Genomic DNA, 144179 nt, shown 5'->3' with positions numbered 1-144179 from the left:
GTTAGAATTCATGCAGTAAAATACTAAACTAGAGGCATTCTTCCACCCCCCCACCCCAGGTTCTTGGACAATGAAAACTTTACATTAGAGTTGAGTAGTCAGCCCTATATACTTAATGTTGTAATATTGCCATAAGCTTCATGCTGGTGGGCCCTCAGAGAACTCGTTGAATGCAAAGTTGTCATTGCAGGACAAGTGAGAGAAAGCTCAGAAAGTCTCTATCAGAATGGAAGGAATACAGAGGACATCAGAATATCACAGTGAATGCGATAAAGTACATGTTGCTGCACTAGAAAGAAATAATGAGAAGAATAATGAATGGCAAAGGAAAGGCCAGTTCACAAAGAAATAGACTAAGAAAGGTATTCTAAACAGAGCTCTGCAAATAACTAACCAATTTTCCAGTTTGCTAATACTTCTGTAAAAAAGTTTCAGGTCAATCCAAACCCAAAATTTCAGAATTTTTGGCAAATAAAAAATCAGTTTGGATCAAACAAAATAACTTCTTCGTCCTGAAATAAAACATTTTGTTTAGATTTGAGGCATTTTTTAAATAAAAGCAAGGGAAATTTTTTAAACAGAGCGCTAGATTTGCAAGGGTACTTAGACATCATTCACAAAACTGAAGAAGTAGTGGTGCCTTTTATACCCAATAGCCCAGTAGTTAGGGCACTCATCTGGAATGTGGGACACCTATGTTTGATACCCCATTCTTGAGCAGGGACTGGAACCCAGGTGTCCCTTCCTGCAGGCCAGAGAGTCATTCTCACTCAATTTGGCCCAAGGAATATTTAAATTATTTAAAAAACTGGCACAGCTTCAAGGGGGGAGAAATTCACCTCACATACCTCATAGCCTGGCACTCACCTGCAACATGGGAATCCTCCCTGTTCCACAGCAAGGATTCAAACCTGGGCCTACCACTCAGGTGAGTGCCCTAATCACTGGGCTCCGGGGGATAAGGGGACATACCTTCTTCTCCCGTGAATGGTGCCTAAGTATCCTTCTGAATCTATCCTGAAAAAAAATCAAACTGTTTAATTTTGAAAATGTTGAAATGAACCGTTTTGACATCTCAAATTTCTTTTTAGAGTTGTGTGGGATTTTTTTTGTTTTGGGTGTGTGTTTTTACTGAAACAATTCTATGAAATTGACACAGTTTGTGAAATATTTTAGTTAAACTGAATCTGCATTTTTTTGGTGAAAAGTTACAGCTGAAAACTTATGCCCTGCTCTAACTGTAAGTTCAATTGTTTTTATACAAATTGAGCAGGTTATTTGGAGACAGAAAACAGTAGAACTGCAACCATATGTGTTCAGGCAAAAATAACTTAATTACTGTAGATTAGCCAAGACTTGGCTCGGGAATCTGAATAGGATACAAAAACACCAGAGTGAAAGGTGGGCGAAGCAATGTTAGAATAGAAACATATATCTTTAAAACAAAAGGAATTATATTCTGTATGCAGAGTGGCTTACCACAACAGAAGTACTGGTAGTTTGGATGGAAGTGAACGACAGAAACTACATTACAAATTATATTATAAAGAAATGTATACAAATGACCAAAGCAGTGCAAAAAAGACAGGTCAGGAAGTGTTTAGATGCATAAGAGGCTTGTATAAAGGCAGATCATTAATCATAGAGACTTCAATTACCCTGACATTGACTAGAATAAGAATCATGAAATGACTATGGAAGGTTATTTCTGGAGGCAAAATAGAGCCATTTCCTTCTAAATTTGCTGAGCAGTCAAGAAGGGCAGAAATGACTTCGGATCTATCCCCAAGAAAATAAAATATACATGATAAAGGAGTTAAAAGTTGGTGAATATTTAATTCTTGTGATTATAGAGTAATAGCATCAAATTTTAGGCACTCAAGAGACTATTCATAAAATAGTAGGACAAAAAATATTGAACTTTAAAATGATAGACTACGAAGGAATACAAAATAGACTGAAAAATATGAGCAGAATATTATAGAGGGAATTTGCTAAAATTACATTGCAAAAGTGAAAACTTCTTATAGAAAAAGGATTAAGAGTACTTTATATTGCAGTGAAAATATTGGAACAGATAATACTGGATCAGAACCTCAGCCGGTATAAATAGGTGTAGCTCCATCCACTTCAATGGAAGTACACTGATTTACAGCATCTGAAGATCTGTCGATGCGTTTAGCTGAGATTAACAGAAGATTTAGACAAAGAGAGCACGTTGAAAAGTCAGATATGTTGCTGTTGGAGGAGCATATTAAAAAAGAAAGCAATGCAAGTAAGAAATTAGTATTGTTAAAGTGAAAAAGGGTACATGTGTATAGCAGTTTGATTAACAGAAAAAGCTTTTATTTTTAGGCATATACAAAACAGTTTTTTCTTGATTCCTGCTGCTTCTATATGTACTTCATCATTAGTTAAAAGCCACTGATGATACTCAATCTACATGTAAATAATGTAAAGTAGCATTGCCATGTACAGTACATACTTCTGGAAAGGCTGCTATTAGTTTTTAATATCCTATGTGCCTTTGCCAGCTAAAAACAATGAGCTGGTTGAAAATAGTCTGTCTTGTAGTTCACAAAACATCAACATTAGGAGGTCTTTAAGCTATTTAAAGAATTTTGTGGACTTTGAAAGCCATTTCTTGCAGATCATGCTGTTTTTTTCCTCCAAACACATTGAAATTATTTTCTAAAGGTTGACAAGTTCAAAAATTCGATCTCCAAAATCAGTTTTAATGCTTCTGTAACACCTTGTAGAGATGCTAGAGAAAGACTTCTGTATGAGAACAGACCAAAAATGGCTTAACACACTGCCATATATAAAACAGAGAATGTGCCCTGCCACCACATTGTAGAGCTTTGAGGTCCCCTGAGAACTTGAGTAGAAATATAGATGATCATGAATTTGTGCTTTCTTTGGAAGATGATAATTGCTTTTGAGACAGTGTCATTGAGAACAAACAAAAGAATGCCAGGTTTGAAGGGGTAAAGATTAACAAAAACCTGAAGAACTTGGAATCATTTCCACCGGAAAAAAATAATAGACTTTATCATAAGCTAAATTAAAAAGTTGTAAGACTGATCGAAACTCAAATTTGTCTTCACATTTGTGAACAGCAAAGGACGCAAAAGGCTATGACCCAAAATATGATGGCAACCAAATACAGAAAGAAGTTAGAAAAAATATTTAATGTTATAGGCACCATACAAGTGCCTATCATGATGATATCTGCATTTTTATAGAAAAAATCTTCAGGCATAGAGCAAAATTGTATAAAGGGGAAGTGTGGACAAAGTTTAGAATTATTAGTTGGACTGCGTTTTACATATAAACACTTAGCATCCCTAGATACAGGTTTACATTTTGAATAGCATTTTCCTCTCTTTGACAAAATAAAATTACACCAGTAGGTGAAAAGACTAAAAGGAAATCAGACAGATTGCAGTGCTTCAGAATACTGTCTGCTGTAGAAAGAAAAAGTATACATCATATTTATTATCATCATAGACTTAACAGAAATCACAACTGCTGGCCTTAGAAAAAATAAAGTAACAATAATTGTCTTTGTGGCATTGCTCCTCATAAATTGCTATGGGACTGAATTACTAGAGAGAAGGAGAAATGGTATACAACACATAAACCTCTGCAATGTGATACCAAGCAAGTATCCCATTCCTTAGTTCTTCAACCAAGCAGGATATTAACCTGAATTTTTTCAATGTAAATGAGGAACATACATCCCAGGTTGAAAAAGAGACTGGGAATCCCAAGAATTCAAAATTTAGAGTTACAGGGCATATTGACATATTGGCTTGTACTCTCTTTTTAAGTTATTTTTGGAAAATGGTAAAAAATGCACAAGCAGTTTTCAAAGTGTCATATGCATTAAATTTATTATCTATATTACATATTTGTTACTATAATCAATCTGAACAAAAAATATGTATCATTGTCCTTATCTAGAATGTCATTTGACTATGGAGAGCAAAAGGAAGAGAATGATGGGAACAGAGATTGTCTTTGCTGTGAAGTTGCTTCCAGGCATTCTATGGACAGAGAAAAATTGGGTGAGAATGAGTTTAAATGTTAGGTGGAATTTGGGATGTTGTGGGTCCCCCCGCAAAACACAAAAGTAACTTGGAGATTTAGAACAACCAATCAACATTTTCAAAAATAAAGTTAGGCTCCTAAAATCTCTCTGGAAGCCTTCATAAATTGAGATGAATGCTTATTCTGCACTCTGAATCAATGGGAAATGCTGTGTGCCCAGCCCTCTGCAGATCTGATCCCATCTAAAGACTTTTATTTTTGAAAATACAGAATCTAGAGCTTGAAACAGTCTATTATGTCAACAAGTCCATCTCCCCGCCAACACAGAATTGTTCAATGCAATCCTAAGAACCTGTTTTGTTTTGTATGCAAAGATGAAGTGTCATACTTCGTATGTCAAGGGCATACATGAGCAATAATAAATTACTATGTCTATGTTTTAAAGCCCTGACATTCCTTGTTGATACTGTAGTAGATATGCTCAGCTGATGCTTTTAGAATGAAAGGATTTGCCATACTTTTAGTGCTCCTAGCCACCTCATAGCGGGTGGACAATGGCACTGAACCATTCGCTCCTCACATACTCCCACGAACTGCCTTTGATCATTATCATATTGGACAAAAGCCCACTTCATCAGATGCATGCAGTCGAAAATACAGCTACTTATCTTCCTACTGTATTTTCCATGCATGCATCCGATGAAGTGGGTTTTAGCCCATGAAAGCTTATGCCCAAATAAATTTGTTAGTCTCTAAAATGCCACTAGTACTCCTGTTCTTTTTGCTGATACAGACTAACATGGATACCACTCTGAAACCTAGCCAACTGGAGTGAGCTTTTGTTAAAAAGTGTCATTTCAAATTACCTGAAACATCTTTACTTTTAATTCACACTTTTCTAATGTGCACTTTTCTAATGATTATGTACTTTAGAAAACTAAAATGTGACAGAAAAACGTGGAGAACAGTAAAGAATGAAACTGTAAAAATGAAGTCTTAAATTAATGAGAAAAGAGAGGAAAACATTCTTGAGAGACTCAGCCTAACAGATACATTATAATATTTAATTTTCAGAGAAAGCTAAAGAATAATGATATTGTTGGTTTTATAGACAAAATAATATTATAATAGTTAGAACACAGATTGTGACTGGAAGAGCCATCATTTTTTACAGCATGCATCCGACGAAATGGGTATTCACCCATGAAAGCTCATGCTCCAAAACGTCTGTTAGTCTATAAGGTGCCACAAGACTCTTTGCTACTTTTCTAATGTATGTTGGACTTAAGACATGAAACACCACAGCATTTTCTCATACCCTGACTCCCTTTTTATCTTCTGTGCTCAGTCTGGGAGCATCAGTTTTCACTCTCCTCAATGAGAACAGTACAACCAGCTAGAGGGAAAGTATATTTAGATTTTTTGGCTTTAATTTCAATCTTACTTTTTCATGCCTCAAACCAAATTTACAGCTAGAGTTTGTTAAATGTTTTTGCTTTTTCAGAATTAGATATTTTGAGGCCATCTGCACTACTATATGTACTGTACATGATTACACTTAAAAATCTCAGACATTTGGAATTAGAAAAAAGTTAATTTCTTAAAATGTCAAGCAGTATTCATTCAAACTCTATATTTTTCACAATCATTGTTTTAATATTAGTACTCAAAGTTTTAATATTAGAGTTGATGCATTCTAAGAATTTATATTCATCAGGGTTTCTAAGTCAGTACATTTTCTATTTACACTAGTTGATTTTTTTGTGTGGGGGAAGTGTATATAAAAATCTTCTGATAGTTCTTAATGCTAAATAAAAATACAGCCAGGTCTTCCCTAGAAACTGTTGCCATATAACAACAATGTCTCTTACAGAAGTATTTTTTGGTGACATTTCTATTCTGGCAAAAGCCTTAGTGTAGATGGTTATACCAGCAAAAGGTGCTTTTATTGGTATAACTTATTTCACTTGGGGAATCAGTATAAGCTATACCAATGAAAGCACTTGTTGCCTGCATCAGGTGTGTCCACTCTAGGAGGGTTTGCCAGTATGGCTATACCAGCATAGCTATACATCAATCCTATTTTGGTATAGGCTAGCTGTATATCACATATTGATTGAATGTGAAAAGGTCAAATCACGAAGATGATTATGTACTTTAGAAAACTAGTGACAGAAAAACGTGGAGAACAGTAAAGAATGAAACTGAAAAAATGAAGTCTTAAATTAATGAGAAAAGAGAGGAAAATATTCTTGAGAGACTCAGCCTAACAGGTACATTATAATATTTAATTTTCAGAGAAAGCTAAAGAATGATATTGTTGGTTTTATAGACAAAATAATGTTATTATAGTTAGATCACAGATTGTGACTGGAAGAGCCATCATTTTTTACACCACATCAATGAAGAGCATTCAGAAGTTATAGTCCAAAGAGTTTCAGGAATGTTTTTTTAAACTTAATTATAATACGTTTTAATCCAGTCTACACCAAATGGTTAAACTTGGTTAGGAAACAGTTCAGAAAGAATTGAGTTTGATCTGGTTTCTCTACACTTTTTTGTCTGACCTCTTACATCTAGCCTTATCCCTAACCCTAATCACAAGCAGCCCTGAGTTATCATATTTAACCTATGTTGATCTGTTAAAGAAGCAATCATGAGTCAAGCCTAGTGGAATAGCTACATCTGGGTTGATTTATTAATATCTATTCTAATTAACAAGAAACCAGACCCATATACTGTTAAAAAGCCTAGAGGCAGAGTTTTAGGCATGATTATGTCTGAAAGTCATTTTCTCTTAAGTATATACAAGGTAGAATGTGGTATTAAGATTTTTTTCAAAAACTGCATTCTAAGCTTTGGTCAGGATTGTGACCCCACCTGGCTATGAATAAAATAGATACACAGTGGACGACCTCACTATGCTGCACAACTCATACATAAAGACCAAACATCACAATTGTACAATTCTTTTGTAAATTTGTTTTATAAATGTATGTCTTATATTTGTCTTCCCTTTGTTATTGTCTCTTTTAGACTAGGGAACAGTCCAAGGTTTCATGTTTATATTACTTTGAGATAGCAAGTCATGAAAATGAAGTTGTTCTCTCATTGACATATTAAGCAGCCACATAACTGTAATAAGAAAATGTTCAAATAATTTGCAACAAATTGGCAACAAAAATGACATATCGTTACTAACAATGTATATAAAAGAAAGCACTTTTCAATTTGCCTGCTGATTATTTACATGAATTAAAGGGAAAGGCCTATGTATTAAATTATTAACTTTCTTAAAATATATATTAGCTGTAGTTAACTCTTACCACATCTCCCAGTAACTAGGTAATTATCCATTTAACAATCATTGTTTCAAAAAGAGAAACCTCCCTGAATATTTGGAACCCATGATTGTCTTTCTTAGGAAGTGCTCTATCCAGGCTGCATACCACCAGTGTCTCAGGCCAATAGTAAGCTGGAATTATCTTACACAAAAATTGTGTAATACATACTGTACCTCTACTGTCTAGGAGTTTGTTAGATCTCACAATTCAGTTGCGATAAGTCTGATCAGTGCATGAATGGGAAGCTTTCCAAGAAAACCCAGGGGCACCAGGAAGTAACCTTAGCCCTACATCTTACACCCATACAATGACCTCATACACTTCCATGCAATTCCTAAGCCAGTGAGAAATGTGTGTGCATATCTTAAAGTGGAATAGGGGCATCTTGTATATTAGCATATCCATCTTCCAACATAACTAATGATTCAAAATACTCCATGGTTCAAAATACTGAAGTAATGGAATCTTTGCCATTGACTTCATCAGGACCAGGGTTTTACCCCATCTCTCCGTAGTGTGAGCTATTACGTTATTCTGCCAATATCTGAAATGTTGATACTTTACACTGAAGTTAGTGCTTGTGAAAGGTGTTAGCCTGTTGGTAGCAGAGACTGAGGTCCTCCCCCTAATCACACAGTAGCTCACACTGACATGCCAATATGCATCAGTCTTGACCAGGAAGTAATGCTTCTAGGAAGGAAAAATTAGTTAAATTTTCATACCTGTTCAGTGTTTATCCTTTACAGAGAGACTGCCAGATGGGCCTAAATTAAGAACTCAGCCCCAAACACTGAAACAACTTTCTAAGGAAAGGCAGTTTAGAATCAGAACCCAGACATAGATCTAAATTTCCCAGATAGGATAAACCAAAATCCTTAATATCAATACTAAATTGAAATCTGGATCCAGATCAGAATTTTGCATTTTAGGCTACAATTAAATTGTGATACTTATCTACGAAACTCAAGACTGAATTCACCAGATCATTTCAAATCATTGAACATTTGTCAAACAATAAAGACTTAGGCACCTGAGTACCTTTGTGGACCTGGACCAAAGTCCCAGTTTCAGGCTCCGCTGTCATATGCAAAACCCACTTGGCTGATACCTAACCCTGTAGGCACCTAAACTCACTTGGTGACAAAGTGTCTGCAGTAAAAGCTCCCTAGGCAACTAAGTATCAGAGGGGTAGCTGTGTTAGTCTGGATCTGTAAAAGCAGCAAAGAATCCTGTGGCACCTTATAGACTAACAGATGTTTTGCAGCATGAGCTTTCGTGAGTGAATACCCACTTCTTCGGATGCAAGAAGTGGGTATTCACCTACGAAAGCTCATGCTGCAAAACGTCTGCTAGGCAACTAAGTTTCTACCTATGGATACGCACATTGCTGCCCCACCTCTAAGCTCAGAGGCCACTATTGGATCATATCCCAGGCAAAATCTTTCAGGAGGAGAAGCAGTGGCACCTTTATAACCTTTAGCTCAGTGGTCAGAAGAGTTGATTCAGTTTCAGTTCCTCTCTGCCTGAGGGAGAGAAAGGATTTGAACAAGAGTGTGCTAAGCTATGAAATACTCTGATATAGGGCTCCCTCAGTCTCTCCTGATGAAGCTGTTCCACTGGAGATAACTAATTAAAGAGTCATTGGAGCAGGGGAAACGGACCCTGGGTCTTCATCCACTCAGTCCCTAACCACCAGGCTACAGAGTCATTCTCACACTCTCTCTTTCCCAGTGACTCCAATTATTTATCCATAGTGGAACAATTTCAGAATCACATCAGTATATCCTACAGCTCTGTGGTTAAAGCACTCTTCTGACAGGTGAGAGACCTTTGTGCAAATCCTTTCTCCCCTTCAAGCAGAGAGGGGAATCAAACCTGTGTCTCACACATTCCAGGTGAGGGTTCTAACTATTGGGCTAAAAGTTATGAGGTGGGCACCTTCCCCTCCTGCTTTGTGTTGAGTGAGACAGGCACCAACTCATTCTAAACAAACAAACAAAAACAAACAAAACCATCACATAAGTGCTTAATCCACCTGACTCCAGGAGAGGGGTACTCAGCTGTAGTGATAGGTGCCTATCTTCATGTGAGGGGAAGGGCTTAGGACACCAGGGCCGCCCAGAGGGGGGGGCAAAGGGGGCAATTTGCCCCGGGCCCCGGGCTCCGCAGGGGCCCAAGAGAGAAGCCTCCTCCCCTCCCTCCCCTCCTCCTGGAGCCTCAGCGCGAGCGCGCGCCCTCCCGGCCGAGCCCCCCGCCCCCCGATCCGAGCCGGCGCGGGGGGGGGGGGCGGGGCTGTCGGGCCCTGAGCCCCGCCGCGCCCAGGAGTGCGGGGGGGGGGGGGGGGCAGCTGCCTGCTCTCTCTCGCCTCGGGCCTCTCCTCGCCCTCTCTCGCGGGCGGCTGCAGGCGCCGCCGCACGCCCGCGCTGCGCTCGCTGCGCGCTGGCGCTGAGGCTCCGGGAGGGGGGGGAGAGGCGGGGGGGGCGGGGGCTGGGGCGGGGGGCGGGCCCCGACGCCCCGGGCCCGGCGGCGGTTGCAGGCGGCTGGGGCCCCGGGGCTCGGGACGGCGGCCCATTCCCCGACCCGCGGCCCCGGACAGCGGCGCGGGGCCCCGGGGGCCGCTGGCCGCGGGCGGTGGTGCGGGTCGGGCGGCCGGGCGGGTCCGGCTTGCTCGCCGGGGGGGGCGGGCGGGTCGGCGGGCCCGGGCCGCCTGGCGCCCGGGCCCCCTCCGCCCCCCTGTGACCTGTAGGACACACCTCTCTTATCATAGAATTATAGGACTGGAAGGGACCTCAAGAGATCATCTAGTCCAGACCTCTTATTAGCATCTCCCTTTGACTAGTTTAGCAGCTACCCAACTAACTGCTGGCTTTTGAAGATTGCATTCTAAGGTGCCTATCTCTTCTCATTCATTGTATAGGGAACCTCGGAGAATAACTCCGGCTTTGTTAATCACAGTTTTGCTCCAGTGATTTCCTAAGTGGCCAGTTGTTAGGCATCACAATGTCCAAGTTGCTTTATGAATCAGGGCCCCTGTCACTAGTAACACGGACTGGATTTTAACCTGTTACCTGGAGCTGAAAAGCTATATATTCTAGTATCAAACCCCAGAGTCCACCAGGGCCTCTCCCATTCTCAGATATGGTGGATAGCAGGCAGACATCCCACTGGTGTTACTACACATAGGATTCTGGTAAAACCAAAGACCTCTCTAAACATAGTGATGGCATATGTATTTCCCATTCAGGCTGTAAATTTCATCAAACATTGATCCCATTTAGGAAAAACAAAATAAATTGAGGTTGACACAATTTAAAGAAATTTTCTTGTACCCAGAAAGAAGCATTATACGTAAAGGGTGGCATTTTTGCTGTTAATGCTAACATTTTAAAAGTAGTGACTTGAAGCAGGTAAATGTTTCATATAAACAAGTCATTTTGTTTGTGCATGCATGTGTGTGTGTGTGTGTGTGTACATACACACACTTACTCACTCCATATGTGGAGATGATAGCCAAGTGACAAATTGCAGAACCACATGATGCATGAATGTATTATTCTCTGTTGATCTTTGCTTTGAGCTCCTTAACCAATCTCTCACTCAGTGTTTAGTCTAAGATTCAGAACCCTTGAGCAGCTTCTAATGCCCACCAATATTAAAAATATGAAATCAACCTTCCCCAGAATTGTCCCCATACTTCTCTCCCCTTCAATTATACCTGCTTGTGCTCCAGGCTAGGCAATATTTAGTACTGGCTCAGGGCTCCCATCACCAAGGTGGAGACAACCTCTAGCATGTTTACTTCAAAGGATAGTTCCTCTCTACAAAGAGAATTATCCATGGGCCATTTATGGTCAGAATCCAACACTTTTATGCTTTGAAGTCCTGTCTTCACTTTAAGTTAACTCAGGTGTTGCCCTTAACTGGCATCCTATCCACACACAAAATCCATCACTTGAGTAGTCTGGTGCGAACAGGGTAGAGTCTAAAATCTGAGTGAGCATAACTGGTCAGCTGCTAACATGACCACTTTGTAGGGCAGATGCAGTCTGGTGGCTCTACTCCTAGTGGCACAAGAGAGGAAAGATTGGATGGGAGACTGGGGTGCAGTAGTTGTGTTTTACTTTTAAACATTTTCAGACAAACAATATTTATCAACTTTACTTTGTGAAGTGACAATCCCTACTTTAGTAGGGATGTATCCCCTGAAGAAATGTTGCTTTTCCTCTGTTGAACATTTTTCATGTTTAAGGGATCCTTGAAAATTTTTTAGTCCACTTATGTGCGTATTTTCCATTATTCTGCTTATCACTGTGCTGACCTCCATTGCAACTGCTGAAAGAAATATTACCAACAAAAGCAAAGACTATTAAAACTGCATGGTGCACGCAAACCACATACATTACATGACCAATGCAGGAAACATGGCAGGGCTGGCAGCCTGAACATTATGAAGCATGGGACTGACATCTCCAAGGTCCTCTATGCTTCTAGTTTATTTGAACACGATCGTGTTAATGTAATGGCAAATTGGTTAGGCATGGGACTGGGACTCAGGAGATATAGGTTCAATTTTTGGCTTCGCCATAGATTTTTTGTGTAACATTGGGCAAGTCACAATCTCTGTGCACACTTTAGGGAAAACTGAGTTTGGCAAAACAATTTTTTTTTTCATGAAAAGTGTCTTTAGGTAGAGAATTTTCATTTCTTATCAAAACCTGAATGCTCAAAAACTGAAAAAGTTCAGCCAAAAACTCAATAAAAAACAAAACAAAACTCATCTGGAAATGCTCTCATGGTGCCGTAGGGGAGTTGTAATTTAGTTGTCTCATGTCCCCATGCAGCTCTGTGGGCCAATTTCCCACGATGGACTACATCTTTCATGATGCACCAGAAACAGGGACTCCCATGATACACCTCCACACATCGCCAACAAGAGAGACTATCTGCCATGATATGTAGTCTCACCAGGCAGCCTGGAATATACAGGAGACTGGACACACGAGGTATCATGGAACCATTTACAAATCAAAAAATTCTGGTTGCCAACTGAAATGCTTTGGGTTTTGGCTGAAATATTTCAGTTCTCAAATTTCCATGGGAAGAGGGGGAGAATAAAAATTTCTGTGGGACACCCACCCCAGTACATACCCATGCTCTCTCTCTCTCTCTCTCTCTCTCACACACACACACACACACTTACTTTTTGACCACCTGTAATACTACTCCCTCTTTTTCCCTACCCTGTGTCTTCTTTGTTGCAATCTGCATGGAACTTGGTGGGAGAAGGACAACTTGCAGGAGGAAATAGATTTTGGAAGAGATACCAGGAAGCTAGTCTGTATGCGACTAGAATGCTAACTGCAGTTGCAGCATATTTGTATATAAATCTCTTAATAAACAGCCAGGTAGGTTTTAGAACACGAAGTCCTCTCAATGGTATTATCCAGCACATGGTATATACATATTCTTGTTTTATATATGGTTCAGTTTTGCAAGGTGCTGACCACTCTGGCCCTGACCCAGCAAAGCACTTAAATACGTGCTTAACTTTAAACATGAAAGTCCCAGTTCAGTGAAACTACTCATGTGCTTAAGTGCTTTGCTGTATCACGGCCAGAGAGCTCAGCAGCACCCTGCCTGAGAGAGGCCTTAGAGTGTAAGTTCCTCGGGCAAAGGATTGTGTCTTACTATGTGTTTGTACAGCATCTAACACAATATGGCTGCAATCTTATTTGGGGTCACTAAGGTGCTATCATAATACTACCATCAGAGATGGGTGGAAAAAATCAGAAGAAAGAGTGTTTTAATGGAATTTGCCGATTTGACAAAAAAGAAACATTCTTTGAAGATGGTTCAGTTTCATCGAAGTATTAACAGAACTCAGGCAGGTTTCCATGAGTAGATTTCCTGCCAGCTCTCCCACTGAGCTCCTCGGCAGCTTGTCTGTCAGTCAGTTTGGGAGCTTGGACTTCTAGGCACTATAGTCCTAGAGCAACATGATAGGCAGAATGTCCCAGGAGACCCCATGGCTTCTGGGGTCCACTGTCCTGGGAAGTTCTGGAGCAGTTTTGGTTTGCACTCATCTCGGAACATAAGCACTATTTGTCTACCAGTCTTGAAAATGCCAAGAATAAACAGTCAAAAATCTCTTCCAATGCCATTATTAATCATTTCTGTTCATTAAAAAAAAATACCCAGATTTTTTTTAAAAAGTGATTGATGGTTACTTTTTAAATGCACTGCATCATGAGTGAATTTGGGCATTATGGCCAAGTTAAAAAAATGTATTTTGAAATTGTCATTCAGCATGTCTCCTCTCTCAGCACTCTGTATATACTGCACATCACACGTTAAGGGATAAGAGTTGTTACAACTACTCCTTGATTCTGACACATGATGTTTTATTATGTAGAATGTATGCTGAATATAAGAACAGAGGAAGGGTCAAGAAACACAGCAAGCTGCAAGTAATCACACATTTCTCAAACATTTTCTAAGTAGCCTAAAAGATGCTTACTTGAAAAGAAAATTACAAACCACAAAATTATCTGGTACTTTTCTTTCTAACTGGGAAACACATTAAGGACAATTTTAAAAAAATAGTTTGTGTAGAAATACGTTAAAAGAACATTAAGGTTGCAAATTAAGGTTGCCTGTGAGACTTTGGCATAATCCGTATGCACAAGGGGGCTGAATTAAAGTATTTAATCATAGGATTCTATACTAATTTCTCCACAGGATCTCTACCTAATTGAGTACACAAGATGAACCTGCTCTGGGGGTGAATCAGGGTTGTGTAGTAAAGGAGGCTGTTGTCTGGGGGACCCCTGACCCATTTGCTGCACCTGTTGGAAGGTGTGCAATGAATGAGCAAAGGAACAGTAGACAAAGAAAGGGTGGTCACAGTCCTATAGGAGTAACCCTAAACACTCTTTTATCTATTACCATATCGCTAAACACATTTGTTTTCATCTAGAAGTCATCCATTGCTGAACGAATTCTATCTACAGGTGCACCAGTGCTCAGTAATGAGAACACAAATTCAGTGGCAAATCTTTTTTGTTTAGCTCTGTTTGAAGCATTTTTATTTTCTATGTAAGTTATTCACAACCTCCACCCATCATTCATTAAATGATCTCTGTGCTTCTTACCAGACTTGCAGCTTCAGATCAATCACAGGCAGGCACAGTGCCTGGCATCAAGTTTATTTATCAGACATTTTTCATCAATTATTTTCACTTCAGATTGTCCAATCTTGTTACTAATTCCACAGTTTTCAGTTTTAGCCTGGAATACATGGAATATATATCAACAAGGTATAAACTAGAGCATGACTGACTGACGTCAAAGCAATAGTCCCATAGTTCAAGCTATTTAAAGGTGTTCCTTAAAATGAAATCAGATCTCTAGTGTAGTTTTTATTTTATACAAAAATGGGCCAATACAACTATGTTTTGGGATTTAGTTTTAGTTTTCCTTAAATATCAGTCATCCAGTTTTGGTTTTAGATTCAAAGCATGGAGGAAGTCGTAAAAGGCCCTGAATCTTCGTAGGTAGCTACTATAAGGGCATCAAACCTCAAAATATAGCTTTAGACATGAGAATGTGCTTTTAGAAAGGGTACACAATGAAAAGATTGTGGTCTATTCAGAATAGGCAATGTGATTTAATCCATGTTTCTATAAATCCACCTTTGTGTAAATGCATCATGTGTCCATAGCCCTTCCCACACCATCAAAAAATAAATAAATAAATAAAGCTAACCTCTTAGGCAGAAGACCTAAGGGAGGGCAACAGTGGAAAAACTGCCTGCATTTCTATGGGGATGGCTTGAATTTAAAGCTGAGCAGAAAGTTATTTTTTCTCTGGGAAAATTTCAACTTCTCAGCTTAAAGCGGAAAACCAAAAAAATTGAAAAGCTGCCACAATGCCTCATGGGAGTTGTTGTTTGGTGCCTTGTTTCCCATTCTCTTCTATTAATCAGTGTTTCTGGATGCACAACATCTCCCATGATCCACCAGTATTTCCCCTCATGCTCAACTGCCATGATGCATCATGGGAGATGCAAGATGTCTGGAAAATCCAGCTCATAGAAGGAATGGAAGCATGAACCACCCAAACTACAATTCCCAGGAGGAATGAATGATTTTTTTCAGGTTTTTCAGTTTGATGAAAACATCATTCGGTCAAACAATTTTCTGTTGAAAAATAGTTTAAATGGAAAACATTTGACCCGCCCTTGCCAAATTCCTCCTGGAGTTTAAGGAGCCTTGCTGGCACTAGGTAGCATGATCTATGCAAGCTTTAATGAATATAATCCATTAGATTTCCACACAGAAAATAATAGTATTGTAAAGACTTCTTAAAGGTAATGAAACATTGGACTTCAGGAATCATATCCTCAGCCTCTAATAGGGAAACTGTAGGGGAATTACCATAAGGGGTAGACCCAGTAACCCATGGAGCCCTTGGTGTAGAGTACTTGTTGAGGGTGGCAGGGGACAAGGCCAAAGTGCTGCATTACTCCTGCAACTCTGGCATGAAATGGTCTCTAGGGGGCCATTACTACGTGGCATCAGCTAGAATACCCTCAAGGCTGTTGATATACTATGTCTACACAATAGGTGCTATAGTTATGTTGCTGCAGTAGATATACTTAAAAAAAAATGGAAGGGTTTTTTTTTTCAGTAAATTAATCTCTACTACTTCTCAGGTCTACACTAACTAGGGGGGGGGAACTAGGGTACACATTCAGCTCTATGTGAAGAATAGCGCTGATTGAAACTAGTTAGTAGTACTACTACACTCGTCCCGCCAGCGCCGCGAAGTGGCTCCTCGCTCGACTCACTCCGCGCCTTTTGTGGTGGTGGAGTGTGGTGGGTCGGGCGTTCGACGAGTCGAACGGCGTCGTCGAGAGCGATGATTACGATTAGAGAGAATCGAACTCACGCGCGTCGACCCGGCTGGTGTGGCTGGTAAGTAGCTGTAGGCTGTAGGTAGTAAGTGCTGGTGGGGGGGTGGTAGTCTCACTCCTGGTGCTCACTCTGACAACACATTTTCACAGGTCAATCAAATTTTTAAGTGCAGACCAGGCCTAATTTATGCAAGGGCCAAACTCTTTAAAAAATAAACTCTTATTTTTCATTCATAGAACAGGTTTACATGATCTTAATATATTAAACTCCGCAGTTGAGAATGAGAGACAGTCCACATTTTTCGACCTACATTGTCCTAAGAAACTCAAGAACAAGGTGTGGTCTTCTTTTTCTTTTAAAACTTTCATATATCATTGGGTAAATGAGCTGCATCAGTGGCAAAAGCCATTTATCCCATTATTACAGTTCTTATTGTATAGTTCACCATCCTCATGTATAAAGAGACGTGGGAAATCCACATAGAGCTGGGTGGCTTGAATATTTTGATCCCAGTTGAAGTTTAGGAAACATTTTGTTTAGAAGGCCTGGCCAAACTACAAAGAAATACCCTTGCCGGTAGAGCTGGAAGACAGAGTACCCAAATAAATTGAAGTTATTTGTCTCAGCCCCCCCACCCCACCACCACTTTATCTGGAAGAAAATGGCAATCAGTGGTTCTAATAATGAAATTCTATGCATCTTGACACTCTAGAAGCCTTTATGGGAATTGGAGCAAATGCTAGAGTTATAAGAATTTACCAATACAAATGTGATCGTGATTCCAATGGACCACATTGAGAACCAACCATCAGTGCTAAATTGTTTCCTACATCTATTTTTTCTCCATGTTTACACCTACTTTAAATGACTCAAACAGTCGAGTTTCCACCACTTCCCTTGGAAACTACTCCATAATTTAATTTCTGAGAGTGGCAGGGGATGCCTATTTTTAAAATGTGTTATGTAATCAAAAGCAAGTTGAAACATGAATCCATAGATAAGTGTCGCAGCACTATAGATTGCAGACTTTGTATCTGATACAAAGCCCATTGAAGTCAACAGTAATTTTTTCCAAGAGCTTTGGTTGAGTCTCTGTTACCACTTGTTCTGCATTATAGAAGTTGTGAAATCAGATATTACTTACGCTGAATTTTTTTATGATAACCAGATGATCGATTTCACTAGCTGTATTATATGACCAATTCTAAAATGCAAAATGCTTGTCAAGTCTAAATTAATGTGGCTGCTGCATTAATTCAAGACTGTCTTGTTTAAGCAAAAATGCTTGCCCTTTACAAAACCAATGTTGCAAACCAATTCCTTTAGAATAGGTCTGCTGTTTATACTTAATGTTTTCTATACAGCTGAGGAACTCAGAAAGGCTACACGAGGCATAGAGATGCATTAAAAAAATCATTAAGGATCAGAGTTTCCAATTACTAAGTCACACTCACTTGACAATAGGCTGATACAAATGAGGCATGGCTGGGCAGTTTTATTTTTAGAATGAGAGTTTCAGATAAACAAGAACAAGATGAAGCTCTGAAGTTATTACATATAGTTATGTCCATTCTGTCAGGCATGTGGTTTCACAGATATAGAAAAGTCACTTAAATTCTAAACCATATTATGGCCCCAATTCAGAAAGCATCCCTATTCAGGAGGGGCTAAGAATATGCCTTAATCCTACTGGGACTTATGAACATGCTTTAGTGCTTTCCTGATGTGGGCACTACATGCATATTAAATCATATCTTCCAGTCTTTAATCAGGCAAAACTCCAGTTGAAGTTGGTGAGAATTTTTACTAACACAAGACAGCAGAATTTTGTCCATTGTGCGTACGGTATAATTAAGATTAATATTTACAATAATAATAATATCATAAGTAGTTAATTTTCATTTAAGGAATCTGAAGGGCCACAGGCAAGTTTACACAAATAAGGGTATGTCTACACTATGGGATTATTCCGATTTTACAGAAACCGGTTTTTTTAAAACAGATTGTATAAAGTCGAGTGCACGCGGCCACACTAAGCACAGTAATTCGGCAGTGTGCGTCCATGTACCGAGGCTAGCATCGATTTCTGGAGCGTTGCACTGTGGGTAGCTATCCCATAGCTATCTCATAGTTCCCGCAGTCTCCCCCACCCATTGGAATTCTGGGTTGAGATCCCAGTGCCTGATGGGGCAAAAAACATTGTCGCTGGTGCTTCTGGGTACAGCCTCACCCCTCCCTCTGTGAAAGCAGCGGCAGACAACCATTTTGCGCCTTTTTTCCTGGGTGAACTGTGCAGACGCCATACCATGGCAAGCATGGACCCTGCTGAGCTCAAGACAGCAATCATGGATGTTTTAAAGACCTGGCGCATTCTCGTGCAGTCTATGGTGAACCGGGACCTGCAAAGCCAGGCGAGGAGTAGGCAGCTATGGCAGAGCGGCGATGAGAGTGATGAGGACATGGACACAGAATTCTCTCAAACTGCAGGCCCCAGCACGTTGGAGATCCTGCTGGTAATGGGGCAGGTTCTAGCCATTGAACGCCGATTTTGGGCTCGGGAAACAAGCATAGACTGGTGGGACCGCATAGTGTTGCAGGTGTGGGACGATTCCCAGTGGCTGCAAAACTTTTGCATGTGTAATGGCACTTTCATGGAACTTTGTGACTTGCTTTCCCCTGCCCTGAAATGCCAGAATACCAAGATGAGAGCAGCCCTCACAGTTGAGATGCGAGTGGCAATAGCTTGCAACGCCAGACAGCTACCGGTCAGTCGGGAATCAATTTGGAGTGGGCAAATCTACTGTGGGGGCTGCTGTGATGCAAGTAGCCAAAGCAATCACTAAGCTCCTGCTACGAAAGGTAGTGACTCTGGGAAATGTGCAGGTCATAGTGGATGGCTTTGCTGCAATGGGATTCCCTAACTGTGGTGGGGTGATAGATGGAACCCATATCCCTATCTTGGCACCGGAGTACCAGGGCACCCAGTACATAAACCACAAGGGGTACTTTTCCATGGTGTTGCAAGCACTGGTGGATCACAAGGGACGTTTCACTAACATCCACGTGGGATGGCCAGGAAGGGTTCATGACGCTCGCGTCTTCAGGAACACTACTCTGTTTAAATGGCTGCAGCAAGGAAATTGCTTCCCAGACCAGAAAATAACAGTTGGCGATGTTGAAATGCCTGTCGTTATCCTGGGGGACCCAGCCTACCCCTTGATGCCATGGCTCATGAAGCCATACACAGGCAGCCTGGACAATAGTCAGGAGCTGTTCAACTACAGGCTGAGCAAGTGCAGAATGGTAGTAGAATGTGCATTTGGCTGTTTAAAGGCGCGCTGGCGCACATTACTGACTTGCTCAGACCTCAGCCAAACCAATGTCCCCATTGTTATTGCTGCTTGCTGTGTGCTCCACAATTTCTGTGAGAGTAAGGGGAAGATCTTTATGGCGGGGTGGGAGGTTGAGGCATATTGCCTGGACGCTGATTACACACAGCCAGACACCAGGGCGATTAGAAGAGCACACCAGGAAGCGGTGCGCATTAGAGAAGCTTTGAAAACCAGTTTAATCACTTGCCAGGGTACAGTGTGACTGTTGTGTTTGTTTCTCCTTGATGAAACCCACCACCCCTTGATTGACTCATTCCCTGTAAGCCACACACACCGCCTTCGAACACAGCTTGCTTTCTAAGGAAATAAAGTCACTCTCATTTAAAAAGCATGTATTCTTTATTAATTAATTATAAAAAGAGGGAGAGAACTGACACAGTAGCCTGGGTGGGGTTTGGGAGGAGGATAGGAGGGAAGGAAAAGGCCACTAAAAAAATTTCATAATAATGACAGCCTTTTGGTGGAGCTGTCCACTGGGGTGGAGTGGGAGGGTGCACGGAGCCTCCCCCCCACGCGTTCTTACTCGTCTGGTGGGTGAGGAGGCTAAGATGAGGGGGAAGGGTGGTTATACAGGGGCTGCAGCGGCACTCTAAGATCCTGCTGCCGTTCCTGAAGCTCCACCATACGCCAGAGCATGTCAGTTTGATCACGCAGCAGCCCCAACGTTGCATTCCGCCACCGCTGATCTTCCTGCCACCCCCTCTCATCTCGAGCATCTCTCCTCTCATCTCGAGTGTCCCTCCTGTCCTCACGTTCGTCCCTCCTGTCCTCACGGTCACTGGCATCTTTCCTGTACTTTGATACCACGTCCTTCCACTCATTCAGATGAGCTCTTTCATTGCGGGTCACTTCCATGATTTCCAAGAATATTTCGTCTCACGTCTTTTTTTTCCGCCGCCTTATCTGAGATAGCCTTTGGGACGGAGTAGGGAGGCTTGAAAAATTTGCAGCTGCATGAAGGAGGGAAAAAAGGGAGAGAAGTATTTAAAAAGATACATTTTACAGAACAATGGTTATACTCTTTCATGGTGAACAACACTATTCAACTTACATAGCACATGTGATTTCACTACAAGGTCGCATTTTGCATCTTAATATTGAGTGCCTGCGGCTTTGGTGTTACAGATCAGACGCAGGTCCGGGCACCAGAATTCAGCTTGCATGAGGCCATGGTAAGCCATTGTCTTTCGTCTTCTGCAGCCTTCATATATCCAGCACCCTCCTTTCCCAAATAGCAAGAAAAGTCCATTGAGTGCTGCTTCTTTCCTGTTAATGTGCAGCAGCAGAAACCACCCCCCCATCCAATTCTCTGGGATGATCGCTTTACCCCTCCCCCCACCGCGTGGCTGGTATCATGGAAGATCCCTGCTAAACACCCCCCTTTCCCCCCCACCGCATGGCTGGTAGCAGGGAAGATCCCTGCTAGCCAAACGCGAAAAAGCTCAGCGCCAATCACCCGCCCCCACTCTTCCCCCTGCTTGGCTACCTGCAGGGAAGGATTTCTTTTAAGCCACAGGCAAACAGCCCAGTAGGAATGGCCATCTCTGTCCCCTTAATTAAATTCTTGAATTTCAACCAGATTAACATGAACGATATCACTCTCCTGAGGATAACAGAGCGAGATAAAGAACGGATGTTGCTTGAATGCCAGCAAACACTGGGACCATACGCAGCTAGGCTTTGTCATGCAATGATACCAGATTACTTGCTACATGTATGGCGTGGTCAAGTGTCCTACCATGGAGGACGGAATAAGGCTGCCCTGCCCAGAAACCTTCTGTAAAGGCTTTTGGAGTACCTCCAGGATAGCTTCATGGAGATGTCCCTGGAGGATTTCCTCTCCATCCCCAGACATGTTAACAGACTTTTCCAGTAACTGTACTGGCTGCGAATGCGTCCCAAGTCCTCAGGGCAAATTAATCATTAAAAAACACTTGCTTTTAACCCATGTTTTATATTTACAAAGGTACACTCACCAGAGGTCCCTTCCATGGCTTCATTGTCTGGGATAGTGGCTTGGGAGGGCTGGGAGGGTAATTCCGTCAGGGTGAGAAAAAGCTCCTGGTTGTTGGGGAGAACAAAGTGCTGTGTGCTCTCTGCAAGCTCGTCCTCCTCTTCCTCCTCCTCATCTTCCCCGTCCACAGAATCCTCAGGCATGGCTAAGATTACCCCCACCTCGGAATCCACGGACAGGGCTGGGGTAGTGGTGGTGGATCCCCCTAGAATTGCATGCAGCTCAGCGTAGAAGCGGCATGTTTTTGGCCCCGCCCCGGACCTTCCATTTGCTTCTTTGGTTTTTGGTAGGCTTGTCTGAGCTCCTTAACTTTCACACGGCACTGTACTGAGTCCCTGGTGTGGCCTCTGCATCATGGCCTTGGAAATTTTTTCAAATGTTTTTTCATTTCATCTTTTGGAACGGAGTTCTGTTAGCATGGAATCCTCTCCCCATACAGCAATCAGATCCAGTACCTCCCGTGCAGTCCATGCTGGTGCTCTTTTTCGATTCTCCGGAGACTGCATTGTTACCTGTGCTGATGAGCTCTGCGTGGTCACCTGTGTTGGTGAGCTCTCCACGCTGGCCAAACAGGATATGAAATTCAAAAGTTCGTGGGGCTTTTCCTGTCTACCTGGCCAGTGCATCCAAGTTCAGATGGCTTTCCAGAGTGGTCACAATGGTGCACTGTGGGATACCGCCCGGAGGCCAATACCATCAAATTGCGGCCACACTAACCCTAATCCGACATGGTAATACCGATTTGAGCGTTACTCCCCTCGTCGGGGAGGAGTACAGAAATCAGTTTTAAGATCCCTTTATATCGATATAAAGGGCTTCGTTGTGTGGACAGGTGCAGGGTTAAATCGGTTTAACGCTGCTAAATTCGGTATAAATGCGTAGTGTAGACCAGGCCTAAGTAACAACAAAATTGAAACAAAAACAATTTATATAAAGTAAAAAAACCAAGGGATAATAAAGGCCCTAATTCAGCTCTTGGCAAAGGCAGTGACAAACCTGCTACTGAATTCAATGGGAATAGGTTTATCAGGCTCCAAACACAACTCCTTCCTCAGACAACAAAGCTGAAAAGGAAACCAAAAAGTATTTCACACTTTTCCAGTGTTTATCTAACAGCTCAGGGGAAACATTTTCACCTACTCATTCAGGATAGCTCCCCTGGTAAGTCAACAGGACTACAGGCTTATGTGACTTGGAGCATAGAAGTAAAAGTACTAAAAGACAGTAAGAAAAGGATATTCATGCAGGGGTGTGGAATGGGGGGGGGCAGGGGTCAAGGGGCCACGGCCATTCCACTTTTTGCCACAGGCCCGCTCCCTCCTCTTTCCCACAAGACCCTGGCCAGGCTGGAAGCTGGAACCTGGCCTGGATAAGAGTGGCCTGGGGATCCCAGAGAGCTGTGGGTAGTCACGAAACCTCCACCTGCTTGGGGTGGGGGACCCCCCGAGAGCGGCCCCCAGTCCATATCCCCGTCTCCCAGGGCCCCCGCACAGGGCAGGTAGAGGGTCTGCAGCTTCTCACAGCTCCCCAGTGGCTCTTACCATGGTCCAGCTGCAGCTCTTCGTCCCCCATGGCCCTGCTCCCAGGCCAGGCCGGAAGCAGAGCCGGGTCATGGTAAAAGCTGCTTGGGGAGCTGTGGGGAGCCACAGATCCTCCATCCACCCTGGGCGGCAGGTCCAGGGGGCAGAGACATGGGCAGAGGCAGCTCTCAGACCTCCTCACCCCAGGCAGGTGGAGGGGCCTGGGCTCCCCTGTCCAGCTCTGGCTTGGCCAGGAGGCATGGCCTCAAGGGAAAGAGGAGGGGTAGAGGCTGGGCTCTGGAGGGGGCAGGGCCTCGTGCCCCCTCCACTTTTAGAATCTGTTACCCTGGTATTCATGCCATATTTACAGCCAGCCTGGTGACACAACTACCACACTCTAGCAAGAAAATAAGATTTTTGTAAGTTTTTCATCTTATTTTGTACATGTAAATAGTTTAGATAGTTCAAATGAGCACTGAATAATTATCCAAACTTTTGTATGCCAAGCAAACCAGATCGACAAAGGTTCCTTTTCATCCTAATGATCTATCTGAATCATACTTATTAGCTTGTAGTATGTGTGTTCGATGCCAACAGAAGATCTTTCTGTTACCTCTTTGTATTAACAACTCTAACTCCAATTTGCCATGTATTAGCTCAGCTTAGTCTCTATTGGTTCTTTGTTTCCAGATCTTGTTTGGTACCTTCAAAAATGGGAAGAGAGAGTAAGAAAATAAATATGTTAGAGATGAATAACCACATCGTTCATAAATCTGTTTTTTAATTACAAATGAGCTCAATATACTAATGCATTTTACTTTAATTACATTTTTTGATGACCTTCTCAGAGCCCAGAGCTATTTCTCTTTATTTAATGACATATGTGTGTTTTGGGAGTATCTGTTGCTAAGTGATTTCTAGTAAGCTAATGAAGCAAACTAATGAAGTGTTAAGTAATACTTTACAGTGTTTTTGTGGAATGATATTGCTGGACCAACAAGATACCTGTTTTGAGTCTGCAACATCTTCAAAGCATGAGTATTTTATAAAGAGTATGTTTGGCCAGCCTTTTAAAAGAGCCAACAAAACCCATTTTATTTATTCGGATCCAACTTTTTAATTACATAATATATTACAGCATGACAGTATAGTGATACATGGATGAAGTATAGATGACATTTCTTCTGTTAAATAGTGCTGAACATGATTAACATATAAGGTAATGCAGGTTCACATAATTCTGCCCCACATTACTAATACTTTTCTTGACTGGCTAAGATACTGTCAGTTTTTCATCAAACCATTTTTTAAAAAAAGGTTGAAAACAACCCAATCCATAAAAAATATATTACCTGCCAGTGATAATCTCCAAACACTATCTGACATTATTATTGCCCCTTACCACCATTTAGCAGAGAAGCTGTGAGTGCACCTCCAATTGATATGTGTACTAGGTGTATTCAGGTTGCAGAGATGGAACTTCTCTGTTTTGGGGACAGAGCCTCAGCTGATGCAAATTGTCATAGCATAGGGCTATGACACCAGCTCAGGTTCTGCCCTTTGATTTTGATACAGCTACATTGTATTTCTATATGTATGCATACATGTGTAAAGGAGTTTCATAAATGTAAATAATAAGATTGCTAAGCTTCACTTGCTATCACATTTCAACACATTAAGTAGGTTTCTTCAGTGCCGTCAAAGTAGTACACAGCAAAAGCATGTAGTAATCTAAACCAAAGCAATTTTAAAGGTTGTTTTTTTAATATAGCCCTTCCCCATCCCATTAACAGAATCTGACTCTTGTCAAATTAATTCTTTCCTCTCTCTAAAAATGCATTTGAAAAAAACTGTGGCACCTACAGGAGGGGAAGAAATCCGACTTCTTCCAAACTTTAAAAGTATATTAATATTGGATTTTCACTAAATTGTCCAAAATAAAAAAATCCATAATTTCTGTTAGAAGTCAAAATGGTGTAGGAAATACATAAAGGGAAAAAAAGGTTTTGTGCTTCTAACTCCAGTGGGACTATTCACATGATTAAAGTTATTCTGGGAATACATTTTTACAGGAATAGGCTCTTAACATGTAGCAGCTTAGACAACCTTAGAATAGAGTTTGTTTGTTGAAGAATTCAGGAAAACATATTGGAACTACTTTAGGATATAGGATATTATCTTTCAGCTGAGAGGGTAGATGGATTAATAAGGGAATTATAAAGCTTCTGGCTACTTTCAAGCCATATTATAGTGAAAGAATGAATAAGTAGGGGCTGGTGTAACCACGGAGGACTGAATCTTGAGAGGGCTAGCAAGAATAAAGGAATTGATATTTCACCCAAGAGGGCCAAAGCTGAGAAAAATACTCTTTGCGCTTTGTGATCTGAGTAGAAGTGGTGATTTATGTTGTCTTCTTTTAAGTCACAGCCAGTTTTAGCAGAAGAGTGATGGGCTTTTGATATCTATGGTCAGTCTGGCTGCAGCTAGAGATGGGCAGAGTAGGTCAAATAAAGTAACAATCAAAGCAAAATTTTAGAAGAACCCCAACCAAATGTTAGATGTTCGAGAAAGTTTTTGTACTTCTTATGGTACTCTGTCCCCTCTAATGGTTGCTAGACCAGCAGCAAATTGATGAGCTTGTTACAGGGTTGGTTACTAGCACCATGCCTTTCAGATCAGGCAGTAGCAGCTCATGCATTAAAATCAAGAGGTCTCAGGTTTGATCCCTGCTACTAACAACCTATCCAGCAGTGTAGATATTGCATTGTGTTAGCTTTTCCTCAAAGAATGTTTTTCATTTTCACATATTTATGCACTTCCAGCATCTAGTTGATGTCTGAAGTGGAGGTAACAAAATACCATGGGAGAAGCTGGTTCTGGAGTATTTCCAACACAACAGGCAGCACAAAATTCCAGAAGGCTCATGAAGAAAATCTTTTCTCATGAGATTTCCATCACTGGTTACAGCCTCAAGTGGTTCATATAACTTGGGTAAGCCCACGGGCACAATATTAGACATGGTGTTGCAGTCTGAATCTGACACCAAATCAAGCTGCATTTCAAAGGTTTGAAGCTTGCCCTTTACTATGATGACTAAGTGACTTGTCCTACAATCACAATTTATATCATGCTCACCACAGATTTCTGAGTGCCCAGATCCGTGGTTCTTACAGAAGCATTACTTGTATATCCATAGTGGAACATAAACAAAAATACTACCTGGTAGTGCTTCTACTTATGCCAGAAATTTTCTGATTTTGGCCAAAGGTATCCAACTGAATGTATAGAGTGATTTTTGATTATCTAATGTGTAAGTAGTCTAACAAAATTAATTGATTATAGATGTTGACAAACCTAAGAAAAAATATTGTTTGGGATAACTCTTAAGTTAGAAAACATATGATTCACTGTAACTCTTCTTTTCCTAGTGATTCAGCTATAAATCTTCTTTTCTCACTTAATAAAATGCCCCCATTGATCCTCATAGTCCAAAACTATGTTTGTGTAATACATTATTTAAGCGATGTCAGACTTGTGATATAGCGTGCTTGGGGCTTCACAGCGGTATTATTTTATCTTGCACTCCTACAACAAAATGCTCAAAGGATTCCAAGGACACATTAGTTTCTTTCTACGTTGTACTACATAACCTACTTAGCTGTAAGCCAATAAACTACTAAAAAATTAAAAGGTGGCTGTCTGTTTTTGCATTGTACCTCATAATTACCCATTGTAGGAAGGTGTTGTTTTTTTTTAAAGAAAAGGAATTCTTAATCTTGAAAAACACTGTTAATTCATTTTATAAAATGTCAGTGGGGAGGTGCCCTTGAATAGAACCTACCATTTCAGCATAAGTAGGTGATACCTCTACTGAAACATTCGTAATTGTCCACATACATGTTACCTGCAATGTGCTTTGATAGCTCAAAGAATAATTCACAGCACCACCATAATTAGCAAAATGAGTTAATTCCAATCCCTAGTCCATGTTTTATTTTAAACACTTCCTGGGTTCCTGTAATAACACAGAGTTTGCCGTCAGTTAGGAGAGATAGCTCGCGACTTTACAGTCCATTTCCATCATAAAATGAAATCCCATAGATCTCCGACAGCAACTCATGATGCATCATTCTGTATCCAGTTTTTGTTTCAAAGATAAATATTCAGAACAAATGTTGAGCCATTGGATTCATATTTCTCAAAAATGAAGCCTTCTTTGCACAAAGCAAGTACTGCCCAGGGAAAGGCAGTGCAAGATTGCCAACACCATCCTATCAACATGGGTGGTCTGTAGGGTTGGCAACTATCTAATCACATAAAACAAACACCCTTGTCCCGCTCTCCACCTTTCCCCTTCACCACTCCTTCTCCGAGGCCCCACCTCCACTCACTCCATCCCCCCTCCCTCCATCGCTCGCTCTCCTCCTCACTCACCTGCCTTAGCCCAACTGCACTGCTGGACTTTTAGCGGCCGATCTTCAGGAGCCTCTGGGAGATGGGGGGAGGGATAAGGGGTAACTTGGCAACCCCAGACACACAGCCTCCATCATTTGGGGAATCTGGCATGAGTGCCGGAATCTCCCCTGGTGCCCAGACCACGGCCATGCCTCCTGCTCCACCCCAGGTCCCACTCCCCCTTGTCCCTCTCCCCGCCCTCCACTTGCTTCTGTCCTCCACCACAGAGGTGGGCAGCAGGCGGTGGGGGTCTTGGGGGAAGGGAGGTTGGAGGAGAGGAGCCACGCAGCGGGTCGGGGAGGAAGAGGTGGTGCAGAGGCAGGAAGATGAGCTGCATGGGTGGGGGTCACCGGGAAAGAGCGTGAGTGGGGCTGTGATGTTGCACTCCATATGATTTTATAAAAATATGCTAATAAGTGTGAATATAATGTAACTGGAATATGCTTCATGCAAAAGGTCTCTTGTAAGGTATCATTACAAAACTTATAATCTACTGAGTGTGGTCATCCTATTTGTATAAATATATCACTCTTGTATCTGAAACTAGAAATATGAAATATAACTCTGAGATCCTATTGTAATTATGCAAAGTGTGGGCCATTAATGGTGGTTTGGACTTGATGGCTCCCATCAACTAGGAGAATTGATTGTAAATGGCTTTGTTTACTTGCAAGCCTTCCTGTGAGTCAGGCCAGGAAGAATGAAGGCTTGGGGTCTCACAGGACATGTGACCATGTCACCTGGTACTGGAATCCATCTTAAACCTGATGCGTTTCCATTTAGATGGAGGAATGGGGAGCAAGAGAGACAAAAAATTCCTGCCTTGTGCCAAAGCTATATAAAGGGGTGGAACAGAACAAGGAGGTTCCAGTCATGGGAAGTCCCCTAGTTACCACCTGAGCTGGAGCTAACAAGAACTATACCAGGGAAAAGGATTGGGCCCAGACCAAGAAGGAGTCCAGTCTGTTAAAGAAGCTTATTGAAACATCTCTGAGGGTGATATTTTTATCTGTAATCAGTTTCTTAATGTATTAGGCTTAGACTTGTGTGTTTTGTTTTGTTTTGCTTGGTAACTCACTTTGTTCTGTCTGTTATTACTTGGAACCACTTAAATCCTACTTTTTATACTTAATAAAATCACTTTTGCTTATTAATTAACCCTGTATAAAACAGATTAATTTGGGGTTTGGATCCCATTGGGAGCTGGGTGCTGGAGACAGGAGCACTTCTTAAGCTATTTTCAATTAAGTCTGAAGCTTTGGGGCGCATGGTTCAGACCCTGGATCTGTGTTGGAGCAGACTGGCATGTCTGGCTCAAAAAGACAGGGTTCTGGAGGCCCAAACTGGCAGAGAAAATGGGCTCAGAGGTAGTCTCAGCACATCAGGTGACAGTCCCAATGGGGTTTCTGTGATTAAACCCGTCACAGGGGCCACAGCCCAGGCATCTGCGCTCTCAAAGGCAGTGGTCAGCAACCGTTTGTGGAGACTTAGCCTCCTCTGGTCTATTATACCAGCCTCCCAGGTGTATCAATAAGCTTCTCCTCTGAATTCTAGGGGAGACGGTAGTTCAGTTTTCATGTCCTATCTAGTTCATCCTTTTGCTGAGACCGACACCCAGAATGACTATTAATACCAACTGTGAGGGTGGTCTTGTCATTTGGACACTTGTTCCCAGGGAGCAGTGGAGCACCTAATTATTTCACATTCTAAACAATGATTGTGTCAGATCTACACTGACTTACATCAGTTCCATACCTGGTGCAGTATTTACTCTGGGTATAAATAAATTTTGCCAAAAATGACAAGTACACCAGCATCTGTGGTAACTGTATAAGTGCCCCTAGCCCCAACCCTGTAACTTTGGCAACTCTGTTTCAGGGGGCTTTTATGGAGAATGGAACAGACTATAATAAAGCCGATTATGTCCAAACATATTTGTTATTTTTCTTAAAGAAAAAAGGTAGCAAAAAATTGGCTTATTTAGCCTAATAGAATGTTGGATTATTACCCTACAGTCTTGCTGGCTATTCCATGACACCCTGGCTGCTGTCCCCAATCATGTAAAGTCAGTTGTAAAGTTACGCCTCTTTTATATTTACTCTTCATGAATTGAAGTCATTCTTCTATGCAACTACAGTAATCAATTCCACATTATCATGGTCTTTACCCCAGGGCTTGGTTTTGTATACACAACCCTTATTGAAGACTCTTACAGAACATAGTAGAGGAAGGTTACTGTGTAGACCCGCTGCTACTTTCAGTTACACCAGAGCAAGCCCCCGGAAGTTAATAAAGTTATGATGGATTGATGGTGGTGAATAAGAACAGAATGAGTCCTACAGAATTTTCAGACTTCTATAAAAAGGATAACATTCTCTTATTAAATTTTGTATACAGGGTCATTGCTCTAGTATCCATTTCGAGTGTGCCCTAGTGGTTTCATCCCTATTAATTTTTCTATGACTTTTCCATAAAGTATATTCTACTTTAAATTTTGTTCAAGTTTTTTTTTAGTTGCAATATGTCCCTAATCGCTCACTGTGTGAGATAGGAAGCATTCCACAGACCATTTCTGCAGTTTCACCTAATAAAAACTATTTCTGCATTAAAAGACAACAATATACTTATTTCAGCACTAAACAGAGATTTTACCCTCAGAGCGTTACTTGCTCGGATGTAAAGCCACTTTATCCAACAAAGAAAGTAATATGTGCAGTTTAATAGGCATTGCTGAAAATAATTATTGCTGCATCATTAACTGCTTTGTTTATATACCTGAAGTGCTGTTTTCAAAAAAAGTGAGCTTTTGTTTCAGAAGAATAAAATGTGCCATGTGAATGTTTATTATTTTTATTTTAAAAATGAAACCTGAAATAAGCTTCATTTTAGAAGTATGTTTGGAAGAACTGATATTAAGTATTGTTAATAGAAGAGTTATCTAAATCTCATACAAGTAATGAAAATGTCTTTAGGTGTTAAACTACTGAATCTTCTGTCACTTTGATATAAGGGCTAGACAACAAAATGGATTTCCTTGTCCATCAAAATATGCTTAAAGAAAAATTTCACCGACTTTTGAGGTAAGAATGAGACTTACATGTACAGCAAAGGTCACGTGGAATTTGCCAAATTCTGTGAAACTGTAGTTTCTTACAAAAGGAGAAAGGAGGGAATGCAAGATGCTGCTGAATAGACTATAAAAATTAATAATAATAATGGATGACAAAGATAATTGAAGAACACGAGGTCACTGTGTTACCTCATTGGCTTTTTGTTTAGTGTGCCATCAGAGACAACTTCGACAGGTCAGGAGAACCCTATTAGCATTGCCTTCATGGAGGATATCTAATGATGGTAAGAGGTTATTTTAAGCTTTGTTCCATGAAACTTCTCATTGGCTTGTGTTTTAAACTGAGCTACAGTGAAAAGAGAAGTTTTGGTGTATGCTTATGCTTGGTAGAAAGATTTCTTCAGCAAAAACAAGTTATTTGGCTTGAATTACTGGGTGTCACAGTGGCCAGATGGAAAGCTCAATTTACATTTTATTTTATTTTCACTGATTTATCAACTAGTCCATTGACGAAGAGGTGTTACTTTACAGAGTGAGAAAATGTTATTTTCTGCTTATAGTTGCATTTAACCCACTCCCCCACCCCCTCAAAAAACAACCAAACCTACAGTATGTTCAGAGTTTTCACTCAAAGTCTTTTAATCACTGCTGCCTGTCTCCCATGCCTCTTCATAGCTATTCCTAGAAGTTAGAGTTTCCTCTTTAAATTGCTATGTAACATTCACCACACAGCCAGAGGCTGATTAACAGCAATTTCAGAGAGCTCTGCACACAAGGGTTAATTTCAATCTGTGGGACTATTGCTGTGCCTTACCTCGTTGTCATGGCAATGTGGCCATTTTCTCATTTTCCTTGATAAATTTGCTTAGCTCTCCAGTTTAACTGCCAAATCTCCTCCCTTCACAGGAAACGAAAGGTCAAAACAATAGAAGTCAAACTATTCATCACCCAGTTTGTCTTCCCCTAGGTCACAAGTTCCTTTGAAGAAGTGTGTGAGTCCTCTAACAGCATCACCCTGGCTAAAGTTCCTCAAAGCCCTCCCTCTTCTGAGAGCAACTGCATTAAGCCCTAGATATTGAAGAAGGTACCAGACTAGCCTAAACTCTCCTTGCCTGTCTGTTCCCAACCTTGTTTTGTTTACTTGACCACAATCTCTTAGCTTCCCTCTCAGGACTTGGCTACATCTCTCTTTATAACCAAAGTGACACCACCTCCTCTACCCAGCTATCTGGCTTTTCTTTTGGCTATGCCTGGCTCTTTCCTAGGCCTTTGGACTGGAGACCAAGGACAACTGCTCCTTTACCAATCAGAGACGCACACGCAGCAGGTTTTGCTGCCTTCCCAGTCTCTCCTTCACTGAAAGAAAGAAACTTCTGATATATTACAGTGTTCTTGCTTCATAACACATCTCTATTCTGGGACGAAAACAGAATTAGGACAGTGGTGGAATTAAAGCTTATTTTAAGTGCTGTTGCAGAGTCCAATCTTCAAGCCTTACAAAAAGCTAATTAAAACTAATGGAATATTTACCTTAATAAGGACTTGAAAAATAGGCCAATTATATTATTTGCTTTTTATAAAGAACAATGGGTGGGGGTTTCAAGGATGCTTAATGGTTTAAGTACCTAACCACATGCTTTTGAAAGTATCACCCTCTAACACAGTGTCACTGAATAATTAGCCTTTAACCTTTCATCTTCCCTTCTTAAAGTGCTTATAAACTCAGGTAAACAAGCATCAGTATCCTTTTTACTACAGTGATGTTGCCTTTTATTGAAACAACAACAACAACAAAAACTTGTGAAAAGCTTTTGAACTTCTGTTTTATCACTGAAACCTAAAATTTTAGGTTATAAATTTTTTAAATTTCAGAGTTTTTTTCTCCCATTGAATAAAAATAGATTAATGAAGTCTAGGGGTTTTATTCGCAGATTACAGTTTTCTTATTTTTCCTGTTGCCACCAACTGAGCAAAATATGTCTACATTTTGAAGAATAGCAAAATAATTTAAAAAATTGCACATAATTCAGCTTATTGCACTCAGTGGCAACAAGCAAAAAAATCACAAGAAGCGTTTGACTAAATGAGAATATTCTGTTTTGAACCCTGTGAAATAGCGGGAAGGGACCTTGTTTTTAGCATGTTTTGACCAACTCTATCTAGATACAGAGGTAGCAAGCGCAGAGGGGGAAAAAAACAGGAGGATGCAATAGACAAATTTTAATCACAGATCTCACAGCTTACACTGCAAACATGACCAAAATTTAATCTACCAGTTTCACTTCCTGGTTTGGGCCACTTTTAGGTCTCCTAGAAGCACAGTCAACTTAATCTACTATTACATTATTTTTAAAGTATTATTCCCCCATTTTAGGTGTTGTGATAACACATCTCTCATAAGAAAATCTCAAGATGCTCCACAAATAGTATTTGCATAACAGTCCTGTTAGGTAGATTTTATAGCAGATGGCACAAAAGGTTAAGGCACAGAGCCTCAGAAGTGCTTAACTCCCATTGATCCCAAGGGGAGATAGGTGCCTAAATACCTAAAGCCATACCCTTTAGGAATTATGCATGAATATTCTATCACTCAACCACATCAGAATGGTGTACCAGTCCATCATTGCTGAAGCAATATAAGGATCTCATTTCCCCCTCCTACAAATAAGCCACCTGTAAAGGGAGTCCCAAATTCTCCCATCTAACACTTGGTTCCAATTGTATTAACCATCCTAGTGTTAATATCTGTAAAGCTTCACTGCTTGTGATAACACAGCTTGGATAAATACAGTAGGACATTAACTTCGTATGTTTTGAATAAGTTAAATGCTATGAAGGCAAAGCAACTATTATATTTAAATTAGACAGAGGCTTATCAGCAGCAGCAGTTCCTTGTAATGGAAAATAACCAAGTATGCTTTGTCATGAAATATTATAAGAACAGTATTTGAACTGATGACATGTTTACATTTCATGACATGGCTGTTTGATTTCTTTCATTATTTTATTCATGATATTCTTGAATTACCTTGATTTATTGATTTCAAGTTAAATGGATATTTTAACTTGAGCAAATGAAACCTGCTTTTTCTAAACTCTATTCTACAGTCTGATTGATGTTGATAGTCTTGCCATGCTGAAGTGGAAAAGGAAATTTTGCAAATCAGAAGCAAGGATTTTGCTGGACTACTACTACAGCTGATGGTCTTGAATGACGCAGATCAAAAGTAAAGATTTTTTTTTCCAGTGGAGAACCCTTCTAAAAGTGACTAGGTTAAAACAGCTTCCATTCTGAATTTCAGCCCCACAGGACTGGGAACTATAGCACATAATGTTTTTATTGTAATAGTGATATATGGCAAGGAAAATAATAATAATAAAAAACCCAGAAAAAAAGTTTCTTTTTATTACTTAGAATTCATTCCACCCTACCCTCAGGCCAACAAACCATTATCTTCTTTAACATTATATTAAATCTGTTTATTTTATCCATAGTCCTAGAATGAAGTTATATTTTAAACGGGGGTGGGATAAGAGGAGGAAATAAGGACTTGATAAAATAAGAGCATTCAACTTTTTAATTAGGTTTATCATCTGAAAACAGATAAATAACTTACTGTAATTATGTGGTTTTCCTTCAATATCAAAAATCCTATCAATACAGTCATTTCAGTAAAATGCAGTTTACCATGAGGAAAAATTTCTACCCTTTCTCGCATTTCAATAGCTAATCTTCTTTATTATCCTGAAGCCAGTGTTTATAGCCCAGAGCATTAGATTTTATCAACTAAGGACATTTCAAATGTGCATCAGTATTGGGAGTTTCCCTTACCCCTTAGATTCTACAAACATAATAAGCTTAAAAACAACACAGAAATGGCCCCCATATGAATTCATCTACATTTCTCCAAGCTGTATGTATTGTGGCTGTAATTCAGAGAGTTATACTAATATGATAAATCTGCAAATAAACACTGATTGAGTTCTCTGTGATTTTGAACCGATTTCACTATTTATGTTCAGCACTGAAATGGTTTAGGTTGATTAGTATTTTAAATTAAAGAGGTATTTCTGTGCATTTTTTATTTCTGTTCTATGTTCTTTTTCTAATGAATTTACTTGTCTAATAGTTTTTGGCTGTTTCAAATGACATACCACGTACCAGTGCAAATGGAGATAGTGTACAGATAGCAGTGAGCACTACACAGTAAAGAGGACACTTTTCCCACTCCGATGTGGATCCATACAGGAATATTCTCAGCATCTCACAACATTCAGCTCATGTTCCTTGTTAAGACTTCTGTTATATGAATTAGAGCTAACCCCCTGAAACTGCAGGTACGTTTGGAAACAGATTTGTGCCTTGGACCTATATTTATAAGGGACCAAACTAGAACCACTAATTTGAACACCTCTGAACCTTGGATAAATTTAGATTCAGATCAGAACTTGGCAAATTGCCCCCATATCTAATCACCAAATACAGATACTTCATATATTTAGCTATTCAATAGATGATTCAGATGGTTCGATACAAACCACTAGCCTTTATTTAGGCACAGTGCTTTGCATCTGTGAAGATAATGTACAGATAGGCATCAGAGCCTGTGATGCATCACCTCTCCAAATGGTCTCATGAAGGCATTGAAGTGAAAGAGAAAGGTCCCTCCCTCTTTGAGGAGAGGGCTTCTAAGGAATAAATAGGACCTATTACTTATCTCCTGGTTCCTGCTGAAGAAGAAATATTGAAGCCACTGTAGTACTGTACTTCATCTAGCAGTGTGCCATGTAATTCTCAAACTACATTTTGTGTAGGTAGGGTTAGGAAGACACTTGTTGATTGGGTCAAGAGCTGCAGAGTGGTTGGGAACTGTCTGTATTGAGGTGTGGCTTCTATCTATTGTCATAAGGATATTGTCTTTTAGTGCTATGAAGACTTGGTCTGAAGCCTGATTGTGAAACATCCAGAATATTAGCAGATAACACATGCGGTTCATTGTCACAACTTTCTCAACTGTTTTACTAAGAATGAGGATGGAAACAAGGCAATAGAAATGTTGTGCCATGCAAGTTGTTTTTTTAAAAGATTAAGCAGTCTATCATATTTCTGAAAGTATGACAGGTTTGCTTTTCTGAAGGAAGCATTAGAATTTCTGTTAGCATTGGGCAAAGCTTCCTCACTGACTTTCACTGTCTAGAGGAGACAAGGATCTGATTAGCAAGGGGTGGATGTAATATTTTGCAGGGCTTCTTGAACCTCATTTAGTATGATGGAGCCAAATTGTGTCAGTGTTGGCAGTGTAGGGTTAATATGATGTGGTCTGGAATGTTCTGCCTCAGCAATTCTTGTAAAGTACAATCATAGAATCCTACAGATGTAATTAAATGGTTCAAGTGAAAGAACTATGTAGTTTAAATTACTTAGACTTCCCAATTCCAGTAGGTAGGTTGTTTGTTTTTTTTTTTTTAAAAAAAGACAAAATGTTAAAAGAAAAGCTTTTCTCACAAATCTCATAGTTTTTTAAATCAAGATGCTTGTATCTAGGAATCGTCCACTGTCATCCCTGTTTTAAGTTCATATGAAAATGTAACTGTTTATAGAATTTTGTGAAATTGCCAGAACAGTGGACAATTTAGAACTCCAAGGTAACATTAGCATTCTAACAGGCTATAACATCAGCACTTCAGAAATGGAAAGACAATCATAGATGTTACAAGAGGTTTGGAAGAGGTGTGGCATTATGACCTTTTGAAGAGGACATTCAGTATATACCTTCAAGATTTCTGAGAAAGTGAAGATGTTTCATTCATCTTAGAATTTCTCAGAGAAGATGGCAGATTTAATTATAAACCAAATTATACGTGGCAAGACGCACCCAAAATCCCACTACTCCAGATTTCCTCTTCTTCTAGTCCACTTGCTACTGCCAGTTTGTGCTGTAGTGTTTAAAGCTGGCAGAACTCCTGGTCTCACTGTCGACTCACTGGCTGACTACCCACCTTTTAAGTGCACCAAAACTGCCCTGCTACTTAGTGCCCTTAGGGCCTGATCTCAAGTCTATTTGCATCAACAGGCTTTGAATCAAGCAGTTAGGGAGCTGAAGCTACAGTGGAAGTGTACTTTTCTGTAGATCTGCCCAAAACCTGGGATTCTGGGTTTGTGAGCAATTTTGGCATTCCAAAATTTGGAATGAAACCAATTTTTTCAAAATTCCTCATGAACCAGAAATGTCCCCCACAAAGTTGTTTTGCAAACACTAACAGCTTGTATTTCTGAAATGAAATATGCCTGCCACCCAGCAGCTGATGATGGAAAGTGACATTCTTGATTTTGCAGCAAAAAAATTTATAAGAATGTCAGTTTGAGTCAGACACTGCTGGGGCTTCAGGGGCTACAGCTGCAGGGCAGCTCTACCACATAGACTGCCTCAGGGCTGGGCACTTCAGGGCTTCCATACTTCTGGGCCAGTTGGGCTTCTTGTGTCCAAGAGGGCAATGAGATGGTCCAGGAATCTCAAAGCCTTGGGGTCCCTGAATGGGGTATTTTATATGGTGGGGCTGTCACATATATACACCCATAAGCTTTTCCCAGGACCTCCAGGTTCCTGGCTCTACCCAAGCTTGAGCCAGGGCTTTCAGGGTTTCCTCTGCATGGTCAGGAGCCAAGCCCCTGCTAGACTTTGGGTTTCAGTCTCTGCCATGGAGCTAAGAAGTCCTGAGACCCTTGGCTTCAGCTAGTCTCCCAGGACCTCCAGAAGGATGCCAGAGAGCCAGGAAACTCAGCCAGAATAGGGCTACCCCAGAACCATGGATCCTGAAAAACCTGGAACCTGCCTGGCAGACAGAATTCCACTGGAACCCTGCCTGTGATTTGCCAGAAGTTCAAACCTTACTCATTTTCACTAGAAATTTTAGGGCCCATGAACCAGCATTTTCTGACAAAACTACTTTATTGTAAAATTTCCAACAAGCTCTAGTATTGTGGTGCTGGCAGAAGCAGGGAACACAGAGGCACATGCATCTTCAAACAAACAGGCTTAAATATTTTAATGAAGTTAATCCAAAAGAGCCCCCCTGGCAACTCATCCTGGGCCTCTTGAGGGACTGAAGGACCAAGAGCTCCATGAATTTAGCTTAACTTCATAGGCAGCTCCCACTATGCTGGGCCACAAGAATCTTTTCAGTTTGAGTAGAAGGGTCATGGATTTCCCCAAAGGAGGCAAGAAGCAGAGCTAGTCCTCTGTGCTTCAGAGGTATTCTGCCTGACTAGTCTCACTCCCATGATACTCCAATGTTCGTGTGATGGTTACCTGGTTCTCTGCTAGAATCCTCTGGGTATTATTACTCAGAAAAACCCTCTGAAGACATCTTGTGAGATAACATAGAGTTGCTGTCTCTCTGGCGTTACATGATTTTATTGATAGGGTGACCAGACATCCCGTTTTTAAATGGACAGTCCCATATTTAAGCCCTCCTGCAATTGTCCCGCCTTTTTCTTTAAAATGGGCAACTTATCCTGTATTTTCTGTCTCCCCCACCTCCATCCCCGACGTCAGTACAGGCGGGTCCTGCTGCTGGCCGGATCCCAGTTCACCAGCCGCCCGCTCACCAGCAGTGAGTGAGGGTTGTCCAGTGGCTGATGTTGGGGGTCGGGGTGCAAAGCTGGTGGCGGGGCGAAGATGCAGCATGCAGGGCTGCCTGCTTCCCTTGCTGGTCCATCAGTGAAGCCCCTACTGTGCGCCGGCTGGCACTGGCTGCACACTGCAAGCTGCGGTGGCTGGTGAGTGAGAGCAGGTGCCAGGCAGTGGCCAATTACATGTTGTCTCTGCTGCCCACCCATTGGCCTTTTACATGCTCCCCCTTTTGCTGTCCTCTCCCTGCTTTGCCCCTTCACTCCTCCAGCCCCGCTACTCTGCCATATCCCCCCTTGCAGGGCACGTCCCACTCCCAGTGCTGTGCAGAGAACCAGCCCCTGGTCGGAGCACTCAGCTCACCAACAGCCTGGCTGGCAGGCTCCTTCCTTCCCCCACTGCCCCTGGCTGCGCTGGCACCCTGGGAAAGCCCAAGACCCTCTGGCCTGGGGCGCTGGCCAGGAGGATCCAAGCCCTACACGTGCCAAAGCCCTGTACAGCACTGGCACGGGGAAGCCTTTCTGCTCCTTGACTAAGCTCTGAAGTTGGGGGGAAGCGATTTCAAGCCTGTTCACTCCCCAAACCTGCAGGCCCACAGCAGTCCTCAGATCAGAGCTTCACTCACCCCTGCCCCCAGGGAGTGCGGGGCTGCTCCATTCCCTTGGCACCCTCCCCTGCTGAGGCACTTCTCTGACTGGGTTCACTGAAGTCCCTGCAGTTAGATTCCCTGGAGCTGGTGCACAGTGTGTCCTTAGGGCTTAATCCCTTCCTGCCTATACTGTAGCCAGAGGTGGCTGGGTTAAGTTGGTGGCCAACAGCAGCCTGGAGGTGCTGTGTGGGCAGGAAGGGACAAGCTGCTTCCAGCCACACGGGGTGGGGGCAGGGGGAAATGAGAAGAGATGAACTTTGCAAAGACATGGACCAGGTCATCTCTCCCCCACCGCAGCTGGAAGCAGCTCCTATCCCTTCCCTCCTGCAAAGTGCCAAAAGGCTGCTGCTGGCCACATTCTGGTGTGAACCTGGCAGAAATCTGGGGAGGGGAGGCATGCGATCCTGTGTGCCCCCCTGTGTTGATTTGGGAAGACACGGCACCAGGTACCAGGAGAGGCAGGTCCATCCTGGGAGCCCAGCCTGGCATGGAGGGTAGATAGCACTGGGATGGGAAGGTCAGGGAGGTCAGTCACAGTCCTCCCCATCTAAGACCAGAATACAGGAGTGCATGTGTCACCTCTCCCCGTGTGGGGGGGGGGGCGAGGGGCTAGAGGTGTGTGTGTCATCCCTCCCTGTGGGACTCCTAAAGCCTTAAAGCTAAGAAGGTAAATAAAAAAAATCCCACTACACATTTTTTCTTTTTAACAGGGGCTCAGTCAACTTGATATTCATTTGAATGTTTGTTCTGCATAGTGCTGATTGATTGCCATTGAACTCACTTGAATACAAGTAATTTTACCAGGTGTCCTGAATTCAGCATAGGGAAATATGGTCACCCCACTGATAATGAATGTGTTAAATAGATTATTACAGCAAATCCCCTTCAACAGAACATGTGTGCATTATTCTCTGTGAATCAATATGACAACTTAAGAATGGGGTCAATTTTTGCCTTTTCCTACAGCTACGCTCCCACAGAATTCAATAGAAGACCTATCTTCACATCTGAGCAAGGAATGTGGTTCACAGACATTGGCTCTGTCTTCACTCTTTAAGAAGGTGTTTTTAATGCTTCCTAGCTATCATGTTAAAATCCTAGCATAGCAATACAGGATGCAGTTTTGACATTTTGGCTCATTGAGGTAAACTCTGGCTTCCACCCCAGCAGCAAGAACAATGACATAATGGTCGTGGCTATTTTGAGCTGGGAATTGCCTGAGGGTATGTCTACACTACCAGATTAGTTCGATTTAACTTAATTCGAATTTGTGGAATCAACCTTACAAAGTCGAATTTGTGTGTCCACACTAAGGACACTAATTCGACTTTGTGAGTCCACACTAACGGGGCAAGCGTCGACATTGGAAGCGGTGCACTGTGGGAAGCTATCCCACAGTCCCCGCAGTCCCCGCTGCCCATTGGAATTCTGGGATTTCCCCACAATGCATGCTGGGGGGAAAAATGTATCGAGGGTGGTCTTGGGTAACTGTCATCATTCAACGTGCTTTCGGATGTCTCAAGGGGAGATGGAGGAGCTTACTGACTCGCTCGGATCTCAGTGACACCAATATCCCCGTTGTTATTGCAGCTTGCTGTGTGCTTCACAATCTCTGTGAGAACAAGGGGGAGACCTTTATGGCGGGATGGGAGGTTGAGGCAAATCGCCTGGCTGCTGATTATGCTCAGCCAGACAGCTGTGCAATTAGAAGAGCCCAGCGGGAAGCGCTGTGCATCCGGGAGGCTTTGAAAGCTAGGTTCCTCAGGGAGCAGGGTAACCTGTGACTGTTCAGTTTCTTTACAGAGAAGCTGAACCTGCCCCTGCTTCAGTTACTGTTGACTTTCTTCTGCGGTTACATACCCCATTCACCACGTTTCCCCCCTTCCAACACACATTTAAAAATAAAGTTAATGGAACATTGTTAATTAACAACATTTTCTTTATTAATGAATTTGCATTAAAGGGTTGAAACAGGGACGCAGACTGTGGTGGGTAGGGTGTGCAGTGATGTTAACACCGCTTCTACACTCGAGGAATGATAGGCTCCTGCTCCTAGAGCAGTCTGCAGTGCTGGACTGGTTGTTTCAACGGAGCCTGCCATCCCTCCTTTTCGGGACTCTGTGTGCGGGGGCTATGTGACCTTGTGGCGGGGGAGGACGGTTACAGATTCCCCTGCTGCGTGGCTCTGTGGTCCGGGACAAGGACCGCTGCATAAGTTCTGTAACCACCCTCCCATGCCACAAAGTCACGTACCCCCTACCCACACAGAACATGGAAAACACCTCCCAGACCGACCAGGGTGCCTACTGACTGCACTGTGTGTGAGACCTGCTGTCGATCCTGCCCCCGTGTCTGTACCCTGGTAAAGGTGACTGTCCTATGCAATTAACAACCCCCTTCCCCCACCTTCACAGACAGTCTTCTGTAGAAAAACTTGACGGAAATAGTAATTAACAGCAAACTACTTTTAATAATCAACTACACAGTTAGGGGATGAAACTGGGATTGGGGCTTCGGTGAGCCAGGAAGGGAAGGACTTCTCAACATTTAGGGAATGAGAGCCTTCTTGTATTTGTGCACTCTGCAGGGGTGCAGTGACAGTTTTCACGGCCCCTGTCGCCCCTCCTTCTTGTTACTTTGGGTGAGGGGGGTTTGGGACTTTGTGGCGGGGGAGGGCGGTTGCAGATACAGTGCAGGGGGGGCTCTGTCCTCCTGCCTGCGGTCCTGCAGAACATCCACAAGGCGCCGGAGCATGTCAAATTTTCCCTGGGCATGTCCTGTGTGGCTGGTCAGAACATCCAAGCTCGGACTGCTGTCCAGAGCATCAACAGAGTGGTGCACTGTGGGATAGCTCCCGGAGCTACTAAGGTTGATTTCCATCCACACATAGCCTAATTCGACATAGCCATGTCGAATTTAGCGCTACTCCCCTCGTCGGGGAGGAGTACAGAATTCGAACTAAAGAGCCCTCTAGGTCGAACTAATTAGCTTCCTGGTGTGGACGGGTGCACGGTTAAGTCGAATTAACGCTGCTAAATTCGACATAAACTCCTAGTGTAGACCAGGCCGTAGTTTGCAAAGGGATAGTTCAGTTTCCATGCTCCTTCAATCACTGTCTTTTTCAGTTGATTAGTAGCCAGGTTGACAAGCCTGTGCTAATTGGTGATGTTTTCTGGTGATACTAAAACTTGTCTTTAAGAAGCTGGATAGAAACTACTAACTCATTACACAAAATCACCTGAGCAGCCAGTTACTGCTGACCTACAGTACAGGAGGTTGTGTTTAAAAAGGTGCGAAGTGATAAAAAAGCTCAATAGTCTATGACCATATCCTCTCCATTTTTCCTTCTCATCTGTTACAAATAAAGCTTTTGCAAAACTATATTGCATGTTAATTTCTCCTACAATTATTTTCAATGGCATTTTCTTCAGTGGGACAAGATGTTTTAAGACAGACCTTTCAATGGTACAATTTTCAGCTAGGCTCCAGCTGAGCTCCATTTTGATGCCTCGCCCCTCCCAAAATTCCACATTTTGCCCTCTTGATAAATAGTGGTTCCAGCTATTAGTGGTTAGGTAGCTACCATCTTAAATTTGGAATGGAAAACATTAGTGAAGTGTATAACTATTATTTGCAAAAACAGAGGCCATTTCTGAAAATACGGCCCTAAGAAAGAATGAAGGAGGAGGAGTTTTTGCTAACTGTAAAGGTGGCACCTATAAACTCTTAAAGGTCTCTTAATATTGAATAACTGAATAGGCTTTCTTAAGAGCTATTATTGTTTTAAAGGGCTGTCTACTGGGCCCCCCCAAAAAGCATAGCCATAGTTTCCAAGTGAGCAGTAGGCATGGGTTATTTCTCTAGTGGGACAGAAATTAGTATTTCCATTAATACAATTTTGTGTTGCTAGTCTATTTTATTCAGAATCATAGAATATGAGGGTTGGAAGGGACCTGAGGAGATCATCTAGTCCAACCCCCTGCTCAAAGCAGGACCAATCCCCCCAGTTTTGCCCCAGATTCCTAAATGGCCCCCTCAAGGATTGAACTCACAACCCTGGGTTTAGAAGGCCAATGCTCAGACCACTGATCTTGCCCCTTGAACAAGGATTGATAGAAAAAGCAGAAAAAGATTCACAGCTGTAGCGCCCTGTTCACAGCTCAAGCAAAAGCAGCTGCATTTGAACATGCAGAGATTTCTCCCTGCTTCTTGTCCCAAGAGACTGGTTCCAGTACTGGTGTGTGAGATTTTGTTTTTCTTTTTAAGGCACATTAAAAATCTCTTGTGTTAAAGGTGACACACTGAGCTAATCTCTTCAGTCAGATGTCCACTCCGAGCTTAAATCTAGTTGGAGTAGATTTATTTGAGATCCATCAGATTACAAAAACCACACTCACATATGTATAGTTCTAAAGGCATGGTCCTTTTCATATGGCAAGGAAACAGAATATCCCAACAAAATAACTTAGTACTGGGGTGGGTGTAGTTGCAGTGTTATTTACACCTTTTTGAGCCCATGTCACATCCTGCAATAAATGTATTAATTACATTCTACTTTTGGCACAAGAACATCTTGCATTTAAGTTAAGGCAAAAAGGGGAAGTATTAACTGACATTAGCCAGGTGCAAATATGGGGCCAAACAGGTGGCCTCCGTAGTCCTCAGGGGATGAATTGGTAAAATGCAGAGGGATTCAACTTTCTCTCTTTGCATTCTTTTTGTGATGAAAGAGGAAAAATGTGTATTTGATAACCTAGGGAGACATTTGCAGCAACATCCCCACCCAAGAATGTCTTAAGGACAGTACTAAAAGTTTTGAATGCTGGCACTGCCTAGCCCATGTTGTGCTAATCATTGAGGGATCTTTACAGAAAGCCTAGTCATGCCATCTGTTGTAGGCAAGTCACTTGTCTCTGGCTAGTCTGACCAGATTTCTCCTCTGACTATATGCCTTTCAGAGTGTGGAAAATCTATGTGGGCATTGGAGTAGTAAACCTCTGCTTTTTCTGATTGCAGCTCTAACTGGAAAGTTTTCATTAGAAGTGCAGCATTAGTGAAAATTGTAAATAAATATTACCAGAACTAAATCTGGTGATGATGGAGCTTGGCTCTTAGCGATCATGGTTCAGGCTTTGAGATATTAGCTTCTGTAGCTCCTCCATTAGGGAAGAAGGAAAAAAGTTTCTAAGACTCAGAGAACCTTGAGGAGATCAAACTTTTTTTTTTTTAAGAAAGATTAGTCCACCTTAATCTGCTCAATCATAACAAATGAAAAGAGCTTTTCTTATTATTGGTTATTGCCTTTCTCATGAAAATGGTTAACACAGCCTATCCTAGATATAAGCTGAGCATGATCTTCATTATTTTTAAAATGGAAATTTTCATAGTGGTTTGTCTTCAAGATAAATCAAGAAGGGGGCTGTATGTACCATTGAAGACTATCACATAATGCACCTTCATAACCCTTATTTCAGTGGAAAGGGGATAAAGAGAATCATTTGTTTTCATAATAGCTCTGTTAGAGGACCATGCCTCTACCTAGAAATGCCCTATTAGCAAAGCTGTCACCCAACAATGATCTCTAGATAGGTGAATAAATATAACAGGCTGCTACTGCATTCATTGTAGAATAGTCAGTAGCTTACCGCAACACCTCTCCTTATTTTGTGAAGTATCATAATTTCTAAAGTTTTTTTGTTTAGTAATAATGCACTCTCCTGGACCTATGTGAAAGCTTGTGCAAGTAGGAGTTACACAGACACACTGACTGGAGGAATATTTACAAGATGCATTGTAATTTCTCTTGAAAATTTACCTTAGAAACACTTCTCATGCCCTCTTGAAGTTGGTATACCAAATTTCTTCCCCTATGTTTGGGGAATTGCCCCACATTTAAGAGTCTAAGAATGGGGGTAATACTTGGGATATCTTTTTTATTATTATTAATTATTATTATTATGGAGGTGGATTTTGGTCAGAACCACAAGCAGAAGCTTGCAATATATTGCAACAGAGGCCATTCTTATAGCTCTTTCTGTTTCCAAGCAGCCCGAGAACAGTATACAAAAACCTGTTCTGATTATATTTCCAACCCAATTTTGCACATTCCAAAGGATTAGATAGCTCCAACAAGAACAGCTTTTAGATACTCATCCAAAAGGAAACTCAGTACACTAAGGTTCCTCCCACTGCACACTCTGATTTCAAGTGCCATGCCTACCATTTTACAATAGTGATTTGACTTCATTGGGTACTTTTAAAAACACCAAAATGTTTGTCACACAGTTTCTTGGAAAACAAACTATACCTTGGAATGGTTTTGGGATGAGGAAGCTTGTAGTATCTCACTTGCCTACTAAATACAGTTTGGAAATTACCACTGGGTAATGTATTGAATATTTTCCAATACATCACCCTGTTCATTTCTGCAAGAAAGGAGTCTGAACCAAAGAGTTCATACATGAACTCTCAAAGTTCAGGTGTGTTTTGATTCAGGAACTCGGGGTGGCAGTGGTAGTGTCATTCTAGTACAGAGATTCTGCCCCTTCACCACCAATCCATGAAGTGCAGATTGGTTTTCAAGATTGCATGAAGACATGCTTGCAATTTGGATTTAGGCTTGTGCTCTTGGACAATTTCCATAATGAAAGATTCTTTCAAGAGTGCAAAACCTAGAAAGGCTTTAAATTGGAAGCCCACTTAAGAAAGTGACATGCGTCAGATGAATGAAGTATGCCAGATAGGTTTGAAGGGTAGCCATCTTGTCATTTTTAAATAAAAAGCTGAAGTGGAATTAATTACAATGATTAACCTGACATCAGCCACTGCATATGCAGAGAAGTCTGAAGATTATGATGTGACAGGCCATTTACTTTATGGTGTCAATAGAAGCCTGTAGGAGATATGTTGAGATGCCAGTAAAAGTGTCTGGGATTTATGCTAAGGTGTGAAAGAGCCAGTTCATACTACTATTTCAATAGGAGCCTACACATTTTATATTGTGATGTGAAATATGCCTTTCATTATTTGTCAGTAAGAATCCATGGAAGTTACTGTAAGCTATAGTGTGAATGAACCTTTTGCAGTTCATTGAGTGGTCAAAGAGCCATACTATGATACTGTTTGGAAGGATCATGTTCTATGGATCTCCCACTGTACAGATCAAGACATATCAGTCACAAACGCCATGAGCTGTGAAAACAATTAGCACAATTCTCTTGAATTCAAGCAGTTAGATACACATGAAGGTCTTGATCTAGTTTGAGTGTTGCACATATAACTATGAAGTAAAAAGAATGAGAGTAGGACAAAGGCATTCGAGGGAATCCTATTTCTTCCTCCTGTGCAACTACAAAAGTTTACCTCTAATCTGATCATCAAAGCATCTAAAATTTAATAGTATATTTACAAAAATTGCAATAGTATTTCTTAAACACTTGTAAATGTCAATCCATCCAGTCCGAAGACCCTAGTTGTATAGTTCTGTGCTACTAAGTGGGAGATGTAGGTTTAAGTCTTATAAAGATCCTTGATCCCAAGGATAAGGTGGTATTCAAGAAGGTGATTCTGAACTTTGTAGGTGTGAGTCAAGGAAATGTGACAGTGTTATATTGCCCAATATTGACCTTATGAAGGACATTGAGATCTGACTTGTCATCTGTTCAGGCTTGTTAGTCAGGGGACAGTCTGGACAAAGTAAGGAGAAACAAGGTTGTTTTGAAGGTGTCAGTTAAACTTAGATTCCTAGATGCTTAAGCCCTCATGCCAGCTAGGTTACCCTATATAACAGGACTAGTGGTCACTGGTGTATGTGTTAGGTTTTGATAAGCCCCTTTATAATAAAGCAGGGTAGCCAAAAATAGGTTTTTTGAAGTCAGAAACCACCAAATGAACTCACATTTACTCACTGTATCTAAAGGAAACATATAGGAGATAGTATCAAGAGGTAGCCGTGTTAGTCTGTATCCACAAAAACAACGAGGAGTCCGGTGGCACCTTAAAGACTAACAGATTTATTTGGGCCTAAGCTTTCGTGAATAAAAAACCCACTTCTTCAGATGCATGGACATAGGTATAGGAGATAATTATTTTCATATAGCCTTAGAATGTAAAGTTCAATTGAGACCAAATATTGGTTACTTATAAGTATATGTACTACACACTTCATACTGCAAAGTGTGATTGTGTTACTTATCGCTAAGGAATACCAACATAAGAGATCAGTTGATCTAACATAGTGGCCCAGATTATCTGTTGGAAGTCAGTACAACTTCCCAGACTTCAGTGGAGCTATCCCAACATGCACTAGCTGAGTGAAGCCCATTGTTAGCAAGTGGAGATAAGACATTTTGTCACTAGATGTCTGACATTAATATTGCACCTTACCATGAGTTATTGTGGCCATAAGCCATTACTTCCAATTAAAATAATGATTTGCAGTTTCAGGACTTGCTGTGAGATCTTGCATCAGGTCAGTAATTAACTGGTGTTCCTTTTGTATTTATAATGGTGGAATGTAATAAAAAGAGTAGTTTAATTACCCATCTTCTTTTAAAGTGTCATTTGTAGTTAGGACAAGTGAGAATTGGAAATAGATACTCACCTGGAAAGAACGGACAGTGACTATTTACTAAATGTGAGGGCCTTTAGCAGATTATTTATCCTGCAGTAAGGCTCTCATAAAACTAGCATGAGTCTGCCTATTCAAGATAGGAATCACACTCCCATCTGAAAACATAGATGTAGCCCTGAAGGCAGAAGTTGAGAGGTATTTCTAGTGGGAGTTGTCTGAAGAGTGACTAGATACCACTTTGTTCTGTCTGTCTTCACATTTCTCCCAGTAATCTATCTCTTTTCTCTTTTTTAAATGACATATCTTTCATGGGATTTGCACTAGGATGTCTGACTAGTTTGTGAGTTTACATACACACTTGTCGTTATCAGCACAAACCAGTGGCACGAAAGTGATCTAAATCAGTTAATTCCAAAATTACAGAGATGGACTAAATTGTGATTACCAATAGTCTTAATGTCATACAACGCTACTTTTGAAGCCACTGTATCTTTCACAATGGTCAGTTTCATATATGCACTTTTCTATCACACACATTTATACATACACTACGTAACATTTGGATAGCTAAAAAATGTAAGTTTGTAACGCCACAGCCTGTTGATATTATACCATATGCAGGATAGTATTTACTTGTATTTATAGAAGTAGAATAGTGCCTTATCCAGGGCACTAGGACCTTTGCCAGCTATTATAATTGAACTAGCAGACATGATGAGTTGGTTAGGGGTGGGAGAAAAGAAAATATGGACATTTGAGTTCCTTCCCATTTTTCCATTAATATTTTTTAAAAGCAGATGGGTTCTACAGACAGGCAGTATCTTCAAGAACAGGAAAAGAAAACACACTCCAGCTACAAATGAAGCCTGCCGTGAACAAATCTTGTCCTCACTGTTCCATTCCTTCCCCAAACACCAGAGGAAAGAGAGAGGTTTTGCAATGAGCTCTGAAGGTAAACCGATTAGAACTATTTGGACTGGGGGGAAAAGGATGGGCAGTGAATGCCAACATTTGAGGTCTCTGATATAGAATGCACTGCTGGTAGCAGCCTCTCCTAAACAGAGCGGGTTCTGCTGATCAGAACAACAATATTATATTAAGGGAGGGATGGGTGCATCTCTTTCAGATAGCCTTAAATTGGTTTGGAAGTTCTCTTTCTGTTTAAAGATCAGACCTTAAAACTCCATCCAGTAACTAATAGTCAAGCAGTACAGATCAGATTGGTGAGAAACTCCACTTAATGTTGTTGCTGTGGTCTGCACTAGCTCCTGTTTTGGGATGATTTAGGGTGTAGTTCCATGCAGAGTGCATTGCTGTCATTCTGAGGTTAATTACTGAGGCATGGTAGCTACCTCATCATCCAAAGTAGACAGCTGGACATCCTGGCCAAATGGGGGGTGGGGGGGGAAGCTCTCTTAGTCTATAATACTTTATGACTAACAGCAAATTGGGATGTGAGAATACCCCCAGATAATGAGACAAGGAGTGGTCATACACCCTCACGTAGGATAGCAGATATTCTCACCATGTTCTCTAGTTGCTACCAGCATCAGCTCTATCTTATGAGGACTGGGCCTCCTTATACTTCAGACAGTGCTGTTAAATACTAGTGTGGTATCGGGGCCGACTGAATCTGTTGAAAAAGAGATCTGGACAACATACTGACTATGCCACAGTCCATACTTCTTTACCAACTCTGATGGTCTGCAACACATTGATCAAGAGGAGGAACAAGACAGAGTACGGCAGAAATCCACATGATAGACCCATGGAAAAAGAAGAGCAATTTCTGAAAGCTGCCAGCTGGGGACCCTCAAAAAAATAGGAATGAAACCCACTGAACAGGAGCCATAGCTACTCCCATTAGTATTCTCTGGTGAGTCACTACCATCTCATGATTAAAGGCAGCAGCTATAATGCTATCCACGTTGACATCTGATCTTTATCCATTACTAGGCAAGCTCATCTGTCAAAGCTATTACTGCAGTCTGTGCAGTACCCCATTCTGACAAGGGTCAAAATGTTCAGAGGCATCTATTTTAATTTAGATATTAGGACTGAATATTCCACAGTAAGAGCACACCTCAAAACTCTGGGCACCCCAGACAAGCTTTTAGAAACTAATTAATAAGCAGCTTTCGTTACCCCAGATCAATGGAAATAACACTGAAACACCAGAGACAAAACAGTAACTAACCTGACTGCATCATTACCCAGCAACTATTTTCTCATGCATGTAAAATTCTGTGAGAGTTGCCTTGCCATAGCCTTCTCAATAAGAACGCCGACAGTAAGACAATAGCTGGTTAGACTGTCAGCAAACAACATTTCTGAGAAATGGCTGTACCACAGCTTCCTTTGTAAACCCTTCCTCCTGCCCTCCCCAAGGAAGGCTCTAGCTAGTCCACTTACCCAAGTCCAGCTAAGTCCACTTACCCAAGTCTCTCATCAGGTACAGCCACCGCCTCAGTCTCTCCACATTCCAGGTAATCAGTTGCTTAGCAAGTTTGTAGTATGTTGCATTTGGGCCTCCAGTCACAATAAGAGTCTTCCCCTGCCAATAAGAAACAGCTTAAAGAAGCAAAAACAAGTCATATCACCCCTCGTTGCGAGGCTCCAATCAGTCATTTTGCAGGGATCTCTGCTCATCACCTGTAGGTGGCTCCAACTGCAGGCCTATACAGTGGAAAAGTTAGCCACTCTGCTTTCATTAGTCTGCTTCACTTTTCTCCCATAGCTGCTTCCTGCCCTACTTGGACTGCTTTCCCATCTATTTCCACCATCTGAGGCACTGCCTCTAACTTTTTTATCTTGTCACTCAAGCCCACCACCAAGTTGGTGCTATCTTTAGTTATGCCTTTATATTGAAAGGCTCCCTTGATGCCTTCGAGGAGCAGTGGGCGCTGTCCGGGGTTCTCTGCTCGGTGTCCCCGTCAGGCTCCCTTCTTATGACCCTTTGACCGCACTCCTGTCCCTGTTCTTTTATTAGTTGTCCCCTGCAATTAGTGGGTTTCTGAGGCCCTGTGGAACCTCCCCTTAGGCTGGGGGGGGATCCATTAGCATGGGGCGGGTTTCCCGGAAACCCAATAGATACAGATAGCATCTATTCTCCAAGCACCTGGCCACAAATGAGTAAATCTAGCAGCACTAAATGCCTGAGGTACTGTAAGCTGCCGGCGGAGAGATTCTGCTGGGAACAATCAAATTGGAACCGTGATCCCTGGGATAGTGTCACTTAGGGCCTGAGCCAAAGCCCACTGGAGTCAATGGAATAAATCCCACTGCCTTTAGTGGGCTTTTTGGATCGGGTCTCTCTAGCACAACCCTTAGCACAGCGTTATCTCCATGGGCTTCCTGTTATTTCGCCCGCTGACTAGTGGAGGCGAACTATAGCAATGCTCAGCACACTCAAGGCATTTTTCATCCCCGGCTCCCAACAAGCTTTATATTGAAAAAAAGTAGCTTGGCTTTTATTGCTGCTTCCTTTCCCAGCAGACCTTGTGGTAATCCCACTGTAATAGGGTTTCCTCAAACCTCTGCTTCAGTTTCTCCACTCATAACCCAGAAGGCCAATTCACCAGCCATCTGTATGAAGCTTCCATCTGTATCAGTCTGTCCTTCCTTTCCTCAGGGATACATATATAGTTCAAACACCAACCCAGTTAAATATCAACCAAAACAGGCAAACAAGGTCCTTCCATCTTCCCCTTTCCAGTGCCCTCTGCCTCAGATGGCCTCTGCTGCTGCCTACATAGCAGGTATCCCCAGCCAGGTATTTTAACTAGCTCTTACAATAAGCCGTTTTCCCTAACAGAGGATCACCTACAGAAACCTCCCTAGTCTGCAGCAACTGTCAGCCTTGTTGGCCTTTTATCTCACCAGCTGGGAGGCAGCTGATTAATCTCAGGTGGGGGCATCTCCCTTGCAGAGCCATACCACCCTGACACACCTTTGATCTAGAGGGTAGCCAGGCACAGGGGACTTGAACACCATTAAAGGCCCTGCTTTCCCTGCACAAAAGGCATTGGTTGACAATCTCTTCCAACAAAAACAAAACAAAACAAACAAACAAACAAACGACTCCTAATTGTTCACCAGTCAGGTTGTGGCATGAACAATTCCCTGTCTCTCTAATAGTGCAACAAATGTTATTGGCCTGATTGATCTCAACCAGAAAAGACTCAGCCCTTGCACCTTTAAGAAGCTGCTCTGTACCCACAGAAGCTGACACTCCAGACAGAATCCACTTGATCTCCTCTGCAAAGTAACATGAAATTTCCTTTATTAGCCACTAAGCAAAGACAGAACTAACCAACTTGCCCATTACTCAGAGCAAAGCCATTTACTGAAACTTAGTGGATGCTATCCTGGAGGCAAAAAAGCTTCCATGTAAGCAGACAGGGCATAAGATTATAAAAACTATTTATGATGCAGTCATTCTGATTTGACATGAGACTACTGCCACTGATGATTTAACGGTCTTGTTGTCACAAATCATCCAAACATCATGGTGACCTGTGAGGAAAAGCTGGAGGAGAGGGTGCCTAATGGCCACTTACCAAGTGTTGAAGACAAGCCATCATTATCCAGTCCTTCCAAACCATCAACATCAGATTGTGCTGGGGAACAATATTCTTTCCCAGAGTACTCTAGAAATTATTAGATTTTATTAGCCTTCAAGGGCAGTTCTGCTGAAAGGTGAACGGGGCTGGCGACCCAGTGCAGGGGCTGTAGGATCCTTTTGAAAAGTCCAGCCCAGCACTCAAGTATATTGATGTGGGAGCAGACAAACAGTCTGTGAATATACACATCAACCAGCCAGTCTACCCAGCAGCAATAGAGCATGCTATGTGCTGAGGCTCTTGCAGCCTTAAGTCTAGATTAGCAGCTGCAAAGCAACTTTTTTTCCCCTCCATTCTGTGGCCTATGGTGGGAAGGATTTCTTCCCCCTCTTTTTTACCCCTCACAGAGATCCCCAGCACACAGTCTGAGGAAATGCACTTTTTCACAGTACCAAGATTTGGCCTGAATTGAAGAACTATTTTGCACAAGCAGTTCTTTCTTCTTGAAAATCCAGAGAATGGGACTTGAAGGGACAAATTCACTTCTGATGTAAATCAGCACAACTCATTTGACTACAATAATAGTATACCTGCTTTTGCCCGGGCCCCAATCTGTCCCTAGGACTCTCCTGGATGAAGAATTTCTTTGTGAGCACTGGTGGGTGATGCATTAATACATCTACACTGACATTTATATATAAAAAAGAAGATATTTGAAAAGCAGGAAGGGGAAGTGGGTTAAGATGTGAAAAACTATATTGCTGAAGCACACTAATGAGTTTATTAATATTTACAAAGTGATCATTAAAGCATTGTCTTTATCAGGAAGATTTGCCACAGTAAACATGTCCATAACAGGTCACACGCCTCATAAACATGCCTAACATATCATATATAATGAATGAAGATACTTCATAATCTCTGCTGGAATATGATGTTGGATTAATTGCAATGTATGAAAGAATGCTTGTGTTTAAGAATAACTGTTTTTTTAATGGTCAGACATTAAGAGAGAGAATTAGAGAAATAAATACTACACAATGATTGTAACAAATGTGCTTTGGAAATACTTATTTTAGAGTATCTCTCTGTAAATTTGAAATATACAAAAATTATACCTTTTCATGATGCGGCGCTGGTATTTTTAGAACTGCATGACCAAAATTTCTCATCATAAATGCAAAAATAAGTGAGAATGGTATTAAATTTTGTTGTAGGTGGAAGTTATATATGTTAATAATAACCTAGTTATGCTGAATTATATTTGTATATTAGTTTCATCACTACCCTCTATATATAGTGTTGCAAAGAAAACTAGGAAAATCTTTATATAACACAGAATAATGATATCAGTTAGCATTTATATATCACCTGTCATCCAAGGCTCTCAAAAAACACTCTACTTAGTATAATTATCTCAATTTTACAAAATGGAGACATTGAAGCATAGAGCAGTTAAGGCCCTGGTTCAGCAATGAACTCAATGGGCGCAGAACCCTGCATCCATGTGGATTTCCAAACTCACTCAGGTTATGGGAGACCCTAGTTCAAATATCCCCTAGTCTGGGATGGAGTTCTCTCAATCTTTGCTGTTGAAAGAGTTCCATTTTGTATACATAATTAAATAGTCATTGGGCAAAAGAAAGAATGACAGTCACTCTATACTTAGTCCAGTGGTTTGGGCACTCCCCTTGGATGTGGGAGACTCCAGTTTCGGCCACACCCCCATTCTCAGCATTTCCCTTTGGCTAGCTTAGGTAGCTAGCTTGGGTGGCTTCCCGCTCAGCTTGCTGGCTTTTGTGAATTTCACTGCTGGTGCCTAACTCTCCTCATGCATTGTATCAGGAGCCTGGGCATCTAACTTGTGGCTAAGGATTCCATTAGACAGCAATGTAGTGGAAAAACTTCGTGCTTAACATCATAGATGCGCCATCTTGAAATGCCCAAACAACAACTAGGAATCCATCTTGGCTGCCCTTCTTCCCCTTCCTCAGGTGTAGTTTCCCACCCTTTTTACCGAAAGGCGGGAAACCAAGACCTGTAATCTGCCCAGTAAGAGCAAGGTATATAAGGGCTAGCACATCAGAAGGAAGGGGCTGCCCTTCTGAGTGGCAGAGTCTGGAGGTGCTGTTGCTTCAACTGTTGGAAAGCACAGCAGACACCTCAGCTCTCTAGATTGCCTCAGAGGAGTATGCTGAACACCACGCTCATTCATCTGGTTGCGGGAGGGTAATTCTCACTTGCATACAGAGCGTGTGTCACCAGCTGCCACTCTTTCACTGAAGACAAACACACACCCATGATGTTGTGGGGCGTGTGTTTGGGGGTACAAGCCAAGTCGTCGCTGGGGAAGAGCTGTCATCGCCTGATCCTGAGGTCCACTCTTTACCTGTGGGTTCCACCTACCTGGACAGAGTCCGGAGCTGTCCTGTCATTGCGAGGGTCCTCAGAGTTGGAAGGCATGGCAGTGGTCCATTGATCCTCCATCCTCTTACCTGGACCTGTCCTAGGGGAGGGAACTTAACCTCAGTTACAGTCAGCATACTAGCGGTCCTTAACTTACCTTTATATCACCTGTTGTGGGGGTCCTTGCTTTACCTGTGTTCCTATTCATTTGGTTTACCCCTGGTTTATCTTTTTTAGAACTGTTGATGGTTTAATAAATATCTTGGTTGTTTACATCCACACATCCTTTTTGGTTTACCCTTTTTTTAAGAGGTTAACAACAAACCCCGATAATAGATGTGGATAGGGAGATGTTCCTCTAGATTGGTCCAACAGCAGGATGCCTAAAGTTAGGCATTGCAACACTGAGTCTAAGTCCCTTTTGTGAATCTAGCCCAAATTATCTTTAGAACCCCTCTCCTACAAATATCTTGACTCTCTTCAGAAATAATTGAAACAAACCTTTTTAGAAATTCTGAAATCCCCAGCATGGTACATCTTGTTTCTGGCTAGGAATAGATGCATAAGTGACAAAATACTCACCTGAGAGAAAGTTTGCACCATATGTCACCGGATCTAGAGTTAGACGCCTCACAATATTTTGTCCTTGTTCATATTCATGACATCCATCACCACAATATCTGGGCACATCACATAATTGAAAATATTTCATATGCGTAATTAATAGTCCTACCCAGCTGCTACATTGCTAACAAACAAGGAGTCTAAGGGGCTGATCATGCGACCATCTCAACATCTGAGAATAGCTTTACTCATCTGAGTAGTGCCTTATAACTTGGTGGCCTTAAATTGAGCAAAATGATATTACTCATAGTTCAGTTATGAGACAATGAAAACTATAATTTAAAGCTCCATTGTTCTGTGGATCACACTGTTTTATAGGGCAGCAATTCTATATCATATAACATTTAAATATCATGAGAGGAAGCCCTCATGGTTTATCTAGCCAGAAGTGGAAGCTCTCATGAAAAAGCCTATTCTGATGAGATTTTTAAAAGTCTTATAAAAACATCTATCAGATCCTCCATCCTTGTAATCAATGAAGCTATTCCAATTTATACCAGTCCTTGGAAATTTTTATTTAACTGCACTCCAATTCTGAGGTTTGTTCATCACTATTTATTAGTTACTAGTTACCAGTACAGTTTTGAGAGTGAGAGAGTGTCTCTGTGTGCAGTGGCAATATGTCCCAGTCTCCAGAAGCGTGCCTTTTACTGAAATTAACCATATTGAAAGCAGAAGCTTCCCTTCTGCATTGTGCACAGGACCTTGACAAAGTGTGATGTTAGCTGAGGAGCAAAGAAAATTAATTGTTCAGATGAGCAAAGTCTGCTAGCGCTCCCAGCATTTATAGAAAAGAAGAAGAAAATTATCTCAGCGATCAGAATCGCTAGAGAATATCCAGTAAAAAGTTAGCCAGTGTGGCTAGTGTTAATAATCCACGTGTGAGTTGCCCAAAGGGTACCACATATAAACTGAACTCTTTTCCTGAAAAGTGACAAGCAGGAAATGCCCTATTATTGCCTCTGCTAGATCAGTAATGACTCCTCTGCCTTTTTTCCCTGTTGTAGGTAATGGCTTACCCAGGCAATTACCTTCTTTTGTCTTCATAGAATGTGGATGAATTATTTCAACCTCTTTGCAGGGGGCATTTGAAACTAAAGTTATTTTTAGGGAGAAATACATTCTTTCATGTAAGATGCGGGAGTTTGTTGCTCCTGAGGCAGCTGAAGGAAAATGAAAGGCACTTCAAGTCTTTTTAAAAGCTGGGTTCTGATGTTTAGCTTGAGATCAAAGAGACACTGAGGAAAGGAGGGGAAATAGAGCTTCTAGTAAGCTACCAGTATATACAGCCTGGCATATGCATCCTTTGAAAGGCCTGCCATTACATTTCTGATCTTTGAACTCTATTTCTCATTTTATGGAGGTGAGCTGAATTTCTTCGATGTTGTCTTATTGCAAAGTTAATAACTATGCTTTAGATGGTACAGTTTAGACCTTTTAAACAGGAAGAATGTAATGCCTGATTGAGACTCGATTAATGCAAACACAATTTTGCTTGTCCGTGGGAAAAAGGTAATGATAAAATAGATTTAAAAGATTAACATCTTATAATTATATTTACCAGATTCTTTAAACCGCAATTCAGGTTTTTCATGTCATAGTGTAATTCTTTAAGCCTAGTCTTGTTGCTTCAATATATTTATCACACTTTGCAGTAAGCCTCATTTATTTTCTTTTCAAACTGTTTTATTTTTTAAGGGTGGCACAGTTCACACTCAGACTTTGTTTCATTGTTGTTTTTACAGAAACTTGCAAAGCCACTGTCAGTTTGTATGCAGAATAATAAACAAGCTTAGTGAGCTACAAGAAGCATTTTGTGTCACATACAGATGCTATATAAGTGCTCTTAGCCAAACAGAATGCCAACCTTTTTGATATAAAGGTCCATGTATCACTTATTTTCGGCCACTTTGAGAGAACGTATACCTAATAGCATACAGTGGAGAGAAAGTGTTTGTTACTCATCAATGTACACCATCAGCCAGTGGGATTGGTTATAAAGTTCTGCAGCAAACTGTATTGATTGCTGTTACAATACATTCTTATTGTTTCCAACACTCATCCAACCTGAAGTGATAGGGACCAGGAATCTATCAGGGTTTATAGCTTCAGTTGTGGAAGCACAGAAGGTATTTTTCAAAGTAACATGCAGGATGTCAAGTATTTGATGTTTTTGCAGGATGAAAAATGACAAAAATAAATGGGGATGCATTTTAGTATTTTCACATGATAATCAGACTTTGCACATATACAAAACTTTTTCTGTATAGATCTTAAAGAGGAAAGGAAGGTAAGCGATATCATCCTCATATTTATGCATTGAGTAATTGAGGCATGGGGAGGTGAAGGTCGGACAATAAGTCAGGGACAGAATCTACATCGGATTATGATATGTGAATTCTTTTATAATTTTGTGATTTTTCCATCTTATCATATTGATAGGAAATTCTTGTTACTTGGTTTTGCCAATATAAAATGACAGCCAGTAATACAACAAACAATGTTTTTGCAAGCACACGGCAGAACCTCTGATTTGGATCAAATGAGTGTCTGAGAGTCAGAAGACTGTAACATGATGATTTTGTTGTTATTCTGTTTGGGACAAAGATTCCAAACACTAGCAGCCTTCTTTGTCTTTTCATTGTGTGTGCATAGCAAACATAACAGGAATAGCATTACAGAGAACTGTGTAATCCACTGGTATGTTAAGCTCCCAGGTAAAACTTTGTTATCATTTACACCCCTGCTGCCCCATTGAAATTAGGTGCATGGTGTAAATGAAAGCATAAAATTTGGATCCCTGTATTGATCACTTACGAACTGTTCAGAAGAGGTATATATGAACTGTTAAATATAAGAATAAGAGCATGATGTATGAATATAAGGAAGCCAGGGGTATAAGAACACGCATATCAGACATGATACTTGGGTTCAACATCTGTAAGATATCAGAAGCCCCATTGATTTCACTAGGGGCTCATTACTTCTTAGGTCTGTGTCTATATTATGTTTTGTAAGGAGAATATGGGGTCCTAACCATCATGAAAAAAATCTCCATCTAAGTAATATTTTAAACAATTTTACAATAAATATTAGTTTCCATAAATGTTCTTTTAGTAAAATATATTTACAATGCTCATTTTCACCACTAACAATAAAGTTCTAGTAGCACAACATGGACTTTATTCTCATTTACACTAAGGCACCTTATGCTGTAAGTAATTTACAACTACTTTAAGGCCACTTCACCCTGCCAGAACAGTGCAAAGTGGTTTCAGTGTAAATGGAAATTAGGCCTTACAAGGTATAATAGATTTGGAGGGAGCAAAGAATTATGTTTTATGAGTGTGCATGTGTGCTTGTAAAAAGAATTCTTGCTTGTATCCTAGACTGGACATTGATTAGGCCAATATACTAATGTCATTTTTTATTGTTGGCAATGTGATTTGCTGATTAGGATAGAGAAGTTACATATTTTACTTGTGAAAATGACTGCATTAGGAAAACAAAATACACTGTATCCATGAGTTCCACCAAAGTATCAGTCAAATATCTGCCTGGCACATGACAAAATATTGGTTGGCTTTGCCAAATCCAACCCTTACTTCACCTCATTGAATTCTCTTCCAGAGCATCAGGACCATAGGAGGAATGGAGAAAGAGACATGAGCTTAAAAAGTGTATATCGTTAAAGTTTAAAACAGATGAGCATGCAGATTGTAAAGAGCACAGGTAAAAGCTGTGAGCATTTTGGAATTATATATTGGGGAAACATTTACATGTGCCAAAGACTTGCAGATGGTCTAGGACCCTCCTCCATAGAGCTGTGTCCACCTGTGTTGCAGGGGAGGGGCAAGAGAAAAGTCCTCTACCTCCTAATCTTGCAACTATGCAGGGGGCTTACTTTGAAGGAGGGAGGATGGCTGCCAGCTGTTGAATAAGGAAAACCAGGTTCATTTCCCAGCTCCACTGTGGACTTCCTGTGTGACCTTGGGCAAGTCATGAAGTCTCTATTCCACAGTTTCCTATCTGTACAGTAAGGGTAATAGTGCTTCCCTACCTCACAGATATGTTGTCAGGATAAAAATATCAAAATCCAGAAGGTGTTCAGATTCAATGATAATATCTGAGAGAAGAAAATACTGGAAATTGTGTTTGAAAATCGTACCAAAATTACAGCCCAATTTCCAGATCTCAGAATAAATCTAAAACTTTAGGATATTTCTCGAAATCAGATCTCAGGCCATTTTGAATATCAGTTGTCTCTACTTAGAAGCCTTTTAGAAAGTTAATGGTTTTCCCACTCTCAAAAATTCAAAATGAAAAACACGTGACAATGAAGTTGAAGGAGACTGTTGCAAGCACAGGATTCAAAAACAAGTCCCATTAGATATCAAATGGGCTGTGGACACACAGAATATGCCATTTATTTTATTTATTTCTCTAACTTAGTATGTATTTTTCATCCAGGTCTCACTTGACAAAGATTGTGTACAGTAGCCATGAGAAACATTTCTATGCAAAGAGCCCTCAAAATTGCTATTGGTAAATTATAGTTTCTATTTCCAAACACCTGTAAATACGATTGTGTCTAATTGAAGACTGGCAGTAACACCATGTAATTTTCCTTCAGTAATATCACCTTATTATAAATCCAACCAGGAAACAATAAATAAGATTAACCTATATGTATAAAAATGTATTATAACCACTGTGTACTCTCAAAGAGCATTTTCTGGGTAGCTTGGCAAAGCTTCTCTGAGAATTATGTGTCATTACCACTTATTAAATGCAGTGATTTTTTTAGTCTTTAGTTGCAACCAAGCGATATTCAGTTGGGAGCTGAATATTAATATTCCAGAAATAAGGGTATTATGAATAGGTCAAGTCTTCCTCTTATTAACATCCACCTAAAATAATAATTAGGGATGGACACGTTGGCTCTGACTTTGCTCTGATAATCACAGTTCCATGGTATCTATTCCTGAATGATCTGACTTACTTTGACTAAATCAAAGTAAAGCTGGGTTACACGCTACAGCTAAAATGAAAAGTCATCTTATTAGAGTTTTGATAAAACACCTAAAATGTTCTGTTGATTGCCCAGTATGTTTTTTGTCATGTCCCATCTGTAGCTGTTTACCCTAAGGGAAAGTTACTTCCTTGTGAAATTAACTCACAAACTTTCCTTTTCCAGATTCAGATGCTACTGAAGACGCTGTAAATTAATTTGGGTATTTTTTTCCCCTTGCTCCATCCCTCACTTTCCTTTCAGCCTTTTCCCTGCCGATGCTTATTAAACTCACAACTAGATTTATTCATATAATTATCACTGCACATAAGAAAAGTAAAGGAGGTTTTTAGTGGAGTACTTAGCTATCTGGACAAAGCTGAGGATAACATACCAGCTCTTTAATAAAAAAGACACTTCACATCAAAAAACAAGGCAAGCAAACCAGCAGCCTCTCCGTATTCATTGTACAAGACAACAGTAAAATTCAGATGATGTTTTGATTTCCCCCCTCCCACTATTCAAAGTATCCGCCTTCATTTTAATTGCTTATTTCTGTATGGTAACTGTTTATATATCAGAGGAAGGCTTTGAAGGAAGGACTCTAATGTTATCTTTGCAACTCAAACACTGAATGTTTGATCAAAAGCGTCTCAATCTTGTCACTTCGGCTGATTAAGGCTCATTTAAAATATGTGTGCAAAAATGTGAAGTTTTTAAACAGGTAACAGCAGTGGATGACAATGCAAAGAATGGTCAAAAGAATCATACTGGCAATAGGTAGCATTGAGTTTCATGATTACTCTTTGTATACAAAGTCTAAAACGCCCTTTAAATAAAAAGGATCAGAACTTGTGTGTGCTAGGGGAGATATCAGGTGAGGTTAGATTTAATGTCTTCAGGCAGAATGATCCAGTGGTTAGGGTGTGGGACTAGTACTGAAGAGAGTGGCATTCTTGTTCAGCTCTGCCTGATCTTTGGGCAAACCACTTTACCTCTCTCTGTCTCAGCCTTCCCAAACTTGATATTCTTCAAAGCCATGACTTTGGTTTTATCTATCTTAGGTACGTCATAGGCCACATTACTGTAGTATCTGACCATTTCATGATCTTTAATGTATTTATCTTACCTACCCCTGAAAAACAGGGAAATAATATTACCCTTCTTTTAAAAATAGGAAACTGAGGCACAGAGAGACTGAATAACTTGTCCAAAGTCACCCAGGAAGTCTGTAGCAAAGCAGGGACTTGCAAGCACTAGGCTAATGGTGCAAGCACTGGACCATTCTTCCTCTTAAGATGGATGGGTTCTACCCACCTGTAGTGTATAAACAAACATTATTGTTTGGAGGGTTAATTTCCATTTGTAATGGTGGTGATTGTTAGGGAGGCTGAATCCCAATACAAATTAAGCTTTTCATAGCTCATAGTTGTGCTTTGAACCTCACATTCTTAAAATTATAGGGCCAGATTCACATTAGGTGTAAGCTCATATATTTCTGTGGAAGTCAATAAAGCTACACTGATTTACACAATGCATTGACACATCTGTTGCTCTCATGTTGGATTTGGATATTTTCTCAATAGCAATTTGGATATATATACCTCAGTTTACAGAAACCTGGAGGACTAAGGGATATTGTCAGATAGCAAAACTTAAAAAACAAATGAACAAAAAATCCTTCAATGTTCTTGTTTTCACCTTAAGCATTCATAATTTAAGCTTCTTAAAAATAAATGGTGGTAACTTAGACCCTGCTTCTTATTTCTTTTCTTTTAAATAAAATCTTTAAATATTTATTGCCAGCAAGGGTATGCATATATCACATTCTGCTGCAGGTCTATCGCTATCTGATAGTTTCCTGCGATGTAATTCTCTCTGCTATAGAATTAGCATTTCCTTTGCTCTCTAACTGAGGGGCATCATAAACATTGGACTCTACATCATTACCTTCCCTTCTGTTTGGATAGGATTTGTAGTCTGTTCCCAAATTCTGTTACTGAATGTGCATCCCTTTCTGGAAGGCCAAAAAAAAGAAAAAAAAAAGCAGTAACATTTTGATTAAACCTTCTTGTAGCTTTACCCAACTATTTTTTTTAAGATTCCCATTGTGACAAGTTCCCCCCAGGGTGCCACCTGGAACCGGGGTACCACTGAGCCCCCCAACCTGCCAGCCTGGGCTCTCTCTTACACTGTACTGCTGTAACAAGCTGCCAAGCCCTCCAGGCTTCAGCCTGCACTTTCACCAGCATACATACAGAAAGGGACACACCCAGCTGCAGTTACATGCAGGTGGGCTCTTTGACCAGGAAGGCTTCAGCTAGGGCATCTCCCAGCTCCTCAGGCACGCATCCCCTCTGGAGTATAAACCCAAAATTATACCGTCTTGCGTTGCACAAGGAACAGTGCAGCATAAGCTCATAAAATCCACCCCCTCCCTCAATGTGGAGAGGAATATGCAACAGCCTTTTGCCCTGAATTATGGTTCCCACACACTGTTTTAGATAGAGCAAAAATAAGTTTATTAACTACAAAAGATAGATTTGAAATGATTATAAGTGATAGCAAGCAGATCAAAGCAAATTACCTAGCAAATAAACAAAAAACACAAACTAAGCTTAATATACTAAGTAGCTTGGATATGTATAGCAGATTTTCACCCTAAGTGATGATACAAGCAGGCTGCAGATTCTTAAGGGGCAAGCTGCACTTGTTTACAGCTTGGAATCCCCAGGTGTTCCATTCACAGGCTAAAAATCCCTTTAACCTGAGTCCAGCATTTCCCCCAGGTCAGTCTTTGTTCCTCAGATGTTTCCAGGAGTCTTCTTGGGTGGGGAGTCAGTGAAGAACCAACATAATGTCACTCCCCTGCCTTATATAGCTTTTGCATATGGCAGGAACCCTTTGTTTCAAAGCTTGGTTCCTACGCTAGTCAGTGGAAAAATACTGACATCCCTAGATAGAGTCCAACACCAGGTGACCTGGTCACATGTCCCTGTAGAATCACAGCAGCCATCCCCTATGGGCTGTTTGGAGCGTTCACAGAAAGGCTCACCAGGTGGAAGATAAGCTTTTCCTAATGTCTATTGTTTCTTCCTAATGGCTCATTAATTTGAACCGGCCCTTCCCAGTCAGCCATCGGGAACTGAGAGCATTTTGCTTAGAGGGCATTACCCAGGAATAGCTACATGTGAAATAGATACATAGTTAATATTCATAACTTTGGATACAAAAAGGATAAATGCATACAATAGGATAATCATTCAGCAAGTCATAACCTTTCCAATGACACCTCACATGCGTTATATTTAATAAAATATGTCATAATTATGATATAATTATATCATACTGCTATCACTATGAAGAATACAGGGTGCAGTGTCACATTAACATGTATTTTTAATGATTTTTCTGGTGCTTGTAGAAAGTTGAGAGGAGGAAGAAAGAGAAGGAAAAAGAGAGAGCACTCAGGTAGAATAATTCAATTTGTCTCTGGGCTAGGACTTAAAAAAACAGAACGTTTTCCCTACCAGCTCCTAATACTTTTTATTAAAAAAAAGAAAAAAAGCCTGTTTTTCTATTTCTGTTTCCCTTTTGGAAAATGTGATTTACAATATCACTGTGAGGCTGATGCACCTACACACTTCACTTTGTAAAGAAACAGGAGACTTGCACACTGGAACTGAAGATAACTTACAAGAAAAATAACCCTTCGACAAAGCAAAGTCATATGAGCATTAGTTTTAAGTCTTCTTTAGCCTGATAAAGAGAGTCGAAGTTTGCCAATGTGTATTTTTCATAGCCTGATGCAATTAGGTAGCAAAATAATACTAATTTATAAATGTGCAACCTCAAACAGCTATTTAGCTAATAATTAATGTGAAAGGTTTATCAATTTTTGCTGTCATTTTGTGTGGCAGGTGCATACATCATTGCATGGAGAAGGGCTAAGTAAAGAGCGCAAGCCACTGCTGGAAGTGATACTGTGGCTGTGCAAGCTACTGCTTTATTTATGGGCGGTGTGGTTGTGGAGAGGGTAGACACTGACAGACGTGCCTGGAGACATTCTGCTGGCTAAGAACAAGGTCAGGTAGCAGTCCATCATGGACAATGAGGGAGGGCATGCAAGAGCAACAACTGCTACACCCATTGAACAGATGCAGCATGTGCTCCTTCTTGCACTGGCCCTGGAATGCAAGATGGCGCAGATTCATCACTGCCCTCCGTGTACCTTTATGGTGTATATATCACTGGCAACACTAATACATTTCTTCCGTTCTGCCACCCTGTGTTTAGGGAGCACGAAGTGTGGGTTCCTTACTGTCCTCTGCACAGATGGACATAGCTGAGGGAAAAGCCTTCTGATATCCTGTACCCCAAAGCACACCCATGTCAGAGAAGCCAAAGTGTGATCTAGTAAACAAAGAGCATTTACTCAGTCTCATTCTTTATATATTTTCCTGCCTATTGTTTTAACCCATGAGGTAAACTCAATGATTAAAGATAAACTAAGCAAATGGGAGCTAATATGTTATGCCTACATACTATTTAGTTCAGGTTCAGTTTTAGAGACAAAGGGTCTGATTCTCACTTACATTTGTCGAAATCAGGAGTAACTTCACTGAAATCACTAAAGACAATTGAATTACACCCCAATGCAATTACACCAGTATACAACTGATGTGAAAGAAGAACCAGACCCAAATTGTTCATTTTTTTACAAAGATTCTTAATTCAATATTTTAAAATTCTGCTTATGTGATAGCTAACGTTTCTTAGATTGTTATATCACTATTTGAGCCTCAGAACCAGCCCAAGTCTTTGATTCGAAACTTTCAGTAAGCCTCATTCTTTAATATTTTGGATTATTTTAAAATATAGTCACATCTAGGTTTTGGCTGTGGACAGAAAAAGAAATACTAACATTCTTCAAAAAAAGTTGTTATGGTATTGCATACACAGCTGAATCCAAGAAGTATTTATTTTTAATATTAGTTTTATTATTATTATTTTATTACTACTAGTGGTAATAGTAGTAGTAGTTAACTAGCAGTGCATAGAAAACTCAACATAATCAAGGCCCCATTGTGCTAGACACAATACCAAACATAACAAATTACAGTCCATGACCCCAAAAGCTGATGATCTAAATGACAGGACAGGTGGATAGACAAACAAGTAGACGTGGTGGGTATGTAAGTAACAAAGAAAAATAAAAGACTATTTTAGCAGTACTGGATATTTCATGACAAAACCTTTTTCACAAAATTTCTAGCCTTGGTACTTGATCAAATTGCGTATAAATTTGGATGGCCTTCAGATAAGCATCTGAATTATTAGATGCTTATTTCAGCTGAATCTCCTTGTGGGCTGAAAAGAGTCCAAACCAAAACTTGGGATTCGAACACTCACAAACTTTGGGTAGATTTGGATCCAGATGCAAACTTTGCACCCTTGTGGCTCATTCCTGTTTTTAGAAGACTCACCCATTATTAATAGTCATGAGGAGACATTATATTTTCCTACAATACCATATTGTCTGAAGGTGCATGCCTAACCAGCTTAAGCAGGCTTTTGAGTATGCTGATGGGGATACTAATGGATCTAGTTATCAGAGTGATAGTACCTCATGTTTTGAAGAGCTCTGGCATCTTCAGGCCTAGCTCTGTTTTATAACTCTTGCTGTGTAATTAAAACTCTATATCTGCCAAGAATTATATTTAAGAGAAAGTGACCAATGATTATTGACACATAAAATTACTAATCACATATATGGTACAAATGAGGAGGTGTATTTTAATAGTAAAGTTCTGGGATTGGTGAGTTTAGTTGCCATTAGTGTTAATAGGAGTTATTCACATGAACCCATGCACTTTGAGAAGCAATGTATACCCTGCAAATGGGAAATCCAAGCTGCCCTGTGTAGTGCAATAAAGAACAGTTTGCTGAGAAGTGGCTGATTTTTTTTTTTAACATAAAGGCAATTTTGGTCTGGTAGGTACTTTTCCAGCTGAAAACTCCCCATTCTGCAAAATACTTACCACTTTCTGTTCCCTACGAAAGGGATCTAAAGGGTTCTTTCAGACTTTCTATTTTATCTCAGTCCAGCTTCTCAGTCAGGAAACAGTATTTGTGCTGAACTGTTATTGACAAATCTACCTGGTGACTTAACACAGGAGGAATTCCATCACCAGAGTAGACTTGTATAGTGTCAGATTGCTGTTTGCAGGAAATTAAGGTACAGTCTACAAGTTACAAATAAAGTGAAAACTCCCTTTTGTAGAGCTATGTCTTGAGGCCAAGACAGATCCCCTTATTGTTAAAGAAGAATATTCATTTATGTCATGTATTAATTATGATTTATCTTAAGGGCTCGTCTTAAATTCTAGGTCCATCAGTCATTATAAAAATACGTAACTTCTACTAGATCAATATTAAACAGAGCTCTGAAATGAAACACACAAATCCACGGCCAGCTGTCCAGCTGGTATCAATCAGCATAGCTCTACTGATTTCAATGGATCTACACTGTTATACTAGCTGGGGATCTGGCTCAAAGTCCTCACCCTCAATCCACTTGTTTGTTGCACTCATTTGTTTTATATATATATAAAAACATTCATATATATAATGTTTGAACAGTGTCTAGCATAATGGGGCCAATTTGTGGTCAGCATCTAGGTGCTACTGCACTACATGTATTAGATAATCATAATGACACACTCCATATCCTATTGTGACTAATCAGCTTTCCCATCCAACTATCATGGAAGTTTCCAGCATACTCTGAGGGTCAGGAAGCCCAGATAGGTTAGACAAAGTCAATTCGGTAAATTCGGAGTGCAGGATTCTTCACTGAAAATGCCCTGCCACTAGGGTGAGGGTTAGAGTCATAAAGTGGAGGACTCTTTGGGCGAGGGTTAGGGCTCTAAAGTGTAGAAATCCTTGGGTGAGAGTTGGGATTATAACATGTATGTCTCTTTGTGTGAGGGTAAGGGTGATAAGGGGTAGGGGTCCTAGGTCAAGGGTTAGGATTATAAAGGGTAGGTGCCCCAGGTTATGGTTAGGGGTTCAAAAGACAGGGCTCATTGTGGGAGGGTTAGGGTATTAAAGGGAAGGTCTCCTTGGGCTAGGTCTAGGGTTACAAAGGAAAGGATGCTCGGGAGAGGGTTAGGGTTATACAGGGTAGGTCTCCTTGGGCAAGGCCTTGGGCCACTAAGGCCCAGGCTACTTGGGTAAGGGCTAGAGAAATAAAGGGTAGGTCTCCTCAGGCAAAGCTAGGGCTATAAAGGGTAAGACTCTGCAGGTGAGGTTAGGGTTCTAAAGGATAGGGCTCCTTGGGCAAGTGCAAGGGTTTCAAAGGACAGGACTCCTCTGGTGAGGGTAAGTGTAATAATGTGTAGGGTTCCTCAGGTGAAGGTTAGGATTCTAAAGGGTAAGACGCCTTGGGTGAGGATTGCATTCATAAAGAGTACAGCTCCTTGGGCAAGGGTTAGGGTTATATAGGTAGGACTATTTGGTCCCTATGTACATGATAGATCCCCCAAGGGGATCCACCTAGTAAACTAAAAAGGGCCTTGGGGAAGGACTAGGAAAAGCACAGGGATCAACTTATTCTGGGAGCAAAGGAAGAAAAAAAAACAGGAATGAGAGTGAATGGCAATGGTTTATAAGCAGGATTCCAGAGGAGGAGACCCCTGGACAGCATTCACTGCTCCTCAAAGGAGTCCAGGATCCAGAGAATGCCACCCAGAGGAACTGAAATAGGCCCCACAGTTGCAGACCACCCCCCCCCCTCCAGCTTCCTCCTCCTGGTATGGTGGATGGCCATCATGGCTAGTGCCAGAAGGGGGTTTATGAGGAGGTCCCATAACTTTGTGGGACTGTGGATAGGGACAATCATGGACAATGAAGGAGGGCATGCAAGAGCAACAACTGCTACACCCATTAAACAGTTGCAGCATGTGCTCCTTTTTGTATTGGCCCTGGAACGCAAAATGGCGCCGATGCATCACTGCCCTCCATGTACCTAGGGCTAGGGTTGCTATGGGTAGGGGTCCCCGCCCTAGAGTAAAGGTTCCTATGAGTAGGGGTCCCCACACTAGGGTTCAGGTTCCTATTGGTAGGGGACTTGTGGGGAGGGTTAGGGTTCCTATGTGTAGGGGACTTGAGGCTAAGGTTAGGGTTCCTATGGCTGGGGTCCCCACCCTAGGGTTAGAGTCCCTATGGGTAGAGGTCTCTGCCTTAATGTTAGGGTTCCTATGAGTAGTGATCCCAGTGCTAGGGTTAGAGATCGTATGGGAAGGAGACTTGAGTATAGGGTTAGAATTCCTATGTGTAGGGGCCCCACCCTAAATGTAGGGTTCCTTTGGGTATGGAACAGAAGGCTGTTAGAGTTCCTATAGGTAGGGGTCCCCGCTGTAGGATTAGGGTTCCTATAGTTACATGTCCCTACCCTGGACTTAGGATTCTTATGTCCCTGCCCTAGGTTAGGGTTCCTCTGTGTGGGGGAGTTGAGGCTAGCATTAGGGGTCCTAGGGTTAGGAGTCCCCTGATTAGGGGTAGGGTTCCTACAGGTTGGGATCACTGTCCTTGGGTTAGGGTTGCTAAGAGTAGGGGACTTGAGGGTAGGGTTAGGGTTCGTATTAGAAGGGGTCTCTTCCCTAGGGTTAAGTTTCCCATGGGTAGGAGTCCCTGCCCTAGGGTTAGGGTTCCTCTGAGTAGGGTACTTGAGGATAGGGTTAGGGTTCCCATGGGTAGGGGAGCGGAGACTAGGGTTAGGGTTGCTATGAGTAGGAGTACCCTCCTATGATTAAGATTCCTCTGGGTAAGGGTACTTGAGGGTAGGGTAAGGTTTTCTATGGCTAGGGGCCCCGCCCTAGGCTTAGCATCCCCATTTTAGGCTCAGGATTCCTATGGGTAGGAGACTTGAGGCTAGGGTTAGGGTTTTTATAGGTGCCCACCCTAGGGTTAGGGTTCATATGGGTAGGGGACATGAGGCTGGAGTTAGGGCTCCTATGGATAGGGGACTTTCCGTGGGTAGGGGAGTTGAGGCTAGGGTTAGAGTTCCTATGGGGTACCCCACTCTAGGGTGAGGCTTCCTAAGTATAGGGTTCTTAGGGCTGGGTTCAGGGTTAACTATGGGAATGGGACCCTGCCATAGCGTTAGAGTTCCTATTGGAAACAGTCCGTCATACGGGGAGTGTTTGTAATGGTGGGGTTCATTGTGGTATGGTTAGTTTTCCTAATATTATGGCTCTTTGGGGTAGGGTGAAGGTTCCTAAATGTTCCCTGACTTAGGTTATGTTTCCTATGGCTCAGTATTACCACCCTATTCTTAGGTTTTCTATGTGCAAGGGTCTCTGTTCTAGGGATAGGGTTGCTAAGGACAGGGATCTTGAGGCTAGGGTTAAGATTCCTGTGGGTAGGCATCCCCAGCATAGGTATAGGGTCTTCGCCCTCGCTGAGTTAGGGGTCCTAACAATACTGTTCTTAGGGCTATGTTTAAGGTTCCTATGCATAAATGTCCCTGCCCTTGGATTATTGTTCCTCCACTACCTCTGCCCTCAGAATACAAACAAACTTTCAAGGGGGCTGGGCAGGGCAGGCAACAAAGGGAAGGTGGCAAACTGGAAGGGGTGGGAGCTGGTGGGCAAGCAGGGGGAGGGGAAATCTTTGCTGTAGTCTAAAAGGTGGATGTAGTCAAGCTTGCGAGCAAATGGAGGCAGTCCACAAGTGGTCTTCAGGAGTGGGTGGATTGAGGGGAGGGCTCTGCACCACTCTCTCCCTCCCCAGCAGCAGTAACAGCAGCAAAAGCTCAGTCACACTAGCAAGAGCTCCAGTGGCCTTCTCCTGCAGCAGCAGCAGCAGCAGCAGAAGAGCAGCCACACACTCCTCAAGCTGTGGCAATGACGACTAGCTGGAATCCTCGGCCCAGGAAGGAAGAGCCACGGGCATGGCTCCCGCAGCTCGTATTAGACTTTCTATGGGTAGGGCTCTTCCAGAAAGGGTTAGGGTCATAAAGGGTAGGGCTCCTCAGGCAAGAGTCAGGCTTTAAATGGATAGGGCTCTTCAGGTGAGGGTTAGGGTCATAAAGGTTTAAGTTCTCTGGGCAAGGGTTAGGGCTTTAAAGGGCAGGGTTGCTAGGGTTAGGGTTTCTTGGGTGAGGGTCAGGCTTTAAAAGGGTAGGGCTTCACAGGCAGGGATTAGGATTCTAAAGGGTTTCTCCCATTTAAACCAGATACTTATGAGTATGCTGCTGCTGTTTGAACACAAGGAGATATGAGGTTTCTAAAGATACCATTATCTAAAATACTTTGGAGTGCAAAAAAAAATAAACAAAAAAACCCCATGTTAAAGCCTACCCAAAAACTAACTGAAAGTCAGTCACTTGATGGAGCCACAGACATGCTCCTAGTGAGAATCACTACTTAACACGAGGGTAGCCGGAGTTTCAAAATGGTAATCAGCTATTATATGCTTTAGAATAGTCTATTCTTGGGGTGAACATAGACCTTGGTGGCAAGTTCTCTATATGAAAGAGAAGCCTGCAGCTGTCTAGTGAGAAGCAGATTAAAAATCGGTCTTTTGGATAGTAAACTAATAAGACAGTGAACAACAAGTGGTGGACAATCTCCCTCAGTCCAGTGGGCAGATATACGGCCCAACTCCCTACTGCCTGACGCCTTGGGTAGTCTTACTGCGTGAGATGGAGCCCAAATCAGAACCGTGTTTTATACCCTCTTTGAGAAAATGTGAAAGAACCATTGAAGAATAAACTAGCAGAGAATCAGGTCCACAACCTTCACCACTTCTTCCTCCAGTCTCTATCTGCATTATCTCAGTCCTATTTGGGTAGAATCTCAATCAGCTCACTCTAATCCAATTAAATTTTAGCACCTTTTGATGCTGCTGCTAGGACATACATGTGTTCTGACAGCTGTAAGAATAAGGAATGGTATTCAAATTAACTGGTGCTGCTAATACATTCTTAGTACATCTAGCCTCAGTGAAAGTTTCTCATATGGTATTTAGCAGTGAAGTGAATTACTTTACATAATATAAAAAGATTTAATAAAATTAAATGATTTGTGAGTTAAACAGAAAAGAGTACATGCTGAACTAGGCATGAATGTCAATCCAAGTGATGATGGAGTTAAAGACTAGCATATTCTTTAAATGTATGATTACATGCACTTACCCTACTAAAACAATGGCCTGTTTGTACTTTGGAGAAATATAGAGGTACAGTAAAAGAATCATAATCAAGACTTCTGTCTTAGGTTCCTTAAAGATATGTAGCGGAGATAGGTACTGGGTATATAAAATAATAGCTTACAGCTGTCTGACTTACTTATTCACCGGTATTTGATATGATATTTATTCTCATTATCATTTATCACCTGCCTTTATATGGCCATTTAAGTCTGAGGATCACAGAGTACTTTACAATTTTTAATTAAGCCTTTCAACACTGTGAATAAATAAAAAATATTAGACTCGTGTTACAAATGGGAAATGGAGCCACAAAGAAGTTAGCTGACCTTACCTAAGTTCACAGAGTCAGTCAGCACCATAACCAACAAAAACAGTCAGGAACAAAACCCCTTCCTCTGTACACTCGATCATACCTTGTCTTGAATGGTATCAGGCCAGGAATGGAGAATCCCTTTACCTTAAACACTGGTGAATCAACATTTAAATTATAATTTCTAATCATTCTCCTAGAAGTGGTCTAGTGGCTCACAGAAAATTGAAGATGTGAATACACGCCAATATGGACTATCTTTTAGGAAACAGACACCCTCAAATTTGAAGGGCCTACATTTTTGAGTGCTACCTGTGAGATAATTAAATACTATAAAGCGTAACATTTATTTCTGAGCTAATTAAAGAAATGCAGAGCTAAGGGGATATTTATTAATCTATTACTGTTATATTACATGAATACCATTTTCACTTTTCTCCATGAGAAATTCCATTCTGAATACACACATTGTCCTAGCACTAAAACAGCTTCTGTCACACAGCAGGCTGAAATCTTCTCCTTTTGATGGACTCTGATCCAGTAAAATTAATAAAGATACATCGGCAGTCTGCCCTGTTTGATACTATCGACCATGACCATAAAACTTCTAAATTATGATTCAGGCAATTTTTTCTTCTCTGACACTGTGTGTTCTTCCAGGTTCCATTTATTTTTAATTGTGATGCTGGCATTTTCCACTCTGACAGCCAAATTAATTCTTAGCAGAATGAATAAATATTAGTCTATATATCACAAAACTTTTCCATCTTCTGAGCAACAGGGTGAAGCGAGTTGGGGAACCCCTTATCCCACCACAAACAGAGGGGCATGGATCTCTTCATAGCACTGAAAAGAGCACTGGGAGAGAGAACTATTTAATGTGCCAACCTATATGCCACATCCTCAAGGGAGTGTTGTCTGCTTTTTAGGGGGCATGTATAACCCATATACAGCTACTTCATATATTAGGCGCTAATATTCTGCTTCCACTGAAGTTGGTGGTAAAATTCCCTCTGCTTTCACAGGGAAAAGAGTTAGGTCAACACTCAGTGCTTTGAAAATCCTACCCTTAACTTATAACACAAGTCTGAAAAATGGTTAATGTCTTGTGTTAAGTCTGTTTCATTCAGTTATTCACATCCAGCCTTGCTTCAGAAACATGTGGTATGCCATAGATAGACTAAATAACAGACACCTTCCTGGTTAAGGAATGTAGGTGTTATTTATGACTCAGCTGATATTTCAGAATCATATTTTCAGTTTCCCCAAATTATTCTTTATTTGGTGTGGAATACTGCTACTCTGCAGACTTATGTCTGTCGGTCCTAAACATTTCAACATATTGTAAAGTCCTGGCTGAGCTACGGATGTCCTATATTGCATGCAATGTCTGCACTGCTTAAATACTGGAAGTTCCACTAGCAAACTGCAAGAGGTCTGGAGGCTGTGTTAAGCACACCGAAGTCTGGATGCTTATTTAAACTCAGAACTCGCAGAACTAGACTGTAAACATAATAAGCATTGGATTTCTTATTTCAGCTTGGCAACAACAGTCTTTCTTATGGTATTTAATTACTTCCATTGTCATGGCAGGAGCAAAGTAGTGTAAAGAGGGAATTTTAGGAATAATAGGAAAAGAGTTTTCCAATTTTTTTTTATAAAGATTAGGAAAAATGTCTTTAGTTTGAGTTGTGTGTGAAGATTGGGTGTGTTATTATTTTATCCCAGCTTATTCAACCATCTCTGAACAGAAGATTGAAGGCCACATTCAAAAGGGGGGATTTGATTCACATTTAAGTGTAAAAGGAGTAATCCCTGAATTGGAGCCTGATTAAGCCACATGCATTAATGAGTCATTCTTGCGTTAGGCTTCAGCCAATCCACAAGCCAGAGGCTCATCCAGTCACTCTCAGAGCAGGTATATAAGCCTCCCAGGAGAAACAGGAGCTTCATGTGCTCAATGTCACTTCCTGGCCTGGTAACAGTAACAGACTCCACAAGCCTGAGGCCATGTCTACACTACAAAGTTAAGTCAAGTCGACATCGAGCCTCCAATTTAAGCAAGTCGATCTTGTGTGTCCCCACTATTGTCATTGTGTCAGCAGAGTGCATCCTCACTATCAGGGCTTGCATTGATGCATGGAGCACTGTAGGTATCCCACAGTGCATGTAGCAGAGTGGAATTTTGAGTTGGGCTTGCAATGCCTTCTGGGACCAAAACATTTGCACAGGTGGTTATGGGAATATGGCGTTTGCCTCCCATGATTCACTTACCTCACTCCCTCACTGAAATCAATGGTAAACAAACCAAGCCTTTTTTGTGCCTTTTTTCTTAAGCCTGGGTTACCCATGCAGATGCCATAGTACGATACGCATGGACCCCGCTCAGCTGTACACTGCTGTTGTGAGCATTACAAACACCTCGTGCCTTATCCTGCAGTATTTACACAGCCAATACAGGAGCTGCTGTGTGGAACAATGTGATGCCATGCAAGGAGCCCTCCTGGAAGACAGAGCAGAGCAATTTGCCGTTGTTAGTGACAGTCACACATCACCTTGACATGGTTGAGCACTGCTTCTGGGCCTAGGAAACAAGTACTGACTAGTGGGACGACATCATTATGCAGCTATGGGATGATGAACAGTGGCTGCAGAACTTTTGAATGCATAAGGCCACTTTCCAGGAACTATGTGAAGAACTTTCCCCAGCCCTGAAGTGCAGCAATACTAAAATGAGAGCTGCTCTGACAGTGCAGAAGTGAGTGGCGATAGCTCTGTGGAAGCCTGCAACATCAGACTGCTACTGGCCAGTGGGGAACCAATTTCAGAGTGGGTAAATCTACTGTGGGGTCTGTTGTGATCCAAGTTAGCAGAGCAGTCAGATTTAGTAGCGACTCTGGGCAATGTGCAGGACATAATGGATGGTTTTGCCACAATGGGGTTCCATAACTGTGGAGGGGTTATAGATGGAATGCATATCCCTATCTTGGTACCAGAACACCTTGCCAAAAAGTACATAAACCAAAAGGGGTACTTCTTAGTGTTGTGGCAAGTGCTGGGGGATCACAGGTGCCGTTTCACCGACATCAACCTGGGATAGTCGGGAAAGGTGCATGACGCACACATCTTTAGGAACTCTGGTCTGTTCAGAAAGCTGCCAGCAGGGACTTTCTTTTCAGACTGCAAAATAACCATTGGCGATGTTGAAATGCCAATTGTGATCCTGGGAGACCCAGCCTACCTCTTGCACCCATGGCTCATGAAGCTGTACACAGGCAGCCTGGACAGCAATAAGAACCAGTTCAACCATAGTAATATGATACTTATCCATGTTGTTCCTTACCAAATGGTCCTCTTCATTGCATTTTCTCCCTTGTAAACTCCACTCCCACTAACCATCGTGTGTTGAATGAATAAAGAGTTTTTTCGCCTCAACCTGTTAAGTATTATGCACAGAAATACAGAGACAGCAAAGTATGATCAGGTTAACACTGTGGGGGGAGAAATAAGGACAACTTGCTTACAGAGGCCTGTGTTGTACAGACAAAACTACACAGGATCTTTTCAGGGGGCAAGACAAAGATGCCACATTTATTATGATAACAATTTGATTTATGACCAATAACTAATATTTTAATCCTTATACACACATTATACCTAATACCTATACACACACATTCACACACACACACACACATCCACATCCATCAGATGTTCTGCAGCTGCTGCATAGTTACCAGTCCTGAAGATAGCTTGAGTTCGTGGCTTGTGGTGGCTAACTGGCCAGGAAAGCTGGGCGCAAGGACGAGCTGGGTCTCTGTTGGGCATGCACCGATGCCCTTCCATGTTGGCAGCAGAATGTTACCCTCCAAAGTCTTCCATCTCACTCATCCTTTTTGTAGGCTTTAGCTTGAATCCATAATCTATAGGTCTTGCTGTGTCACACTGCCTCTGGGTTTGGTGATTGATCACCCGTCAACTGCAGGCGTGACAGTCAGTCTCGGACCTGGCTTTGATCTTTCTTCTATTGTATCTTTTCTTTTTAGGGTGGACTCTTCTTACTTTGTTAGGGCTCTTGTCTGCATCTTCAGCCGTTGGTGTTTGAACTCTGTTTCATCAGGACAGGCTGGGGCTGGAGGTTGATTCCATCATCCATACATACCTCAGTCACACATCAAAACTAAACTAATAAGATTACAGCAGGGTTTGCAAAAATGAAGGTTGGAGGAAGCTTTTACAAAATGGAGTGAGCGTTTTAAAATGGTGTTTTAATTACAATATGGCAAACAGTGAACAGAAGTTACAATGTAAACAACTGTAGTGAATGGTGAACAGAAGTTACATTAATAAAGTGAACAATTAAAAACAATTTCATTTATCAGTTCTACAACTGCAACAACAATCAAAGGTGTGGGAATGGGTGCCTTCTGGTGCTTGTACCCTCCTCAGGTGTTGAGTGCAAGTGATGCTGAACTGCCCCCCTGCTGCCACCTCATAGGATGTTTGTGGGGAGAGGGACTGTAGCATCCAGCTGCCTTTCTTGAACCTCAGCCAGATGCCTCAACATGTCATGATCCGCAGCATCTCTTCCTGTGTGGCATGGTCGTGTTTCCTGCATGCTTTCCTGTCCACGTGCAGGTTCTCAGACAGTGTAATCCTCCATGCTCTGAGCTCCATCTTGTTCAGTGAGTTAATATGTGCCTCCAAGAGTGACATGTCCTCCTGAATCTTCTTTTTCCACCTTCTAATCTGGGGGAGTCTCTGTCCCAGTGTGGAGGATGCACCGATGGACAAGGTTTCAGGTGCAAGGAATACAAAGCACAAGGGTAGCATTGACAGTGCACACGGTTTCTGGTGCAAGGTTAATTCTTTTTATAACTCCCATCCCCATCTCTCAATGCATGTCACTCCAAGTCACAATGTAATCATAACCGCTGGCTACTGCAAGAGTCAGTTTGCTGCACCAGCCATGGTGAGGATCTGGGATCACTGGTTGCAACTTCAGAAATGCCCCCTTTTTCCTAGGAACCTGGATGGTGCTTGAGGACAGGCACCAGTGTAAAGCCCCCCCAAATAGTTTGATTTTTACAAAAGCAGCACCGTCTTTGGGGTAAAAGGGAGACAAACAGGAAGCCATCCCCCCTTTAAAAAAAAAGCACTGGTTGCAATGTTTGGTGATCCCTTCCAACCACAACCATGGCATGTTTGGGAAAGTGTGACCCAGATTTCACCAAACAGGGGGTGGATTACTTGTTGAACTATTTGTGGTTTAAAGGCTAGCATTGAAAACTTCCCCCATTTCCCCTAGGTGACCATATGTGAAATCGCTCTCCTGAGGGTAACAGAGGTGGCAAGGGAGCAAGATGCTGCAAGACTAGGTTCAGACATGGTCCTTCTGCTACAATGCTGTGTGCTGCAATGCTGCCAGCAGAGTTAATACTGGAGTGGGACAAGAAAGTGTCCTACCACAGTGAATGAAATAAGGCAGCCCTTCCCAGAAACCTTCTGCAAAGGTTTGCAGAATACTTCCATTAAAGTTTCTTAGGCCTGGTCTACACTAGGACTTTAATTCGAATTTATCAGCGTTAATTCGAACTAACCGCTCAACCGTCCACACCAGGAAGCCATTTAATTCGAACTAGAGGGTTCTTTAGTTCGAATTTGGTACTCCACCCCGGCAGGTGGAGTAACGCTAAATTCGACATGGATAGCTCGAATTAGGCTTGGTGTGGATGCTAATCGAACTTAGTAGCTCCGGGAGCTATCCCACACTGCACCACTCTGTTGACGCTCTGGACAGCAGTCCGAGCTTGGATTCTCTGGCCAGCCACACAGGAAATGACCCGCGAAAATTTGAATTCATTTTCCTGTCTGGGCGGTTTGAATCTGACGTTCTGGTTGCACATCGGGGCGAGCTCCGCAGCACCTGCAACGATGCAGAGCTCTCCAGCAGAGGAGTCCGGGCAATCCCAGAATAGAAAGAGGTCCCCAGCATGGACTGACAGGGAAGTCATGGATCTGATCGCTGTGTGGGGCGAGGAGTCTGTGCTCTCGGAGCTGCGCTCCAGCAAGCGGAACGCGAAGACCTTCGAGAAGGTCTCGAAAGCCATGAAAGAGAAAGGATACAGCCGGGATGCGATGCAGTGCCGCGTGAAAGTGAAGGACCTAAGACAAGGGTATCAAAAAGTCAGAGCGGCAAACGGACGCTCCGGAGCCCAGCCCCAGACATGCCGCTTCTACGAGGCACTGCATGCCATTCTAGGTGGGTCTGCCACAACTGCCCCACCAGTGACGGTGGACTCCGAGGACGGAATAGTGTACCGGGACAGTTCCTCCTCGATGTTCGCCAATGGGGAAGATGAGGAAGGGTCTTTTGAGGACGGCGCAGGCGACAGCGAACCCACTCCCGCTTTCCCTGACAGCCAGGATCTCTTCATCACCCTCACAGAGATCCCCTACCAACCGTCCCCGCCCGTTAACCCGGACTCGGAATCAGGGGAAGGATCAGGCGGTAAGTGCTACAAACAGGGAAACATTTATTTTTTAAGAAACAGGTATATAAAAAATAGAAATACTATATAAAAATTTTTAAATATCAAACTATACAAAAAGTAGGTCAACACATATAGGAATCAAGCAATAATCCTCTGGGGACAGTTCAAAAAAGCTCTCAGAGAGCAGCTGGAAAAGGCTCAGCGGGAGGTTCCTGGGGAGAGGTGCCTTATTGGGTGCTCCGTGGAAGCACACTCTTCCGCGCCAGGCCATCCTAATGTAAAGGGGAAGCATCGCCTCGACAAGCATGGCAGCATATGGTCCTGGTCTGTGCAGGGCTTCTCTTAGCATCCGCTCTCTCTGAGTCCGAGTGACACGCCTCAGGGTAATGTCGTTCTGGAAGTGCTGCATCTAATTAGGGGAATTAGTGTACTGTTACTATTGTGAATGGTAGACTTTTACTTTGCATAAGAATGACCCTCGCTTAACAGCCACGTGTTGGAGGCCACAGAGGAAAAGCATACAGTGATCTTTCCCGTGCACTGGCGGGAGGGGCTGCAAAAGGCTCATCCTTTCTGCTTTGCACATTGCCTTTAGCAGGAGAGCACAGCTAACCACTAACTGATAAACAGTATGTACTGTAAGGCTTACCAGGACTTTGTGCAAGAGGGATGCAGCTGTCTTTCCTCGCTTGTGCGCTATCCAGTGCAATGGCGCCGCCAATGAGAGCCTATTCCGAAATCTCGGACTAGTTCTGAGATCTCCTGAGACTTGATTCCCTCTTTGGTCTTGTTAACTGAAACTGACTAGACTGTGTTTACTGTTGGCAAACATGTATGTGTTCAAGGAAATCACCTACTTTTTCGCATCACACAGCTTCGGCTCCTTCCCGGACTGCCCCGGCATCCCCCTCGCAGAGGCTGGCTCAGATTAGACGCCGAAAGAAAAAGACTAGGGACGACATGTTCCAGGAACTGATGGCCTGCTCCAGAGCGGAGGCGGCAGAGCAGAGACAGTGGAGGGAGACCCTGTGTCAGCAGCATCGCACACACATGGAACGGGAGGATAGGTGGCGGCAGGAAGACCAGCAGGCGACTCAAACGCTGCTTGGTCTAATGAGGGAGCAAACGGACACGCTCCGGCGCCTTGTAGATGTTCTGCAAGACCGCAGGCAGGAGGAGAGAGCCCCCCTGCAGTGCATCTGCAACCGCCCTCCAACACCAAGAAGTCCTGTCCCCCCCTCACCCAAAGTTACAAGAAGGAGGGGCGGTAGGGGCCGTGAGAACTGTCACTGCACCGCAGCAGAGCGCTAATGTACAAGACACCTCTCGTGCTCTAAATTTGTACAAGCTCTTTCCTTACAGCATCAACCAGTCCCAACTCCAAGTTTAAACCCCCCACTGTGTACTACATTATTAAAAGCGGTTTGGTGTTACTCACTGTTTCCGTCACGTTTCTCGTGTCAGAAGACTTTCTGTGGGTGTGTGTGTGTGGGGGGGAATTGTAATTGCAGTGCATAGCCCACAGTGCCATGGTACAGACTTGGGTGCAGGGTCAACTGCAGGGCACACACAGACTGCAGTCACTAGGCACCAGGGACAGTCTGTGTGGTGTATGCTGCCCCGGGTCTTTCCTTGATGTGTATGCTTGTCCAGGGTCCTGGTGCCTGCCATCCCCGAATGTAAAGGCAGGCTTCCCTTCACATGCACTTCGACCATAGCCACGATCCTCCCCGGTGCCCTGAGCCCCAAAAAGAGCCCTCATCCAGGGGCAGATACTCACCCTTCCCCCACACCCCTCACCCCTTCCAACGCCCAAACCCACAGCCGTCATGTTAACCCCTATCCAAAGACGGCACCCCTCGCCCCTTCCTGCAAACCCACCCATTCCTGCAACCCTCCCCCTACATGCACAACCACCGTAAACTGTCCCCCACCCCACAGACCTATGTAGGAGCAGGAGGCTGTCCGTCCTCTTTTGGACAAGCGGTCTGTACATCAGTGCACACCTTACCCAGCACAGAATGCTTCCATGTTTCAACCAAGAAACAGAAATGCAAAGTCAACGAAAGATTTATTATTAATTACTGAAACATGTCCTTAGCTTTAAAACGTCCTTTGGAAGTGGGGGAAACTTGGTTTGTGATCAGGCTCTCTTAAAATCAAGTGGACAGTCACAGGTTACCCTGCTCTGCGAGGAAACTCGCTTTCAAAGCCTCCCTGATGCACATTGCTTCCCGCTGGGATATTCTCTCGGCACGGGTGTCTGGCTGATCGTAAACAGCAGCCAGGCAATTTGCCTCAACCTCCCAAGCGGCCAAAAAGGTCTCGCCCTTGCTCTCACAGAGATTGTGGAGCACACAGCAAGCAGCAATAACTACGGGGATATTCTTTTCGCTGATGTCCGAGCGAGTCAGTAAGCTCCGCCATCTCCCCTTGAGACGTCCGAAAGCACACTCCACCACCATTCTGCACTTGCTCAGCCGGTAGTTGAAGAGTTCCTTCTCACTGTCCAAGGCGCCTGTATAGGGCTTCATGAGCCAGGGCATTAGCGGGTAGGCCGGGTCCCCGAGGATCACTGTAGGCATCTGCACATCCCCAACCGTTATTTTGTGGTCCGGGAAGAAAGTACCTGCCTGGAGGCGTCTAAACAGACCAGAGTTCCTGAACACACGCGCGTCATGAACCTTGCCCGCCCACCCGACGTTGATGTTGGTAAAACGTCCCCTATGGTCCACCACAGCTTGCAGCACCATTGAAAAGTAGCCCTTTCGGTTAATGTACTCGCTGGCCTGGTGGGCTGGTGCCAGGATAGGGATGTGAGTCCCATCTATAGCCCCACCGCAGTTTGGGAATCCCATCGCGGCGAAGCCATCTATGATGACCTGGACATTTCCGAGAGTCACTACCTTTGAGAGCAGTTGCTCAACGATTGCGTGGGCTACTTGAATGACAGCAATCCCCACGGTAGATTTGCCCACGCCAAAGTGGTTCGCTACTGACCGGTAGCTGTCTGGCGTGGCAAGTTTCCAGAGGGCTATGGCCACTCGCTTCTGCACACTCAGGGCTGCTCGCATCCTTGTGTCCTGGAGCTTCAGGGCAGGGGACAGCAAGTCACACAGTTCAAGGAAAGTGCCCTTATGCATCCTGAAGTTTCGCAGCCACTCTGTGTCATCGCAGACCTGCAGCACTATGCGGTCCCACCAGTCTGTGCTTGTTTCCCGGGCCCAGAATCGCCGTTCCACACCATGAACGTGACCCATTGCCACCATGATCTCCACTGCCCGGCGTACCCTGGTTTCTGAGAGGTCTGTGCCACTCTCCTCACCACGCTGCCGGAGCCTCCTCGCCCGGTTTCTCAGCAGCTGACTGTGGAAGAGGTGGACGATAAGGTGCGAGGAGTTGACAACGGCCATAAGTGCAGCGATGATCGCAGCGGGCTCCATGCTCGCAGTGCTGTGGCGTCCACGCTGTAACTGACCAGACAAGGGCACGAACAGATTTCCCGCCGGCGCTTTCAAGGAAGAGAGGGAGGGCGTGATTGACGGTTCAATGACGACACTAACCCAAAACCACCCTCGACACATTTTTTCCCCCAGCAGGCATTGCGAGCTGTACCCAGCATTCCAATGGGCAGCGGGGACTGCGGGAACTGTGGGATAGCTTCCCACAGTGCACCGCTTCCAAAGTCGACGCTGGCCCCGTGACTGTGGACTCAGAAGTTCGAATTTGTGTATTTAGTATGGATACACAAATTCGACTTATTAAGGTCGAATCCACAAATTCGACTTAAGTAGATTCGAAATAGTCCTGTAGTGTAGACAAGGCCTTAGATATCTCCATGGAGGATTCCCGGGCCACTCCCATGCACATAAACAGTCTTTTTTGGAGAGCACTCCCTGAGTAGCTGGAGTGGCCTCCAATACCCACTACACCTAAATTTTAGTCAGATTAAATATAAAATATAAATAGCATGTAACCCCTACAGTTTGATTGGCAATGTGTACTCACCAGAGGTACCTTCCTCTGGATCACACTCTGGCACCAACTGGTCCTGTGAAGAGATGGGCTTCAAGTTAAAAACAGTTATTGGCTGTTGTGGAGAATGGATCCTTTACTTGCCTGCCTCACATTCTCCTCCACCTTCTCCCTGTCAACAATGTTCTTCTCATTGTTGCTTGAGGTCACCAGGGAGGTCTCCATGGAGAGTTTTGGGGATAGTGGTGGGGTCACTGCCAAGAATTTCATGCAGCTCCTCATAAAAGCAGCATGTCTGTGGGGCAGAATCAGAACAACTGTTCGCCTCCCTTGTCTTCTGGTACACTTGATGAAACGCCTTTATTTTTAAATGATATTGCTGTGTGTCCCTGGTGTAGCCCTTCGCCCCCATGTCCTGTGTGATTCTGGCATAGATGTTAGCATTTCTTCTGCTGGATCAAAGCTCTGCCTGCACAAACTCTTCTCCCCACACAGCAAGAAGATCCACCATCTCTGTGTACTCCATGCTGGAGCACGTTTGCAGCCTCGAGTCTCCATGATCAGCTGTGCTGGCAAGCTCTCCATGCTGAGAAAACAGGAAATGAAAATTCAAAAGTTCCCAGGGCTTTCACAGAGGAGCAGCTGTTTCCTGTGTACCTGGCTGAGTGCAGTGGAGTTGAAAGTGCTCTCCAGAGTGGCCACAGTGGAGCACTGTGGAGGCCAAATCATTCAAATTACACAACGCAGTGTCTACAATATCCCCATGTTGACCTGTGGATGTCGAATCAAGCACTATGCCTCTTGCAGAGGTAGAGTACAGAAGTATACTTTATAGGCCACTTAGGTCAGCGGACACGTACATTATTAAATCGACTTAGGTCGACATAAGCCATGTTAATTTTGTAGTGTAAAGCATGCCATAGGCTGCTCCAGCCACGCTCTTGGGTCTGGCCCTGTTCCTAGTCCCGCTACAACCTTGCTCTGGCCTTGTTCCAATCCTACTCTGGACTCCTGATTCTGGCTCTGACCATTAGGACTGACCATTCTTCTTATGGTTTCTGACAGTGGGTTCCTAAAGTTAGTTATCTAAATCTAGATTTAGATACCTACATAAAAGTGACATGGCTTTCAGAAATTCTGGGCACCCACTTCTCCCACAAGTGTCTTGTTAAAGTCCAAAATTCTGGTTTATTTGCTTAACTTTAGGCACTCAGCTTGCAAACCGTTGCCCTATATACTTTTACAAAGAGCAACAGAAATGAAACTGTTCATGTTTAGACATTGTTCATCTAGTTATTAGATCATATAATTGGAATACAATACGCCTTACCAGTCATAATGGCTAGCCCAGATACAATTCCCAATGTACCTAAATCCTGCACTTTTACAAAAAAACAAAACAAAAACAAAAAAGAAAAACTATTTCGCCATGCTAATTTTTTTACCCTACTGTTGCTCACATCTTCTTGTCAACTGTTGGAAATGAGCCATCCTGATGATCACTACAAAAGTTTTTCCTCTTGCTGATAATAGCCCACCTTAATTGATTAGTCTAGTTATAGTTGGTATGGCTACACCCATTTTTTCATGTTCTGTGTCTATATATATACACACACACTTCCTCCTGTATTTTCCACTGCATGCATCCGATGAAGTGGGTTTTAGACCACGAAAACTTATGCCCAGATAAATTTGTTAGTATCTAAAGTGCCATAAATACTGCTCAAAACTATTTTAGTACTTCAAAGTTTTCCCCTCCTCAGATAGTGATTATGCTACAGACTAGTTTGAACTAATTAAGGTAGAGGATGGTTTCAATTTCATTTAATTATGATAGAAATGGATAAATTACATATTCAACTGGATTTTATTTAGTAAAATCCAATTATTGTGGGATAAATGGAGACAGAGCAATCAGTCATTGCATTTCCTACTAGGCAAATGTCTTATTATATAGTAAAATGTACAAAATCACTCAGTTTACCTCTGATTCAGAATATCTGAAATCCATTGCACAATTTAAAGCATATCAGCAAAAAGGGAGCATTGTTCTAAAACACAACAACAACAGAGGGAGAAATACACTTTTCCACCGAAGAAGAAAAATATTACACATTTTTATCTTCTAGAAACTGCAGCACATGTTTTTAATTCTAAATTAGAAATGGCTACAATTCAGGGTGATTGTTGCCTGCAGGAAATGTCCTAGGCTTTGTTTCTGACAATATAAATATAAAAAGCACCATCTGAACAAATGTTAGACTCTTTCTGAAGTATAGCATGACTGTCCATCAGGAGTCCCAGACCACTGCCTGAGCTCAAGTGGAATCAAATTGGAGCTTTCCAAAAGAAATCAGGAGATAAACCAAGCGTTGAAGTTCTCTTTAATCTAACTTCCTTGCACACCTTTAATCTTGCATGAACAAACAAAGCAAAAACTCATCTTCCCAGCTCAGTGAGAAGTGACCAAAGCGAAACACACAGTAAATTTATAACTGTGCAGATATAATTGTTAGAAAACTATGACAAGGGTTCCTTCCCCCTCCACCCCCAGTGAGGAGCCTGTATTTTGAGTGTGGCTTTCTGGGGTATCATTTGGTTTTTCATGGGAAGGTCGGAGTAAGAATTTCAGATAGATGCCAGATCTCTTTTTGAATACAGAAACAGTGAAGGTGATAGGTATGAAAGCCCATTTGTATGTCTTATTTATGAACTATGTAGCAAACAAACACGCACAACCCACAGGATACTTTGAATGTTCCTTAGCAAAAAGGCAGATTGGAACCCTACATAAGAGATTTTCCTAAGAGACATTATCTGTATTATCCAGTGAGTTAAAGATCATGATGCAAAGAGGCCAACAGCTGCACTGATGTTTACATGCTTTTGTAATACCCTCTAGCCTAGCGTATATCATCATGCCACTAGAGCTGGGTGAAATTTTTTGGACAAATCTTTTTTCTGTGGAAAAAAGAACACAGATTTACTGACAAAATATTTTGTGAATTTCTGTCAGTTTCACCAAAGTGATTGCATCAAAAGAAGAAATTTTTAAAAAATCATAATGTTTTGCTTTAACATTTTCAGAATGAAACATTTTTCTTATTCATTTTTTTCTTCATTTTGAAATATTCAGTTTTATTAAAAATAAAGAAATATTTTTTACAAAAATGCTTGAAACTGAAACAAAGTGTTTTTTTTCAGGTTGAACTAAATGTTTTGTTCAACCTGAAATTAATTCCCCCCTAACCCCCGGAACTATTAACAAACTGAAAATCAGATATGTGCATAGCTCTACGCATTACCCACTAGTGACTGGACTCAGCAACAATACAGGCTTCTAATATCTCACAGCTCAGTGAACTTTCCTTTAGCTCTACTGGAAGAAGCTTGTGGTTTTCATGCTGCATGCTCTAAGTTTTTTCCTTCCCTGATGACTGTTGTATTTGGCTACATTTGCCCTCTTCCTTCAAAGGAAAATATAGGCATTGAAATTTTAAAGAGGCAGGCTTTAAAAGAAGTTATTTGTTGCCTTCAAACTACAGTCTTTACTAACTGTTGATGGGAAATTAATAGAAGGCAGCCAAGATGGTATTTCTCCGGATAGCATTCCAGGAGGGTAATTTTCAAGCTGTTTAGTAGAGAGGCAACAACATATTAAAAGTTCTGGCCACATATGACAGCATGCACTGGGGCATAATGATAAGCAGATGTCATTATTTGCAGTGGATGTAATAGCAACCAGAAGCATTGCTGCCTGCATTATTCTGCAAATACTTTCATATGATCTTGGATTTATATGTGGAACTTTGCATATTTATACTTTGTGCATTTATATGTAGAACCCTCAAGGCACAATTAGTGGTAATAGCGGAGTAAAATTGGTGGTGCGGCAATAAATGAAGTTATCTGAATGTGGATGGTACTTAAGTAACACACAAAGTGAATCTAAGGTCATGGTGGATTCTCCATCACTGGCCATTTCTAAATCAAGGTTGCATGTTTTTTAAAAAGATGATCTAATTCAAACAGGAGTTATTTTGGGGAAGTTCTCTGACCCCTATAACATAGGGACATAAGAGATTATCACAATGGTGCCTTCTGGCTTTGGGATGTATAAGAACAAATACTAGATAGATTCTCCACGAAGCCCAGCCAAGATGAAATGGCTTACCAATCCTGTCACTAGAAATGATGTAGCTGTTGTTGTGAACAGGTAATCCCCTGCCCAGTGGTTACAGTCTGCAGTGGCATCCCCACCCAGTGGTTAGGAGCAAGGGAATGTGGGCCCTCCCACTCCACCAGGTTCCAACCACAAGGCATTATTGCACACTGTAAGGATGGTATTTGTGACCTGTGGTCTGGCTAACACCCTCCCTGGGTCTCTCCCTACAGCTCTGTCCCACCTCAGTGTCGCAGCTTGTGGTTGTCCCTTGCAATCCAACCACAGGCCTCTGTGAGCTAGGGAGTCCCTGCTTCGTGCAGCAGTCCTCCTCCTAGAGGTATACCCTCTTGGTGTAGTCCCTCTGTAGCAATGAGCCCAGATTTGCCTCCTTCCACCAGCTAGCACCTGGCTGTGCTGAAATGTCCCCCTTTTAAGCCCCTCCTCCAACTGAAGCATGCCCAACAAGCTCACTGGGGCTTCTTGGGCCCAGAGTGATTCCTGTATCCCATCTCCAGAGGTGAAAGTAAGCCAGTTCGGTTCGGTATGGCGTACCGGCAAGAGCCAGTATGCTGTGCCAGACCGCACTGGCTTCCGCAGCCGAGATTCAAAGGGCTCTGGGCAGCCCAGAGCCCTTTAAATCCTGGCTGCGGCTTCGGCGGCCGGGCTGGGGTTGGGATTTAAAGGGCTCATAGCTCCCCGTGGCTGCAGGCAGCCCAGAGACTTTTGAATCCCGGCCGCGGCTCTGGCGGCCGAGCTGGGGCCAGGATTTAAAGGGCTCGGGGGCTCCCCTCAGCGGCAGGTGCTCCGGGCCCTTTAAATCCCAGCCCCAGCATGGTAAAACTCAAGTTCCCTCCCTCTGGGGGGCTCCCAGCCACCTCTTCTGCTGGGAGCCCCTAGTTGATTTAAAGGCCCTGAGTCTCCAAGCCACAGCTGGTGCCCCAGGGCCTTTAAATCTTAAGAGGCCACGCCTCTTCTGGATGAGGCCACGCCCCCCAGGACTCCGGGAGTACCGGTAAATCCTGTAAGTTACTTTCACCCCTGCCCATCTCTCTCACATGGTGTTTATCCACCCCATCACAGTACCACTGCGAAAATTCAGATATCCCATACTCACCTCATTCAGAGGATGTGATGCAGCTACATTTTATTACCTATAATATTTCTCAGGACTAAGTCACCTTGTTACTACCTGCCTCCAGTGTAAGGCCTTTCCTGTTCCAGCTGGTGTTAGTCCCTCACTCAACCAGCCTGCATGGCCACCATTGCTGCAAGTAACACTTGCAGGGCAGGGTACTTCTGAGAATGACACTGTAGCGTGAGAATAAATGCTGTGTGGAGCCACATGTTGGGTGCAAGAAAGATGGTGAGAGGATGACTGAGGAACTGGGAAAGGCTGGAATGAGAAGTGGCCTGTGTAGTCTGGAGGTGGGAAAAAATTGATTTTCTTGAAGATTACTGGTGTAGCTCTTGTGGGTGCCCTTGCTTGTAAATTATTGAACCTGTGTTTTATTTAAAATATTGCAGTTTGCCAAGAGTTTAAATAGGTGTTGCAGATATAATTTATTTTAAAACCTTCATTAAATACTGGCACATTATAACTGGATAATATCTTGAGAATTAATAATATCCCAATATTTTACTAGGTCTATTACAATGTTGCACCACTTACACATAAATGAAGCTTCATATCAGGGCATTTAAAAAAAATTTGGTTTTTCTGGTAAAGAGGCTGAGAAATCATAGCAGAGACTTGTAGTTACTATTTCCCCCCGATGTATCTCCTTATTTCTTTCTGAACTTAGGACTAGACTTTGTCTTTAAAAGTCCCTGATACATTAGAAGAGATGGTGCAGAAGGGACATCCATCTCTGGCAACTCCCAGAGGCAATCTGTCTGCACTTGGTGAAAGACAAGCTTTCAAGCCACACATTGCTCTTCAGGTCTAAGAAACGTCTGTTATCTACAGCCAGGCACTCAGACACCACAGAATATGCTCTGAGGAGAAACTCTCGGATATACATCTTACCACACTTAAAAAACACCTTAATCAAAGGACCTTCCCTCTTATCCTATGATGGCTTCATTTGCTTAAGAGTCTTTGGTGAGGGACCTTGTAAAAACTTACTGAAAGTCCAAGTATGCTATATCCACTGAATCACCCTTGTCATTATGTTTGTTGACTCCCTCAAAGAATTCTAATAGATTGGTGAGCATGATTTCCTTTACAAAGTATCAGAGGGGTAGCCGTGTTAGTCTGGTTCTGTAGAAGCAGCAAAGAATCCTGTGGCACCTTATAGACTAACAGATGTTTTGCAGCATGAGCTTTCGTGGGTGAATACCCACTTCTTCGGATGAAGTGGGTATTCATCCGAAGAAGTGGGTATTCACCCACGAAAGCTCATGCTGCAAAACATCTGTTAGTCTATAAGGTGCCACAGGATTCTTTGCTGTTCCTTTACAAAAGCTCTGTTGACTCTTCAACAGCAAGTTCATCTATGTATCTGATAACTCTGTTCTTTACTATAGTTTCAACCAATTTGCCTGGTACTGAAGTCAGGCTTACTGACCTATAATTGCTAGGATTACCTCTGGAGCCTTTTTAAAAAATTGGTGTCACATTAGCTATCCTCCAGTCATCTGGTACAGTGACAGGTTACATACGACTGTTAATAGTTCTGTGATTTCATAATTAAGTTCCTTCAGAACACTTGGGTGAATACCATCTGGTCCTGGTGACTTATTACTGTTTAATTTATCAGTTTGCTCCAAACTTCCTTTATTGACACCATGCCTATCACAACATGTGGTATACCCCATCCAGTGCACTAAATGTCCCAATAACAACTATGTGAGTGAAACCAGACAATCAGTAAGCTCTGAGATGAACTCACACAGTAAAATGATAAAAGAGAAAAACAACTCTGTCAACTGTGGGTGAACACTTTTCACAAAGTCATCATTCTATATCTGACCTATCAGTCCTCATTCTAAAAGGAAACCTGCACAACACTTTCAAAAGATGAGTCTGGCAACTTAACTTCATTGCTCTGCTAGACACTAAGGGCAGGTCTACACTTAAAATGTTGCATCAGTGCAGATGCACTGAGGAAGCTGCACTTCTGTAGTGCTTAACTGAAGATGCTCCTATGCCATCAGGACAGCTTCTTCTATCAGTGTAGTTAATCCACCTCTGTGATTAGGCAGTAGCTATGTTGACGGGAGAAGCTCTCCAGCCTACATAGCACTGTCTACACCAGGGGTTAGGATGGCATAACTACATCACTCAGGAATGTGGATTTTTCACACCATGAGTGATGTAGTTATATCGGTATAAGTCTGTAGTGTAGAGCTGGCCTAAAAATCATGGACTGTGCGGAGACACTGGACATAGGGCTTATTACAACAATGTGTAACCCACTACCCCTCCTTTTGTCCTATCACCACAGAGGTCTTAATGGACCATTCTACCTTGAATGGTCCCTTACTACTTATGCTAAACAATCTGTTCCACCTTGCATTTTGCTTTGATGCCAAGAGTACCTTTCCCGGACCTGAAGAAGAGCTCTGTGTGGCTCAAAAGCTTGTCTCTCTCACCAACAGAAGTTGGTCTAATAAAATATATTACCTCACCCACCTTGTCTCTCTAATACCCTCACTCTGATATGGCTACAACTACACTTCATATAACATATGCAAGGTTGGCAATTTCTATACCTAATGAAAGGTTGCAGTGTGTGTAGAGATACATTTATGAAAGATTGTGATTTGGAGACTCTCCTTCATAAGGAACTGTGTTGTGAGTGTAGAAATTCAGAGATGTATTGTAGAGACAGGGGAAGGGAACACTGCATGGCTGTGTGCATCAGTTCACCAGAGATGCTCTCCAGTTTGTTTTATTAAAGTTTTATTCCTTTCTCATTCATTGCTTGGTTCTGTGATGAACCCCAAGATTGTTATGGTTTGCACTCCCACCAGCACTGGCACCAGGCAGCTGGTTTAGAATGGGGATGGGCCACATCCACAGCACAACCCATCTCCTGCTGAGTTGTCTAGGACAGCTGGCTCGTTCTCTTACCCTTTACTCCTGCACTGAGGGATAGTACTGTGTGGGGTTCTGGGCTGAAACACAAAGGGAAACTCAAACATTATGAACCCAGATGAAATGAGAAAATGTTACACGTAACGTAACCCTGCATACTGAGGGTAATGGATATATTATTATTATTTGTATTATAGTAGCACTTAGAGGCCCCATCCAAGATCAAAGCCCCTATTTTGCTAAATACAATAGAGACCAGTGGTTCTCAAACCTATTTGATTGGGCCCCCTTCTTTGTGTCTGTAGTGGCTTATGCCGCCCCTCCCCCCCCCACAAGTACACATACCACCACCCAGCTCTGAAGGCAGAGCGGAGACCAGCAGCTGCTGGCTGGGCGCCCAGTCCTGAAGGCAGCGTCACACCAGCAGCAGCACAGAAGGAAGGGTGGCAATGTGAAAAGTGATATTTGACAATATCACTTTTCACAGCAGACTTAGAGCCCCATTGCTTCTTACTTACTACTTAGAGCCCCTTACTTCTGCGCTGCTGCTGCTGCTGCTGCCACCCCGGGGCTGACAGCCAGAGCCCCACTGCCTCCGGGTGAGAGATGAAAGGGAGAGAGGAGAGCCTGAGCCTGGGCTGCCTCCTGGTGAAGGAATGGGTGAGGAGGAGAGCCTGTGCTGCCTCCTGGTCAGGGTGGCGGGGCTCCAGCTGTCATTCCTGGTGCAGCGGGGCTCTGTCTATCCCCTTTACCTCCACCTCCCGCATGTGGCCAGCCCTTCTGCACAAGCCCCAGCCATCGGGGCTGACAGACAGAGTGATTAAAAAAAAAACAACCCACACAGCTTGACACATTCCCATACCTCTCTTGGGAGGCCTGCCCCATAATTTGAGAACCGCCGTTTTAGACACATTGTAAGAGACAGTCCCTGCCCCAAAGAGCTTACAGTCTAGTAGACAAGACAGACAGGAGGTGTGAAAAAGTATGTAGTATTATCCTCACTTCACCAAAAAGGAACTAAGTTCAAGTCCAAAACCCATTTAAAATCAAAAGGAAGGACTCTTATTTGACATCACTGAGGTCTGGATTGGAGCCCTAAAGCATGGACAGATTAAGTAACTTGCCTGAGATCGCAAATGAAGTCTGTGGCATGACTAGGAATTAACCTCAGAGCTCCTGAGCACCAGTCTAGTGCTTTAAACACAAAACTATCATTCTTCTAATTCTTAGTTAACACTCCAAGTTCTATGAAAACAGCAACAATAAAAACACCACACTCATTTCCCAAAGATAAGCTACTTAAAAGGAACAATAAGAGTCCTCAGGGAACTTGCATTCAATCACAAGTCTTGTATGGAATATTGTTCCCATATGATCTGAAGAGCTGAAATCATAAAGGCAGCGGCAGGATGAAAATAGAGGGGACTCTGTTATATTCAGAAAGAAAAAAAATCAATGGGGAAAAAAATCAATGAGAAAGTTGTAAAAGCGGTACCAATTAGTTCTCTAATATATGGCCTTTTGAAGAGCCAAAGAGCATTTTTAAGTGGTACTTTTTATTTTTATTCAAATAGACTGACTGCTAATGGTACAGAAGCAATCATGCATAACCAAAAAGGACTGTACCAAAATTATATATATATCTTTTAGAAGTCATAACAGCATGTTTTATAACTATGAGTGACTCTGTATTTTCAAGATCTGTGCACATCCAGACATGCTACACTTGCCCTTTGTTATCCAAATCCCCTTTCCATTATGTTGGTGTCATGGCATTGAAATCAATGAGGCTGTACCAGTGTAAGCAAGAGGATAATTTAGACTTGTAGGCAGAGTTAAGTTTGCTTCATTCTGGGATATGAATGAAGGTCAGTGTGAAAATCCTCCCTTCACAAAAATTCAGAACCCAGTACATCCATGTGCCTCACTCAGCTCCATGGCTGCAAGGCTCAGAGCATCAGAACTAACCGTGGAAGTCAATGCATCTGTGTGTTTTTAAACAAAAATTGAGTTGAGCAAAGATTTTTATTTTTATTATTTCCAGTGTCATGTATCATAGGTCAATAGATAGACACTTCCATGTTAAAATTACCCCTCCACTTTTTATTGAGTGGAACTAAACACAAATGTTAAAAGAACTTTTTGGGGGTGTTATTTGGGTTGGAGGGGGGGCTTCCACTGTTAATTCTTGTGCATTGAGCCTCACAGCCATATAGCTGAGTGAGGGAAATCAATGTGTTGAATTTTTGTGAAGGAAAGATATTTTTTATATTATACAAATACACACAGAAAAATCTGAGGTACTGAAGACAAATTTCACAGCACAATAGTTGGAAAAGAAAGTAGTAATTGCTTCTTGTTTGATTGCATAGTTGAAGAAATACAGCAAGAGTGAAAGAGGAGAAGGCAGAAAGAGCAATAAGCATTCTAATCTTGAATGGCAGGTTTCTACAACCACCTTGTATCCCAAAAAAGTTCTGTCCCTTGACATCTGTTTGTTACATCGAAGATACCCTCAGTTACCTGAGCTTATTCAATGACTTATGCCATTCAAGTGACCAAGGTTGTATTTGGATGTTAGTGAAATTTTAGACACAGTCTCTCATGTAATCATACGTGAAAAATGAATTCAAATAGGTTTTTATAGGAACATATGGGTTTAAAACCATCTAAAAGACTATAAACAAAGGAATATGATAGTGACTAGGAGAAAGATATCTAGTAGGGTAATGAAGGGTGCAGTTTTAAGATTGTTCCTATTTAACATCTTCATTAGCAATCTGGAAGAAAAGGTAAACAGCATGTTAATGAAATTCACAAATGATACTAAATTAGGAAAAGTCACCAACACCAATGGAGCTGAGATATAATAGAAGGGGCTTATCAACAAATTAGATATTGGCTGTAATGTGTTATGGTTGCAATAAAAGGGCAATATAACTTTGGGATTCACATAATATATAATATATGGACATGTACCTATCGCATAGAACTGGAAGGGACCCCAAAAGGTCATTGAGTCCAGCCCCCTGCCTTCACTAGCAGGACCAAGTACTGATTTTGCCCCAATCCCTAAGTGGACCCCTCAAGGATTGAACTCACAACCCTGGGTTTAGCAGGCCAATGTTCAAAACTCTGAGATATCCCTCCCCTCTGCATAGGAATTAAGTCATGGATCTAAGAGATAATAGTTCCTGTAAAAGATTCTGTGCTATTGATTTGGAATATTCTATACTGGAGGAAACACTGAGAAATATTGAGAGAAATATTGACAGATTGAAGGACATTCAGGCTTTGTCTCTGTTAGCACTTTTGTCAGTAAAACTTTTTAGAGGAGTGAAAAACACACACAACCCACGACTGACAAAAACGTCACTGGCAAAAGTGCCATTGTAGACAGTGCTATGTCGGCAGGAGATGGTCTCCTGCTGACATACCTATCACCGCTCAGTAGGGGTGGTTTAATTATGCTGACAGGCGAGCTCTCTCCTGCTGGCATAGAGTGACTACATGGGAGACCTTACAGTGGTGCTACTGCAGCGATACAACTGAGATGCTGTAAAGTCTGAAGTGTAGACAAAGCCTCAGTGTTTGGTAGCACAAAACTAATGATGATCTAGAAGGACTGATTTATAAGGAAAGACTAAAAGCTAAATATAAGCCAAATTCTCTGCTTCTGTAATTTGGTATAGATTCAACAGAAGTCAATGGAGCTATTTACACTTGCAGACTTTTTGGCCTGTACAGTTATTTCAGATATAATGAAGGCAGGGTATATTAGTTTACAAATATTTGAATGGTGTCACCCTCAAGAAATGACACAGTGCTCAGAGTACGTATAACTGGGGTTAGTACAATTAAACTGAAAAAGAAGCATTAGGGTTAATAGCAGGAAAACACCTTAATGCTTGGCTGAATTTCTCAGGTACTTCTCCATTTTTTATTCAGGGGGAAAAAAGCCTCACAAGTGAAGCTTCTTACTCCCCTCCCCTCTTTGCTCCTTTGTATAGGGGTGCAAATGAGCTTGTGACTGAACCTGTTTTTTTCTACGTCTCTCATTACTTAGGCTTTATGGAGTCTATGGCAGACTTTGAAGAATTTTTACATGGCTTTGGGCTGACACCCTTATTCATGCTGAGTAGTAGCTTATTCAATGAATAGTCCCATTGTAAGGTCCTACTCTGATGGGGCTAAGTAGTGAGACAGAGACCTCTCGGCAAAGGGGCCCCTGTTCTTTGCAGACAACTCTCACCTCAGACCTGACAAAAATCAGACCAAACACATCTTACAGGATATTTATACTCAAAGAGTAACATGTGAGGCATCTACAGAAAGTTCATAACTTATCAAAATTCATAATCATTGCAAGCTGCATGTATGGATAATGTTTAAGGAATAGTGTATTTATATTGAAAGTATGCTTGATGGACTTGGAGTCACCAGGAGACCATATGTGTGTTGGTTAGGGCTCGTCTGAGCAAGAAGGAGTTGACCTGCCCTGTTTGGCTGGTGAGGCAATCCAAGGAGCCTTGTGCAATACTAAGACTTTGAATGGGAAACCATCAGAGGCAATGAGAAACTAGCAAACCTACTTAAAGGTAAAAATGAAACTTTATCACAAGACAGGAGTTTGCCCTATCTATGAATAGAAACCAAAGGTAGCTTTCAGTATAACACAGAGGAGAGAGGAGCGCTCTGCAATGGACTGAACTTTATTAGATAGGAAAGGTAACTATTGATAAGTGCAAAAAAAAACAGGAGTACTTGTGGCACCTTAAAGACTAACAAATTTATTTAAGCATGAGCTTTCGGATGCAAAGAAGTGAGCTTTAGCTCACTTCTCATCAAAATAAATTATTTGTTAGGTGCCACAAAATACTCTGTACTTTTTTTTTGAACTAACTGCTAACACTCTGAGCTGCCTATTGATAAGTGTACACCCAGGTTTGCATTTTATGATTTTATTTTGTGTTGTAACCAATTGTTTTCACCATTTTCTCTCACTTCACTCTCTTACTGATTAAATCTTTATTCTTTCTTAAATAAAACTACTTTTGTTTTATTATAAGGCTAATAAGGCTTATTATAAGTGCTCATAAGTCCTGTGTGGTTTACTGGTAAATTGGGGGGCACTGCAGCACTGGGTATAAAAGGGGTCTGGAATTTCTGTGAGTAGCCGGTGTCAGAGGCTGGATGTCACAGGGGAACAATTCAAAGGGACATAATGACTGGGATGCACCTATTGTTAATCTACAAAGTGAAGACTGGGCTGTCATAACTCAGAGAAGAGTGCTTGGGTGGCTGAAACGCTGCTGGTGTCAAGGAGCTGACACACAGATAAGCACACGCGAGTCTTCCACATGCTGGAGGCACTCATAGTCCTGAGTTTCCTGAGAACTGCTCTACATACTATGATTAGGTATAGGAGTGTAGAGAACTCTTCTCTCTCATCAGACACTTCCTGAAAGCAGAGCATATGTGGAGGAAAGAATAGAGTCTGAGTGTTGCACATCTGTATGCTTGCACATAACACATACTCTGTTTGAGTAAGGGTTGCAGAACCAAGCCCAAGTGATTTTGATTCACTGTCTTTGATTCACTTCCTGTGTCTATTCAGAGTGAGTAGTAAAATATGTCTAATTAGCTGCAGCTACCTGCTCCTAAAAAGGAGCAATATTTTCTTTCCGTAGCATCTTCATTTTAAAAAAAAAAATACCACTCTAATCTTTTTTGTTTCCAGCCATCTGGTTGGCAAAATATGTCTGCTCTTGCTGGGTCACTAAGTGGCGTCTCTTTGTAATTAACTAAATGGAAAAAAGGAAGGGGACTATTTACACATTAACAGTGTGAAGGATATCTAGAAACTGTGAGGGTCTCCTGCTAGTACAGCACTACAGGCAGTACCAGCTGAAGATGTTGCAAATACTACTCTGAGGAAGTAGCTACAGCAGGTTTGTTATAGAGAAGAAAATAAAATTGCTCGGATGAAGATAACATTATATAAAGTAAGATCTTAATATTTTTCCTAATCAGTCAACCAATCAATCAATCATCCCTTTGATGAACTCTAACATATTATTCATTTTTCCCCACTCCCTGGGTATAATATGAGGCACATTTCTAACAGATGATTTCCATGCAAAATCTAGGATCAATATAGCCCCTAACCTTGGGAAAACTTGAACCTGGATCCAGCTCTGATGCAAACTTTAAAGACAGCCAGAACTAAAAAATACAGAGATACAAAGAAATGGAGAAAAACGGGGAAATATATCCAGACTTTTCTGATATATATATATATATATATATATATATATATATATATATATATATATATATTCACGTAAATGGACACATTTTTTGATCAAAAGTTTTTCTAACTGGGCCTTCAGTTAGATAAGAAAATGACAGCGATTTGGGGATGAAGGGACTATTCTATTTATAATAAATGTGAATAAACAAAGATGCAAAAGTGCAAAATGTTTTAACTATCATTAAAAGTACATATTTTTTGCAAAAGGGCAGAGGGAGGAAACCCTATGAACAAAGGAAAAAGAGCAAGGAGGGGGAAGCAGCATAAATATAATCAAGTTATGAATGAGCAGTTCTGAAGAGTTATCCTTTCTGTGTGAAAATGTTCACATAGTTCAGTCAGTCAAAAAAATGTAACTTCTTTTGGGAGAAGGCAATATCAATTGAATATCATATTGCCAACTGCAGCCTCACTCTCTTGCCCTCAGGATTTGTGTTATGGTGCAAACACCTAGGTCTGTGACACTGAACAACTAGGGAACAGTTTATAGGTTTTGAAAAATTATAGGTTTTGAAAATAGAGGTAGGGCAATTTTTAGCCTGAAAGGCCTTCTCTCCACAGCAAGAATATAATGTGCAGTTTAATTGTTCATAAAAAAACTAATGCTTTTCTGTGCAGCAAAAACTGTGCTTGTATGTTTTATTTGTGTTACATTTGGTGGAGGTTATTAAATAGTCATGATGCCTAATCTGGGATTAGGCTGTGCCATTTAGTAAGTGGTGATGTGGAGTTGCATCATCCCAAAGGGAGCAGTATAAGCTACTGTATGTGGAAGGGGCAGAAACCCTCCTGGAGTTGCTTGGTGTGCATGATTGCTTCTGCACCACATTGTGGGGTAAAGTTGGCTGGTGCATGAAGGTGAGTGGCTGGTACATGAGAGTGAGTGCGTCAGAGCCATGGCCTGTCCTCTTCCTGTTCCCTTTGCACTGTGCACCAATAGGGAAGTAGGGTGCATTTCTAGGATGCAGAATACGCTATTCTTCCTGATCCACACAAGGAAGAGTATGGTCTTTGCAACATCCTCCACCATTTTGCATCTGCAAAAAGCCCAACCATAATCTGGTCTCTAGAAACATTTTAAATTCTTGATCTGTTACATATCTATATACGTGTGTGTGTGTTTAATTAGAGAACCAAAACCAATTATTTTAGGGGCAGGGACTTTTCTAATGAAAAATGTACCAGTCATGTTTTTAGTTTATTTATTTTTAATAAAAAGTTTCCCTTCTTAGTCAAAATAATTGGAAAACATAATATCAGCTATACAGACAAAATGATGAGGTCAAAATTAGCTGGTACCACACAAGAAAGAGGTCTTGGGGTTATTGTGGATAGTTCTCTGAAAACATCCACTCAATGTGCAATGGCACTCAAAAAAGCTAGCAGAACATTAGGAACCATTAAGAAAGGGATAGATAAGAAGACTGAAAATATCATAATGTTACTATAAATCCATGGCATGCCCACACCTTGAATATTACATGCAGTTGCCCCCTCTCAGAAAAGATATATTAAAATTGGAACAGGTGCAGAGAAGGGCAACAAAAATGATTAGGGGTATGGAACAGCTTCCATATGAGGAGAGATTAACAAGACTGGGACTGTTCATTTTTTTTAAAAAGAGACAATTAAGAGGGGATATGATAAAAGTCTATCAAATCATGAATGGTGTGGAGAAAGTGAATAGGGAAGTATTATTTACCCCTTCACATAACACAAGAACCAGGGTCACCCAATGGAATTAATAGGCAGCAGGTTTAAAACAAACAAAAGAAAGTACTTCTTCACACAACGCTGAGTCAACATGTGGAACTTCTTGCCGTGAGAAGTTGCAAAGGCCAAAAGTCTAACTAGGTTCAAAAAAGAATTTGATAATTTCATGAAGGCTAGGTCCAACAATGGCCATTGGCCAATCTGGTCAGGGATGCAACCCCATGCTCCAGGAATCCATAAACCTCTGACTGCCTTATGATAGGAGTGGATGACAGAGATGGATCACTTGAAATAGCTCTGTTTTGTTCATTCCCTCTGAAACTTCTGACACTGATGACTTTCAGAGGACAGGATACTGGGCTAGATGGACCCAACATGGCCATTCTTATGTAAAATGTACAGTGTCTTCCATATGTGATTCCAGATGGAAGTTTTAGAAAGATTTTAAATCCTAGGAGACAAGTGTTTTTTTTTAAATTACCAGGATCTGAGAGCCAATTTATTGAATTTATATAGATTTTTTTAAGAATTGCAAAAGCTATACACATTCATACAGGAAAGCTATTTTCTTTGAGAGAAGTGAGCCTCTCTCAAGTGAGTTCCATTAAATTCCATTAGAAAGAATATCTCTTTTCTTGTGTAAACCAATTAATTAGTTTTTTTTAAAATGTCCAGGTTATGGGTCCAGCTTGATCCATCTGAAGAAGTTCACAGCATTTGGGGCAGGGAGTCTCAGCTGACAAATCTTGATATCAGCCAGACAATGCAGATTGTGCCAGCTACTGACATTTATAGTGTTTTCCATGAAAGGAAAGTTAAAGGTCCAAGTTTTGATACAAGTATACTTCTATCTATCCAGATTCTTCTACCATACCCATTATCATTCTATCTGGGGATGGGTCCATTGTACGATAGCCACTATTCCAAGTATAGCAAAATACCACAATTACCGTGCTTAGCATATGATACACGTATATTTAGAATAGGAAACAGCTACCATGTCTCAAATACAACTGTTGCAGTCTGTTGATAAATGTCAGCTCTTTAAGGGTGACCACTAAATGTGGTATGTGGAATATCGTATTTTCTCTAAAATAGCTACTTGTTTGCTAATTTCACTTGTGGTATCTAACAGCCATTTCACCATGATTCTCTTGATTTCAGCACAACTCTCTGAAGTCACTGATTCCCAATACTCAGTGGGTCAAATTCAATGGGAGCTGATTACACATATGAATGCGGATCTATAGCCATATAAAACTGTAGGCATTTACACTAACGCCATTTAACACCGCTCTAGAAACCTGAAAGTGGATATAAATATAACCTAATCTCACTTTAAGACATTTTTACAGAGCCAGAATGGTGCAAAATGGCCTTATTGAACCTGATTCTCATTTACACTATGTCCATTTGCTAAGAATTTGATTTGCATATTGAGCCTGACAGTAGCGTAAGACCCAAGATATCACCATTTGTTGGGGTTCAATATAGCACTTAGGACTTTGTTCTCCTCCTGATATACATATAGAGTATCCATTAGTGTCAGTGGGAGTTATGTATGCTTATGGATGGGGAGATTTATAAGCATATATATTACAAGCACATCACCTTGAAGTTTTACATATTGTTTGGAAATTTATAGTAGTCTGCAAGTATGAAATAATTGAGTTGCTTTTAGATAGCTTATCAGTAGGAATAAAGCAGTGTACAGAAAAAAGAACAAAGTCTTATAGTTTTCAAGTACTTCATTCTGAAGTGCAGATGGGAAAATCTCTCTGAATTTTTAAAGAGGCCCCCTGCCAGGAAGCAAACATATTCTGGTGTAAAGATAAAATCATTCTATAACTACATGTTAGAAGTTTATAAGTAGAGAGGCACAGGTTTACCACTACTGGAGTAGAAATACACATTAAAGTGTTGATGAATGCTATGTTTATTACTAGTATACAGCTAAGTTATTCTAGCGGGTACCAATACTAGCTTGTTATTCTCAGTGCTGGGACAAAAGCATCTTTCTTTGTAGTATACATTGGTAATTATGATGCTTAAACCTCAATAAATACCATATAATAATCATTTAATATTAGGGCTGTCAATTAATCACAGTTAACTCATGCGATTAACTCAACAAAATTAATCGTGATTAAAAAATTAATCACAATTAATTGCTGTTTTAATTTCATTGTTAAACAATAGAATGCCATTTGAAATGTATTAAATATTTTTGGATTTTTTCTACATTTTCAAATACATTGATTTCAATTACAACACATGATACAAAGTGTGCACTGCTCACTTTATATTATTATTTTTATTACAAATATTTGCACTTTAAAAATGATAAACAAAAGAAACAGTATTTTTCAACTCACCTCATATAAGTTCAGTAGTACAATCTCTTTACCATGAAAGTGCAATTTACAAATGTAGATTTTTTCTGTTACATAACTGCATTAAAAAACGAAACAATGCAAAACTTCAGAGCCTATAAGTCCACTCAGTCCTACTTCTTGTTCAGCCAGTTGCTAAGACAAACAAGATTGTTAACATTTACAAAAGATAATACCGCCCTCTTATTATTTACAATGTCACCAGAAAGTGAGAACAGACATTTGCATTGCACTTTTGTAGCTGGCATTGCAAGGTATTTATGTGCCAGATATGCTAAACGTTTGTATGCCCCTTCATGCTTCGGCCACCATTCCAGAGGACATGCTTCCATGCTGATGACGCTAAAAAAAAAATAAATATTATATTTTAATTTGAACTGAAACTCTTTGGGAGAACTGTATGTCCATTACTGTGTTTACCCCATATATTTCATATATTTCATGTTTATATCAGTCTGATGAGATGATGAGCATCATTCATAAAATTTAAACAATTCAATTCAATTTCTCAAAGAAAAAAAAGAAAGGTACCAATGTGAGATTTCTAAAGATAGCTAAAGCACTCGACCCAAGGTTTAAGAATCTGAGAGGGACAAGGTGTGGAGCATGCTTTTAGAAGTCTTAAAAGAGCAACACTCTAATGTGGAAACTACAGAACCTGAACCACCAAAAAAAGAAAATCAACCTTCTGCTTATGGCATTTGACTCAGATAATTAAAATGAACACACATCGGTCCGCACTGCTTTGGATTGTTATTGAGCAGAACCCGTCATCAGCATGAACACATCCACTGGAATGGTGGGTGAAGCATGAAGGGACATACGAATCTTTAGCGCATCTAGCACATAAATATCTTGCAATGCCGGCAACAATAGTGCCATGCAAATTCCTGTTCTCACTTTCAGGTGACATTGTAAACAAGAAGCGGGCAGCATTATCTCCTGCAAATGTAAACAAAATTGTTTGTCTGACAGACCGGCTGAAGAAGAAATAGGACTGAGCGGACTTGCAGGCTCTACAATTTTATATTGTTTTATTTTTAATGCATTTTTTGTACATAATTCTACATTTATAAGTTCAATTTTCGTGATAAAGAGATTTCACTTAAAATACTATTTATTTTGTTTTTTTACAGTGAAAATACTTGTAATCAAAAATAAAAATAAAGTGAGCACTGTACAATTTGTATTGTGTTGTAACTGATATCAATATATTTGAAAATGTAGAAAACATTCACAAATATTTAAATAAATGGTATTCTATTATTAACTGTGCAATTAAACATGTCATTAATCGCGATTATTTTTTTAAATCGCTTGACAGCCCTAGTTGTATTACAATAAGAAATGAATTATATGGTAACGAAGTAATTACAAGTGCAGCAGATGATAGATATCTCTCATCAAAAGTGGTTACATTATATGAAAGATGCAATGATATAGTCAAGATATAATATCAGAGGTGGAGTTTCTTGGTTTGTTTGATAGAGAGAGAGAGAGAAGGATAACTGGATAAATGTTATAGCAGTATTGAACAGCAATACTATATTAAAGGCTGATTTTCAGTTTTCATTCCAACCCGCTGACTATCTCAGTTGCTTATACCATTCTCAAATTCTTTTGGGGAAGATTTCTCCACAATTTGTCTCCGTCCAAAAGGATTTTTTTTTAAAGGGGAATATGAGCTGAATCCATGCATTAAATTAAATTGGTGGAAAATACATTTTGGGGGACATACAATATCTTCTAACTGAAATTTTATACTCGCATAGCTCAGAAAATACCAAGTTTAAATTACTTTATGGTCCTCATTGAAAATATCCAGATTTGAAGAAAATTAGTTCAGAAGTTTTCAGGTTTGTGATATTTATTAGTGAAATATTTCTGCATTTGCATTAAAATATTAACTTTTTTCCTCCCTCCTCCCTCAGAGACTTTAAAGTACTTTAGAATGTTGGGCAAACAGTGAATCTCTTTAGCATCCTTAACTGCTTAGGGCCTTAAATGCTGACCTGTCTTTAGGCAGCTCAGTCCATAGGCTGCCTTTTGCATTAATCTGCTTTAGCCACTTTACCACTAAGAACACACATAAGCATTTAAGGAAGACTTTAATTAGGTAGTTTCTGAGTAAAAGGTTCCATTAAGTCCTTAAAACTACAGACATGCCCTTCAATATTTAAGGCTCTCCTCTCCCCATCTTTTCTCTTCTTTTTCTTAAAAGATATAACTAGAAAATTAAATAGAACGCATGCTCAGCACTTCTAGAAATGAAGTCCTTTTAAGTTGTCTCAAACTGAGTACTCAAAAACAAATGCACCCAAAGGCTTGAATCAGTTTTTAAAATGTTGGTCCCTGTAAGTAATTTAAGTCCAGCATTACTCAAGAATATCAAATTTAAACTGCAGTACATCGGACATACAACTTTCAGTTATTTGGCTTCTAAAAGTCATATTTGAAAACTTCCCAATGTGTCTGTGAAATAGACAGCAGTGAAAATAATCTCCTTAAAATTATGTTAATTTTCTTACTTTTAGTTTTGTTTCTATGTGGTTTGCTACATTTGCACTAACCTCCCTGATTCTAGCCCAGTCCTCTCAAGGAACAATAAATCTTTAGTAAATATTCAAAGTAAATCTCAGGATAATTTATAACCAAATAAACAGCAGCAACTAAGAATAAGGGAAAACTGAAGAGCTGGACCCATAGTTCTGTGTCTAATCCACAGGGCTGAGCAAACACTGCAGAAAAAAAATATGAACCAGTTCTCGTTTGGGATTGCTGAGCTAAACCCAAACATTGTATGTGTTATTTGGTTGAGTGGAATGTTTCAACATTATCATGGTCCGAGCATCAACCCAGTGCTCTAAGAATACTCCCCAGAATGGGGGTAGGATGGAGAGAGGAGAACTATGGTAATTGTTGGAGGAAGGCTAGGACCCAGTGCTCTGAGAATTCATGCTCCGAGTTCAGAAGACAGAGAATACTTCCCCATTCAGCCAGCCCTATCCTGTTACCATGCTTCACAGACACAACCTTTGTTCTATGGGACTAGTAATCTAGTTTGCCAAACACTGCAGCTAAACTCCAAACTTCACCTTCAGCCTGACCCATTTGGATTTTTCTGCTGGGGACATGGGGAACAGCTGTCAGATCAGCCAGGGGATATTTATCTTGGGATTTGACCCATCACCTTATTATCTAGGACTTCAAGAGAAATCCCATGCCTGTGTCCAGCTCACTTATTTGGGCTGCACAATTTCTCTATAAACCCTCTGTGTAGTAAGATTGTAGCTATTGTCTACTGCTGTATCTACCTGCCCTTGTAGATTTTCCATCTTGGGCGTAATCTGCTAGGGTCTATATTGATGGATTTAAGTATAAGCATTGTACAGGTGAATCAGTGTCACAATAACCTCACCTCTTTCTCCATTTCTCTACTTCCCTGCCCAGACTGGTTTCTTTTGCACAAACATTAATTTGGATACATCAGACTATATTCTGGACACATCAGACTGTATTCATGCTCTGGCCTCCTGCTGTTAGGTTGACATTCTGGTGACAGACAATTGCTTTTATTCAGTTAATCTCTCTCTCTCAGGTGAGTTTTTGAAGTGGACAGAAATAATAGGCAATATTCTATCTGGTAACATGCACAGAATATACATGGACCATAGACCACATCAATCTGCAGGCCAAATTCATCAGCATTTGCTCAGAAAGGTTAATTGACACTTTCTTGTTCTAGCCAACATGGATTGCCACCACCTATCTTCCCTCAAGGTCTCTACTCATAGGCATAGTTTGACTATCAATTTGTTCTAGGGTCCACATTGGTGCTTAACTTAAAAAATTCCTCTTCCTCCCTGGTATTTATCCCTCTGATGTATTTATAGAGAACAATCATATCTCCCCTCACCCCTCTTTTGGTTAGGCTAAACAAGCCAAGCTCTTTGAGTCTCCTCTCATAAGGTAGGTTTTCCATTCCTCTGATCATCCTAGTAGCCTTTCTCTGCACCTGTTCTATTTTGAATTCATCTTTCTTTCTATCATTTAGGCTACTCACTTTTTGCAATTCACCAAGGATGGAAGAGATCATTTAACTTTAGGAAACATCCTAACAGCCCTTTCTTATCTTAATCACCTGTTAATAATCAAAATTCTGACTCCCTGCCTCAGGGGCCCAAGCTGGGAGAACTCTTCTGACTTCTCTGAAGAACTCACTACATTGCACACCCAGGCTGCCTGCCTGCCTAAGGCTTGTAATTTTGGGGGGGCTGAGGTGATGCAATACCCTTCCCAACCCCCACCCCAAACTATGCCCATGTCCCTGCTGGTGGAGTAGCTTTCAAATCTGTGTGAATCTGTAAATATCAGTATTTATTTTACACAGACCTAAAAGGACAAAGTTAATATAAAAACAGGAGAAACACAGGCTCCCTTCCCAAGAAATTGATGTTTTATTGAAACTTTTCCCTTGGAATGAACTCTTACCAAGGGGGATATTTTTGCTGGCAGGAAGGAGGAGACATAAATTGCATCTTACCCTTTTTGACAGCAAAGCTCTCTCTCTCTTTTTAATATCATCCATAACAATCATCCCTTCAGATCTGGTCAAAAAGACTGATTCTTTGCCATTCAAGGCCCTTTTCCTTGATATGAGTCATAATTCTGACTGCCTAAAATGAATTTTAGTGAGAACTACTAGCTACAGACCCTGCATGTGGATGTGAATGTTCCTAAGAATTACCTGGAGTGGAACAATGAGTTGCCTCCTGCTAATGATTGTTCAGGAAACTAAGTGCTTTCTACAGTAAACTTCCTTCTAAAGCTCATGAAAAAGGGATACTGAATTCATATGGGGTTTTTTTTCCTATCAAGAGTAGTTTGTAAAGTAATTCCCATAGTAGTGCCTCTTATTATTTTGGCTTCAAATTTATACCATAATTGTAATTTTCCACATAACTGTGGAAAAAAAATATTGTTCTATGGTTCTGATATGCTGAAATCCATTAAATGTTAATCTCTGCTTCTGATACAGTTTACAGATCTCCATGATGAAACTGTGTCTGAAAGTTGATCAAATTGTTTTCAAGGAGAAAAAATGAAACCCCTAACTGTACTATTAAAGTTACAGAAAAAAATAGAAATGAATGAAACTGCAAGGAAATGGAATTTTGGTGGTTGTTAATGGGTATTTTGAGCATTGCCCTTCACTAATAATTTCTACCTTAAATATTTTCCTTTGTAACTGGCCCTTGGATTCCTTTCACTTTGTCAATCAATTAGGCACCCATAATTCCAAGATTAGCACCAGCAACTGTCTGTGAAATATGCCAGCACCACAGAACACAACAGAAGAACAAACTAATTTTATTTATTCAGTCAGAACCACAAGAGGATCCCTGAGCTCATGCCCCATGTCCAGCCAAACAAGGGCTGAGTTAAAACATTAAACACAGCAAAGCAAACAACAAAACATTCTTATTCTTGCTAAAAACACAGAGATATGACCTTGAAAAATGTCTGACACCACCACCTACATTTTTTCCTTGTCGTCAAGCTCAGTTATCCAGGAACAACACACAAATATCCACCCACCTCACCACACACTTCCATTACAATTACAGGGTAAATGCCATTTCAAACCCGCCTCTAATTTTGCTCATACAGGGCCATGTTCTGCCACCCTTACACATACTGAACAGTACTTTATTCTTTGAGTGGCCACGCAGAAATCATTCAATGGATGTCTATGGCCAAATTTAATTTGGCAAACTGTTGGGCAGATTCCTTGCCAGCCACAGAAGATGAGGATGCTTTTATCAGATTTAGCTAGTTAGTACCTGATAAAAGTGAGGAGTGTACTCAGGCTGCTCATCATCTTGACAATCAGAAGGTTAGAGTCCTCCATGAAGGAGGATGTTCTACCAGTGAGGAGTTCTTCATAGTGCTTCCCTCTACCCACCAGTAACACCTTCATGGTGCCTAGGTTTAGATTCAGCTATCCTTTGTCCAGGTGCGAATCTTTCCCAGGCATGGAGATAGCTGGGAGATGGTGGGATATCTTTTTAGAGAACAATAATATTTTCTGTTAAACATAACACAATACAGCTTTTTAAAGCATATTGCCTTCTCTTTGCTATATTTTCTCCAAAGTGCCCTACTGGACAAATTTTCTAGAAACCATAACTGAAAAAAAGGACTTCTTAAAACCCTATTATCTTCAAAGAGACCTAAGGGTGAAGGAGGAACTTATCATTGCAATGGAAATGTTGTAACTTTTATTGCCTTTATTGTCCTTTAGCGTATTCAATTATCATGAGCACACTGAGATGTCATTTTTTGCTTATAGTACTCAGTCCTACAGCGATTACACAACTAGGAAGATATTGCTTCCATTATCATTAGGTGGAACTGCTAGATTTCAATGAGGCCAAATGAGGATGAGATGTGGCTAGGGCACCTGGGTTGTGTGTGATGATTTGATCAGCTAGCCTTCTTGTCCTCAAAGCAGGGCTTTTCAGACTGTAAAATGGATCTCCTGTAGTTGAAACTCCAAAGGAGTGCTGTAAAAGGAGCCTTCATCTGACTTCACCCAAGGCAAATCTCCCATCTGGTGCAGATGCTTCTCTGGAGGCAAGGAAATGCAATTCCCTTCCCTGGTACTTGCATGGGTAAATCTGGCCCAAGGCATGTGATTTAATAAAAAAACAAGAAGAAGAAAAAAGGTGTGCAAATATTTTGATATGCAAGAGGAAACTGACCTTTCCAACTAGTCATAGAAAGTCTAATTCTACCATGTAAGGGACCAATCCTGAAGTTAAAGATATAGCTGCACATACCTGAAACTCCAAAGACCTTCTGGATCCGTAATTTTTCTCTCTTTGTTGCTGAAGTACTCTATCTAGCTATATATATATATATATATATACACACACACACACACACACAAAAACAAACAAACAAATGTGTGGCAACAACTTGATGGCTATTCTGACATGTCTAATGTGGCTTGCCAGCAGAAATGAGTCTATCATTGCAATTTCTGCCTGAAGAAAGCCATCAGTCCTCCCACTTTTCCTTAGCCACTTGCCTGAAGTGTTCAGTGCTGTCATTTCAATACAAAAACCATTAAATCTAATCACTATACAATACTAAAAAGTCACTTTTGTCCCAGATACATTTGTATGAATATGCTCTTTTCACAGTATTTGAGTGATTGCTACATCAAATCCTCTATTATTGTCCAAACGCACATCACCAGTAGGATGATACTCTAATATAATTCCAAGATGCAAGAGTGTGAAGTGTCGATACTTTTTTGAAGATGGGGAGAAGGGAATACATTAACCTGCCTCAAAATATAGGGCTTGTCTACACAGGAAGTTATTGAGCAGCAAGCAAAGATGTGACTTTACAGTGCACTAACAACTCCACATTAGTATTAGTGTGTTACTGCACACTAAAAATGCCTTTGTGTGCTTTAGCTTAATGCACTTTAAAATGTACTATGCTACACCACTCAACGGCACTTTAGTGCGCAGTAAGAGTGGCCACATGCGGAGTTAATGTGGAGTAGTTTGTGCACTGTAAATTCATTCTCTTGCTTGCTGTTCACTAAATTCCCCATGCAGACAAGCCCAAAGTTCTAGCCTTTATCATAAAATATATGCAGACTGATATATGCCCCTCCACTATATGCAGCTACTATGATGAAAATGAACACAAATATTTAAAATTGTGCTTATCAGTGGAGATCAGTCAAAGTCAGATCCATGAATTGGAACCCCTTTAGCTGGCAAAGATGACAAACATGAACACATAAATAAACAGAGTGCATGCTAGTTCCACAATATCAGAGACTGTGCAGGAAAACAGGGAAAGAACAATCCAGAAGATGAACTGACATAAGCAATAACATTTGTAATGTTGTAACCATGTTGGTTCTAGGATATTAGCAATGTCATACTGCCTGGTATAGGTCACCACTGATCATGCCAAATTCAGGACAGACTGTAAGAAACAGGGTAAACATCCCCCCAAAACAAACAAACAAACAAACTGATGGCTTATTATGTAATTAGATTGCACCAGACCAGTAATAAAAGTGAGCTCCTGTATCACCACGCTGGTTAGCAAGAAGCCAAAACATAGCCCCCTTAGGCATTCCAGACCCTGGCTTACCACTCAGACAACTGGACTTTTGTGATAAATTATTAAAACCAGAAATCACATACAATAGGTTCTTCCAACTCCAAGGAACTGGCCACTCACATTAGGTCAATATATGCTTTAGATCTTAAACCCCCCCCCGCCAAAAAACACACCATGCTGCAGCCAATTCCTTTAGTAACTAAAGATTTATTAATAAAAAAATAAAAGAAAGTTATTAAATCAATAAAGGAGTCATATAAATTATAGCGGATTTCAGAGTCTGTTGGTCGTGATTATAGCAATGATGGTGAGTCTGCTAGCTTGCAATAAGTTTCTTTGGATCAGCCAAAAGATTGGGGGCCCTCGGTCCTTTGTTCAAAGCTTCCTTGTTTTTAGAAAACAGAGTCCAGAGAAGTGGAGCTACACTAATGACAAATCAGTGATGTCACACTCTTGTCTTTTATACTTTCAGTCCATGTGCCTGGAAAGTTACTGGAAAAAAGATGGAGTCTTAGATCACATGTCCTCACATGCCTCGCTGAGTCATGGGGCATCCATTGCCTCAGTGCTCTTTGAAACGTCTCCAGGAGGGCTGACTGGGTGAGCTGATTGTCCTTAAACGGCCATCAAGCAGGCTGTCTAGCAGGGATGCAAATCTGTCTTGGGGCATTGTGATGCTGTATGATTGGAACATGTCCATTTATAAAATGAATATTGCCACTGTTAGACAATTGCAAAACAAATCTTGTACAATGTATGTCATGTAAGGTATCAATGGAAAAGTTACAGTCTATCAATTATGATTACCCTGTTTGTATGCATGCATCATCTTTGTCTCTAAAGTTATGAATATTGACTATGTACCTGTATTTCAAATGTGTTTGCTCTTGGGCTACAAGGTAATTTACATCCAGTCTGGCCAGCACATTGTAAATGAGCTATTCAAGTTGATGGCCCATTAAAGAACACTTAGCTCATATAATGGGTCATAGAAGAAACTTGTCCCCACCCTGAGTGCCTTCCTGTGGAGCTTTAGCCAAAATAGAGGTAATGGCTACTCCTATGAGTCATCAAGCCCATGTCAAGGCATGTGACTTGCTCATGTGACCCTGGACTCCATCTTGTGCTTATAATTTTTCTCAAACTAAGACTGAGAACATTCCCTCAACACAAAAGACCCTGGAAGCATCTCCACTTTGCCTCTTTCCTGCTCTAATCTCTGGACAATGGACTTGTACCAAGAGGAGCATTCCAAACTATGGACCCAGGACTTTCCAGTCTTTTGGAAGTTACCAGAGACTTTACAAGCCAGCAGTTTATTTCATCATTGCTTCAGACCTGAAATAAGAAATTTGTAATGATTATATGTATATGATTTCTTTGATTATTTTAACTCTTTTCTCTTATTTATACACAAGTTTCTTCTATAAACCTTTATATATTAGATACTAAAGAATTGGCAACAGCGTGATTATTGGGTAAGATCTCAGTTATATATTGACCTGGCTATGTTTATGATCTCTTGGGATTAGAAGAACCCTTTATTTGATGGCATTGATTTTAAATAACCACTCATCATAAAGTCTAGTGTCTGGGTGGTGAAATAAGTGCTGGAATGCCTAAGCAGACTGCACTTCTGACTTCTTGTTAACCAGTGTGGTGTGACAAAAGTTTACTTTTGTTATTGGCTTGGTATATCTTATGTAACAATAACCACTGGCGTGGGTCTGCCCATTTCTCAGGAGTTTGTCTGAATCTGGTATTCTCAGCTCTGACCCAGTCAGGCACAGTGACAGGTGTCACCCAAGAAAACAACATGTTTGAATTACAAACACAGAAAATATTCATAACTTCATCTACAAAGATGATACATGGATTTAAACAGGATAAAAACTAGCAGGCTTCCATTAATACCTTACAGGACATACTTTGTACAAGATTTATTGCAATTTTGTAACAGTGGTGATTGTATTAGTGTAACTGGTTATCTATCTTTTTTTATACAACATCACAAGCGAGACAAGGTGGGCAAGCAGATATCTTTTATTGGTCAATTTCTGTTGATGAAAGAGAAGCTTTTGAGCTTGTGATGGGGTGTCTGCCCCACAATGGCCTATAAGGGGTTAATGGAGCCCTAGGGAGGTTGTGCAAAAAGCAGCAATATGAGAGGAGCTGCAAGGAGCAGCCAATCAGGGCCTGGCAGGCCCATATAAGAAGAGCTGCAGGGCAGAGTAGGATCAATTGCTCCCTGGAGCTCAGTGAGGGAGGACTGGCTGCCTTGCAGGCAAAAGGAAGTTAGCACCCTGGACAGAGCGGTGCTGGGCAAGAACAGGGGAGTGAGGGAGAGCTCCTGGCTGGCTGCTAAGACTGGCATGCTGAGGCTCTGAGGTAAGGCTGAAGAAAGTGCTGGAGCCATGGGGAAGTGGCCCAGAGAAATTTACTGAGAGGTTGGAGGAGATGCAGCAGGTGGCTGCCTTCTACAGGGTCCCTGGACCGGGACCCAGAGTAGTGGGTGGGTCCGGGTTTCCCTCCCCCCCCCCCACCACACACACTTGCTCCTGAGGAAGTGGCTGAACAGTTGAACCATGGTACCGGCCTCTGGAAGGGGGGAGCTCAGAATGTGACATGGCCGGAGTGCCATGTCAGGAAGAGGCCTCACAGTCCTTGGAGAAATGTGGGTCAAGGAGCAGAAGTGATGGCAGATAAGACAGCACAGGGAGTGGGTGTACCAACCTGCAGAGCAGATCTCTGAGATGGCCAGCAGGAGAGGCTAATGTGGTGAGTGGAGCCCCATCGCAGGGCTACACAGAGCTCTGAAGAAGAATTACCTCATCCATCCTGTCTTTTTATGCAATAATGACAGAGAAAAAGTTCAGCATAAAACATCTGTATTTTTGGCATGCTCAACGGAGACAAAGGAATCAGAATTCTGCTCTGCTTTTGAATAGACAGTTCTGATATAGGTCAAATTGGATACTCAAGGAAATCCTATAAACCTGTACACTGATAGGGGTTACAGAACTACTGGCTAGGGCTTAGACAACTATCCAAGAAATGAAAATCACGAAGGTCAGATATTCTTGGAATAGCCAGTCTAAAAATGATGAGTCAGGTAGTATACATTGGCACTGACGATAATCTGATGATCTGGCCTCATGTTGTGGCAGCCACACAGAAAAAAGCATCATTATATATGATGGACCTAAAATCTCACTTTCCTCCAATCTGCAATCTACTACCAAACTAAGATATGAGTGCTGCTTCTTCTGACACAGTTTATACATGAGAAAGAAGAATTTTAAATAGTTTACTGCATTTCAAAAAAAAACTGCAGGGGATTTATGATGAAAAGTATACATTCTGGGGAACATTAAGTCTGCTGAAGAACTATTCAGAGCTATAGACTCTGAAATAACTCAGGGGATAAGATTTAAATCAGCTCAATCTGTAAAGAGGAGTGTTCTTTGCTCCTCTTAATGACTATAGTTGTAATTCTCAGGCTGCACATCACTTGGCGGCCTATAGACAACTGGAAGGTGACAGGATACTGACTTCTCCTTTTTCCTAGAACATGCAAGGGAAAAGGAGGACCAGAAAATCAGGTGGCAGAGGAACATTACAGGGGAGCAGGATGTGTCAAAAGAACAGAACAGATGGGAGTGGGAAATGAAACGAAGAGCAAAAAATAACAGCACAATCAATGCATTATAGACAACTAAAATACTTAAATATTTTCCTTGTATTAATTTCCTTTGCTTAGCAAGGAGATGTTGCACAATCAGTCGTGGAAGGGCATATGGTGTATGCGATTATGGTCCTCCTGCCCACTCGTTCTCACTCTATCCATTGATGTGTGCTACATGGTACTGTAAACCCCTGGGGCAAGGGCCATTTTTTTGTTCTGTGCCTGGTCAGCACTTAGTACCATGAAGTCCTGGTCCATGTCTAGGGCTCCGAGGTGCCACGACAATACCAACAAACAAACAAAGTTATGAAAAGAGTTGGAGAACATATGGATTTAGCTATTTCCACAGCTGATGATCTCTCAATGAGAACACCAGCTCCTTTATGATTAAATTATGAGGATGTTAGTTCAAGTGCCTGGGATAATTTCATCTGTTCTGGTAATGGACACAAGAAGAAAGGTGGTCTCTGAGACATCCAAGACACAAGCCATACTACACTTTAGTACATCTTTGTTAACTCTATCAAAGATTATTTGAATAATAACATGGCTAAATTCACCCCTGATTGCGCAGAGTAGAGTCATTACACTTGCCTGTCTTAGCTAGTTGCCTGGCACCTCAGGAGGATTCACACAGAGGGGACCTGTAAGGGGCAGGTAGCGAACCACTTTAGTTTATAGCTGGGGCTCCGTAGAGCTCCACAGCTGAAAACTGGTATAGAGATGTGCTAAACTTCCCCAGCTGATGATAACCATTCTTTTTGCTGTGTTGCTACTGTACAACCTGCCTGCAACTGAGGCTGTGGCTGCTTTGCCAATCAGAGCACCAGACCAATGTACCAGCCCTGAGACACAAATATTTGTCCTCTCTCTCGCTTTCTTTACAAGGAGAAAGGGATTGGAATTAGTAGAAATGGTGATGGTCTCAATATAAATTTACCCAATTGCATACACATTATTTGTGGTAAAAAAATTGAATAAAATTAAGAAAATTTTATTTTAACAATGGAAATATCTCAATTCTATTTTTAAAAACAGAGCAGCTAATCTAAAGGTTTTGGTGCACCAAGAGGAACAATTAATTATCTAGACGACAATGAGATGTGATGGTTGTTGCTTACACTATATTTACTTGAATTTTGATTTCTTACATTTCACTTCGTCAGTTCAAGCTTCTATTATTAACTCTGACACACTGAACCTGCTCTCAGCCATATTTCTGCAACACTATTGATTGACTTCCATGAAATCAGTGCGTAATGTTATACTCTTGAACTGTACAGTAACATGGACCTTTATGTTTATGGTCTTCCTAATAAATAACTGAGTTTGTACTTCCTCATATAGGCACATGCTGGCCATATTTTCAATGGATAGAGGCCCAAGTGTGTGCATCAAAATGCACATGCAGTTACTACTAAAGAAGATGTCTCTTAAGATCAGAGACTGTCCTATTTTGATTGTGCCTAGTACATTGTGTTTATGATCTTAATACAAAAAATAAAGTATGCAAAATGTGTATATCCCCCTAAGACAGTATTAAGGAGTGAGAAAGGGAACTGACTATGTAAACATCAGAAAGAAAGCTATATTTAGGTTGCACACCAGGAAAAATCTTCAATTGTGAGATGTCCTAAAGAAGATGTTAGCTGTGGGAGGCTCCTACATGTTTAAAGGTAGACTGAACAAAGCACTAGCGAATCCTGCATGGGGAGGGCTATGGACTAATTAGCTATTTCTATTTCTAACTTGTAGTATCAGAACATTTGAGTCACTTGGGAGGAAGTCTTTAATGACTCGAAGGTGGTTTGTTGTCTCTAATCCTCAATAACATTAAACCCAAGCAGTTTCTGCAATTACACTTGCAAATGAGCCTGTGGACATCTAAATACATATTAACAAATTTACACCAGAACCTCCGACCCACCCTGAATACAAAGAATGATCAAATAAAAAAAAATTAAATATTAAACTAGGAATTATCACATTTAGCTTTAATTCCATCTTTCCAGTAGTTCTACCACATAATTTGATACTAAATTAACGGTAATGTTAAGTGTTGTAAACTTATAAGGGCTAAATTCAGCCTCAGTCAATGTAGTTGCTCAGAGATAACTGAAGACAGAATTTGGCTAGCAGTAGTGTAAGTTTAACCTCTTCATTACCACCAAGTATATATCACAGCCAGACCCTTTCTGCACTGCTGCACTGATATATTTTGACATGATTATATGAATGTCTTTTTCAAATAATGGAATAGTCCAGAATGCTTGGGTTTAATGTTATTGAGGATTAGAGACAACAAACCACCTTCCAGTCATTAAAGACTTCCTCCCAAGTGACTCAAATGTTCTGATACTACAAGTTAGAAATAGAAATAGCTAATTAGTCCATAGCCCTCCCTATGCAGGATTCGCTAGTGCTTTGTTCAGTCTATCTTTAAACATGTAGGAGCCTCCCACAGCTAACATCTTCTTTAGGACATCTCACAATTGAAGATTTTTCCTGGTGTGCAACCTAAATATAGCTTTCTTTCTGATGTTTACATAGTCAGTTCCCTTTCTCACTCCTTAATACTGTCTTAGGGGGATATACACATTTTGCATACTTTATTTTTTGTATTAAGATCATAAACACAATGTACTAGGCACAATCAAAATAGGACAGTCTTTGATCTTAAGAGACAGCAAGCAGCAAATGATGGATTAAAACATCAAATATTATTTTTGTGTTTCCCTAAAATTATCAGCTATCCCCAGCTCGGTTAATTTCTGGTAGGCACCATGACAGAAGTGGGTCGTGTAAAGGACGAGAGGCTAGTAATTGCTTTGGATGTGCAATCTGGCATGGATAGAGTTTGAGTCTACCTCTAGACCCAAACTCTAAGATCAATAACTTTTTCAGTATTGTTTACCACAAAGGGATGTGCGTGAAATGCGGATGTGCATTAGTTGAGATAAATGACAAGCAACTAACATGGGATGATAAGAACTATAGTTTGAGCTCCAGCTGTAGTAAGTGCAGGCCCTGATAAAGGCCCAGTATGAGGCCTGAGGCCTAAACTAAAGTAATGGACAAGACTTAGCTAAAAAGCAAAGTAAGGCTGTGAGCTGAAGGCCGGCTCGCATACTGAAGTATAAACACAGCACTAGAATACACTATACTGAAACATTCCATAGATAATAAAAGGACAGGCCGACCCATCCCAATGACAGGGGCAAAAGGGTAAAATGATGGATAGAGTTGTTTTGATCGAACCAACATGTACAAGGTGAGGGGCGGCACCTTAATATGTAGAGAGGTTGAACCTTGCTGCGTAGAGGGGTTGCACCTCAATACGTCAGGTATGATGTGTAACTTGTTTGTATCTGTGTATAAGAATGCATCCCTGGGGCTGTGTCTTTGTCCAGCCGAGGGGGCAGTGGAAAGTCCCACCACTGACTGAGCCGGGTCCATTGCCAAGAGGCACTTTCTCGTAGTATGCCCGGTAGACTAAGTAATCTACGGGGAACTGCCATTGTGTCCGAGGTCGCAATAAACCTAGTCGACGTGACTTTGCATCTTACTGGACTCTGTGGTTATTGGGGGTTCTCGTTGGGTCTGCTGTGTCAGCTATCTGCGCAGAGCTGGGGCAGCACACAGAGGGAACACATGCACGCAGCCGAGTGATATCAACATTGGAGAAAGCAGAGCACCACACCGGTAGCACTCTGACAACACCAGCTACACATATAAAATGTTAGAACAACAAGTTGATTTTGTAAAATGTTGCGGTGTTTTACGTGGGCAGTATCCCAAGGTACCCCTTGCTCTAATGATTCCAAAATATGCATCACTAACCCTATTCATAATCTCAATGAGGCACAGAAAAAGTTAAGACAATTGAATCACCATGTGGATTTAAAGCAGTTATAATAGTCCACCTATTAAACAGAAAGTAATGCTCAACCCTCACTCACTCATGAGCTCTGCTGAAATAAGCTTTTTGAAGGGTTACTGGATCAAAAACTAAATAAGGTCTTCAGTGAGCCAAGAGTAATGGTAGCAGCCAAACATAAATGTCCCAAAGCCTTAAAGATGACAGCCTGATAGATTGTTTGGTATACATGGAAGCAGAAAGGTCGTTCTGAAACTCTGAGCTGCTTGCATTTGAATTGCTGGGAAGGTTTTACAGAAGTTTAATAATTCAAGACAGTATTTATTTAGAAAGAAAAATAACTTGTTTAGAGGGAATCAGATTTTCATGGACAAAAAACCAAGCACTTGTCCTGGGCAAGGAGGGATCTTCGAGTATGATTTTGGTTGGCTTCAGGAAGATGTACCTGTCCTCTCCAAGTCTGGCTCAGTAGGCAACTGCATATGGTGATGGATGGTGCAGCCCTGCTGCCTGTAGGATCACCACTCACAGCAATGTTCACAGACTCCACAAGGGTTGGACTGTGTGTTGGGGAGCGGTGGTTTGAGTAGGGTGCTCACAGAAGAGCTTCAAGCAGGGCAGAAGAACAGAAGTATTGTATGACAGTTCTTAGGGAGGTCCCTGAGCTGAATATCTATGAATCAATATGTGCTCACCCAGCAGGCTCTCATTTTCATCAGGGTCTACAAAAATCAGGACACGATACTGGTTTATGACAGACAAGGATGAAAGGAGAAGCCTCTAACCCATTTCCAATGTACAGGGACATATGGATATTCTCTTCTCTGTTATGAAACCCTAAGATTGTAGAATTCATTCACATTAACACACAGATGGATGTGATCATGGTGAATAACTCTCTGTGTGTGTGTGTGTGTGTGTGTGTGTGTGTGTGTGTGTGTGTGTGTGTGTGTGTGTGTGTGTGTGTGTGTGTGTGTGAAGATGAAAATTTGGGACAGGATTCTGTAATGTTACTTTTGGCAGGAGAGGAGGTGCACATGATATTGATGGCACAATGTTTTACAGCCCCAGCAAAAAAGTGCTGTTAAATGTCAAGGAATTTTCATTACCAAAGCTTTTATTAGGAAATGTCAAAGCAAATATCTAAGCACAGAATGGTTCATAGCTGCCTGACGTGCATCCGTATTGATAGATTCTTGGCTGTGTCTTTTGTTAAGTAATGGAGAATAGTGTCTTGCACAAATTGGGGTTATATGTGCACATGCAAGAGCTGCCCACACAAAACCTGTTGGAACTTTCCAAGCTGACATGGTCAATAGAAGTGAGATGTTCTGTTTCAAAATAAGGAATCAGGACATCTGTTTCAGATTCCATTTTTGCGGTGGGAGGGGAAGCAGGGGGATATGGAGGAGCGGGGACACTATCACATTAGAAGAATTACACCAATCAATGTTATTTCCATCTCCACCTATATGGTCACGGTATAAAATGACAGCATATATGCCTACAAAGGTGCAGATATTAAAATACTCACCATTCTTATCGGTATGCAAAAATACATGTGTATTAAACTCCCTCCTGCCCCACAACTACTATCTACCAGCCTGATGTAGGAATACAAACTGGAACCCAGGGGACAAGCAAATGAATACTTTTTCTTAAAGGAGATCCCCAGGAGGAGCGCTAATTCTGACGGTGCTCCCACAATTACAGTTTGAGTGGCCTTTCTGCAGTGATACAATTCAAAACAGCGATGTGCCCCAGTCTATAGCATGATTAGCTTGCTTAACCCTGTGTTTCTAAGCAGCAGAGAAGTATTTGTGAATCCCAGTTTCCATTTGACTCGTCTTTGCCACCAAACGAAAGAAGCAGCAATGTCACTGAAAGGTCATTCTGCCAGGAGTAAGATTGCAGGGCCAATTAATCAACAATTCAGATACTGTGTTGCCATGCGTCTAATTACCATACTCCAGAGTATGTTTTAGGAAGGGCTTCAAAGGAGATATCTCTGTTTTCGATATTCTGCTATCTTAGAGGAGAGTTTTCAAAGGGTAAAGGCCACATGCAAAAATGGCTGTACCCACTATGTTGGCCTCTTGTATTCACAAGGTAGAGGCACTTGTGTGTGAGAACTTTTTTCCCTATTTTAAGAATATGGTGTTAAAGGCTTGATTCTGAGTTCAGTGGGAACTGGGTGACACTGAATGCTCAGCGTCTTACTGGATAGGGCTCTAAACATCAACTATATCCTGGGTGTCTTTCATTACCAGCTAAAGAGGAATTTATGTTATATGGAGAAACATCTCTCTGTTTGATCTTATAGGCAGCATGCGTAGTGATGCCTATAGTTAAAGTTGCCTGACACTTGAAGACTAATTTTCTGTTACTTGTAACTGGTAAATTTTAACCATTTTGAAATTTTCACTGCTGGGTGTCTGCTGCAGGCTGAATTTTTTTTTTTTTTTGGAAAATTCCAGCAATCATGGTTCATCCATTCAGCAGGACAAGAGTAGGAAAAAATACATTGTTTTGCTCATGTTAAAAATGTCTTTAAAACACTTCACTGAGAAGCTCTAGCACCTTCATGCTTTGGAGCCAGGAGCTAGTGCCAGGGACATGTCTTTTGCCATGCCCATGAAAAATAGTCTTTGAGTGGCATACAGTAATATGGCATAAGATCACACATTGCGTATAAAAAGAAATATTTAATACCTATCCCTTCAGTGGTCACTTTCTATCATGTGCACTAAATGAGGCAGGGGATACTTTAGAAAAAAAATAACTTGTGATCATGTAATTAAAGACTATCATAATGCATATGCACAAAGGAGCTGAATTAAAATTGCACAGCCAACTATAAATGTCATTTCCTAACTTTAGAGTACCTGATTCTGCAACCTTAACTTACAGTGTATTTTTTTTTGTATGTAATATATATAAAGTGGGATTTTTCAAAAGTACCTAGGTACCTTAGGAGCAGAAGTCTCATTGAAAAAAATCACACCTTTTAAATCTTTATGTAGAAACATCTCTGTTTATGGTATAATATACCTAACAACATCAGGGGAGCTTAATTTTCAAAGAAAATATCTTTTGAAAGACAAATTATGCAACTGATGAACCTATGATTCTGATTAAAGCTTCGGCTTTGTCACCTGGAAAGTTATTTATAACTATGTTCTGTCAGCACATTCCAAAACATGGCCTCTTCCTCCTCCTCCTCCCCCTCCCCCCCGGCTTCAGTTTAAGTTCTAGATGGTTTTAGAAAGATTGTTTATTATGGCTGCACAAGCTGGAGAAACCCATATGGTGAGCAACCTCACTTTTATTTTCTGAAATGTCTCCAATAATACTGGGCTCATACATCATCCAGGTGAGTTTAATTAAAGTCAAACAACAATAGCCAGAAAACAATAAGCTTTATGAAATACTTTGGGGAATAATATACCGTTTGTAGACTCAGTTAATGCTCTTTCACTATAATAACTTTTGGTGAGGGTTCCCTTGTTTTTACACCTAGGAGCTCCCCCCCGCCCCCGCCAATTTCAGCATTTGTTTAGGCCTTTACAAGAATGACAGTAATACCTGTTAGCTCTTTAAATGAAAGTTGGCAGATTGAATACCCTAGAGTCTGAAGTCCTTCAGTTATCCACAAAAAAGTTTAGCCTGCACAACAATAGCGTAAGCTTTTTACCACATCCTGTTAATGTGTCTCTGTTCCTCAGAGTGAGTGAAGGGTGAGAGAGCCATTCTGTCTTCATGTCCATTCATCCTTGTTCTGTCTACTGAGACCCAACAGAGGTGTCAACTAGTGTCAGTTCTGATGGTGATTCTTATGGTGTGTACACTAACTTGAGTCAGACCTACTCATTTCACAAGTCACTAAACATTTCACTAGTGACCTAGGCTGAATATGCAGTTATAGAAGCCTTCTATCCTGTTACTAAATCGTCTGAGTCTCCTAATCTGAAAAAATGATGAGTTGGAGGTGGGGCATGTTTTTCCTGCAGAACTGTTCTCCTTGGCAATATTATGCTACTTATCTTGTGGTGTCTTGGAAGTTAATTCCTGAAGGGGGGGGGGGGAAATTTAGGGTGCTTGTCTAATTTCCTTCTTCCTTGGAGCCTATTCAGAAAGAATTAAAAAGAAGCAAGCTTTAATATCAACTGAGAATGGACCGTTTCCCTTGTCATTTTGTCTCTCACTGAAGGAGCTTTACTTGGGAAAAGTCATTAAGAGGTCAGGAGTACTTGTGGCACCTTAGAGACTAACACATTTATTTGAGCATAAGCTTTTGTGGGCTAGAGCCCACTTCATCAGATACATAGAATGGAACATATAGTAAGGAGATATATATACATACAGAGAACATTATCAGCAGGAGAAAAAAACCTTTTGTAGTGATAATCAAGATGGCCCATTTTAAACAGTGGACAAGAAGGTGTGAAGATACTTATTTTTTTTTCTCCTGCTGATGATAGCTCATCTTAATTAATTACCCTCTTACAGGTGGTACGGCTACTTCCACTTTTTCATGTTCTCTATATGTATATATAGCCTCTCACTATATGTTCCATTCTATGCATCTGATGAAGTGGGCTGTAGCCCACGAAAGCTTATGCTCAAATAAATTTGTTAGTCTCTACAGGTATGTCTACACTACGAAATTAGGTCGATTTAATAGAAGTCGATTTTTTAGAAATTGATTTGATACAGTCGATTGTGTGTGTCCCCACTAAGCGGAATAAGTCGGCGGTGTGCGTCCATAGTACCAAGGCTAGCATCAACTTTCTGAGTGTTGCACTGTGGGTAGCTATCCCACAGTTCCCGCAGTCTCTACCACCTATGGGAGCTCAATCCAGAATTCCAAATGCCTGATGGGGCAAAAACATTGTCGCGGATGGTTCTGGGTACATCATCACATATAGGAATGGTTTCAAACAGCAGCACCCTCATTTCCCATACCAAGCAGCTGTTGGGTTGGCCATTTACAATGGGTTGGCAATTTAAAAGGAGGGACTGAGGTTCTCAGGTTAACGTGCAGCACAATCCCAACTAACACCCCGCCCCCCACACAACCCCAATTCTCTGGGATGATCGCTTCACCCCTCCCACACCGCGTGGCTAAGAGTGGGGAACATTTCTATTCAGTCACAGGCAAACAGCCCAGCAGGAACAGCCACATCTGAATGTCCCCTTAATAAAATTCCCCTATTTCAACCTGGTGACCATGAATGATATCACTTCCCTGAGGATAACACAGAGAGATAAAGAATGGATGTTGTTTGAATGCCAGCAAACACCAGGACCATACACTGCCATGCTTTGTTATGAAATGATTCCAGACTACGTGCTACTGGCCTGACGTGGTAAAGTGTCCTACCATGGAGGATGGAATAAGGTTGCCCTCCCCAGAAACCTTTAGCAAAAGCTCTGAATACATCCAGGAGAGCTTCAGTGATATGTCCCTGGAGGATTTACACTCCATACCCATAGACATTAACAGACTTTTCTAGTAGCTGTACTGGCTGCGAGTGCATCCCAATTCTTTAGGGCAAATTAATGATTAAACACACTTGCTTTTAAACCATGTACAATATTTACAAAAGGTACATTCACCAGAGGTCCCTTCTCCGTCGACAACGTCCAAGAGCCCTCCTTGGGTGGGTTGGGAGGGTACTGGCTCCAGGGTGATAAACAGTTCCTGGCTGTCAGGGAAAACATTTTCTCCACTTGCATGCTGTGCGCTATCTTCCTTGTCCCCCAAATCCACATCCCTGTTGTGTGAGAATCCATTGACTGAGACCCTGCACAGGGCTGGGGTAGTTGTAGAGGCACCCCTGAGCATGGCATGCAGCTCATCATAGAAGCAGCATATCTGGGGCTCTGACGCAGAACGTCCATTTGCCTCTCTGGTTCTTTGGTAGGCTTGCCTCAGCTCCTTAAGTTTCACACGGCACTGCTGCGGGTTCCCGTTATAGCCTCTGTCCTTCATACCCTTGGAGATTTTTTCAAATGTTTGGGCATTTCGTCTTTTGGAACTGAGTTCTGATAGCATGGATTCATCTCCCCATACAGCGATCAGATCCCATACCTCCCGTTCAGTCCGTGCTGGAGCTCTTCTTCGATTCTGGGACTGCATGGTCACAAGTGCTGATGAGATCTTCATGGTCACCTCTGACCTTGCCACGTTGGCCAAACAGGAAATGAAATTCAAAACTTTGCGGGGCTTTTCCTGTCTACCTGGCCAGTGCATCTGAGTTGAGAGTGCTGTCCAGAGCGGTCACAATGGAGCATTCTAGGATAGCTCCCGGAGGCCAATACCATCAAATTGCGTCCACACTACTCCAAATTCGACCCCGCAACGTCGATTTCGTGCTAATCCCCTCATCGGGGAGGAGTACCAAAATCAATTTTAAGAGCCCTTTAAGTTGACAAAAATGGCTTCATCGTGTGGACGGGTGCAGGGTTAAATTGGTCTAGCGCTGCTAACTTCGACCTAAACTCGTATTGTAGACCAGAGCTAAGGTGCCACAAGTATTCCTGTTCTTTTTGCGGATACAGACTAACATGGCTGATACTCTGAAACCTGTCATTAAGAAGTCAGGAGATTTTAAATTTACCCCCCCCCCCCACTCTGTATTTTATCTTCAGAAGAGCTTTCAGTAACTTGGGATTGTTGTGGTGAAAGTCCTCCAGCAGGTACCTTTCCATCATGAAAAACTTTGTTGTAAAGTTTTACGGTTGTATTTTATAAATGTACAGTAGGTGAGAAATTCAAATGTGCTTTTAATAGAAGCCTTTCAACAACTAGTGTCAAAATTCCATTTCCAATATTCATAGCTTATGGAGAGTTTTGCATTTTAATATTACATTTATTTAGTTTTGGCCTGCCACATGACTTTCTTAACTCCCACACATATGCAAATCTTAGCCACAGGGTGCAAAATATAGCTGTCATTCATATATTACCCATTGTTCCTGAGCTACTTCTGTGTTAAATGCATTAGCTAAGCAATAGGACAAGCTTTAGAACAATGATGTTAATCAAGTTGTAATTTTTATTTAAAAATGAAAATCTGACACTGTATACACTATTTGATTTGAAATCTGACTCTGTATTGCATTGTACTGATTTAACAATTTTTAAAATATCCAAATAAAAGCAAAAAATATATGTTTGAAGAAGGCTTTTATTAATCCATTATCATTTGCTAGGATATTTTCATCCATGGGAGATAAATACTGCTATGGTGTGCAAAGTTTTGCCCACAGAGTAAGATTCACTGCGATTTAGAGTGATAGTACAAGGGCAATACAGAATTTAAGTTCAATTTAGGCTCTAAAAATAGGGCTTAAGTGGGCCTTACGTGGTGCATAGGCCTTCTACATGGAGTTGAATCTCATCCATGGTGTAAAGCCTGTTATACGTTCCCTTTCTGCCACATCATAAAAAACAAAGAGCTGAAGTTTAAAAGTTTTTCTTCCTTTGATACAGTTTCTAAGGACTTGTCTGCACTTGAAATGCTACAGAGGCACAGCTGCGCTACTGCAGGAGCATCACTGCAGAAGTTCAGAGTAGATACTACCTACATAGATGGGAGGGATTGTCCCATTGGTGTAAGTAATCCACCTCCCTGAGAGCAACAGCTAGGTTGATGGAAGGTTAGATTGGTTTCACTGTGCCATTCAAGGGGTGTGGATTTTTCACACCTGTGAGTGACAAAGTTAAGCTGATTTAATTTTCTATGGTAGACCAGTCCTAACTCTTTGTACACCACACTGAGCTGGTACGTCACCTCAACGCTTTCTTTTACATAATGGCTATCATAGGTTTTATTTTTAGATTTTAAAATATGTTTGTTTTTTTTGAGAGTTTGAATGGAAGAGAAATAGCAAGTGATGAAGTGGAAAGTGTTAACACACAGTATTGTCTTTTAAATCACGTGTTTCAGTGGGTAAAGACCTGAACCATAGAAAAATGGAAGTGGGCAAAGGACAACTTTGAGGAAAAGACTGAGGGGGATTTCCCCACCTTCATTTCATTTCCGGTCACTCACTCCCTTTCTCCCCTCTCATGCCCAATTTCATCACTGGTCAGTTACTCTTTCAAGAGGATGAGCATCCAGTTTGCCTCTCTGTGCTATGGCTCATCCTTCTAAAAGCTGTTTCTGCTTTGTATGACAGTTCTCCCTGTTTCCCTTTCAAGACCATATTCTGCACTCAGCCTTCAGGGAAAACATACAGGGAAGTTAGTGGAACAAAGGTAGAATATGCCGTGGAGGTTTAACAGTTTAAACCTTCTGAACACCAGCGACTTTATGGATAAAATTCCAAAAATGAGCCTTTCCTTTTTACTCTCAAAGGGAGACAGGACATTTTGAAATCTTTCACCTGGTCGCTAAACTAAAAACAGAGGAAAATATAATCTCTTGTCTAGTTTACCACAGGTGTAAAGGATGAACTAATCTTGGGAGTGGCATACAGCATTGTCTGGATGTCAGATAGTATTTTATAAAAGATAATAAGCTATTTAGTGTTCTCAGTATTTCTGGAAGGAACAAGCATTAGAATCAAATAGTTGAAGGCACTGGAAACCGAGTTGAATTGTAAGGCTACATAACTAGTGTTTAGGAAGACAAATCAATTATTTTCAAATGAGTATAAGATCAGGCATGACTCTATCCCATCTGTAGAGACAGGGAAGATTTATTTTTCTGTTAATGTGCATCTACAGATCAGCCATTTCAGCTGGTTATGTCCCACTGGGAGGGTAAACATTCTTTGATTTGCAGAATTACACAGAATATCAATTGGTTTGGCTGCTAAGTTTTCATTTTCTAGGAATGTGGATAGTTTACTCTATCCCTTACTCAAAGCCTATGATAAGAACTATTGTTTCAAGATCAATATTAGTCTACTTGAAAAATTAGCACTTCTACATGCAGTATTAATCCAATCCCTATCAAGCCTGTGTCACCATGGGTCAGATTTGTCAAAGGTTTCTCTTAAATTAATCTTTGTGGCTTCTACCACAAGAGATAGGTATGGTAAATGGACTTGATGACTCAAGTGCTGATTAATTGTCCTGAGACCTTTAGATGGAAGTGCTGTAAAATGATATGTACCATTATTAATATTTTTAAATTAGGCTGATTTCTAAATGAGGCAAGGGGCTACTTCTCTTGTGTTTCCCTGACCAATATACTTTACATCATGCAACTCAGTAAAACCATGACGTTCTGCTGCAAATGGGAGGGGTGTGGTGCAAGAATCAGTCTTGCAAACAACAGTGGATCAACATGAAGTGGAACTTTTCCCATGATGGAATTTCCACTTGTCTTATAACACTCCTGCCTGTGAGCAGAATTTGGTCCCTTAAGTCTTCGTTATGTTTAACTTTCAAAATAGTTTAGAGGTATAAATGAAATATTTCCTTGAAAAGTATGTCCTCTGCTCATCTATACTCCTCAGGCTAAATTTGAGCTTAGTTACACTTGCAGAACACTGCTGGTGGGATGACATAGGTGTAACAGAGACCAGTTTGGCCACTTTTTTAAATTTCCAAAGTTCAAGTAAGCTGCCCTGCATAAAGAATTTAAAAACTGAAAAGCTTCATCTCTGTTCTCTTTCATAGATAAACATTGCAGTCTTTGCTGAAGGAAAAAGGTGGTTTTGGTTAGATAAAAAGTAATTGTTAGTATTTTTTTAATGAAAGTAATACAAGGATGCAATTTTAGTCTACTTACACAAGCAAGCTTGCGCATGCAGTTTGAGTGATTATCGAACAAACACAGAAGATGGGAAGAGGAAAGGAGTATCATGAAACTAGAAGAGCTCTGTGTAGCTCAAAAGCTTGTCTCTTTCACCAACAGAAGTTGGTCCAATAAAAGAGATACTGCCTTACCCAACTTGTCTTTACAATGAAAGAAATAGTCAAGCAAACCACAGGCCATATTTGAATCTTGGTTATGTCCCATGCAACTGCATGAACTTCAGGCAGGAGGACAGGTGTGAAATAGTAAAATTTGGCCAGTTTTGTGCTGATGGTGCTAGGGCTGCCACACTGAGCTCTGAGGGCTCCTCTGCTTTGACCTTTGGACATAAAGGGGGGTAGCTCAGTAGTGTAAAGAGACAACTTGGTACAATGAACTCAGCACAGAACTCAGAGCAAGAGACTCCTGTGTGCTTACCCTGGTTTTGATAAAGACTTCTTCTGCAGCCTTAGTCAAATCACTTTGGAAAGCAATGGGATTTTAAATGGCTAACTATGGGTATAGGTACCCAATTTTAGCCTATTGAGTTAGAAAAGTTGAGGCCCACATTTTCAATCTTTATTTTCCTATTCTACAAAATGAGCATAAAGGGACGTCTCTGCTTCACAGGACTTTCTTGATGAATGTTTGTAGACCATTATAGAAGTAACATTCACAAGAAAGGACAAAATCTTCTCAGAACCAGGGGCCTCGCATCACCAAGCCCCTGCTTATTTGCAGAACCATCCCTTGAAATGTTTTTTAAAATTGGAAACTATGCATGATGCCACACAAACAGCTGGTGTCTGCTTCTCCTCTGGCAGGAGGTTAGTGGTTATCCAAAGATTCCCTTCATCTAGTTCCTCCAACCCCCAGTGCTTTACTCAGGATGGACAGGAGTCAGTTAAGTTTCCAGGGGTGGGAATGAATTGGTGTCATTAGCCAACTCAAAATGCTAAGAGTAGCTCTGGAAAACGGTATCAATTTTCCCATCTGATACATTCACAGGCAGTAGATCAGCTCTATTTAAGGACTCAAGTCAATCATAACATATTCCAGGACTTCTGCAGAGCTGGCATCTCTACCTGTATGGGTAGTCCATCAGAAAATCAAATGACCACCGAAAGCTGCTTATAAAAAAAAATAAAAATAAAAACATTTCTCCTTTAGATTCAGGTTTGTCCTTTAATTTCCATGCTATAGAAGAGAAACTACTTTTAACCTTAAGAGTTATCCCAAGTAAGCTGCAAAAGGACAAGTAGATATGGTGCCACTACATAAAAATTAAAATCATACCCAGCTCCTTTCACAGAAAAGGTCTCCTTTTATTTTTAAGGGCTCAATGCTCTCATTATCCTAGCCAATAATCAATGAATCGCTTTTGAGCAGAAGGAAGATTTTCCAAAAGTGCTTAAGGGATTTAGGAACACAATTCCAAGAAAAGTTAATTGGATTTGTGCTACCATAGGTGCTTGAAAATCTCTCCCCCAAATCTGTGATGCCAGTCTTCTCCACAGATGGATCCTGAGGGCTAGGCTGAAGTTTAAATTTTGCAGACAAGGATTTAGAACAAATATGACAAAAGCTCTAGCAGAGACTGAAGTCCTAATTCATTTCCCTGTGGCAGCTCAATTTTTAAATTTGGGCTTCATTTCTCAGCAGCTTTAATTTTAATCAATATTTGAAGTTTAATTCCACGAAACAGCTCCCACTTCATGCATACTGGAGTGCTGCCACAGTTGAAAGAGCGGTCTGCCTTATTCTCTCTCATCTAGTTTCTGTGTCACACGGAGGAGTGCCAGGGTGGAATTTGAAAGATTAAAGACTTTAAAGTTTAAAGAAACTTACAAAGAAGACAATCAAGGGGAAGCAGATTAGCAGTAGACCACTGAAGTTCAAAGAACAATGAGACTATCTGTTTATAATTGATATTTCTCATTTAAGATACGACATCTGGCAAACCTACACAGAAATATAGTTCCCAGGCTTCCAAAGTTTGTACCCCGCAATACAAACAATATACTATTTTTTCTTTCCGCTCCTTTCTTCTATAGAGAACAAGCTAAACAATTTTGCATTTCATGATCTGAAAGGAATTGCACACAGAAGTATTGTGAGAAGAAAAAGAACGTATATTGGAGGCTTGAGGTGCTTGGGTTGAAATGAAACATATCAAAGTTGGAAAAACACATGGGAGCTCCATCTTCTTTAGTTCATATCCTGAAAGTCGCTATAGTGTCTTGAAAACGAAGTTAGTATAACTGTACTCCCATAGCTATTAATACAGGACAAAACTTCATATGGAACCTGGGATATTGACCTGACCGTACCAGTATACTTTGTTACTTTCTAAATAATCTAAACATTTTACAGAACATTCATTTCTCTGTGTCAGCCAAGATCTGCATGTAGAAAAGAAACTTTTAATAAAAAGGGGGAAGTAACCAGGCATTAACTTGGGAAAATGCCACAAGCCAAATTCATAAGCATAAACTCATGAGCAAAACACCCAACTCAGAGTTCGTTTGGCATTGTCCTTTTACCCGAGGTTCTTAAGTCCAGCAATCAAAAATTCCTTTAACATGCCGCTCCCTTCTCTCTCTACCGCACCCCACTCACAGTTGTTCTTGGTCAGTGAAGACCTAGAGTTCAGAGGTGCATCTGCAAGAGTTCACCTCTCAACCTATCAGGGGGTGGGGGAGGCACATTGATCGCTCTGCTGTCTGGGTGCTCGCTCAGGCATCAGCACCTTGCAGGCCACTTGCCACTTTGCTCTGCCAGACGTTCCGCTCTGCTGGCTCGCTGGCCGCTCGGCTGTGCATTGTGCTCTCTGGGATGTCTTGAGATCCTATCATTTGGCATAGTTCTCAGTAATTTCAGCTGTTAGTGGGGGAGCCTCACTGCTAATGCACACAGGACCTGGACCTAGGCTATGGAATTCAATTCCATAAGAATTAAGAACAAACATGAAACCAACCATTAATCACTTTCAGAACTAAGGGTAATCCAGAGTTCTTTGATGCTCTGGATCAAATTCCCACTGACTTCATTAGGCTTTGGCTCTGGTCCTAGATGAAAAGCTCTTGCATCAGAGACATTGTCCCAAACCAGGTGGAGCGGATTTCAGCCTTAAGCTATGTCTACACTGCACACTCCTTAGCACAGGTGCCAACTTTTGTTGGCGCAGGTGGGTGCTCACACTGCCCCACCCCCAGCCCCGCCCTGACTCCGCCCCCTCCCTGCCCCTATTGGGCCCTTGCCCAAATCCCCACCTCAGTCCTACCTCTTCCGAGCGCGCCACATTCCTCCTCCTCCCCACCCCCCAGTGCTTGCCATGCGAAACAGCTGTTTCATAGCGCAAGTGCTGGGAGGGAGAAGCAGGACATGGCAGCACACTTAGGGGAGGAGACAGAGGCAAGCTGGGGTGGGGAGCTGCCGGAGGGTGCAGAGCACCCACCAATTTTGCCCCATGGGTGCTCCAGCCCCGGAGCACCCACAGAGTCGGCGCCTATGCTCCTTAGGGTGGCATGTAGAGTATATACACTGTATTCTCCCTTAGAACAGGTACAAATAGCAGTGCAAATGGTGAGGCCCTGCTTAGGTCCATAAAGATACAGATCTCTACATACTATTTTTAGCAGTGTAGTGTCCCACTGCCTTCCTGCTGCTGGAGTCTCTCCCTGCTGCATTTTCCTCCATTCGAAAATTTTTAGGGGTCTGCAAATGAAAAAAGGTTGAAAACCACTGCACTGGAACAATGAAACTATTGACCAAGAAGTAGAGGCTTATGAGTGCAGGAGACCGATCTATCACAGGACCTGGACCTAGGCTATGGAATTCAATTCCATAAGAATTAAGAACAAACATGAAACTAACCATTAATCACTTTCAGAACTAAGGGTAATCCAGAGTTCTTTGATGCTCTGGATCAAATTCCCACTGACTTCATTAGGCTTTGGCTCTGTTCCTAGATGAAAAGCTCATTTATTTAACTTATCTTTCTCCTCAATTTCTTCATACGCATATCAAGTATATCCACTCACACAAATAATTAAAAGAAACTAAAAAGACTGCATAAACTAACTCGAACTATTTCTCCTACATGCTCAGAAAAAAGAATAAGAGTGTGATTATTATTATATCTATTTTTTTAAGTACTGGAAAAGTGGCCAGATTCTTCTGTAACAGTGACCATATACATCTCTAGATAGAAAGCTAGGAAGAAATGTTTGCTTCTAGCCGATACTAAGCTGAATGCGGATAAGGGTTTCGGTTAGTTGTTTTTTTGTTTGTTTGCTTTAACTAAGCTTGGGTGTTAACATGTTTTCTAAATCACCCAATTCTAATTTTCTTGTGGCAATTTCACTTTTTAAAGTCAGGCTGCTGTATTTTTTAAAAAATACACTATAAACAATCTATTTCACTTTTAATATAAGTATCTATGTGTATATTTCCCTAATAGTATAAGAATTGCAATATTCATGAGTTTATAAAATGTCATGAGTAATATTTTAGTGGGGAGTTGAAAGCCTCAGTAGTCCTTTAATTCAAATCGAAGGTGTGAAAGAATTCTGCAGTGGTTCTGAGCATCTAGATACCCTAATCTGTTTATGAGAAAGAGACAGCAAGTGGGAATCACCAGAAACCAACATCAGAGCATCACTAAGGAAACAGAGTAAGGTCATTCAAATATGAAGAGATCAGACCGTTAAATGTATTTTGCATGAGAAGAGCAATTTTGTAATCAATATGCTGTTTAACAGAAAAGTGCAAATCCTTCAACAATGAGGAAATGTGTTCTGATTAGTTCAAGTGATAAACCTTACTATTACATTATGAGACTGCTGGAGCTGGTGCAACTGCCTTATCAGGAAAGGCTACAGGCGTAACACTGTATTATTCTGATCTACTATGCACAAGTAAGGACGGGGAAACCTTTGCCTAACTGAACAAGGAAATGGAACAATGGCTTAAACGGTGTGTAAAATCTGAGCCATTAAAAGGAACACAGTTCCTTTAAAGAAGGGACTATGTGCACTTCCACTGAAGTCTCTTAATTTTAAGCTAGCTGAGTCAGTGCCCACTGTCTCTCTGCTTTTCACATATATTTATCCCATCTGACATCTGGATTCCAACATCCTGATTCTCTTTAAGAAAGAGAAGACAGGGAAAAACAAGGGTGAGCGGCGGAGATAGAAAAGAGTCTCCTCTCTCAGTCTTCCAGTCTCCTGTTCCTATTTTGATTACTCCACAAAACATGGTGTAGTGGGGACAGCATTCAGATTACATTTTGCACAATTCCTTAAGTTTTGGAAGGAAAATGCTGTGGGTGAGTCAGAAAGGTAGAGGAAATAACTTGAAAGAGAGCTTTAGATAATTATGTCATTGTGTAAGCAAAGCTCGATAAAGACCATTCATTACGAATGTGCGATCATTATCAGACAGATGATTACCACACCTGGTGCCATGACTGGAGTTGTTACTCTGCCTGGCTGTTTTCCTGATGGTGACATCTAACAATTCTTTATAAACTATATTTGTCGCAAATGAGTAGTCAGCTGCATGAAAGCATGACTGTGTTGGGCCTCATCCCTGCTGAATGCATTTCATGCAGCAGCCACACAAAGACCACCCATGGCACAGCTGCAATAGTGTCAAATGAGCATCTTTGTTATTATTGTAGCTTCTAGAGGCCCCCCCTTCCACTTATAATGGTGCATAAATATAGTAAGAGACACTTTTGGCTTCTAAGACCTCACAATCTAAATAGACAAGGCAGACAAAGGGTGAGAGAAAGGAAATATCCTCATGTTACAGATGGGGAATTGAGGAAGACAGAGATTAGGTGATTTGCAGCCAAGATAGCAATGGAACCCAGATTACCCAAGACCCAGACCTTAACCACAAATCTATTCTTCCTCCCTGAAGAAATATTATCTTCTGATCACACAGGCTGAAGATTTCTGACTAGCACAATGTAAACCCAAACAGTGGAAATGTACACACCAGGACTGGTAGGAAAAGGACTATGTGCTTGGTGGATTCATGGGCATCCACCTCCTTGGTTCGTGAGGTTGCTATCATTGGCTATACTTGGAGCCTGGTGTGTGTACATAGAGGTTGGGACTACTTTTATAGTATGCAAGATGTTTCAGAACTTGATTGAAAAATTTGCACAGAAAGGTGAACTCCTATATTGTACTTCACTATAAACCATCCTACTCACCAGCAGATTTCTTCTCCACTTGCAGAATGAGCAAATGCGGATCTAGTGAAAGACACTTACAGTGCTAGCCCAAGGGCAGCTTCATCTGGGTTGGTATGGAATTAGGGTTGCCAACTTTCTAATTTCAGAAAACCAAACACCCCTGCCCAGCCCCTTCCTTGCCCCTTCCCTGAGGCCCCTCCCCCTGCTCACTCCACACACCCCTCCCTCCGTTAGGACCACACATTATCACAGCTTCAGTGGGTCCATGAAAAGCCCACTCCTGAAGCCCAAATACAAATCCATAGAGCACAACCACAGAAATGCCCACCTGTCCAGATACCCATATAAATAAATCTGTAGAAAATGACTCCCACACCTACATGCAAATACACATGAATTCATGTGTACACATCTAGCATGCACTAACACATACTTCCACATTATTTATTACAATGGTTGTTTAAAACCTAGAGACCTCAATTAAGATCAGGACTCCAGGATGGTAGCTGCTGGACATACACATAAAAAGAGAGTCTGCAACAAAGAGTTTATAATGTAGCTAGACAAAGGTGGGGAGAAACGTATGATACATTGGCTCTTCTGCAATTACTAGTCAACAACATTCTTTAAGAAATAAAAAGTTTTTAAAAGAGGGGAACTCTAAAAAAAGTGTTATGAAATGAATACACATATTTTATGTCATCAAGTTTTGTGTGTGCAAACCAGCAAATGGAATGAAAGTAAAGAGTTAGGCGTCAAATTTTAGTCACACAGATATACACACATGCGGAAATACATGCACCTCCCTACACAAAGAGACAGTCTTACACACATAAAGTGGAATGTTTCATACATCACTGCTACATTTCAGTGAAGCCTAGAAACTCCTTGACAAGAATAGAAAGTCATCATCATCAGTTCAGTGAGAGCCATTGATACATCAATTTGTTAGACTTTTGGGAGTGGGGAGGAGTTTAATGAAAACAGCATATACCAAAACTATAGACTGAAAGGAAGTGTGGTGGGAGAAATAGGAAGTTAGGGAAAAGCTCTGTGCTGTTTTGGGGGAATCTGTCTGTACAACTCAAACTCTGGTTGATATTGTGGAACTGTTGATATGAAAATTGCTTTATCATAAAAGGTATTTGTCTACAAGCATGTGGATTCGATTATTGGTGGTAAGGCTATGTCATATCTCTGCCAGACCAGCGACAATAGTGGGTTGTTAGAACTGAATGACTGATTATTCAAAGTGAAGCACCCTGGGATAATGGCTCTGTTCAAGCTATGAGAAGTCACTTCCCCCTCCTGCCTGAAGGAAGGGAGGAAGTGGAGACAGTGGAAAATTACCAAGTATGGAACAAGGAAGCACAGGTGGTAGTGGTGGGATATATGAACTAGGAAGACTCAGATACACATAGGAACAGGACGCACTGGGCAGGAGAGAGCAAGGGTATAGACCAGTCAAGGACAGAGAAAGCAAGCTGGGCTGAAAGACTCCATGAGAGAGAAGGAACCCAGCACGTACCAGCCTAATGAAGCAGGAGACCCTGCCTGCCTACCCAAACACCCTAAGAATCCCAAAGGACGGGTTAGCTAGTGAGCAGAATTGTGGTTAGGATGTTACTAGTTTTCTAAATTATTTGTATACTTTTTGTGTGATTATATCAAAGAGAAATGGTGTTAGAATCCTGTGCAAAGTGTCTGTGTTATATACATTACATCTACCTCATGCCTCCTGAGAAAGCGAAAATATAACCCATAGGCTCATAGCGTCTGTGTGATTATGGGAGAGGGTGTGTTTAAGGTTCTGAGGTATATTGGTTGTCAGAATTGGTTTTGGATGCCTTAGGCAGGTGGGCTTAGGGACTTTTTTTGTGAAGGGGCAAAGAACTGAGGCTTGGTGCATAGGAAATGTCCCAGAGGGACCAAGGGAAGAAACAGTGCTGCAGTCTGCTGAGACCCAAGGAAGCTTAAAATCTATGGGGATCCAGATGTTTGGATTCCTCTCACAACAATCTGGCACATAGCAGGCAAAGGGAGCCCAACCAGAGCTATGACAAGCTAGTTAAAGGAAAAAGATAGCTGGTTAGGCGACTGTATGTTGTGTGTTTGCTAGACACAGTGAAAGCAATGGGGTAAACCCATCCCTTGTTTACACCCAAGTTGCATGATAGTAAGGTCAAAATTTCAGTGTGGTCATCATCAGACAGAGGAGAGTTACAGACATTCTGTTTTTGCAGTTGCAACAGTATACAATTAATCCAGAATGTTAGCAAGGGGGATAAGATGGCAATTTAGATCAAGTTTGAAACAGTTAAAACGGGAACAAGAAAATATGCCAAAACAATATTAGTTCAACTTTAAGTTTCAAATATGTTATGAACTTCTACTCCTGGTGAGCAGGAAGTGCATGGCTCATCACCCGCATCCACTAGCTGGATGCTGACATACACCAAAATTGCTTTTTATTTTGTTTTCTACAGCTCAGAACTCAGTGAATAAATTTGCTGCTTGAGGAAATCTAAGCAAGTGAGTATCTTTTCTGAAGATGGAACAGTGAGCCATCAGGCTCCCAAGCAGAGGTGCTTCCAAAGAAACTTGAGAGTGAAGCTGCTGAACTAAGATCAGAGATGTATCCTCAAGCAGAATTTATCCCTCAGCGAGCACCAGCTTTTTTAGCTCATTACCTTTTCTGAATAGTAAGTGTATGATAAAGACTTCAGTTACAGTAATTGTTCCAATACGGTACAGTACAGCTGATCCAACTGAAGCTATTTTCAACCAGTTTAGAATAAAGTGCTCTATCAGGCCATTACTAACAAGAAGAAGTGGGGTAAATCTTACTAAATCCATTGGCAGGATTGGCACTCAGAGTCGGAAAAATAAATTCCTGGATCCAGTTCCCATTATACCTTATCCAGACTGCTCACAGTAAAGGGAACCCCTGGATATTGTAGAGCTGGTAGCGGGGCTCTATGCCATCCTTCTTCATACCCCCTAACACAGAGGGTGTGATCAGGGGAGACTGTGTGGCTGCATGGAGGTTGCACCTCTGTAGTCCAACTATTTCTAGCTGCCAGATCATGGGATCATGCGCAACTACGCATAATTTAAAGCATCCTCAAGGCTGCTCTAAATTATGGTGGAGGCTGGCAAATGTTTGCCCCCTCTCTCCTATCAGTTGAATTGAATATGTCCTGGCTACAGCACAGGATCTAGTGTTTGGTGGAGTTTAGATGCACTGAGATTGGCTGAATATCCTTTTTATCCACTCAGGATCAAGCAAGTATTCTGAGAGGGAAATGAGAAAAGGAACATTTTAAAAGAAAATATTGCTCACTTTTCCCTATAGTTGACAGGCTAAAGTCAGTGTGAGGGTGTCAGATGAAAGCTGTTGTATGTTTCCCAATAAAATACTTGAAACGTTACAATCTTGATGTCAATGAAAGACTCCACATATTCTTAAAGCTTAAAAGACATTGGACCATTTTCTCAGCTGGTGTAAACTGATATAGCTCCAGTGAAGTCACTGGAATTATGGTCAGTAAAATCATCAGAATTAATAAATGTTAAGTTATTTAAAGAAAAGTTTAGAATTCTAGCTAAATTTAAGTTAAAAAAATATTGGTTTTGGGCAACCACTGTGACACAGTACAGCCTGGAGGAAGATTTACAATTTAAAGAAAAACACGGAAAAAAGATTTAGGGATGGAGTGGTAAGGAGATGTACCATAGTTTTCAGAGGGAGCATAAGCATATACTATGCTAGTCCCAACTAGTATTTTTTGAAGATATTTGATTATATATTTAGTATGACTAAAACTTAATGTTAGAGTGGTTTGGGGAGGAAGGAAACTTGGGTTGAAGTGGGGATAAGGAAAGAACTGTTGGAATAAGAATGGGGAGTGGATAAAGGGAGAGGGAAACTATGGAGAGAGGGGATTATGCCTCGACTATCCATCACCTTTCCATGGGAAAAAAAACTCACTGTAAAACTGTTATTTAATTAAATCATTTAAAAAGAACATTCATTCAAATCAAACTTTCTTAAAGGAAAAAAATCTCAGCTGAAAAACTAAAAGGAACATGGAGTTTGTTTCAGACACCAATGGCCAACGTACTCATGAGAAGACTTGGACTTATTTACATTTTAAAACTGAAAGTTCCAGCTGACTGAGCGACCAAATTGAAACACACAGATCAAATACTGGACCAAGAAAGGACCAGTGTGCTCATTCTACTTCTATAAGTTGAACTGTAATTTTCATACCTGACAACAATGGCAATGGTTATAACCAAGCACAGTTCCTAGGAAGGAAAAGGAAGATTTAGCTGAAGAATTGATATGTACTTCAAAAAGTAACATAAAATTGAAAGTCACTCTCAGATTCTGAATCATCTCTGAAAAAAATCAGATGTAATTAGAATCCAAGAGGAGTAGCACTGAAACATCAGAATACCAGATAGAAAATCTCTCATTTTGAATCTGTTCTTAAAAGTACCTGAAACATCCAGTCTGTAATAGATACTCTGAGACGGTAGTGAAACAATTCTGGATGAAAGGTGCTATATAACTTAACATAAGTGTAAAGTAGTATTCTCAACTAGAGCAGGGCATATATATTCTGATTTATCTATCAATACATTTTGCTTTTTTTCTCTTTGAGAGTTGTCCATGAACAGATCTACATTTTCTTGAATTTGTTTGTTGTTCAGAATTATTTACTGGCTAACTCCTGCAAATACCTGTTGATCTCTAGATTATTCATAATTTCAAATCATTTTTTGCAGGTAAGCAATATTCAAAATCTCTAGCTGCTGTAGGACAGGAGGGTTCCCCAATTACATGAACTAAATTATGCCATTCAGTACAGCCCTTTGTTGGGATTGTCTGCAAGAATAATTGCCTGGGTGAAATACAACTTGTGTGCAGAAGGCCAGCACAAATCTCATGAAGTGCTTAAATCTCAATCAAGCATTCCTCAGTAAACCCATCTATTGAAACCACTCCTACTTCCCCATTGCCAAACCAATTCCCTCCCCGTAATCACCTTCTTCACCCCTGTCCTGCCTTTCCCCCATCCTCCACTCCATACTCCCTCCAGTGCCTGTTGTCCCCAACACCTAAGTCTGTCAGATCCAGATCCCGTCCAGATCAGCCCAACTGCCCCCAACTCCTGGCTGCACCAACTCCCTTTCCCCCCTGCCTGGTAAGCCAAATCCTGTAGCAGGCTGTGGCCAGCAAGGAGCACCAGCACCAAACTCCTTCAGCAGCAGTGGCAGCTGTGCCCCACCTGGGAAAGCTGCACCCTATCCTCCCCGCCAGGACCAGCGAGCCACTCACTGCAGCAGGCTGCCCTCCCAAACTCTGGTCCCTGGCCAAACTTGCGATCTCCTTGGACAAATTGAACAAAGATAGCAACAACAGCAGCAGCTAGATGTCTCTGGATGCGGGGCTGACCCAGGGCTCCCCCTTGGCTGGGAGCAGCTGCTCGCAGTCCCCATTCCGGTTGCCCTCCTCACAGTGCCCTTAACACCATCATCCTCTTCTGACTCCTTTACTACATGTCCTCTTTTTATCCATGCTACAGGAACTGTAGCAATTTTGGGCACAGCAACCTGTTTTAAATGGCACTCCACAGGGTGCTGCGATGGTACAGTGGAAACAGCATCATCTGAATCTTCTCCAAGTTCAAATTTCCTTCACTACATGGTTCTCTAAGCTCAGTACTGCTCCAGTTACCTATTGCCCCCCACAACCCAACTCTTCTTAGCTCTCTACCAGAATTCTTAAATTATCCTTTCATAAATGTTCAGTACCGGGGAAGTAATCAACAACATTCACTTCCTGTATCCTGACTTTCCCCGAATTCTCTCACTTGAGCAATCACAACATCCGTACAGTGCAGCATTGATCTCCATTAGGAACCTCTCCTCTTTTTTCCATCATTCCATCAGTTACTTTACTGGTAGTGACTATTCAAGTTGAATTTATATCTTGACAGACTTATCCATTCCAAAGTCGCTGTCTTCTATCAACCCTTTGAAATGTGACTTAGCTACCACATACTTTCTCAGATTAGTAAGCAGAGCTAAAAAGACTAAACAAAAAGCAAAACGAAACACCATAAGATAGATATAATGCTTAAAGTTATCAGTCTATTTAAAATATTAGAGGTTTTAAAACCCTGAGGCTCCTAAAGCCTGGGCCAGACAGACTGCATACATACATTTCCACTTGAACACAAGCTGCTGCATCTTTGATATATCTTTGAAACAGATGTGTTTTGAGCTGAAGTTGGACATCAAAGACAAAATAAATGTTCAATAGAAAATATTTTTTCCTATTCAGAGCAGAGTCTAAAGAGAGAAAAACAAATTCTAAAGATACAATATTAAAGATATGGGAGAAACACAAGCGGTTCAGAGGTTCAAGTCAGTAAGTATCCAAAAGTTAGGTTGCTTATCTGAAGCTTAGCAAGAATTGTTGAACCTCCCAAGCCTGCAGAACTGGATTGGAAATTATGCTACCCAACCTTTTTGTGACACATCCACAACCTCGTGCTTCTGTTCAGGTTTGATATACTCTGAACAGCCTCTCTTGCAATATTGCAGCAGTGCAATTTCAAGGAAGTGGGCTACAGCATGTCTGAAACTTATTCTTTCCTTTCTGTTCCAACCACTAAAATCCTTGTCCACGCTTTTGTTACTTCTTGCAGTTCTCTCCTCCCTAACTTTCTGACTTCTCATCTCATCCATCTCTAATATATATCTTAAATACTGCTGCTAAAATCTCCTCTCTTCAGCCATTTTGATCATGGTCACATCCCTCTTAGTGGTTTCCTGTCGCCTCCCGCAGCAAGTTCAAGATGCATCTTCTCATCTTCAAGGCCTGCACAATTCTACTTCACCTGCATCTCAGCTCTCAGTTCCTCCTGCTTCCCCTCTTTATGCTAATGCTTTTCACAGATTTTCCTCCTGAACTAGGGTGACCAGATCACACAAGTGAAATATCGGGAGGCGGGTGGGTGGGGGGGGGGTCGGGTAGGAAGAGGTCAGAGCAACAAAAAAAAATGGCTGCCGGAGCTCCACCCCCTAACTCCTCTGCACCAGCATGCCTCCGCTCCGTCTCCGTCTCCGTCTCCACCTCCCCCCCTCCCTCCAGCATTTGCGCTGCCATACAGCTGATCAGCACAAGCCTGGGAGGGAGGGGAGAGGTGAAGGAATGTGGCGTGTTTGGGGAAGAGGCGGGGCCAGGGTGGGGATCCAATGGGGCAGTGAAGGGGTGGGGCCAAGGGCATGGGCCCAGGGCAGGGATTTGGGGAGGGATCCAATGGGGGAAGAAGGGGGTGGAGTTGGGGCAGGGCGGGCAGGAGCCCCCTCCGGGCTCCGCTCCGCCTGTGAGAAGAGGCAAAATATCGGGACAATTCACGTCCCGACCGAAGGTAGGTCAGAACGTGGCACAAATAAGCAAATATCGGGACAGTCCTGATAAAATTGGAACATCTGGTCACCCTATTCTGAACATCCCTTTCTTTATCCTGCCTTCCCTCTCCTTACTCTGTCTTCCATGCTATACTCTGTACTTAGAATTCTTCCCTTCTCATTTTGTGCCAGATAGCCTCAAAGTCTTCAACAAAAAGTTGCAGACAACAATTTTTTTCTTCTAGCCTTTCATCACTAACCCACTATCAAAAATCCACATTGTTTTGTTTTAAAAAGAGCAAACAAACCTGAACCCCTATCAGATTACAACTTCAACCTATGCATTGTGTGTCTGAATCATATTGTCCAGATCTAATTTACATTTAGTGAGCAGGGCTAGGGCTGTGTTTGTCAGTTTTCACTAATGAAAGTACTTTGCATTCTACACCTTCCACTCAAAGGTCTCCAGGTTCACCACAAATGTTATGACCAGTTGTGCAGCCCTTACTCATGTCTGTGGGCATACAGAACAATGAAACATCCTGAATGATGTTTACTAGTGAGAGTAAGCTTTGCATAATTGTGCCTAAATGAATTAAGCCTCAACAACTTTGAAGGGTAGGGAAGTATTATTCCTTGTGGCAGGGTGGCGACTCACCAGCATGGCACCTCCTGTTGGTTGTCCAGGGAATTAGCTCTTTTCCAGCTCTGGAGCACCTTCTGCCGGCTGATGTCTCGCCTGCCACTGGCCCCATGTCCTTCCCAGACCCTGGTGCCCTTTTCCAAGAGTTCTGCCCACTGCAGTACCCACTCACTTTGGGTCTCCCCTCCCAGGGGAACCCCAATCCTCTATCCCCACCTCACCTCAGTGGGTACCATCAGGCATCTTCTAGCCCCGCTCCCTGGGGAAGACCAGCCACAGTCTGTTAACCATTCATCATCGGCAAGAGTGGGGGGGAGGTGTTAGACCAGCTGCCTCTTCCTATCTCTGGGCTGCCCCTCTGCAGCCCTAGTACCCTTTTGTGGGCCCTTAACTCAGCCTGCGGCTTTGCTAGGCTGAAGCTCCCCAGTTCCCTCCCCCAGCACTGCTTCACCCTAGGTACCCTCCTCAGCTTCCCAAGCAGCCAAGTCCTTCTCTCTCAAAGGCTAGAGAGAGAGTCCTCCTTCTGGCCCACAGCCCTCTTATAAGGGCCAGCTGGGCCCTCATTAAGCTCACCACAGCTGTGGCTGCTTCTCCAATCAGCCTAGCTTTCTCCACTGCAGCCTTCTCCAGGGGTGGGCTAACCACCCCACCCTGCTACATTCCTGTTTTACAGATGAAGAGACTGAGGCACATTTATGCTAAATTACTCAAAGAGTCTGTGTCAGAGGCAGGAACACAGCATACATTTCTCAGCTTCTGCCTTTCTTCCTTCTCTTTTAATCCAGACCCTGAGGTGTCTTGAAGCTGAGGACCCAGGCAGTAGTGGAATAAAAGATAAAGTACTGGTGGCTATCTGTGGCTTGGCCACCTTGCTGTCCCAATCAGCTCTGAGTAGATTTAGATAGCATGCAGGTCTGTGTGGACAGAAAGCTAGTGTTGACACTGCCTGAGAGCCACTTTAATCATCTCACTCCTGTTCAGTGCTCACAAAGGTTGGGGTTTGAATCAGGGGAAGAGGAAGTGGGGACAATGTAGCCTTAATTGTACCTTGTTTAGATACACTTGAAATGACTATCCCCGTTTTTAATGTGGCTGTATTGCTGAACCTTCTGGCTTTGCTTTTTGTACATAGGAAATGTATTTGATGAAGATTTTCTATTAATTATTATTATTAGAAGTGACATTGTTTGGGGAAAAATCAGCTTACCATGTTATATAACCCCTACACTTTTTGTATTAATTTGTGCAAAGTGGTTTGGCTAAAACTTTACTTCAAACTAAACCTGGAGGACTGCACTCTTCATAGTTGCAGTTGGTCAAGTGCATTGCACCCACCAGGGGCTCCTTGCATACCTCCATCCCCTCCCACCCAACAAGCTCCCTGTGGGCCACCTCACATTAGCCTGTAACTCCCCACAACCCCTCCCACAAGTCAGGGCCTGTGTTCCCCCCCTGCCATATTATAGTTCTGCACTGTCTCCCCCATGTAAGGGTTTCCACATGCCCTCCATTCCTTCTTCCCTGCATGACAGCATCTCTGTGTGCCCCCGTTTCCCCCTCCCCATCTCCCCCGCTTTCCGGGATCCTCCTTCTTCCTTCACACCCCACTGGGGCCCCACTTTCCCCTCCCCATCTCCACTCTGAGTCCCTGCTTCCACACTCACTCACGCAGTTCCCCCCACTCTAGGTCTCTGCTTCCTTCATCACCAGCATTCCCCACATGCTGTGTTCCAAAGTTATTGGGTAACAGACAAAGATATACCCCTGAGTTGAGTGTCAGACCTTGCTCTGCCAAATATTTCTGCCCCACCTCCAAATCTTTGTGAAGTTTCATAAAAGTTTGGTTCACATTTTTTCCTCCTCATTGCTTTCCATCTGTGTGTGCATCCTCACTCCTGGGATGTAAATGGGCCATTAAGTGGAACTGCCAGAATATAGTGACAAAGCCTCTATTTGCAATATTTCTCATCCAGTTTGAGGATCCAAGACACTCAGAGAATATGCTTCTAAACATTTTCTTGCTTGTTCAAACAGAACCTAAAATTTGCTTGCTGCTAGGTATTACTAATGTGGGTATAACCACCATCACTCAGTATAGCAAAGCTGAAGACCAAAGTCATATTACAAGTTAGCTGTCTTCAAGTCACCAGGGCCTGATGAAATACATCCTAGAATACTCAAGGAACTGACTGAGGAGGTATCTGAGCTATCAGTGATTATCTTTGTAAAGTCATAGAAGATGAGAGAGATTACAGAGGACTGGAAAACAGCAAATATAGTGCCTATCTATAAAAAAGGAAATAAGGACAACCCAGGGAATTACAGACCAGTCATCTTAACTTCAGTATCCAGAAAGATAATGGAGCAAATAATTAAGCAATCAATTTGCAAACACCCAGAAAACAATAGGGTCATAAGTAACAGTCAGCATGGATTTGTCAAGAACAAATTGTGTCAAACCAACCAAATAGCTTTCTTTGACAAGGTAACAAACCTTGTGGATAGTGGGTGTAGTGAGGTGTCGTGATCTCCTGCCCTGACGGAGGGGTGAGCCCCATGATCACTCCCTGGTGGGCAGAGCTGGGATACCTGCAGCTGCCCTGCCAGAAGCAGAGGGGTGGGACAGGAGCCGGAAGTATAAAAATCAGGCCCTCCAACTCAGTTGGAGGAAATCTGGCAGAGGAGCAGGATGTCTCCCTCCTGCTGTTGGACACTGAACTGGATGGAGACCGCCACTGTGCCAGAGACCCAGAGGGACTGCTGGAGCTGCCAGATGCTGGGAACACCGAGGAGCTGTTGGGGCTGCCACTTGCCGTTTACCCCAGAAATATGAATGACAATCCCAGAACCCAGGCACCCCAGCTGGGAGTTTAGGAAGGAGCCCGGGGAAGCCAAATAGGGTTCAGCTGTTATTGACTGCAAGCCGGACAGATTTCCCTGCTGACCCAGGGAACCATTCTGCCTCTGTTAGGGCCCTGGGCTGGGATGCAGTGGAGCAGGTGGGCCTGTGTCTACCCCTGCCACCCCACCTCCCAGGCTGGCAGCTTCCCCACCTTCAGCCCAAGAAACCTGCATTTGTTTCTCACTCACCTGAACTAGGAACCAGATGGTTTTGCTCACTGTCCTACCAGAGAGCTGATCCCCCTAGACTGATGTATTGCTTTGCCTGACTGCTGGGTAGAGCCATTAACTGTTGGCTAATTTCCCCCTGAACTGAGTCACTCCAGAAGCACTGTAGCGAGGAGGCATGGTCTCCAGCCCTGATGGACGGGGAGAAGTGATACATGTGGTGTATCTCGACTTTAGTAAGGTTTTTGATACTGTTTTGTATGATCCTATCATAAACAAACTAGGGAAATAGAAACTAGAAGGAGCTACTATAAGGGTGTGTGCGTGCATAACTGGTTGGAAAACCGTTTCCACAGATTAGTTATCAGCGGTTCACAGTCAAGCTGGAAGGGCATATCAAGTGGGGCCCCACATGGATCATTTCTGGGTCCAGTTCTGTTCAATATCTTCATCAATGATTTATATATGGCATAAAAATACACTTATAACACTTGAGGACAATACCAAACTGGAGGATTTGAAA

Source organism: Mauremys reevesii, linkage group 2, assembly GCF_016161935.1.
Source record: "Mauremys reevesii isolate NIE-2019 linkage group 2, ASM1616193v1, whole genome shotgun sequence".
NCBI classification, from domain to species: domain Eukaryota; kingdom Metazoa; phylum Chordata; order Testudines; family Geoemydidae; genus Mauremys; species Mauremys reevesii.
The sequence above is the reverse complement of the archived record's forward strand: the minus strand, read 5'-3'. Positions refer to the sequence as shown.